The sequence below is a fragment of the Cetorhinus maximus genome, chromosome 26 (genome assembly GCF_964194155.1).
Source record: "Cetorhinus maximus chromosome 26, sCetMax3.hap1.1, whole genome shotgun sequence".
Taxonomy (NCBI): domain Eukaryota; kingdom Metazoa; phylum Chordata; class Chondrichthyes; order Lamniformes; family Cetorhinidae; genus Cetorhinus; species Cetorhinus maximus.
This window is the reverse complement of record NC_135904.1, coordinates 3,699,540-3,843,718: the sequence shown is the minus strand read 5'-3', so window position 1 is coordinate 3,843,718 and position 144,179 is coordinate 3,699,540. Positions and strand designations below refer to the sequence as shown.

At 40.7% G+C, this 144,179-nt stretch overlaps 1 long non-coding RNA gene across 1 annotated transcript; it reads right to left on the bottom strand.

The window, feature by feature from the left end:
• Positions 1 to 55,996: 55,996 nt before the first annotated feature.
• On the bottom strand, positions 55,997 to 141,509 carry LOC144668142 (uncharacterized). Its single transcript, XR_013573429.1, has 4 exons — positions 141,389 to 141,509; positions 117,350 to 117,456; positions 113,198 to 113,476; positions 55,997 to 58,895 (listed from the first exon to the last, which is right to left on the bottom strand). It is a non-coding gene; the product is annotated as an uncharacterized LOC144668142 (long non-coding RNA).
• Between the last annotated feature and the right edge of the window lie 2,670 nt (positions 141,510 to 144,179).

The window sequence follows — 144,179 nt, the reverse complement described above, 5'->3', positions numbered from 1 at the left end:
CATTGGTACCAGTGCCCTGATTAAATCCATACTGGGATGAATAATCCGAGTCAATCAATTGATTAAATCAAATGAACCTCAACCACATTTCCCCTTTTCACCTATAAATAAATTCATGCTGGTCCGGGATGATATTCACTCCTCCTACCCATTATTCTTTACCTCCCCTTCTCAGCTAACTAATCAAACCAAAATATATCTATGTAAAGGGAGGGCAAGAATCTCATTTTCTTTCTAAGTTGTTTTGTTATCTTACCCAATTTGGTTCCTTGTATGAGATTCCCTCTTCACCCAAAACAGTATGATGAGAAGAAGGTCACAGCTCCGAGCATGAACTATTTTCATTCTAGTGACACATTTTACTCAATGGCAGCACTTTCACCTCAGTAAGAAGATTGTGGATTCAAACCCTACTCCAGAGATGGGGACACTTCAGTGTGGTAGTTAGGAAGTGCTGCATAACTGGAGGAGTCATCTTTATACTGAGATTTTAAACCAGTTCCACTTCTGCTCTCTGGTGAATGAAAAAGATCATTAATGGCACGTCCAAAGAGAGCAGGAGCCTGCTATTGTGGCAATGTTTATCCCTTGATCAAAATGAGTAAAACAGATTATCTGTTCAGTTATGTCATTGAGGTTTGTGGAAGATTATGATAGGTTTAGATAAGGTAGACAAAGAAAAGCTGTTCCAATTAGTTGATTATACAAGGACTAGGGGACACAGATTTAAAGTTTTGGGAAAGAGATGCAGGAAGGTTGTGAGGAAGGACTTTTTTACGCAGAGTGGTATTGAGCTGGAACTCACTGCCTATGAGAATGGTGAAAATCAAGGCAATCATTGATTTCAAAAGGCAATTAAATGAGCATTTGAGGGAAATAAACTTGCAGGACTCTGAGGATAGAGGGGGGGAATGGGACTGACAGGTTTGCGCTACAGAGAGTTAGCATGGACTTGATGGGCCAAATGGTCTCCTTTTGTGCCGGAAATGACTCTATGACTCTTGGAATTCACGACTCTAATGATGGAACCTAGTTTTGTACAAATTGGCTGCTGCATTTGTCTATACTACAACAGTAACTAGACTTCAAAAGTGTTTTATTGGATGTGAATCATTTTGCACTGTTCTGAAATGGTGAAAGAATTTTCTTTCTTTATCACTGACTATTGCATACAACTTCCCACAGTAAATGCTTTATATTGCCATGGTGATGCATCACGTATGGAGAACTGAACTTATGGAAGTTTCCAAACATGACCCCTTGCCTCACATATCCTTAGCACTCTGAATCAGAATCCCAACACAGTTCTACCTATCTCTCCTTACAACTCTCTATGTATCATCTTTGTTGTCCGAGGGTTGTTAATCATGGTTCAAGCCCATGGTATCACTATGGGGCAAGGGAAAGAGACAGGCCTCATGAGCTGCTTTAACCAGTACACCAATTGAACCTGTGTTGTTGGCATAATTCTGCACCTCAATCTAGACATCTAACCAACTGAGCAAACTAACCCCCTTTCCTCAGAGGTGTTCTTCACATTTTCACCTCTTGTGGGTACATGGCAATTGGCTTTGATAAGGTTTCCTCTGCGCTGTCTACTGAACCACAACAGATCAGGTAAACGACAAAACAAAGTTCGCTCAAACAGTGCAAAATTTTCCATTATAATCTAAATAATTCAAAGATTGTCAATTTGTGTCAAATTATTGCAGTTCTGTTAAGTCTAGGGCTGATGAGCTCATTTCAGGTTTAGAAAATTAGCAGGAGCAGAGTTCAATGTTATACTGTCCTGTAAATACTATGACTAGTTAAGAGTTTATATTATCAGCTAGTGAGTGTTTATCAACGTTAGCTCTGTACATATTAGTTTACCTGAATGTGGCAACTGAGGTGTACACAAATCAAGAGAGCATTTCTAAGCTTCAAGCTTTCTACCAGACTTTACAGAAGCTGAGATTGGACTAGGGGTTGTTAAAAGTTTGTTATGACAGAGCTTTGCTACAATTAGGTCCAAATGTAGTGCAACTGCCTGAACAATACAATGTAGCTAAAGCGAGAAAAAACATTCTTTGACAGCCCATGCATTAAATCTTTGACTCCTAATTGTCCTTAGCTTGCAAAATATATCTACAATACTTTACATTGGTATCAAGTAATTTTCCACAACTTCCAGCACAATGCAAACCTGCAATTGTTTAGAACTGCAGCAAATAGTCACAAGGGATCATCTAGAGGATGTTTGACCTTATTGCCTTTGGTTAGGGAAGAAGGGGGTAAACCCAGGGTTCCCACTCCTGATTGCTTCACAGTCTAATCTAGTTCAGCCTGATCTAGTTCTAAAACCACACCCATACACTCAAAATTTCTCACAGGAGGCATCCAACAGTGATCCAATACATATAAATCCAGCATACGAGGGATAACTCTTTGGAACGAATACATGATTGAGGAATAAGAAAAGTGACGATCTATCTCTGTATTCACAGAGTAACACAGCAACAGCTCAGAAACTGGATCTGACCTAGCCTCCCCAAGATCCCAGCAGCACCATCTGCCTGATGCAACACTGCAAATATGCTGGGTATTTAAATTTGTGGTAACAGAAAGGTCATTAGACCCAACAAGCCTCATCCCATTTTCACAGAAAGAAAGAAAGTTGCCTTAGTCCCAGAGGACCATAGGCTGCTTTCTCATTGAAGAGAGACAACTGGTGGTGAGTTTAACCTGAGGGTCACCACACCTCAGGCAAGGGGCAAGGTTGAGAAGGCAGGGCCTTCATTCATGACCTCAGCTGGTATAGGGATTGAACCCATGCTGTTAGTGTCACTCTGCATCAATAAACCAGCCATCCAGCCAACTGAGCTAACCAACCCCCAATTTTCACAGAACAGCCACCTAGCCACCCTCATTTTCAACATATCATACCTTCCTTTCTCTCTCCAGCAATGTGCTTGACTCTCTTGAGCTCAGCAATACCATTAATGTCCTTCCTCATGCATCCGCCTCTTCCCTCCACAAGCTCCAGTCTGCTGTCAGCAGCTTCGCACTCTAGTCCCCAGGGCCTGATGTTTCCCTTCTGCCTCCAGGCCCTGTTATTTTTTATGGCATTCTTTGTTTTTTTTCCAAACTGCTCCAAATTATTTTTAATTTTTTTCTCGTCCCAGACTAGCCCCATTGCTTCCTTAATCCTTTCCCTGTAAGCTGCTCCCACTCCTGTGCTTAATTTTAAACCCACCTAAGCTTTTTGGGTTTTGTCCCCTCTGCTGTACGACAATAGACTGCCATTCTACTTGGTATTCATTCCCAATCTTGTTTCCCCTATCTCTCTTTCATTCCCAAGTCCTTGCTCTGCCGCTGTCTTCCACACATTTTCTACAGTGATTCAGAAAAAATGCATTGAAGGCAACACTTGCAAATAAACATCAAGACACCAAAGCAAATAAGTTCATCAACAGGATTGGCTTTCAAACTGAAAGAATGTTCAGTTAACATGACATTAATTATGTCTCCCAGATTCCCGAAGCAACTGTCCTACTTGGAATTTCGTTTTGGCAGAAGACTCCAAAGGGGACAGCAGAAAGGCTTTACGGGTGCCCTCAAAGCATCCCTGAAGAGATCAAACATCCCCACTGGCTCATGGAAGACCCTAGCTTGTGGCCAACTAAAATGGAGAAGGTTCATTTGGGAAGGCACCAAACACATCAAGAAACTTCATCGGAAGCACACTAGGTGAAGCTGAGACCTCAGGGAGAGTGCACAAACCTCCAAACAACTCATCTACCCAACCCTTCAAGCACCACCTGCCCCACATGTGGCAGAGTCAGCAGATTGTGCATTGGACTTGCCAGCTATTTCAGCATCCACTGAACTGGAGTGGAAGCAAGTCATGCACCTCGATCCTGACGGACTGCCCAGGAAGAAGACTTATGTCTCAATATGATGATTAATTTAGTTTTGTGTATGTGTGAAAGTGCATGGAAACTCCACTGAGTAATCCATTGCAAGCCAAATATTGTTTCGTTAGCCGTTACTTGATTTTGCTTAATAAAAAGCAATACATTCATTTGAAAATATGATCGATCCACCATGCGTTTTGGAGCAAGGTCATTAGAAGATGGTTAATGAGAAGATAATTGAAGTATACGGATGGGATGGGTGGGGTGGGTACTAGATCTGCCAGGTAGCGTTGAGTAAGGGGGATATAAAACATGGTGTGTGGCATGATGGCGTTACTCAAGAAAGTCAATGTAAATAATTCTCAACTGCATCCAATACTCTGAAATTCTAGTACTTGGCAACAATGTAACGTTATGCTAATTACATGGAAAGGTGGTTGTATTCCCTTCGGTGGTTAAATGTCCTTTATCTAAGTCAGTACTGTAGTAATAATTTTGACCTGAAGCTAGATCAAGGAAATTGCTGATCATGTCAATGACAAATAAAAATATCCATAACAGTTTGGGTTTTTAACTAGATTTCCCTATTTTAATCAAAGTTCTGTTCAACAATACAAGCTTAATTCAGCCAGCCAATAATTGTTCTGGTGACCACAGTGTATTTTAATTCTTACAAGAGTCTTGGGTGAACAAGACATTTTTTATGTTATTAATTCATGATGGTTGTGACTCAAATGAGTTTCCTGTTATCTGTTAGTGCTTCTAAGAGCTGAAGTGTCAGTTTATTGCCACACAGAGATGGAAAAAACAATGAGATACTAGATTCTACTCTGAGAATTAGGCTGCTCTGATGCGCTATCACACCATCAATGACTTTCAAGCAGAATCTGAATTGTTAACACCACTATTACATCAACTCTAATGTGGAGTGTTTAAGATTTGTCCAAATTTTGCAGGGCCATTTAGGCGTGTTTATCGTCAAAGTTGAGAGGTCACATGAGCAAATAGGTGCAAAAGAAAGCTCAATAACTATTTTGCTTCTGAGCCTCAGGATTTATTAGGAGTGCCCACCCATACCAGGGTCCTGCTCACTTTCTAGTGAATGCTGCTGGAAGGCACAAGTTGAACAGGGATAGGATCTGGATCAGCCATGATTCCCTGCATGATTTAATATACTGACAACACTTTCTAGGCTTTCAAGTGAAAAATGGCCTCGTTAGTGAGGTGGCTGACAGATGCCTGTGAAGTGTAAAACACCATGAGGAGGAGAGAAAATAGCTTTAAAAAAATAATAAACAGAATACATTCAAAAGGATATTACTGTATAGTATATTGGGATATCAGCTCACTGAAAGTTTCAGCATGTTGAACGTTTCAACACAAAGCCAAGGCTCCCTATGTACTGTGAAACTGCAGCGTTCATATCAAGTATATAGCTGACTTCCTAATGGTCTCAACAATTCACACTTAAGAGCACTATGCTGCATTACAGTAAGCCAACGAATTTGGAAAACTGTGCCTTATATTTGAAGTAAGAATGCAGTGGGTTATAAATGTTTCACGTACAACACATGGACATCCACAGAGAGGAACAATGAGCTCATCAACCATATTTTTCCAGAGAGAGGCCAAGTGGTATAAACCTCATCCTACACTCAAAGAAAATGACACCACGTTAATAGGACAGGCTGCCGTTGTAATCAATTGTCTTGAAAAAATTATAGATGCAAACAGGAGATGGCATTCAAGTATAGCAGGCCGGGTATGTACATGTTCCAGAGCTTGAGTACCAAATAAAATAAAATCATTCCACTCAACCCCATGCATACTTAATGCTTCACACACATTTGTTGTATATATATCAACGTGTTGCTGAAGAGCTTCACCAGGCAGGAGAGACGCCATTGCTCCCCTCCTGGGCAATACTTTACCCCTCTCATCACTATTTGCCATTTGATCATTATTCTCTGTTTTCTCTACCATTAAGCTCCTCACAAACAATCTTTGTCTCTATTCTATCAACGCTACTATGGTCACTGATCTCTGAAATGATCGCAAGGCTCATCCCATCATCTTCTAATTTCAATGAAGCTAATGTCTATTTGCGCCCAAATTTCCTATCAAATGCAAGATCTGAACTGGTACCTCTTTAAAGTATGAAAATAAATGTTTCAAGCCATCTACCTATCATTGATGGACATTAGGCACAGCATGTTTAAGAAACAGCAACTTTGGAAATTTTTAATTTGACTTATACTGATGATATAAAAATATCTTATTAAAAAATGCAATAAAACGCCCAAAAAAAATGTTTTGTTACCTGCTATGCCTCAATTTCTGAATTTAATTTTGCACCCACTTTGAACCAATGTACTTCAATTGAAAGTATTTTTGAATAGGGGTACAGATATTATAATGAGCCCAGATGTGCTTGTGTTCAAGGATCAATAGGGGGATGTAAAGGAGTGAGGAAAATAAGCCATAGATTAATTACTGGTGTAAGATGCATGTGCTTAAGTTTCCTTAATCTTTTATTCTGGGTATTGCACACAATTACACATGTGGGTGCCAGTATACAGGAAAGCCCAGTCCAATGTTACTAGTTTATGACAATCCGATTTGAAGAAAATCATTTGAATGCCTTGTCTTTTTTGAAGCATGCTGATGCTGCAAGTTAGACTGTCAAGTTCAATTTACACAACAAGCCTTGTTAGAAAGTATTGGGCCTCAGATGAAATTCCGTGACTTTTCCGTAAATTAAGTTTGAGTGCTGCAATATCATTTTACTGGTCCTTCTGTAAAAGTAATGATGCATTTTTGTAGTTCTGCTACTAAATGTAAAAGAGAAACCTTTAATATTGTTGTAAAATTATGAAATGAAAATGGAGGCAGCACATTACAATTGTAGAGAGTAAGATAATTTAGAAATAATTGTGACAAAGTAATAGTGAATTACATTAATAATTGGATTTTTATTATCAAGGAACCCAGGTGACGGGCCAAGGCCCACAGTGCAGGACTACACCAAGGTTGAACAAAATAAGAGAGAAAAAGAGCCAGATCGGGCAGCAGTGATCAGGTGACACCAAGCTTGGATTTTACAAAACCTGTATGAGGAAAGAAATACTGAGGAATTCCACAGTTTTGATGTCCTGGGGAGGAATTAATTCAAGGCCATAATTTCAGGTGCAACTTCTGGATTATGTTCTCGCAGGAAATTCTCGGCCTTTGTTCTCCTAAAAAATACTTTCACAGAAAAATTTGTGGTCTCGTCCAGTCAAGGAACATGACAAACAGCTTCAGTAGACTAGAGTCTAGTAAAACATCAGTTTTCAAGCAGCAAGTCCTCAAAGGAATATAAAGCAGAATTATAGAATTATTTCAAACATTAACATTTCTTTTATAATTATAAAGCAAGAAGCTTTAATGTTTTATCACTTGGAGGCACTAATTCATACAGCTCACTCATACCTCACAAAAGTAATGACTATTCATGGAGGAGTCTAGAATGTAAAATTATATTTAGTCAGGGGAACTATCATAGTACAGCCTGACATTTTGTTTCATTTTGCAAGCATTGAGAGCCAGTGTGAAACTCACTTCAAGAGTCAATAGGTTTGTTGGTGCAAGTCCTGCTTCAGGACTTGAGCTCAGAATCTAGCCTGATACAGTGCAGTACGAGGAAGTGTTACCTTGGTGGAACTAATGTCTGTTCATTCAGTGGGACATGAAATGTTCCATGACATACTTTGAAGGGAAGCAAGGGGTTATCCTGATGTCCTGATCAATATTCTTTCTTTCAACAAATGCCAATAAGAGTAGATTAACTGGCTAATCATTTAATTTTCTGCCTGTGGAATCTGACTGTGCACAAACTGGCTGCCACATTTGGCTACATTGTGGGGCCTACGCTACAAACATAACTGCTTTGTCTTGAGAAAGCTATACAGTGCTATATAAATAGTTTCTTCTTGGTGACCATGTAGCAGTATGTTGATAATATCTTGGGGAGATTTTTCCCTCCCTAACGAAAGGGCTCTGGAGGATAAATCTAGAACTCTTACTTCCACTCCCACTCAATTAAGTACATATCAGGATTGGAATTTGACATCCTAGGGCCTCTACCACTGAGTACCGCAAGTTCAGAAAACTTCTGCCTCCTACATTGATCTGCTGTCGACCAATAGCTTGATCAAACTTCTCATTCTTGTTTACAAATCCCTCCATGGATTTGCCCCTCCCTATCCCTGTAACCTCCTCTAGCCCTACCACCCTCTGAGAATTCAATGTTCCTCTAATTCTGGCCTCATGCGCATCCCAAACTTCCTTTGTCCCAACATTGGAAGCCATGTCTTCAGCTGTCTAGACCCTAAGTGCTAGAATTCTCTCCCTAAATCTCTCTACCTTTTCTTCTTTAAGACACTCTTTAATACCATTTGTTTTGATCAAGCTTTTGGTCAACTCTCCAAAGTCTCCTTCTTTGGCTCAATGGAAATTGTTTTTGTATGATTATGCACCTGTAAAGCACCTTGGGATATTCTACTATGTTAACAGCATTATGTATAAGTAGCCACTCCTCTCTAAGGTCTCTTTCAGTCTGTCAGGAAGAACTTTACCTGCTCTCACTACCTCCTCCAGATCTCACGGACAAATTCATGGGGATGGTGTCAAAATGACAAGTCACTACGTAACATAACAGCTATCAGATGTTCTATGACCGAGGCTCTATGTCTGTAGGAAAACACTCAGAGCTTTGGGATGAGCAATGACACAAGTCAGACCAGTTTTCCAACCAGGTGTCCTTGTTGGGATACAGGTAGACTGCCAGATATAATGGGATGAGTGATGCTCCAGCTGAAAGTTCAGACCTCTTCCACAAGCAGTCAACCTGCCACTGACCTGCTAATATTCCTGAGCACTTATTTGAATTAATCAGAGTACACCTTTTGCATCCTCCCAGGGTCAGTGAGATCTGTCGCCTTGAGCACATCATTGACATAAGCTCAAAGGATGGCATCCATACTTGGCTCACAAACAACCAATCCTGATGACTTCTTTTGCAGGAGATCAAAACAAGTTACGTGAAAGTAGCATATAACTGGAGCATCCCTAGCATAACCCTTTCTGAAAGTGAAAGAAAGTCATCAAAGAACTAATATTAATTAGGCACCTGGTCATAGCATTTGGAAGTTAGACCTTGGAAGCAAAATGCATCCCAAACCTGACAAGCAGAACGGTTCTGAACAAATATTCTTGATACATCCTGTTGAACACCATCTCCTCATCTGCTGATCTCCTGGGAAAGGATGACATTTGACAGGCCAGTTGTCCAGGAAAAGGTCTCGAGCAGGTTGGATGTTATTGTGGATTGAGCGACTTGGGACTGTGTAAGACGGGTCGGGTGGGGTGAGGGTGGAGGAATCACATGCGCCAGCATGGTGTTAAGGTGACCACCTTCTCCAGACAACCTGCTCGCATTTGGAAAATTCCCATCCAAGCAATCTTTATCTTATCACTCAAGTGCAAAATGCAAACGCACTACAGTATCAGACTGGCTACTTCTCTCACTCTCCGAATCATGAGACCCCACTCTCTTGACAAATCTACTTTGAGCTGACCAAACTCGGATACTGAATTTGTGCGAATTTGATGCCATGATACACAGTGAAATGCTCTTACATTAAGTAGTTTGGATGGGCACAAAAAAATACCATTTCCAATAAAACAATGAAGGAAAATAATTGAAACTTGGTAACAATGTGGAAATATCAGTATAACACCATAAGCTTTCCTAGTGGATTGTGAATTCAATCAGCCTATAATCTGTATTGCAGGAAACCCAAAAAACAATTATCTATGATAACTCTAACAGATCAATAGAGAATGGATACTGAAGATTGTACAGGAGCTTTTTTCATTTGGACAGCTGATTGGCATGGAGTCAAAACCTTAGATCATGACACCCTACTGCGCACCAGAACATGCAATTAGAGTGATGTGAAGAGGTTTTCTTGGCTGCTTTGCCATTTGGGGCACTGTACTCACTTGTTATAATTAGTGATTTCACTTCTGAACCTCTGGAGTTTCCTGGCGAGTTTCAGAAAAGACAGAATTTCAATTAGTAGAATAAAAAATAAGACTATCATTGGCTACCCAATAGTCTCCATCTGTCAAGACCTGTCTGACCTGAAAAATGTTCCCAATGGACAAGAATAAGAAGTTTACCCAAATCAGATGCTTAAGTGAATCATTGACCATTGTTGCATCACTTAATTATCTACTAATAGCTGTAGAGTTTTACAAAGTCCAGTAGAGAATGTTTTACTTGGTATTTGAGTATTACCTTGTGGTTTCAGTAATCCCATATTCCCCAATTCTAGCAAAAACATTTTAACCTATGCTGTAGAGGGAGCTTTTGAGATTCAGCCATTCATAACATGTTTGCCAGCAGTAGCGAGAGAGAGCACAACAATTCCCCTTAAAGAGAGCTAATATCTATCTCTTGCACAATAGCCTTACAGCCTCCAAGTGCTAAATTGGTGACAACGTGGAGCATTTTTGCAGGAGGAGTTGGTTTTCTTTTAGATCTGAGTTCAAGTTAATGGATAGTTGTACTGTGGTTACATTTGACCATGGCACCATAGTGAAGGATGTCATTCAAGTTGGGGGAGTAAAGAGGAATGTGGTAATATAGTCAGAGGGTTAGATTCTGTTTGCTGCAGCCACACCCGAGAGGTCTGAAGAGTTGTGTTGACTGTCTGGTGCCAGGGGTAAGGACATATCCTCATGACCGGAGAGGAACTTGGAGCTGGGGAGTTGTGGGGGGTGGTGGTGGTGGGGGAGGATCCAGTTGTCATGGTCCATGTGGGAACCAATGACACAGCTGGAACCAGGGATGTTGTTCTGTTAAGAGAATTCGAGGAGTTAGGGTCCAAATTAAAACACGGATCATTAAAGGTAATTGTTACCTGAGCCACAGGCCAATTGGCATTAGGTAAAACAGATTGGAGAATTAAATGCTTGGCTGAAAGAGTGGTGTGGGAAGAAGGGGTTTCAATTCATGGGGCGCTGTCATAAGTTCTCAGGGAACAGTGAGCTATTCTGTTGGAATAGGCTTCGCTTGAACTCGGCTGGGACCAGTGTCCTGGCCAATCATATAACTAAGGCAGCGGACAGGGCTTTAACCTAACAGAGGGTAGGAGGGAGGGTTCAGGTGAAGGAAGATTTAGAAATCCAAAGAGAAATGTCGAAGCACTGGATGAGTAAAGTGATGTGGGCAAAGACAAGCAGAGTGGAATGGAAAAGGACAGACAGTTGAACAAAAATTGTACATCAGTGAGCAATGTAATTGCAGGGAATAGAAGTAAAAAAATGAAATTAAAGGTTCTTTATCTAAATGCACAAAGCATCTACAATAAGATAGATGAACTAGTGGCACAACTAAAGGTAAATGATTCAAATCTAATTGCCATTACAGTGACATACGGTTACAAGGTGATCCTTTTTTTAATTCATTCAAGGGATGTGGGCTTCACTGGCCAGGCCAGCATTAATTGCCCATCCCTAGTTGCCCTTGAGAAGGTGGTGGTGAGCTGCCTTCTTGAACTGCTGCAGTCCATGTGGTATAGGTACAACTTCAGTGCTGTTAGGGAAGGAGTTCCAGGATTTTGACCCAGTGACAGTGAAGGAACGGCAATATATTTCCAAGTCCAAGATGGTGAGTGACTTGGAGGGGATCTTCATGGTGGTAGTGTTCCCATGTATCTGCTGCCCTTGTCCTTCTAGATGGCAGTGGCCATGGATTCGGAAGGTGCTGTCGAAGGAGCCTTGGTGAATTCCTGCAGTGCATCTTGTAGATTGTACACACTGCTGCTACCATATGTTGGTGGTGGAGAGAGTGAATGTTTGTGGATGTGGTGCCAATCAAGTGGGCTGCTTTGTCCTGGACGGTGTCAAGCTTCTTGAGTGTTGTGGGAGCTGCGCTCAACCAGGCAAGTGGGGAGTATTTCACCACACTCCTGACTTGTGCCTTGTAGATGGTGGACAGGCTTTGGGGAGTCAGGAGGTGAGTTACTTATTGCATGATTCCCAGCTTCCGACCTTCTCTTGTAGCCACAGTATTTATATGGCTAGTCCAGTTCAGTTTCTAGTCAATGGTAACCCCCAGGATGTTGATCCTGGATCCAGGTTGAGAAATAAATATTCCAGGGTAGACAATATTTCGGAAAGACAGGCAGAATGGCAAAGGAGGAGGAGTAGCCTGATAGTAAAGGATGACATAAAGACATTAGTGAGACCATGATGTAGAATCAGAATTGAAATGAGGAATAAGAAGTCATAAAACACTGGTGAAAATGGTTTATAGGGCCCCTAACAGTAGTTATACCTTTGGGCAGAGCATTAAACAAGAAATTACTGGGGTTTGTAACAAGGGAAATGTAATAATTTGGGGGGGCACTAATCTTCATGTAGGCTAGGACAATAAAATTGACAAGAATCGTCTAGAACGTGAGCTCGTAGAATGTTTTCATGACAGTTTCTTGGAGCAATACATTGTGGAACTAGCTAGTGATATAGCTACCTTGGACCTAGTATTGTGTAATGAAGCAGGGTTAATTAGTAATGTCATAGTAAAGGATCCGCTGGGAAATAGTGATCATAATACTATTTAATTCCATGTTAAGTTTGAAAGTGACATATTCCAATCAAGAATCTTAAAATTAAACAAAGCCAATTACATAGCTGTGAGGGGAGAACTGGTAAGGTTAATTGGGTAAATAGAATAAAATGTATGGAGGTAAATGAACAGTTGGAAATTTTAAAGAAACAATTCAAAATGTTCAACAAAAATACATTCTATTGAAGAACAAAATCTCAGCAAGAAAGCCCCATCTGTGGCTCGCTCAGGAATTTAAGGAAAGTATTAGATTAAAAGAAGAGGCTTGCAATGTTGCAAAGAAACAGTGGCAAGTCAGAGGATTGGGAGTGTTTTAGAAATCAGCAAAGGGCCACCAAAAAGTTGATAAGAAGGGGGAAAAATAGAATATGAGAGTGAACTAGCCATAAATATTAAAAACAGATTGTAAGAGCTTTCATCAATATATTAAAAGGAAGAGAGTAGCTAAGGTAAAGGTTGGTTCCTTGGAAGCAGAGACAGGAGAAATTATCATGGGGAATGAGGATATGGCAGATGCATTGAACACATATTTTGTGTCAGTCTTCAGAGTAGAAGACACAAGTTTCATACTAGAAATATACTGTAACCTAGGAGTGAAAAAGAGTGATGAATTTAAGGAAATTATATCAGCAGTGAAAAAATATTGGAAAAACTTAAGGGATTAAAATCCAACAAATCCCCAGGACCTGATGGCCTACAGCCTAGGGTTCTAAAAGAGATAATAGCAAAAATAGTGATGTGCTATGATTTTCTGAATTTCCTTAAATTCAGGATTGCTCCCATTAGATTGGAAGTTGGCAAATGTTACATTGCTTTTTAAGAAAGGAGGGAGAGAGAAAACAGTGAACTACAGGCCAGTTAGCCTAACATCAGTTTGTTGGAAAAATGCTGGAACCTATTATTAAGGAAGACTTAACAATGCACTTAGAAAAGCATAGTATGATTAGAACAAGTCAACATAGTTTTACTAAAGGGAAATCCTGTTTGACAAATTTATTAGAGCTTTTTGAGAAGGTAACTAGTTGGATAGATAAAGGAAAATCAATAGATGTAGAATACCTGGATTTCCAAAAGGCATTTGATAAGGTGCCTCGTAATAGGCAAGACAATGGCTCATGGAGTTGGGAATAATTTATTAGCATGGAGAGAGAATTGATTAACGGATAGAAAGCAGTGGGTAGGCATAAAAGGGGATTTTTCAAGTTGGCACTCAGTGAATAGTGGAGTGCCGCAAGGATCAGTGCTGGGGCCCCTGCTATTTACAATCTGTATTAATGACTTCGATGAAGAGACAGAGAGTAATGTATCTAGATTTGCTGATGTTACCAAGCTAGGTGGAAAGGTGAGCTGTGAGGAAGACACAGAGAGACTGCAAGAGGTATAGACAGGTTAAGTGAGTGGGCAAAAAGATGGCAGGTGGCATGTAACGTAGGGAAGTGTGAAGTTATCCACTTTGATCATAAGAATAGAAAAGCAGAATATGTTTTAAAAGGTGTGAAACTTGGCAAGTGTTAATGTTCAAAGAGAATTGAATGTGCTTATACAAGGAACACAGAAAGTTAGCATGCTGGCGCAGCAAGCAATTAGAAAGGCATATGGCATTTTGGCCTTTATTACAAGGGAATTGGAGTATAAGAATTTTTAAAAATCTTTCTGCAGTTGTATGGGGTTTTTGTGAGACCACATCTGGAATACTGAGTGCAGTTTTGGTCTCCACATTTAAGAATTATTTTTAAAAATTCATTCATGGGAATGTGAGCTTTGCTGGCTGGGCATTTATTGCCCATCCCTAGTTGCCCTTGAGAAGGTGACGGGCTGCCTTCTTGAACCGCTGCAGTCCATGTGGTGTATGTACACCCACAATGCTGTTAGGAAGGGAGTTCCAGGATTTTGACCCAGCGACAGTGAAGGAAGGGCGATATATTTCCAAGTCCAAATCCAAGATATAATTGCATTGGAGGCAGTACAGTGAGGGTTCACTAAATTTGTTCCTGGGTTGAGGGTGTGGTCTTATGATGAGTGGCTGAGTAAATTGGGCTTATATTCTCTGGAATTTAAAAGAATGAGAGGCAATCTCATTGAACCTACAAAGTTCTGAAGGGGCTTGTTAGGGTAGATGCTGAGATTGTTTCCACTGGTCAGGGAATCTAAAACACAGTGGTACAGTCCTAAGATAGGGGGCCGCTCATTTAGAATTGATATAAGGAGAAGGTACTTCATTCAAGGCATTGTGAATCTTTTGAATTCTCTACCCCAGAGGGTTGCAGTCCTTCCATCATTAAATACATTTAAGGCTGGGAAAGACAGATTTTTGGTCTCTCAGGGAATTAAGGGATATGAGGAGCAGGCGGGAAAATGGAGTTGAAGCCCAAGATCAACCATGATTGAATTGAATGGTGGAGAAGGCTCGATGGGCTGTGTGGTCTACTCCTGCTCCTATTTCTTATGTACTTGTGAGATTTGATCTTGTGCTGTCAGATCTAAGTTAACTCCAATGATTAAACTCAGCCAGAAATTTTGTATTCTATTCCCCATGCATCCAGAATGCTCTTCTCATTGTTGTTTAATTTACAAGTTCAGAGTGAGCTAACATTAAAAATATTGAGTAGGCCACCTTTCTACTTTGAAGCAAATTTTGGCTACACTTCAGCTAATGAGGATAATCATTGGCACTGTACAGATGCACTGTAGGTTAACTAGCCCCTTAGTTTGGACCTAGACCTAAATGAAGACAAATTAATTCCTCAAAACTTCTTCAAATCGTTCCCCAAAACTATTCCCAGTTATGCCAAAGCGATCACTAATTTGGTTTGTAATACTTCTCTGACTTTGTAATGATAAACTGGCAGCACAACTGACCCTGCTTAGATTGTATTGTACCCACAAACAGAAATAAAGAGGGAGTCAAGATAGAAGCCACCTTGTGAGATGCTGATGGCTCAACTGATCAGGATGTGAGTGAAACAGATTAGAGGAGAGCAAGTTTCAATTTTCAGTGTCTATTGAGTTAGCGGATTTCATCTATAGTAATGGTAGGGGTGCTACAATGGGGGACAGGAAAGGGAAGATACTACTCCTGCTACTGATTACAGCAGTATGAATGTTGGAAAAGGATAGGATCAGACTTGATTGTAATGTCCTTCACAGTCAAGCAGCTTGTCAACTTTCCCATCTCAGCACAAACATGTAGAATGAGCTTCCAAACAGGGCAGCAAAGGGCAGCTACTCAGGTAGATACCTCAGTAAGGAATAAAGATCTTAAGGAGATGAAAACATTGTAAGTGTAAAGGGAAGGGGAAGGAAGAATAAAGAGTGCGCATTTATATAGCACCATCCTGTTCACAAACTCAACATGTCCCAAAGTGCTTTAAAGCCAATTAAGTGCTTTTGAAGACCTGTCATTGTTGTAATGCTGAAAACCCAGCAGCCAATTTGTGCAGAGCAAGATCCCAAAAACAGCAATGCGATAATGACTAGATAATTTGTGTTAGTGATGTTGGTTAAGGAATAATTACTGACCAGGAAACGGGAAGAACTTCTTCAAAATAGTGCCGTGGGATCTTTTAAATCCACCTGAGAGGGCAGATGAGGCCTCAGTTTAACGTCTCAGCCAAAAGGCTGCACCTCCGACACTGCAGCAATCCTTCTGTTCTGCCAACTTGTGCCAGCTTAGATTTTATGTTTAAGCACTCTGAAATGGAACTTGAACCCACAACCTTTTTACTTAGAGCTGGAAGTGCTATTACTAAACTATGAATGACACCTGCTATGGCACAGCCAATGTAAATGCTGAGCCACTCAAATCCCAAAGGGAAACTTGAGACAACTGCCACACTGTTTTGCAATTTGAATAAATTTTGAGATGCAGGCCTTGAATTCAGTAGTAATAACACCACCGTCTTATAGGTTTCTTACAAAACTAAATTAAACTTTTATTAATAGAAGAAATTATTTTAAGCACACATATAGATCTACAAATTATGCCTATGATAATTTCTAAATCTCCTAGTTAATCTAACTCCCAGTTTATACTTTTGTTAAGGCAACAGTAAGACATGTAGATTTTAAAAGACCCAAGCAAAGAACACTGAACAATCCAATTCAAAGTGAGCTTTCTTAACTTCAGTCCTTTGGACAGAATCTTCTGGTCAGCGTGCAGAGGCGGGCCCCGCACGCTGACGCATAGAATGACACGTGGTGACATCGGGTGTGTGACCCGACATCACCGCGCATCATTCCGATCTTCAGTTCAGCAGGCATGCACCAGAGGTTGGTGGGCAGGCGAAGAGCCCAGGCGGCCTTCGCATTTTATATGGAACCACATCCACGGACAGAATGAGGTTTCATGAAGGGTTTATTAATTTAATAAAATGTTTCATGTAAATTCATAAACATGTCCCGGGGACAGAACTGAATAATTTTATATTTTTATTTTTCACATCTTTATGACTTTTCGTAATCGCCCTGAGGCAGCTCCATGCCTCAGGGAGATTTCTGCATTCTTTCTGCGCTCTCCCTCCTCCCCCCACTTGCACATGTAGTGCTGAGCTCTTCCAGGTGCGCGTCATGCTGAGCGGGCCTTAATTGGCCCACCCACGGAAAATGGCGGCGCGCAGCCGATCACGGGTGGCGATCAGCTGCACACCTGCCCGCACCCGCTCCCGCCCAGCCCACCCGACAGGGAGAAAATTCTCCCCTTTGTAGACAGCAGCTCGAGGCTTAGATGCTGGAGGCTTTTCACACTTGTTTTTGATCTTAGAATGCCTATGTTACACATAGTTTTCTCTCCTTTATACATATTTCCCCTTTGAATGCAAATTCCCATTGTTTCACTATGCATTTGGACTTTACCTCTCTAATAATAAAAATCTCTCATAGTACCAAATTTACCAGTAATCTTTGGGAAAAATAAACATACTGTTTCTTAACTTCTCCTGGCTAGGTGTAGTTCCCCTTACCTCTTAGATTCTAAAACTCCCCCCATGTTTACCTTCTTAACATTTCAAACCTAGTTTATCTTCTGATACATCAAAGCCTTCAGACCAGCTGCCTTTAATTCAATTAAGTCACACACAAAGAGACATGGACACAGACCCCACTATTACTCTACCTTGCAATAAATTCCAATAACATTATGAAAATTATTATATCTTCCTGACACACCAAAGAAAGGAAAGGAAAACAATTTTATTTTCTTTGAAAGTTTACAATGTGATGTGCACTCAGTTTGCCCTACACATTGCCCTATTTAGAGGTGAAAGTTGAGCATTTACAGAAGTGTCAGAATCACAGAATTATGATTGTTATACAGGAAGAATATTTGTTTTCATTCTATTGTAACTGAACATGATTGAGTAGACCATCATATACTAAATCACACCAATTCAAAATAGTCCTTCAAATGCTATAACTAATATTTTTCTCGTAGTCATTCTCTATTCTGTAAGAACTTACAAGATTACTTATGGATGTTCTAAATTGAAATGCTTAACCATTGTTGCTATCCATGAACAGCTTAATAAAAGTGTTAATATATCGTGTCAGGGCTACATTTAAAATCTTGAAAGGAACATGTTTTCGTGAAATATAGCATTATGACTATTTATTTGAAAAAAATCAGCTTATATTGTTGCCGTTGAAATATGGCATTTTACCATTTTGTTGTTGCTGTTATGATTCAGGACAAATGGTTCATGGCCAATGCATACCATCTCTGGAACAATAAGTCTAAAACAATATTCAGTAAAGATTTCAGCCATCTCAAAATTTATTCTCGCTGGAATGCTGTTAAAATGTAAGCTGTGTAACTGAATACACAATGGCTTTATGACAAATAAATGCATATGATATTCAAGGAATATGATTCACTTGTTTATTTTTGCCAATCATTGTTTAGACATTTTACATACAAGATAGGAAGAATTGGTACAGATACAGAAAAATCAAATGTATGAAATACAGCAGGCCTTGAATTGCTGAGACCATGGAAGTGTCATCCCAGGAAAGAGAAATAATTCAGATGGTACAGTGTAAGATGTTAGGTTACAATGAAATTGGCACATGGCTTTTGAGGCTTTTCTCTGGAGATAAAATGAATGGGAGTTGAATCCATGATTGGGCATATTGTACACGGTCTCTGGAAAGAGCAAATCAATGGCCTAATATTGTTCTATGCTATTTTATGTTGTTGATCATTAGGGAACTTAAGAGTTCAAGGCCAGCAAGATGGTAATGAAAACAATTTGTATTTATATAGCACCTTTAATGAAATAAAACATCCCAAGCTGCTTCACAGAACTGTTATAAAGCAAAATTTGACACTGAGCCACAATATGCCAGATGGTCTAAGGCTTGGTCAAAGAACAATTAAAATCGGGATGTTCAAGAGTCCAGAATTGGATGAGTGCAGATATCTTGGAGGGTTATGGGGCTGGAGGGGATTATAGAGATGGGGAGGGTTGAAGCCTTTAAGGAATACATTTGTCCTGATGTTAAATAACCAAACTGGCAAACTTGCCAGTGACCCAGGGGTATACTTAGTAGAACCATCATAAGATCTTCCCTTTCCTCTCTCAAAGGTGACTTTAACTTATCATAGTCAATCATTTTAGTTCCAGGTATGATTTGTATACATTGAAGCTATTGTTAACAGAGAATCCTCTGCTGCTCACACTTCCCAGCGCAGGGTACTTTTGGAGCTTTCAACTAGTGCCATTTTATTTAAAGCAGGATTTTGTACCACAAGAAATTACTACACAAAATTCACATGAAAGGCTATGAGTAATCAGAACAGTCCACCATGGACAGTATTCAGGTGATATCAAAAGATAGCCAATATGTAATCAGCCCTTAACCTGTAGCTGCAGCAAACAAAGGTGCAATAAGGCTGAGTGACATTAAGAGACTAATTTTAACATTATACACTTGATAGGTATAAATACACACACTAACAAGGACAGCACTAGCTGACCATACATTAAATGTTTACATTTATTATTAGCAGTTATTACAATATGGTGTTTGATTCTGACTGGCTCACATAACATTGTGCAACCATAAGGGTTGTTTGATGTTAAGCTTGAAGTTTAAAAACATCTAGGTTGCAGAAGGAAAGGGGGATTGAGGAAAATGATGAATTCCACAGTCATCAGATCCTAGGTAAGAATGAGTTAGAGTAGGAAGAATTGCATTGTGTTCTGATTTCATACAGTTGAACCCATATAATAAACATAAATGTCACTCCAGTTTAGGTTTATTACTGGAAATTCCTCATGAAGACCTTGATCTTCCATTGAAATAAGTTTTGAATCATACTGAAACACTGAGGAATCCCCAAGTGGTTGTTTCTATTTTCAAACTAAATGCAATGCTAACACAACAAAGATTCTAATGAATTTTAAAAAAGACAAAATGGTGGTATACATTTTCAAATAGCAAAAGTCTTCTGTACAAGCAAGATGCTACGTTAGCAGATATTGTTAGCAGTTAACTGGTTATTCCATTATTTCATTGGCTATTCCAATGTTTTCCTGATTGACGTCCCATTTTGCACTCTCCATAAACTTGAGCTCATCGAAATCTCTGCTGCCCGTATATTAACTTGTATCAAGCTGCCGTTGCCCATCATCCCTGTGCTCACTGACCTACATTGGCTCCTGGTCCAGCAATTCCTTGATTTTAATATTCTCGCCCTTATTTTCAAATCCCACCATGACTCACCCCTTCCCTATCTCTATAATCTCCTCCAGCCCTCTCTACAGTCCTCCAGTTCAGGCCTCTTGCACACACACAATTGTATTCACTCCACTGAGATAAAAACAAAAAACTACCGCGGATGCTGGAAATCCAAAGCAAAAACAGAATTACCTGGAAAAACTCAGCAGGTCTGGCAGCATCGGCGGAGAAGAAAAGAGTTGACGTTTCGAGTCCTCATGACCCTTCAACAGAACTGAGCAATATTAGGAGAAGGGTGAAATATAAGCTGGTTTAAGGTGGGGGGCGGGGGGAGAGAGAAGTTGAGGGTGGGGTGGTTGTAGGGACAAGCAAGCAGTGATAGGAGCAGATAATCAAAAGATGTCACAGACAAAGGAACAAAGAGGTGTTGAAGGTGGTGATATTATCTAAGAGAATGTGCTAATTAAGAATGGATGGCAGGACACTCAAGATACAGCTCTAGTGGGGGTGGGGTGGAAAGACTGACAGGGCATTACAGGTATAGATTTAAAAATAATGGAAATAGGTGGGAAAAGAAAAATCTATATAAATTATTGGAAAAAACAAAAGGGAGGGGGAAGAAACGGAAAGGGGGTGGGGATGGGAGAGGGAGTTCAAGATCTAAAGTTGTTGAATTCAATATTCAGTCTGGAAGGCTGTAAAGTGCCTAGTCGGAAGATGAGGTGCTGTTCCTCCAGTTTGCGTTGGGCTTCACTGGAACAATGCAGCAAGCCAAGGACAGACATATGGGCATGAGAGCAGGGTGGTGTGTTAAAATGGCAAGTGACAGGGAGGTTTGGGTCTTTCTTGCGGACAGACCGCAGGTGTTCTGCAAAGCGGTCGCCCAGTTTACGTTTGGTCTCTTCAATGTAGAGGAGACCGCATTGGGAGCAACGAATGCAGTAGACTAAGTTAGGGGAAATGCAAATGAAATGCTGCTTCACTTGAAAGGAGTGTTTGGGCCCTTGGACGGTGAGGAGAGAGTAAGTGAAGGGGCAGGTGTTGCATCTTCTGCGTGGGCATGGGGAGGTGCCATAGGTGAGGGTTGAGGAGTAGGGTCCACCATTGGTGACCCTGTCTTCAGTTGCATAGGTCTGGAGCTCTAGAATTCCCTTCTTAAATCTCTCCACCTTCTCCCTCTCTCTCCTTTAGATACTTCTGAAACCTACCTCACCTGTCTTAATATCTCATTGTGGCTTGGTGCCATTCTTGTGAACCACTTTGAGAGATTTTACTAAGTTAAAAGTGCTGTGTAATTGTAAGTTGTTCTTGTTATACAATACTGTTTCATAGTAATGCAAACTATGCAAAAGAATTGATCTGAAAGTATTGCATACTCAACTGTGTTAACTGGTTCAAGTGGTAGCACTCTTGCTTTTGAATCAGAACAGTGGGCGTCTAAGGACTTGGGGGTATAATCTAGACTGACACTTCAGTACTGTGCTGAGAAACTATTGGGCTATGGAAGTTATATTACACTGATGACCTGACTTCTTCAGGTAGACATTAGAGGATTCCACCGCGATGTGCCAGAGCAGCGGGGAATTCTTTTGGCCAATATCCCTCCCTCGATCGTCACCATTCAAAGCAGATTAACTGTGTGTTTATCTCATTGCTATTTCTGTAAAACTTGCTGCGCACAAGATGATTGCTGCACTTGCCCAGCAAACGACAGTGACGGCGCTTCAAAGTAATTCATATGAAGGCCGCAAGACGTTTGTGACGTGATAAAGCCCTGTATAATTGCAGCTCTGCCTTTCAATCCCTTTTTCTGACAAAGCCATATGATAATGTTAAGGAGCTGCACAGGATTTCGCTCGCTCCGCCCTGCCCTCTAATTTTTCGGGGGTCTATTTGTCAATTTCAGGTTACTTTCAGATTCTCAAGATCAATTTCAATCAGCCCAGTCATCACTCTGCATTGAGGCTGCTAACAGGCAACTGCAATCGAATGCAGGGGAGAGAGTGACAGAATAAAATAAGCTTATTCAGCATTTACTAATGACGGACAAACCAGCCAAAACACTTATCGGTGTATATTAAATAATTAGAAAAAAGCAGGATGTATGTTTCTGAGCTGATCAAGGGTCTGATAAGAAGGAATAGATTTAAATACAAACCAGTCACATCTGTTAGCGCCTCCTCGCCAACCACGTGAGGCATTTAAATTGTTTAAAGATATTTTTAATCGTTAAGATCAGAGGAACAAGACACATTTTGCTGAGGGAGAGAGATGTTACTTTTCAGCAACGATTTCCTTTGAAGTTTGATAAATGTATGTGTGTGGGAGTGGGCTTCCTGTACACAGAGGAGATAATGAGTTAAACGCTCTCCATTTGCCTGGTTGAGGTGCTTGCTCGACATAAATGCAGCTTCCAGACCCTTTTGTGCTACCTTTCAACAAGAGCATTTTGCCACAAGAGCTCTTAATAACAGGTCTGATAGGCAAGTGTAATTTGGCATATTTCGCCACTCTATTGGGAACATTCGGCTCAATAATGGTTTCAAACCTAAAGAGATGTTTAGTTACTTGTTTTAATGCACAGCAGTAATTTCCCTGTGATGGGCAATATCAAAAGGAAATATTTACAAAACAAAGGGACATCATCAATAATCCTCGTCTCCCTTCCATTCTACACAAATAAATGTTAAAAGGAACCTTTAAAAACACACATCAAATCAATCCATGGACTAAAGTCTGGCCTCAGCAGGGGAAAAGCGGTACATTGACAACCAGGACCGATGTAATATCCCGGGTCATATACAGTCACACCTGTAGATACCAGCACTATGTTGCGGAACTTGTGCTGTACACGCCATGGTTTCATATCGCATATATAAATGCAAATTTTTTTGCTGCTCTTTTTGTAACTGACTCCTCTGAAATTCCTAAAGTTTGTGCCCCTAAAAACGAACATTTGAAGTTCATCACTTGAACATCGAGTACTGCAAATTAATTCTCAACTCTTCCAGCTACACCCCTCCCCCCCCACCCCCCCAACCCCCCTTCCCAATGTAACCCTTTTAGATTCAACGTTCCCCATACATTCAGGCGGAGCTGTGATTTCTGCATGTGTGTGTCTGAGCTAATGTGTGTGTGTGTGAAGGAATGAGAGTTAATGTGTGTCGATGTGTGTGACGGGCTGAGAGTTTGTGTGTGTGTGTGTGTGTAAGGGAATGAGAGTTAATATGTCTCGGTGTGTGTAAGGGAATGAGAGTTAGTGTGTAAGGGAATGAGAGTCAATGTGTGCCAGTCTGTGTGAGGGAGTCAGTGCGTTTGTGTAAAGGAATGAGAGTTTATGTGTGTCAGTGTGTGTGACGGACTGAGAGTTAGCATGCGTGTGTAAGGGACTGAGAGTTAATATGTGCCAATGTGTGTAAGGGACTGAGAGTTAATGTGTGTCACTGTGTGTGAGGGGCTGAGTGTGTGTCACTGTGTGTGAGAGGCTGAGTGTGTGTCACTGTGTGTGAGGGGCTGAGTGTGTGTCACTGTGTGTGAGGGGCTGAGTGTATGTGTCAGTGAGCTTGTGTTGTTTGGGAGTTAACTGCCTGTGCTCAAGTGAAACATTTTACTGAATAATCTGGAATTATTTTCGCTGCATTTCTTTCTCACGAATCAAGCCTTGAATCAGTAGCAGGCTGTGGGAGCAGTTAATAATCAAATCCTTTGAAAATCTATCCTACAATATTGTGTTGAATATAGGAGAGGTGCCGTTCACATAGATTTAGTTCGCTGCGTTCGAACCCCCTTTCAATCCATTGTACTGTGTCATTAATCTAATTTGTTAAAATCACAGTGCCCCCGCTCTCCCGATGATTTCTCTGCTAATTTGCTCTATACAGCAACATTTTCTATTTATCAGTCACCAATCTTTTAACCTCAGCCCAAAGCAAAAAAAAACCTTTGATAGGTTCAAAGCGATGAGACTGAATTAAGCTGCACTGTTTTAATGAACGCAATTGAATGGGACTTTGAAAAGGCTGCAAATGGAGCTGGGTCTTACAGCCGTCTGATGAAGGGACTCGTGTATCTTTAATTCGTTGATATTTAGTTAGCCCTTTTTAGAAAGGTTCGCCAGTTTCTTCCCCTTATGAATGAAGGGTTTGTAATATTGATGTCTGTAGTAGTTACCAGGACAATGGCGCGTAAATCTGGAAAAGCTACCTAATTATTCTGTACCCCTGTGCATTATTATGCGGAGAACGCATTTAATAAGTGTTTTGTAAAATTCATAATTGTGACGAGTCAGTGTCTAATGCAGAAAGAAATCGTCTTTCTAAAAGTCCAAATCAGTCAGAATTGAGGTTTACAGAGAACATCCATAACTCAAAAACGGCGCACAGAAGGTAGAGCGGAGCCCCAGTCTGGCAGACATTACAAGAACCGAAAAGCAAGCGGCCAGCAATTAGCTACAGACCAGCATCCAGCATCCCCAACAGCCACCATCACCCCACCACCTCCCCCCACCCCCTTACAAACACCGGCGCGGATTATTGGAGGGTTTTAGGCAGAACCATTTATATTTCCAGGCCAGTAAGCATTAGTACATGTATTCGGCGTTAGCATAAGAAAAGAAGAGGCCCTGTGAACTCCATTCACCTCCTGACCCTCTCCCCAGTTCTGAACAGCAGTACTCTCAGACTCCCAGCCTCTCCGACAGCCTTTGACTAGACCCAGGATTCCTAATCAGGGTAATTTAATATAGCTTAAGCCTCTGTTCGCTTTATTTTAAGCCATTCTATGGTTTGTTTCATGGCATTCACTCCTCTCATCCATCATTAGAGATCCTTAGTTGTTGAATGTAAAGGCCTGATATGAGACTACAACTTCCTTTTCATGTACAGAGAGAAGGAGCGAGCTGGGGTTCTATATAATGATTAAAACATTCCCAAGGACTCAGTCACTCGTGATAAAATGCCCCAAGTACTAACAAGGCCAATGCAGACGTGAATTTAAACGGGAACCAGAACTCAGTTGATTTTATTCCGTGATTAGTAATCATGGCCATTGTGTAAATAATCCATACCCCTCATCTCATGTGGATTAAGTGCTAATAGATTTTGAACAGGGGGAACTGTCTATTGCTGAGGTATAGATACACGTCCAGTGCTACGCGTGGAGTCGTGGGACCATGCCCGAGCCTTAAACACAAAGACCCCTATTCATTGGCCGATGACAAGCGGAAAATCTTCATTGAATAAATGAATCAGAACTAATCAAATGAGATCACGTGGCCCAGCCTCTACTTTCACCTGCAAACAAGTCTTAACTGAACCGGTCTTAATAATAAACGTATGTCGGATAATATTCTCCCATGGCCAAGTCAGAACCGGGTCGCAAGTAGAAGATGTCTACACCCAAACAATCAGTCTTTGGCGCTGACACGAAAACGAAAATTGCTGGAAAAACTCAGCAGGTCTGACAGCATCTGTGGAGAGGAATACAGAGTTAACGTTTTGAGTCCGTATGACTCTTCTTCAGATACAGACATACGGACTCGAAACGTTAACTCTGTATTCCTCTCCACAGATGCTGTCAGACCTGCTGAGTTTTTCCAGCAATTTTTGTTTTTGTTTCAGATTTCCAGCATCCGCGTATTTTGCTTTTGTCTCAGTCATTGGCCGTATTGTTAGGGATGAATTTATTGAGCATCAGAAACTCATCCACCCCCAGCAGCCTCTCCTCCTCCAGCATCAACAAGATGCCATACCGAGCAAGATGGAAGGTTTATTCAGAATCTAATCAATAATTTACAAACGTGCCCATATCAGTTGTGCTGCTGAGTCGGGTGAGTTGCAAAGGGTACAATAAAAATAGTCTTCCTTCAGGTACCATGCTCCAAGCCGGCGTTGAGGACCATGGACTTCAAATGGATTGGATTATACTTTGCAAAGAGCCGCAGTGGTTTGCCTTTGCCATCTGTAACATGGCTAATCAGGAAATTCCCCAGTATGGCAGACCAGAAAACTCTTCCACTCTTAGGCCATTGGATTCACAGGTTGACAATCGACCTATTTGGCCTCGGTATGGATGCACTTTCCTTGGGCAACAAGTCCTGAAATGATCCTTAAACATGAAGCTTCTGGCCCAGCGGCAGAGACGCTGCCCACTGCGCCACAAGATTAGTCCAACATCCTGCGATTGTGTGAACTTTCCTGAATTTAATATCCCGCGGTAGGGAAAGTGGTCCTCAAACGCTTTAACCGCTGTCTGAATTTGTAGGTCTGAGAGGTGTGTTTGTGGGAGATGCAAAATCATCTAAAGTTCTCCACGCACAGCATTAAGATAGAAACAGATGGGGACAGCGAAACTATGGACTGTGTGTGTGTCCAGTGATTGATGACACTCTTAGATATTCACTTATTTATTTAAAAACACTGGTGTTATACAGACACTTGTAGGACATCGTTACCTCTTCAATCACCAGGCATGCAATGATATACCGCCGGTGCCCAGGGATCAATCAATGTTCCAGATACACCTCACGTCAATGCACTCGGGCAGACCAAGTAGTTCGTTACTGGGCTCAAGAGGTGGAGGTATTCCTGATAGGCTTAAATATTTCATTACACCCCTGGTGTAATGGTGTAAATAACGCAGTCAGGACTTGGTGCAAGTAGCTCAGTATGGTGCGGGGGATTAAACATAAATCCACACAAGATGGGTGTGAAGATTTAACTCCTCTGTGCTGTGATCTGACATAATTCCTGTTCAGTTAGAAAAACATAGGGAGACAAGCCTTATCACACTGCCATATCGATGGGATGTATTAGAAACAATTTGCATTCATATAGCGGCTTTCAAAAAGGGAAGTCCAAAAGCGTCTTACAGCCAATGAAGTAGGACGGAAGTGTAGTCACTGTTGTAATCCAGGGAAGGACACAGCTCATGGTGAATTTAGAAAAGAACAGTGACTGCGAGGAACTTTTAAAAATACTGTTAGCGACCAAAATGATAACTGAGTGCCTTATAATGTTTCAAATTTGCCGTTTGAAAGACAATGGGTCAGGGAATCAATAGAGAAAAATAACTTTGGCTAATTAATTTAAACTTTTAAATCAACCACGCCCGTTTTACGTGTTGGTGAAATGCTGATTAAATGGCGTTCCAATGTGGCAGGTATTTAGAGACTTTGTGCCCATTTATGTAAGACTGATACTGGCAAAGCCTTGCAAGTCGTCGCAGAGGCCACTTCTCTCGCCGAATGCTCCTGTAAGAAGCCCTTCGTCTCAGGGCGGTTTTAAGAAACTGAAGCTTAACTCGGTATTCCTTTGCCGTTGTGGTCCAGAGCACTTTGCATGCTTCTCAGTTACATGATCAGCCCACTGCACGTTGGCCAGAAGGCAGCGGTCACCTCATCCTGCTATGTTTGGATCAGTAACGTCAGTTTAGAGATTTGACAAAATATCAAAAGCAGCACAACAATGAACTGCACCCTAGATATTTCCGGACGATTGTAGATTTGAGGGACAGGGCACAACATCCATTATGGATATTTTAATATTGACATGTTGTAATTCATTCAAATGGATCATTGTGCACTTCGAATAAACTAGTTGGAGGGGAGGGTCCTTATTGCAAACCTTACGAATCAGCCAAATTTCCGCATAATTATTCAAAAAAATCTTAAATTCTATTCCTAAAGGGATAGTTTTATTTTCTACGTTCGGAGAAGTCTTAAGAATATATTAAAAAAAATAAAGTAGCAGGTTCTTTATCTTCTCTTAAAGGAAAGCTCAATTGGCCAGATGGCCTTTTGTTTCCCAGTTTACTTATTTCAATAGTTATTATACAATTAGTGTAGAACCGGAAACAAATGCCTGGTACTAAAATATTTCATCAGTTACTGAAAACTGAAGGGTCATATTTTTCCGTCATCTTTATTGTAATAAACGTACAATTTAAATTGTTACTTTGCTGGTGGGAGGGCACACTACTATCAGCGTTGTAGCCCTGCGAGTTTATACTGAGCTGTGTGTGAATCAATAGCATTTTAAAATAACTTTCACCGAAAGAGAAATATACCTCAGATTTTTTTCTACGTATCAATCTGCTTTAGATATTTTAACTAAATTATGATTGGTTAGTTTCTCGTCATGGAACGTGTTAATCTATATTTGAAGAACAATAACATGTTGGCCATGGGAGGTTATTGGAGAGTTTGATGGGTGTAATCGGTAATATAAGTCACAGTCGCGTACAGTCACGTACAAGGGTCATATCATGTTATATCGATTTATAACAAATGGATTTAATCCTATTAAACTAGCAGTTTTCACAGCAGATTAGCATTGTAGCACTTTCTCAGCACATCCTGTCACAACTCAATGGGTGAAATAGCCATTTAGCTTGTGCCAATTAATGTTAAAATACCATTGGTATTTATCCATACTGAAATGGAGTATCCAAGACATGAGATGTGCAGACGTACCCCTTAGATCCCCGTAAAACCCTGGTCAATGAAGGCCATTACCAACCTAATGCAGACTATTGCAATCATTCCATGCATTACAACCCGATACAGACCATGCATATACCAATTACATTCAATAAATTCGAAATACGGACTACAAACTCTTTTTCTTTGGTGTTCTGCTTTAATGAGTCTAGATGTTACTAATTGCACCAAAGTAAATGTGCCCATCCTGAATATTCAAGGGCTATAATTGTAAAATAAATCGCTTCCACCTTCACATATTTTAAAAGATTGTTAACCGCATTTCAGTGTGAATTCATGTTAACCGAGTAAATTTGTGATATTACACAATCTATTATTATATCTGCCTTTTCCAAACAATTTATGCGAATTCGTGCGTTCAATATTTTAATTACAACGCAAAAAATTGAATAACTAGTTTATATTTAATCGGTTTATAAGAATATTAACAATATGAGAGTTTCCCCCTAAAACATATAAAACCACCAACTGAAAATGGTCCTGGTGACTGCATATAATTTTGTGGCGAATGTCACCATGCAATGGTGGAATTGGTACTGGATTTGCAAGATTTAAACAATAGAAGCTATTTTGAAAGAATTTTAGGTTTGAAGTGAAATATTGAGAAGATGTTTTGAAATCCTAATGTGTAACTTTTTAGTTACTATGTTAAAGGAGATATATAGTTGCAAGTTGTTGCTGGCTTTGGTGCTGGGCTGATTCGAAAAGACAATTGTATAATTCTGTCTAAATGTCATATCTTAAGGAAAAATGAATTCAAGCTAGTTTAAAGAAAAGAGGAAACGGGCTCCCTAGGCCAACAGATCTCATATTCCACATGAATTAAAATATTGGTCAGTATTTCTGTATAATCAATTGAGGCTGATATCGATTAAGCTTCAAAGTAAATACTGTAAGCCGTCTCTTCACACCTGACTCTCGGCTCGTCGTTATATAGCTTCTGCTTTGGAGACAATATTTCATAGTTTAAAACTCGAAATGCTTTATATTCTACATTTGACCTGTGTTGATACTAACAGTAGATGCGGAAAAGTATTCAATTTTCAAGCTTTATTATTTCCATCCCACATCTGATGAGTTCAAGAAAGAGTCAGTTTGAATTATAATTTTGTGCAGTTTGATTTGTTAAACCCAATGCATTTTCAGTTATAGGCAGGTGCTCGTTTCTGACTTTTCCTGTCTCCCCCTGTGCAGATTTACTTACAGGAATAGAGAATAATCTAGTAAGGAAATAATAGAACCTGGGGGATTTCAAATCCACCCTTTCATTACACTGTGGTATGGAACTCGATATCCTGCATTACCAAAAAAACTTTGTTAAATATTTTCTGCTCAAATTTGATTTTTTTTTTAACCCAAAAGCAAAAAACAGCGGATTCTGCAAATCTGAAATAAAAGCGGCAAGGAACGCTGGAAATACTCAGCAGGTCAGGCAGCATCTGTGGAGAATTTCTCTCTCCACATATGTTGCCTGGTTCACTGATTTTTAGACCGAGAACTTGATGCATTTTACCTTTTGAAATGATGTCGTCACGAAGTTATTTATTGTATTCAAAATCACTAAAATACCTAAGCTACGGAACACTTCCCATGTAAAAATTGTGGATTCCGAAGTTCAATATTAATATGCAGACTAAAATATTTGATGTTTTGCTTTTTTGTTTACTCAGAAATCCCTTAGTGTACGTTTTCATATTTCTGTACATTCATAGCTTGTACACATTGGGTATCAATCACTTTAATCATCAATATGCCTATCCTACAGCTATACAGAACTATCCAACTCATTGGAATTTTATTTAAATTGGTTTTATAGTTAAATTTGTAGCCTTGATATGTAACTCTAACTTTGCATTCACATCGCTAACTTTATTCTTTGAGCCTATTGCATTTTAACCAATTATGAGGCAGGGATTTTGAATTTACTGCAGTATACTTGCGGCTTTCGGTTTATACAGTTGTGGAACTCGCTGCTGATTTTTAGGGGTGTACATGCAGAACCGGATCCATTAAAAAACTTCCACCCACCCCCCACCACCCCACCACCAGTGTTATTTAGCGAAATTGAAATGACCCTCAGCGTTATCCGACTCAAGATTTAAAAACGTACTCCCAGCTTCAACGTACACTTCAAGTAAAAATGCCAAATAAAATCAGAATTTATGGTATTTATAATATAATACTTGCACTATATTTATTGAGCACACTTTCATAACCTGTGTAATCCCAGTGTCCTCTATGTGTTATTTATTGGTGAAGAATACAAAGATAAATCAAGTAGGACATATGTCACAATATCTAGATCTTAGCAAATTATCCAAAGCCACAATCAGTAACATTGCAGGACAGACCAATGGACCGTCAGTATTAAAGGAAGATCCGTTCCATAATATTGAGAGTGTTAAAAAAAATATCTGCTATGTCCCAGAAAATCGTTCAATCTGGAACCTTTCCAAAAAGCTAATTTGCAGTCGGCGTTTGTATATTTTTTTTTAAAAAAAACTTCGTCCTTGATAATTTGTGAGTTCCTTTGTTATTGTGGGAAAATTATACGCTCAAAGAATGATCCCTTTTAACCATTCAGTCAAAACTCCATACACTGTTCAGGTATTAATATGCCATCTCTTGCTATGGGTGTCTGTAATTTACACTTAGTTTAAATGGGCGATATTACCCAAACATTGCGTGTATTATAATGAGTGTTACAGTTTAACACTAACAATGATATAAATTTTATTGTGACAGCACGCAGGGAATAATTACATGTCAAAGAGGTGACAGGTTACAGGGTGGTGAGGGCGGTGATGGCTGTGCTTTGAGAGGAAAGTGTGTCACAAACTGCAGTCACGTGGTAAACTACAAGCTACTCTTGTTACAGCCGTACTTAGCCAGTGGGTTATTCTCCAGAAGCAAGACCTTGAGAGTGGCCAAACCCTAATTTTTGCCCCAACTCCAGAATTAAATGGGTACAGCTCACAATCTGTAGACGTTCACTATCCGATGCGACTACAGCAATAGTTAACTGTAAAGTTTGGATGTAGGAGTTTTGAAGATCTACACAGTAAAGTCGAATTATGATTAGAAACTCATCCTTAGATTAACAAACACACGAGGAAGAATCTTCACAGGGGCGCCAAATGCGTTGTTTGTTATAAGTAGATACCATAGTTAAAAGCGCTACGTTAGACAAAATCATCCTGGTCTCAGCATAATTTAACTATTATGTCTAGGGCCATTATTTGTGAAGCTTTAATATTATTCTACCATTGATAATCTTTGACTTGAATATCGCTCTCTGGTTGTTCAAAAATATTCTTACATAAAGCTACAGGCCATTGGGAAAGTTGAGTTAATCACTCAAAACAGTTTATAATTGATTTATTTTTAAATTTGTTTTTAATTTTCCATTATCGAATGGCCATCCCCTCTTACTACTTCACTTTGTTCGTTTATGGAGCAGACATGTCTGCTGAAATCACTGCTTAGGTTTCATTTTCTGTTCTATCATTTGGGGATAAGTCAAAGTGTGACCCTGTCGGCCTTTCTTACAGTTCAATCATTCTCCGAGTTCCGGGATGGTGCATCGCACCAAACCACTGGCATCACCACTCGTTGTTATAAGATTGAACAGATTCTGATATTTTGGCATGTCGTTATTAAGTTTTTCCATGTTAACTGGTGGGTGTACGATTGATTGGACATTTCAGAAAATGGTCCAGTATTCACGGGACTATTCTCGTGATCTATCGACAATTCAGTATTAATATCATTCAGAACTGTTCAAAGGAGATGTTTAAAATCTATTTTCCGAGGAAGTTTGTAAACTCACTTTTACCTCCACCTGGCAGTTTGCCCTAGGGCAAGGGAATATTATCAATGCCTCTTCTTTTATTTCGGGACTATTTTAGTGACTAAAGGACCCACTTGCCAATTCCCCCAAGTGCACAATATAAAGATTTTAAAACATGACTCAGACTAACCAAGAAATTGTTTACCACTTTCAAACGACGGCAGGAGAAAGGGAAATTTAACAATAAATATCAAGTAAATACAGTACAATCAACTTAGACCAGTCACAATTGTAATTTAAATGTTATTTTTCGGGTTCTTTTGTTTTGGTTTTGCAGAATATATATCACTAGAACTTGGTACTCAAAAGTTACTCGTAGAAAAGTTTGCTTCCAAACTAGAGTCTCTGGAACTTGTAGAAACGTACCGCCTATCTGTAGAAGCAAAGGAGCTGACGCATCTCTTTATACATCGTGGTAATTGCTAATGTTGCTGACTTTGGTTACATAAATTTATGGGACAATTTTTGGCTCGAAGTTTAATTTGCGTTCCGATACAAAATCATTCCATTCCAAAAGAAACATTGGCACCTGTTCAATGAGGTGACTGCGCTTTTCACGCCCCATCATGAAGGTGCAACAGGGCGTCTGAAAATGGCATTCTATTGACCAGACTCACTGGTGATTTTTTTTTAAATAGGTTATTAGAAAATGAAGCCGTGTTATCGGTACATACTTTATCTGATTATAGGGTGTTCATTGTGCTGGAATGGTTACAGCTTAATTGCAGACAATGGGTGGAAAATGACACTAAACGGGGTTGTCTTTTGGTTAGTAAACGAGAGATTAATGGCTTCGGTCCTTCTTTCTGGTATCAGTAACGTGGTGCTTGTTATCTCCATTAGATAATATCTCCCAAAGTGATTAATTAAATTTAATGCATGCTATTATTTACAGGTAACTAACTGCACGATCTGGGCCCATGGCTGTCTTCTGATTCACAACACTGAATGGGAACTATACCGGGGCTTTATTGTAAATATGGCTCAGGCTTAATCATATTGAGCGATACACTAATATATTAAAGGGTATAGAGACAGAGCAAAGGGAATGGGATAAGATTGAGCAGGTCCAATGTGGAAGGAGAACCACAGCAAGCAACATTTTCAGAACAGCTGTCTTCTGCATTGAAACAAAAGATTGTGCATTTACAACAGGTATTTCAACGTCATAGAGAGGGAGTCACCTTCGAGATGGGACCTTATAATTGAATGGATTTAAGATGAAAGATCTACATCTCTGACGTTAATCTCTCAGATGCTCATCGACCTGTTGTTCATTTTTATATCAGTCTGGGATTCATTATGAAACCAATGTAAGGACTGTTTTTTTTCTATAAAGGCTCTATTCAGAATATTGTGTTGCATTTTTTATGCATAAAATATGCATTTAAAAAATCATTCATCTTTAGATTGAGTCTGAAGTTACTGTGCAAGTTTATAAGTGCTAAACACACGGAAGTCCATCTGGCCTGCGTTTACACTCTAGTTCCCAACCTAGGATAAAGAGCTGCAGGTTCATGAAGTTTCAGCCAGGCAGCACCTTCTTCATCACCCGACAAGCAGACGAGAACTCTCCTTTTGCACGCTTACATTTGGAAAATAATCCCTGATCCGGCCATTATTTTTAAAGGTTTCTAAGAAAACTACTTCCTATCAATTGGAGAGGCAAGGAAAGTCTTTTTTTATTTTCTAGGGTGTTTCAAGAAAGGTGGCAAGATAATAAAAATCCTAGCAGGGTAATATAGAGACATTTGCCAGGGAGACCTTCATTGACCTGAACAATTGTCTACATCGCCCCTACACAGGGTTCCATTTTGCTTGCGAATGTTATTGGATGTTATATCCAGGATAGCTGATTGAATTGATCAAATGTTGAGCAAATATTATGGTCTGTGCTACTGGAGCAAGGATGGAAACAAATATTGCTCTGTAGAGAGCAGGGAACCAAGGATTAATAGTGAATGGGAATATTTAGGAGTTTGTTTGGATGATCTTGGGAATCATTGAGCATTCGTGCTGAATTTTCCATCAGGGAAGTAGATTCAATGATACATGGAGTATGCAGTTAATGCCCTTTTGTTAGGAACATAAGAACATAGGAGCACAAGTAGGCCATTCGGCCCCCGAACCTGCTCCACCATTTAACTAGATCATGGCTAACTTACCTCAACGCCTCCTTCCTGCACTATCCCCATGCGCCTTGATGTCATTGGTATCTAGAAATCTACCATTGAACATACTCAATGGCTGAGCCTCCACAGTCCTCTTCAGGAGAGAATTCCAAAGATTCTCCACCCTCTGAGTGAAGAAATTCCTCATCTCAGTCCTAAGTGGTCTACTTCTTACTCTGAGGCTGTGTTCTCTGTTCTAGACCGTCCCCCCTCACCCCCACCAAAACTAGGGGAAACATCCTTCCTGTATCTACCCTGTAAGAACTTTGTACACTTCAATGAGATTGCATCTCATTCTTCTAAACTCTAGAGAATACAGACCCACTCTCCTCAATCTTTCCTCATAGGACAATCCTGCCATTCCAGGTATTAGTTTGGTGAAACTTTATTGCACTCCCTCTATGGCCAGTATATGCATCAAGTGTATGTTCTCCCACATTTCTTAGTTTCTTGGTATTGTTTCTATTCTACAGAAAGATGTTAAACTTGAACTTTAAATAACATTAATAGTAGAGACTACCATGCGCAGTTCACCCTTCACACTTCTTAGTGTTTTTTGTGCACATCAAGTCAGAAAACAACACCTTGTGTTTATAAGGAACTTTTCACCTAGAAGAATGTCTTAAGGCATTTCACAGTGATGCAATCAGACAAGAATAAACATCCACCCAAAGGTTATTTTAAGATAAACTATCAAAAGCTTGGTGAAAGAGGTTGGTTTTAAGGAAAGTCTTAAAGGAGAGTAGGTAGGTAGAGAGTCAAAGGGATTCAGGGAGGAAATTCAGAGCATGGACCCTAGGCAGCTGAAGGCTGAAGGGTGAAGAGTAGGAAGGATGCACAAGAGGCTAGATGAAAGAAATTTTAAAGAAAGATTTCTGATGGGTTTATAGGGCTGAAGGAAGTTACAAAGATAGGGAAGCATGAGATCATGAATTGTATTTAGAAAACTGAATAAGAATTCTACTTTCTAAGGAATGGAGGACTGGAAGCCAATGTAGATCAGCAAAGAATGACACTAATTGGGACTTGGTGTGGGATAAGATATGTGCAGCAAATTTTTGGACCAGTTGAAATTTATTGAGAATAGAGGATGGGAGGCCAGCCTTGAAAACATTTGAATAGCTGAGTCTGGAAGTGAAAAATGACTGGATGAGAATTTCAGGAGCAGGTAGGCTGAGGCAGGTGTAGAGGCAAACAATGCTGTGGCAGAGAAAGTCTTTATGATGGAAAGATTATGAGATCGGAAGATCAAATTGGAGTCAAATAGAATGCACACAATCTGCTTTAACCTGAGACAGTGGCCAAGCAGGGGAATAGAATCAATGATAAAGGCGCAGAGTATGTTCTGGGACCCAAAGACAATGAAACACTGAACACTGAAGGAAAGTGCATCTGGCTTATCGCTGGATGTTGGAGAAGCAGTCTGGCAGCATAGAGGCAATGGAGGCATTGAGAGAGATCAGCTGTCAGCATTTACATTGCTAAGATTTGGTATAGCACTAGTACCAAGCATCATTCAGTATCAAGCCCCTTCAGCTCTTCTCCAATGTGTTATCTGGAAGTCCAGCATCAGAAGAGGATGTGAATCAATGTTTCCTGCATCGGTTTTTTTTATGTCTCATTGGATTAAAATGGCCATGTTATGGGCATTTTTGTAGTTAGACTGTGCCAAAGCCACCCTTTGTGATCATCAGAAAGAGAAGACTTTCATCCCATCATTCAGGTACAGAATCAAACCCAGTGAAATGAAAGGATAAAGTGCAATTGAAGAGAAGGAGCTGAGAAATAAGCTTTGATATAAAAGCTACTTAAGTTTTACTTCTACACTTATAAAAATCATCTGAACCCTAAATTACATTCCAGTATGTGACTTGCTCCAAGATGTTAATTATTCTGTGTGAACCATTCAAAACACTAAATTAAGTTATTCCCAACCTTCCTTTTATTCCAACCCTTATCTTATTCAAAGCACAAAACTCTCCAACTTTTATTTTCATTGTATTGATATTGAGGTTATTACAATATTTCCTACTCAAACTTACTCTTTCTCTGGATCTTAAAACCTCTTGCCTCCTTCAGTTTTCCTAAATTCTTAGAAACTTTAAGCCCCTGTCTTTTTGTTATTCAGTCAGTGCTCTCAATTTAGAAGATTGGAGTTTAAATGTCCCCAGGACCAAAGCACCTATTATTTGCCAATCCTCTGGCACAGTACTGAGGAGGATTCCATTATCAGAGATGGAGTTCTTCAGATGCATTGTTAAGCCAAGACCCCATCTATCTGTTCTGTTGAATTTCAAAGATCCTGTGGAACTAGTTGAAGAGCAGAGTGCACTTTGGGTGTCCTGCTCAATTCTTACCTCAACCAACATCAGTAAAATGTTAATTGGTAATTCATCCAGCTGCTGTGTGTATGTGATTACTTGCTGTGCATAACATTGACTGTTTATTTGCCTATGTAAGAGTAACTGCACTTCAATACAATTCAAGAGCTTTGAGATATAAGAGCATTATATAAATAGAAGTATTTACCTCACCTTCTCTTCCACATTTACACTCTTCAGCCTGAACTATGAATTTTCATCTCAGTTTCTTATTAAAAAGAAAGATACAGCCGGTCTTCACTATGCTCATTCAATCACTTCTGATACAGTTTCATGAGTTTTCCTACTGTACATGGGCAGGTGAGCAATTCTGTGAAATATATGATGCTTGTAGCTATGAGAATACCGCTTATTAGAGGGCAGACATCAATTCTTCTGATGGTTTAGTAGATTAAGGAAGCACATAGTGTAATATTGAATTATACAGGCCACGGGTACAAGATTTGACTCCCACTTTGTTCTGCATCAGTTGCTGTTTACCTGAGCAGCGTTTTGGGTGCAATTGATCTCATATCTGGGCTAATATGGAAACTACTTCTGTGGAGGGACTTCAGCTGAGGGCCAGATTGGCTGTTCTGACCCCCAACAGAAAACTTACTACCAGCACTCTCTTGCTTGGCTCAAATGATGAATGGGCTCTCTGGTGAGATATCAGAGGTCTGCCAGTATCCATGCCATTACACTCCACAATTTAGCATTTTGACATTTTGAGGAGGAAGCACAAGAAATATATTCCATGAAATGCTTCTTTGCATGAATAAAGCACCAATGAGCACTTTCTAGTCGGATATTACATGCCTGATCAGGCATTCAATGCCAAACACTGTGAACAGTTCCATGCAGATTAGGTGCTTTGATGAATATTGATTCACAAAGTCAATTGCTACATGTAAGATTACATTGAATGGTGTGCAATCTGCAGTATATTGATTCTCCTGTGAATTATATGATGAAATGTAATTCATAATACAACCTGGGAGCTATTTGTAGACCACATCTGCTTCACGTAGGATAATAGGCATATTTAATGCAACATGTATTTCTGGGCCAAGATTCATAGCCAACATGCAACCATGATCACAGTCACAGAGGATATTATCTGATGCATTGATAAGAGCCATTTTAGTGTTGTGGCAGGGGCAGAAACCTGATTATGGAAATAGAAGAAAGAATGGAGAAAGTACAAACTTGATTTCTGATCTTTTATGAATTAGTTGATGTCATGAATCCCTAGGAAGAGGAATGGAAGAGGATAGGAAGAGGAAAAGCAATCTGGTCATAATCGCTGGACAATGACCAATAGTAACAACTTGTACCTTTAACAAAATAAAACATCCCAAATTGCTTCACATGGGCATTATGAGACAAAATTTGATATTACACCATATAAAAAAATAGGCAGAAGCTTGATCAAAGAGGTAGGCTTAAGGAGCATCTTAAACTAAATGAGAGAAATTGAGATGTGGAGATGATTAGGGAGGGAATTCCAGACTTTGGGTTTAAACAACTGAAGGCATGTCTGCTTCTGGAAGGGTGGAAGAAATCAGGGATGCACATGAAGCCAAAATTTGAGTTCTCTGATGATTGCACAGCTAGAGGAAATTCAAGATATGGGAGGGATGAGTCCACAGAGGGATTGGAAAATAAGGGTATTAATTTTAAATTATAGGCATTGCTGGACCAGAAGCCAAAACTTGGTCTGTGAGTGCTGTGGGGAACAGAACTTAGTGCAAGTTAGGATACAAGCTGCCAAATTTTGGGTGAGCACAGGTTTCTAGACCATGGACAATAGGAGGTCAGTTAGGAAAGCATTAGAGTAAGCGAGACTGGATGGAACAAAAGCATGGACCAGTAAGTGTAAATGAAGGTGCTAATGTCAGGATTAGGCTGGCTGATCAATGTTTCAACTGCCTGCTTGGGACAATATTGACAATTTTGATTTGTAAAAATATAGTCAAAGTTAGCAATTACATTTCTACTCAAATTTTGTATTCTACCCAAATTTTGCATTAGTTGATAAATATCTTTGGTCATGGGAAAAATGGAGAATCATTTGCATTTGTGGCTAATAATTAGACCCAAATTAAAAACACTATTCAGGAAAAAAATAACTGTTCCTTTTCATTAAAATGGAGACTTCTGATAATTATCTGTTAGATAACTTAATATTGTAGGTCAATTACAATATACTGTCTGTATTATATGAAGTCAAAATTTCAGCTTTGCATTGATGCACACTGTACAGACATTAAATTATCCAAATAGAATTCTGGTAAGACTATCTCACGGAGGCAGTTCCTTTGGTTCAACCTCACCCCAATTGCAGCCCATCTGCAGTGTAATTTTATATAAGGTTCTCAGGCAATTCAGTAAATTTAAATATTATAAAACATAAATTCCAGGGTAAGGAAAGGTAATTTGGCCTATCAGTCTAACTTACTATAGATTTCCCTTTCCCTCTGTCATGAAAAGAACAATCGTGCAGCAGTGACAATGTTCTTAAACCCTCAATCTCCCTTATCAACACATATTGATCCAATTCATTTCAGAATCAGTCAATTGACCCCAAAATGAAGTGCATGTTCCAAATTTTTTTAGTAATGTCTAACATTGCTCAAAGCTTATGGATTTTGTATGTGTGGTCTCTCCAGAGCTCATTGCCCATATGAAATTGTTTGTTACTTCAAACTTCTGTGTAAGGTTCAACTATTAGTAAGAATTGACAATCATGTCAACTGTTCAATTAAAATAAAACGAGTTTTAAATGTTTGTGTTTGCTGGTGATAAATCTTATCAGATCTCCTAAGATAGTCATCCTGCCACCTCGCCAAGACACGACTGAATCTCAGAAACATCCCAATTCCTGAACGTGGTTGACAAACCATTTGTGCCTTTCTGACTCCAACATCCCTTTGTTGCTTTCTTAATCACTTTTATAAACTTTATATCCTCTTTTCAATCTGCTCACATTTGTGGCTCTGCTGCCAATTTTCCTCTTTATCATACAGTGCTTTTAATTATTTCCAATGACTTCAAACTGTGGAACTCATTGCGTCCCTCAATCCATTGACTTTGATAACTCATGCTTGGGTCAGCTGACCGCCATCGCATTTATTCATCTAATTATAGTTTTATAGTATCTACAATTAGTCCAATAGGCGGTGTTAATGCTCCAAGCGAGCCTCCGCTCACTTTACTTCATCTCACCTTGTCAACATATCAAACATATTTGATCACCTTTTGTACACTTATTGGTGTTAAGTTCTGTTCTGTTCTATGTGTCGTGGTCCGGTGCCTAGGAGGGAAAAAGGAAAGGGTATCATGTTCTTCAACTGCAAAGGATTCCAACTGATAAACAAACTTGATTGCGGAAACTCAATTACATTGGAACCCAGATGCCATTTAAGTTGGATACATAGTCGCTCGGCTGTTGTGCAAGTGGGATATCCTCACTCCCATAGTATTGCGAGCTTTGGGAAGGTTATTACTCTCAAGATTAATTCTCCGGTTTGTACGCCGTTATACAATCTCACTTTCTTCCTCCAATATTTATGCAAATTCGTATGATGCATATTCCAAGCCTACGTTTTTCCAGTTAGGCCACAATCAGTTATTTCGTTAATGTGCCGTCTATTGAAATTTGGAACGCCTGAACTCCAATATGAATTTGGTATTAATTCGCCTGTTTGCAGTGGCATCGTTTTACAGAAGACCCAGCCTCTTCCAAAAGGGAACAGTTCATTTGAAGAAATGGAGTTCTATGATAATTGAAGCTAATTATATTAAGAAAATGCACCCATTATTATCATTTCCAATATACAATCTGCATTTATCAAAATAAATTAAGTCAGTTCAAACAACTCACCACAGTTAATGGGATAATTTGGTCGTTTGTTTATTGTTAAAGGCAAAAAAATCAAGCTATAAATTGGTAAGTACTCAAACTGATGCACACATCTCTGAAAGTGGGATTGTAATATGATAATCTGAATGCCTCGGTACTTTAGTTATCCTAATACATCTTTTAGTAGCACGCTGGGTCTAATCTTCTATTTTACTAGTCTAAGCATAGGTTTATGTGTTTGAGTCATCCATTTGGATGTAAAAACTGTCCAAATGCAGTTTATTTTAATCGCACATTGTCAATTCGGTCTGTCATTTTCTCGCATCATTCCTTGAATAACTTTGTGTGGGATCAGATTGCAGATGGTGGAAATCTGTCAACGCCGGGAGCAAAGGCCTAGATATTACAGGATTCGGATCCGGATTTAGAGAGCAAAAAATAGAAATTAAAACTGAAAAGGCAGTGATTCTGGAACATTTTGATGTATGGCGGTCGTGATAATCCATCTCTTCACCAAATTATGAATCTGGAATATTGCATTCACACAACACAAACATTGGAAAGCCCCCGTACTAATAATCTTTTAGGATATATCCAAGAGGAGAAATGCAGACGACAAGAGAAGTGCTAACAATGAATTGTTCTGTCACAGACTGAGGCAAGATGTTAATCTGGGCCCTACACGAGGAGACTATGGACTGAAAACGCATTAGGAGTTTTCAAAACAACTGCTCCACATTTGGTGCAACCTTAGAGGATGTGAATGAGACACTAACCGTATTAATCTTAGAGGAGAAATTAAAGTGGTAATCCCACCAATAATGTGGAAAATTAATACAAACTCTTTCATGTGTGTTTAAATATAACCTTGATATTGACGTTTTGATATTTTGTTTACAGACACCAATGAATCGTTACGTTGTTGACATCACAGTAATAACCAACACCCTTATAAATACATGGACACTGAAAATCAATAACTTTCTTTTGTGAAACGTTCTAATATCCGTTTATTGTCAATTGGACAACGAGTTAAATGAAAGGGAAGGTGCTAGGTTTACAGATCGGGCTTCATAAAGAAATTTTTTCAAGGGGGAAAAACAGATGTGTGTACAATTGGTTGTAAATGGGCTATAGAAAGGGCAATTTGCTTTGAAGAACATGGGTCTAAGTGCCTAGAAAAAGGAGAATTGTGCTGATCTAAAGACAGCATTGTGGGGAACGCTATTGAGTTACTGTACACAGTGCTCAAATGTAATCAGACTAGCAGGTGCATTAGCTCAGGCACAATGACTGCAGCCGAACACGCAGCACTGGCTGTTAATGGAGCGCCCATATTTAGCACGCACGTACACCGCGCCTTTCCGAACCTCCACCAAAGCACATAAACAAGGGAGAAATCCCCTCCCCAACAATCTCGTTTCTTATGAGGTAAACTTGCAGTGATAGGGTAAGGATTCAATCAAATTACCGATATAACAAATAGGTATTGAAATGGTCATTTTAAAAAAAGGTTTGGAACATGAAGTGATTTTATTCGATTTTGCACAGCATGTTGTCGTGCTGTGTCGTGCGTTTAAGCAGCAGGGGAAAAAAATCCACGTTATAGATTAAGGGTTAAAGCGGCACTGTCCTTTCCTGTAGCTCAGGTCATACACTATCGAAACTATTTCTTAAAGTGTTTTCACCATATTGTATACTGACATTGTTTCTAGCATTGGGAAGAAAAAAAAAATGCTCAGTCAGGACTTGCAGTGAAACAGAACAAAATAAAAATAACTAACTGCTGGATTAGCCAATTGGTCTGTTCAACGTCTGAAAGAGAAAAGGCAGCGCAATTCTTCAAAACCAACCTTCAACACAGCTCGCCTGAAACCTTACAGACTTCAGAAGTTAATTTACCCGCTGCCTATTTCAGGAGTTCTCTGTTTTTTTTAAATTCAGATTTTCATCATTTCTGTACACCTCAACTAATCGGTATTTTTGTTTCGCTCCAATGTTATAATAACCACTTACCCGTCATGATCGTGTGAGGTGAAAAACACAGATTCCTACAAATCATCAGGAAAATCGACTGTGTGAAATGTGCGTCCTTTGCACTTTCACACTATTCTTTGCATTTAGACAAAAATTTTGTAGATCTTAGGCCAGATTTATTGAACAAGAGAGTTTAGACATAGAAAGTAACAACGCTTTCGAATTTTTTTGAACATATGGTATAGTCCTAAATAAATTCGGTACTACCAAGAAAATTAGTTCATTATGTACTAGGCCTTTCAATGTTGGATCATTTGGTTTTCTTATTGAGAATTCCAGGTGAGATAGCAGGATCAGGATAGCAAGTCTGTAAAGAATAAGTAAACCTATTGATGGTTTAAGTGAGGCCAGAGTTGTTAGACCTGAGGAGGGAGGAACCCAATGTCTAATGTGGGATCATTTAAAACATTTCATTTTCACCTCTCCACTTATTTCTCCATCACCGAAAGATTTACTGTGGCGATGTTGCTGAGAACATTGGGAACGATTAAAACGTCGTTGGTGCTTTTTCAGAATGGGACAGAAATGTGGGCATGGGATCAAATCTCATTTCCCTCCGTTGTTTATTGAGTTCATTCGTTCTGGAATGCTATAGTTTTACGAGCAGAATATTTCATCTGGGGGTCACACTAGACTCGTATGCCCCATTTTAGTGTCGATAATTTGGAGACTGTTGAACAGATTTGAAGTGACGTGACTGCATGGCACGTTCTAAACTTCGTAAACATTGAATGGACTTTAGGATCAAACTAAGACTAAATAACTGTGAATAAGGGGTCACGCCTTTGCCCAAGCAAGTTATGGATTTAACATGTCGGAACTGGGCAGATATTCCGCCCTTTTTTTAAAATCTTTTTTTTTTACCATGAATGTCAGTTCCATTGGATTCGGGTTGATGGGATTTGTATTGCAAGTTCTTATTATTGCATATAAATTGATGTTGGTTGGGTTCTTTAGTCCTGTCACAATGATCTGTACCGAAAGACATTAAATATTCTAACTATTCCAGTTGGGATCACATGATCCTCTTTCTACTTTCTCCTGGGCGCCACCCAGTCCTGGTCTACGGTATTCTCATTTTGACAGTAAAATAATCTTTTTTTTTTAAAAAACACAGTCCAAATTTTAAAGTGAAGACGCAATATTCAAACTTGGAAAAAAAAAATCTTTAAGCTTAAATCCGAATTGTTAGCTTCTTGATATTGACAGATTTGCAAGCCATTCTTTTTTTTAAATGTAGTATCCTTTTTTAATGATCACATGCCGGATCGTGGCAAAGCAGCTAAGAGCGAGGAAAATCGGAAATAACACGCGGTACAAATGTTATCTAACCCTGCCATAAAGACTAGGGCTCGTTGGCAATTACTTCCCACATTATTGTTTGGAACCCCGCCTTTTTCCACACACAAAAAAAAATCAAAAATCCATCAAGTGGCCAAATTGCTTCAACATTCAGAACACCTTTATCTGGTATTCCGTTTTCTCCCAAGCCGGGTTACACAAACACACTGGAACTTATTAAAGATGACGGAAAGCTCAGTGCGTGGCTTCTACCAGTTTTATAAATATCTTGCTTCTTAATTTACTTAAGTTATGGGAAATTTGGAGGCAAACTGAATGTCTAGTTTGCCTTGATGGAGTGAATTCTCTTACTTTCCTCCAATATGAAACTCATCATGAACCTGACGTTCTAAAGGATATCATCTATACAGGACATCAGCTCTGTTAATAAATAGTCCGCAATAACCGGATCGCCCGGATGCAGGGGTTCAGGAGCAATGGGGGCAGTTTGAGATCAATTCCGATTTACTGAATAATTTTACGCAAAGGGCAGAAAGGGCTTATTCCCTTTGTTCCCTCGATATCTCGGTTTATTTACTGTGTTGGAAATGGTGTGCTTACGCTAGATCTCAGTCCCTGGCAGCTCCGATACCGCAACGCCATGTTTCGGAGGTGGGCTGTTAATATTCTAATCACGTAAATATTACAATAAAGGTGACTCTCCAAGAATTTGATCCAAAGGGTGTAAATAATAAGCAAAAAAAAGGAAATTGACCTAGGTGTCAGTTACAATTGAATTTCCAAATAGTTGGTCAGATTTGGAAATTGGACGATGCTTTAGTGCTCCAGTCCAGCTGAGAAATACAGGAACGGTGATTTATTTAATTACATTATTTGATATGTAGACAAAAAGTCTTCTAGCCATGAGATGGCTGGTGCCGAAACCGCGTGTACAAGCAACACATTAATTCATTCATACATTCATTGATTGCATTGCGCAAGCGATTGTGCGTCTATTTCAGTTCGGTACATTCACAACTTTAAAGCTGCGTTTAAGAATCTTCTTCGGGTGAATTGGGAGCTTGAGACTGAAAACTGCACCGTAATACAAAATGGCTGGCTGTGAAATAACCAACCCCCTTCCGTCTGCCCTTAGGGAGGGAGGGCGGTGGTGTTGTGGGCTGTGGCGACGACATCCCAATTGCAACTCCGCGTCGCATTTCTCCTGCCTGACATCCAGCAAACAAGCCAGGCGCCGTATTCAGAAACTTGTGGTTCAGGCTCGACTCAACCAATCCGGTAGATTCACTGCCCAGTCAATGGTGGAAAGGTATCTCACAGGAAACACCGTCATTCGCCGAGCTACTCGTAAAAGTATATGGGTTTCACAAGCCATTTTTTTGGAACCTATCCCTCAGTTATAACGGTGGTGGCGGGGATTCACCACAAGTTCATGATCCGAGAAGCTAGGATTTTGTCTATTCCCTCCTTCCAATCCATCCCATTCATTCACAACATTCCCTATTCCCGACGCAGCTAACCAGGTTGCAGCATCCCTCTAAGCTGTTTATGGAAATAAACGACACCTAAACAATGCAAAAATTACAACATCGGCATCGATGCCTTGTATTAATGTTTTAACATTCACAGCTTAGGTCAAAAATTTAAGTAATTTTGCCTGTAGTCATTTAGCGATTCATTTCAGACGTTAGTGTTACGAAGAAGCTGAACTCTTTCATTTGTAATTACCTGGATCCTGCACAAAATAAATCTACATAAAGTCCTCCTGCCTAAACTGTGCGCTTTTCTTCCAGGGACCCACAAAGTGTCAAAGGTGGAATTGGCCTGTGAGCCACTTAATGGTCAGAGTGTGGCACGGGCTGACCTCTCTGTGGTTTGCTTACTCCAGGGTACACCACTAAATGAACACAAAATAAACCCAAGGCTTTCAATCCATTTCCGATACAACTAAGCTATCTAACATCCCTGACATGTAAAGCTGTGGGCAGGATAACTCCATTCAGTACCCGTGACCTTTTAAAAAAAAACACGGGCTGTCCTGGGCCCCTAGTCGGTGTTTAATCTCTGCCCAGATGATTCCAATGCCATATAACTAATTGATCTGTTGACCGAGTCAAAGCCTAAATTATATGGTGGATCTGCTCCAGGAATTTATTATGAAATACCACTTTATCAATACATATGCTGTGTAAAATCACCTTATGTGCAAATATAAGAGTATAATTTTGACACCATGGCAGTTGGAGATAATGACATATTTTGTGCAGCAGAAAATGATCTCAGTGTAATTTAACCTATTGTAGAATATATAGGCACAATTAGTGCATGTCCCACCAAACTGACCGTGACTTGCATCCTCCAGGTTACTTATAATATATTTTCTATTTAACAGAGATTTATTTAACAGAAAGTGTAAGATTTGTCTGGCTCAGTTTGAGTTTTCAATTGAAGATAAAGGACTATTAATCTGCAAAATAAATAGCGAAATGGTAACTTTAAAAAAATTGTATTTCTAAATGGCGGGTCAAGGAAATACATTAATGCTGCTGTAAAAACGTTTAAATGTCACCTCCTCCCGGCACTGCCCATTGTGATTTATGTATGAACTCGTCTGGCGAACTTTGCCTTCGGTCCATTTAAAAAAACACCCTGTAGGGTTAATAATAATCGATTAAACGGATTATCATTCGATTCAGCAATGACACTGCTTAACAAGTCCGTCTTCGAAGTGAGGGGACGGCTGGCTGAGGTGACATTGCTCCGGAAGGTTAGCAATTCAGCTCAGGCATTGTGTCAGAGGCAACCTCATTGTGGGACCAGTTAATAGTCCTAGCTTTAGAGGTTTGTCTCGGGTCAAACGGTGTCACTACCCAGATAGCAACCGCCAATGACCTCTGATTTATTCAAAAATTGGACATGCCTTTCCCTCCCTCTCAAATGCCAGCAAGCACCAACATTCCACAACATAGCCATTTAGAGCTCGACTTCTCAATGTCCACACCAGCAGCAACGTGTCTGACCCCAACACCCCATCCCAAAAGCCAGTGACCTTAACAAATACATAGACAGACATTCCTTACCTTGTCTTCAGGGTCAAAATGCAGCTCCCTCTAAGATTCGCTTTGTTCCGACTGCCAACAAGCCTAAGTTGTTGAAGTTTACAGATCTTTCGTCTCCTCTGATTCTGAAAAGTTACCAAACTCAGCCCCCCACCCCCCCCCCTTCTTTTTTTAAACGCATCCCGGCACCGTATTGCTACCATGTGTTGAGTCTTTTACTCATGAATCGATGCCAATCAGGCTGAAATGGGTGTACATATATGATTATGGCAGAAATTTCGACTAGAGAATAATTTGAGTCCCAAAACCACAACAGTGCGCTTTAAGTTTGATGCACAGGCGCCCAGGCAGTGCCAAGTACAGGGTAGGAATAAAGAGCAATTGTTGGGGCGGACAAAAGGCCCGAGACGGGAACGAGCAGAGCTCTCAATAAAGCCCACGAACTTGCACTTGAACTTGGCTATCCATTCTGTTTCAAACTCGCCACAATTCCAACTAAAGCATGCATTAATATAATAGCCAAATATTACTGATGACACATGCACATGGATCTTCTTTTCTCCATAGTTTGCAAATTTGAGCCAATGGCCTGTGTGTAAAGAGCAAATGGCAACTGGGGAAAGTTTCAATTTGCTTTCTAATTCTCAGACACCTTGTTAAGACAGCAGACTTGCTGCAACAAGGTACCTGCTGTTCAGAAGCGTGTTCAGGTTGAAATATTAGTGCATGTAATCATATTTCTTTCCATCTAGGATTAATTGCAAAGAAAACGTGGCTGTATTAACTATTGTAGGCTGCTAATTTAATTTGTGGTTAGGTAACTAGGTCGCAAGCACTGCCTGGAAAACGCAAATTGGATGCAATTGTGATAATTTCGGAATAATTTGGTTGAAGCTGAAAAAAGGGGAACCAGTATTGAAACTTGCAGCTATAATCGTATGAACAACATATTGAGATTTAACATTACCGAGCAGAACAGTGAGAAGCAAATAAGCCCTTTTTAAAAAGCCGACACAGGCGCGTTAGGCCGAATGGCTTCCTTTTGTGTTGTAAGATTCTAAGCTTGTTAGAACGCCCTTTTAAGATCTTCCGATCTCTCCTGATAATATTACATTTGTTATATTTAAAATGGTCAAGCTAGACAGCCGCCTAGGTCCAGCCCTAGCAAACACAGTTTTTTTTTAAAAAAGTACTGAAAGTAGACCACAGTCTTAACCTCGCTAGTTGACCCCAAATCACCTCTATTCAAATAGTTGCCTCCCCCAAGACTTAATAGGAGTGGCAGACACACAAGTGGCAATGATTACGGTCGAGCGGGGACACTTTTATTCTCCAGTGGTGGTGTAAAGTTATTTTTTTAAATGAGTATTTTGTTCAGGGATGATCAAAGATTGTGAGGAGGGGTTTGGTTACAAATAGAGATTTTAGGATCTTTGGTGAACTTTTCTGCAAAGCAAAAGTCTTTAAATTGTTTCGTAGTTTCATTTAAGAGTGGCCAACTTCAAGAGAAAAGACCGGATATTTGCAAAGTGTGTGAATCTCAGCCTTAGAAGAGGGAGTGAAATTTCTTTGAGTCAGTAGGTAGATTGAGGGTTTCCAGTCTCTCTCTCTCTCTCTCTGGCCTGTGTGTGTAAACTGGTTGGTGCTGCCTGTCTCACTCGCTCGCACACTCTGTTTCTGTACATGTGTGTGAGTCTGTGTCTGTGAGTGTGTGAAAGAAGCGCTAATAGGATTCCAAGCACGTCCTCCGTCTCCTCCTGTCATTCGCGAGTTAATTAAACAGCTAATAGCAGCTGCCGATGAGGTCATTTCATGCAGTTTTCATGCAAATCCGCTAAATTCAAAACAAATTTAAATAAAAAGGTCTTTGTAGTCTGCTTTTCTTCATGTTGTTTCTCAAAAGCCCCGTGCGTTAGTTAGAGAAAAAACTTTCCAGTCTTCACGTCCTCACCAGTTCAAACTGGATTCAAAGAAAACTCAGGCGGAAAAGAACCCATTTCCATTTTTTTCCCACAATAAGTGTGTGTCTGACGGATATTTAAATTCGACGGTTCTGAAATACATTCAAAATCAATCAATGTGGTCGGAGTGAGTTAGGTGAATAAATAAACTGGTTACAGTTAATCTCAAGTTAATTATTCACTTCGGACCCGGTTAAACCAACAAACTGGGGAGTGGGGGGAGGGGGGGAGTGGGTGGGGTGGCGTGGAACCAGGGTTTAAATGTAGGCGGCCCTTCAGCCCATTTGCTGCTGTTGTTCCTGAATGAGCCAGCCCTACCAGCTTGCCATCATTGTACCCAGTTTGCTAAATGGGTCCAGTGTCCTGCCTTTAGCCACCCTTCCTGACAACCGCTTCGAGCTGTTGATCATCCTCTGGAAGTGAAGACTTCCTGGTTTCTGTCCTAAACGTTCCCATCCCAACCATGGCCCGTGCATCTCCTGCTCTGCCCTATCTGAAAGAACCATGCTGGTTTTATCTTCCCTATGTCATTGAGTGTCAAGTAACAACAGCAACAACAACTTTCCAAGTCAGTTGAAACGAGTTAAGACACAGGTCAGCCATGGTCTCATTGAATGAAGCAACAAGTTCGATGGGCTGAATGGTCTCCTCCTATTCCAACGTTTCTATTTCTATAGAGCCGTTGGCCCAATGCGTTTCACAGGAGTGTTATCAGACACAATTTGACATAGGAACATATAAGGAGATATTAGGATAGATGACCAAAATCTTGGCCAGGGTAGGATTGAAGGAGAGTCTTAAAGGAGGAGAGGGGAGGCAGGGAAGCAGGGGAAGTTGAAGGAAGGAATTCCTGAGTTTAGAACCTAGGCAGCTGAAACACTGCCGTCAACGATGCAGCCATGAAAATCGGGGAAGCTGTTGTTGTACAATGGAGTTGGTCCAATGCTCTGTTTCCTCTTATATTTATCTGCTTTGATATGTTCATCCTCAATGTTTAAGGACGTGACACAAAGTTCCTACAAAACTTACAGTGCTTCTCGTGTTTAAACAGCTGGCTGCACGTGCCACCCTCCCTCAGACCTTCAAACGCATCTCACTATTTTATAAAGACGATCTTTTTCGCACGTGCCATTTCTGCGTTCATCTGATTGGCATATCAACGAAATATTGCATCTGGACGCATCTCATATGCATATGCTAATCTTTGTGATCCATTTTCCTTTTCGCTCCTCCCATCCCTCATCGCCGTTTAAATCGACCACATCTCTGCCCTTTTAACTATAGAAGGGGACTTTGTTAACTCGACCACGAATCAAATGAGGGGTTAGGGACAGGACATTCCAGAAAACCTCGGACCACAGTGAACCTTCTGCCTGGGTTGTTCTTCGATCCTGGGTGCTGGTGTTAATTCTATCTGAACCCAGGGAGTAGGCTGTGATTTATGACTATCTACCCATGTATTTATAATATTTGCTGAGAAGCCAAGAATATGCTATATTCTTTACACCCTATTAAAACATAGTGACCTGTAAAAAAAACTTTTATGTAAATTAAGATCATATTTGACAATTATATGGAATCATGGTTTATTTCTGTATAATTATCCATACGTGGGCATTTATATGATAATTATGTACAAATATTCGTATATGGTCAAAAAGACTACATATAGTCCTATAAGGCAAGTAAGTATAGTTATATGTGGTTTGTATGCAATCATGCGGTTATTTTTATGCAATTATTGGTGGCTCAAAGAACGACCAAGATAAGTTAAAAGTTAAACACGAAATATTCTCATTTAATTTGTGTTCAGAAAGGGTGTAGGAGTGGTAATAAAGGAATAAAGTGAAAGTAAATGACCAGTATCACTGTAAATTGCATCAACTGATTAGAGTTCTTATTTATAAAATGAAATCTTGCTCTGACTCAGACGTTTAGATGGAACTATTTGCAACGTTTCTTGTTGATACGAATCGAACAATAATAGAAAAGGAACAGGAGATGGTCACCAAGGTCTCAGTAAGGCGGGCGTAACATTCAGGTCAAAAAATAACTTCTGTTTGAGGGTGGAGTGGGGAACCAACGCCTCCACAGAACCGCTCTAATTCCAGAAATATTTTAGTCAATTCGCAAATCATTTAGTTCTAAAGCTGGATTCTCGTATGAGGTCATATACAATACAATTGTATTGCAAATTAATATTTTCTTCATATTTGTCCTTTCCTGGTTCGTGAGCTGCTTCCCTTGAAGACCTTGGGTTGTCATCAGGAAAGTTTAATTTTTATGGCCAAAAGTGCGCAATGTTCACACGCTTGCGCTGCCCAGGATATTTAGTTTGAGGAAGTTACCCCGAAGTTATCCCAAACCCGACCCAGTAATAAATTGTGGATGTTAACTTAAATTAAAATTTGCTGTAAAATATTGTTAGATTGGAGTTCCCTGCCCTGGATCTTGTTATGGCGAACTTTTCACCCCAATCATTTTAGAATTTGATGCAGGTGAGAGACCAGGGTTCACACCAGGTGATGCAAATCACTGCTAAGAACAACCAGAGGTGACTAAGTTAACCCTTTATCGGGCAGAACAATTAAGGAAGCTGTAGAATTTATGGCAGCATACACGCAACTATCACTATAAAAAGTTTCATATTGGCAACTATTTGATTAAACAATGGATATCACACTAAGAATTTCGGTTCCAAGAAGTTTACGTCACTTTTAAATGGGAATTGGAAAAAAAGAGAGACTCGAGTTTCGGATCCGTTATCAATCAAATGCCTTGAGCTTCATAAATATATTTATTGTAACGACTCCTTCAGTTTCACCTTCCCTTCTTTGTATTTTCTTCATTGTCCTACTGCTTTCTTTTGCTCTATTTGCTTGAGGAAAAAAATACCATCGTCCAAAGTTACGCGTGTTCAAGTGTTGTGTTCAGACTCGGGGCTGTAGGGTATTGGAACCCTCCGGAGCTGGCTGAACATGAGATATGAAAGTATTGGGGAACTTAAAGTGTCAATCCAATTATCATCGAAATAAACAATACAAAATCGATGTTTGAAGTTACACGTGTGAATGCAATAGTATCAGACTATTTAATAATAAAAACCATAGATGAAAGTAATCTGAATCAGACAATAATGTTCATTGTCCATTAACGCTTAAAGGTAGCGAGTGTTTGTAGCCTTTGCAATAAACTCAGCTACATAAACGTCTACTGAGCTTTATGGGCAAATGGATCTATTAAGAACCATAATAAGCTATTCTGTTATAATTTTAAAAAAAGGCAAAATACTGCGGGTGCTGGAAATCTGAAATTAAAACGGAAAATGCTAGAAAAACTCAGCAGGTCTGGCAGCATCTGTGGAGAGGGAAACAGAGTTAATTTTTCAAGTCCGTATGACTCTTCTTCAGAGCTATTCTGTGTTGTACAGAGTGGGCTAGGTGTCCAAGGGCAGTTCTATTTTGTAGAGTGGACTAGGTGTCCAAGGACAGTTCTATGTTGTAGACTGGGATAGATGTCCAAGGGTAGTTCTATGTTGTAGAGTGGACTAGGTGTCCAAGGACAGTTCTATGTTGTAGACTGGGATAGATGTCCAAGGGTAGTTCTATATTGTAGAGTGGACTAGATGTCCAAGGACAGTTCTATATTGTAGAGTGGACTAGGTGTCCAAGGGCAGTTCTATGTTGTAGAGTGGGCTAGGTGTCCAAGGGCAGTTCTATATTGTAGAGTGGACTAGATGTCCAAGGGCAGTTCTATGTTGTAGAGTGGGCTAGGTGTCCAAGGGCAGTTCTATGTTGTAGAGTGGGCTAGGTGTCCAAGGGCAGTTCTATGTTGTAGAGTGGACTAGATGTCCAAGGGCAGTTCTATGTTGTAGAGTGGGCTAGGTGTCCAAGGGCAGTTCTATATTGTAGAGTGGGCTAGGTGTCCAAGGACAGTTCTATGTTGTAGAGTGGGCTAGGTGTCCAAGGGCAGTTCTATGTTGTAGACTGGGATAGATGTCTAAGGACAGTTCTATGTTGTACAGGGTGGGCTGGTCTCTTTGTCCATGAGTTGTTCTGTGTTGGTCACGTGGGTTAGCCTTGGTGTCCCTGAGCTATTTGTTGTTATGTAGTGTGCTCTGGGTGTACATGGGCTGCTGTGTGTTGTACAGGGTGAGCTAGGCTGGGCACGATGTCCTTGGACTGTTCAACGTTGGACAGGGTGGGAGGGTGATCTTCGTGTTTGGGGAAATCATTAAAGCAAAATAAAACGAATTTAAAATTAAAACACCTTGCTCAGTGTCCCACTAAAGGAAGTGAAACTTCCCCCAGACCCCACCCACACCACCACCCCCCTCCCGCCCCCAAAGCTGGTCACTTTGGTCAGAATCTAATCGACCAGCAGCGACCCTAATCCGAAATGGCTGACTGAGCTTCTCTCATAAGGAGGCGCTATTCTGCCTTCGAGAAGCATATGTGTTGCAGCCGCAACCTATTAGTCTACAGTATAAAGTACCAAATCCCAACATTGGTCATCTAGCTCTAACATGAACGAAGATATCTTCGCTAACGAAACAGAATAACTCAATTCTCTTGATTATCCTTTCAATATCTCTATGTACTTGGGAAATTAAATAAATGTACTGATCTACTGGTAAAAGTTTAAATGCTAGACACCCTACTTGAACTTTATGTTCCATGAACATTTGTTTGGGTACCTGCCTATAAGGTGCAATCATCACGCATATTCTAGCTATATTCTATAAATGGTTGTAACTGGGGCATTGTCAAATGGATCCCCGCACAGGGGGGATTGCAGTGGCCAATTTAACCAAAGAGCCCTCACCCTGTACCCTGCCCTTGATGTTCGGAGGATTATAGGTGTTCAGGTTCTCCCCGAGCGTCAAAGGCAAAATACCGCGGATGCTGGAAATCTGAAATTAAAACAGAAAATACTGGAAAAACTCAGCAGGTCTGGCAGCATATGTGGAGAGAGAAACAGAGTTAACGTTTCGAGTCTGTATGACCTTTGTCCTCCGATGTTACCAGTTATGTTCATGCCTGTACTTTTTTCACCTGTTTACTCTGATCACTGTCAGAACGTGACACTTGGCTTAGAATCAACTTGCAACATTAGTATGCCGACTTGATGATGTAGAGTCTTAGAATGAAAATTAAATTCATAGTTAAACATAATCATTTTGACAAAACAATTTGTGATACATTTTAGCTTCTGTTTCACTGATGTTCAGTGATTGAAAATTTGTTTCAGTTAGAAAATAGAAAAGAAAGCTGTGCTCTAATATGAGACGCGTGTTGTACTCACTTGTTAAAATTCCTTCATGGGATGGTCTAGGCCAATATTTATTGGCCCATCCGCATTTTTAAGAGTCAACCACATTACTGTGGGTCTGGACTCACATGTCCTTCTCTAAAGGGGATCAGTGAACCAGATGAGTTTTCATAACGATGGCTTCATGGTCATCATCAGAATTTTTTTTTTTAAATGTTGAGTTCAAGTTGGTGGGATTGGAACCCGGGTGCCCGGGGCATTACCTTGGATCTTTGACTACCAATGCAGTAGACAATACTACTATGCCACCACCTCCCCTCACTGCAGGATTGAGCTTCCAATATACAGGAAAGGAGAGAAATTGAAAGGTTCGCGTATCGTTTAATTTCACAAGTAACACGTCTAATTATCTAATTATGTTTAAACAAAAGTAGCTCGAGTCATAAACTCTTGGCCCGAGGAACAGCGATGCTCGAGCAATCCAGAATTAGTTGAGATTCTATATCCGGTTCAAATACTGGGAGGCCCATTCTGGAGGTAAATATTGCTGCGGACACAGCGACACTACAAACAAGTTGTGGTCGAAACCTTAAGACAGGAAAATGAACTAAGCTGAAAAATATTTTAGCAAATTTCTTCCCAAATTGTGTAACACGTTTCAGTTCTGTGAGAACAATGTAACCGATATAATTGGTATGCACTATTAGTCCTGTTTTATGCCGAATAACTAATGGCATAAAAATGTGTCCATGTCATGCATGTGATCTGTACATGTAAACAGCTATCTTTCCCCCAATGAAACAACTATAATTGACGAATTGACCATTGCTATTACAGTATGTTAATAAAATAATTATAGGAGTGGGCGGTGACTCGCTTTGATGTTCAATCAGTCTACTGCAAAGCTTCGAATAGCCAGGGGGTATGTGCTGGGGGCAATTGTGTGCAATAGCATGAATTATTTATTTATAACTGCAATATTATTTTTAACATTGAAAGAAAACAAATTGAGCAAAACCATGGAAAACTAAAAGATCGTTGGAAAAATTAAGGTAGTTGAAGCCCTTTGCTCAACAGAATATTGAACATTCTTATTTTCGGTTCTATTTTCTACATGATTGTGAAAGAAACGAATTTCCCAATGAGACACTGCGCCCTTTCACTGACCGAGACTGACAATTCAATTAACCATTCGACACTAATTGCAAGCAGTTTTCTTTATAGCCAGTGGGGCTGATGGAAGGTCAAGCCCACATGTTTGCAAGTTCCTCTGTCCTCTGCAAGCCGATATCTGACAAGAGTATTTATTTTTGCAATAAACATACATGAAATAGTGTCCAAAAATAACAGCGAGAACAAACCAAGAAGTTAATCAGAAATGAGAATTTATTGGAGAATTATTGTAGAAAAGCTCAACAGGCATTACATTTTTAATCAGAAAGCTCCTCTATATAACCGGTGGAGAAATTTGTGTAAACAGTGTACGATACTCTTTGAAAACCTTGGATAGATCGTCCATAGATCGGTGCATCCACCTGGACTCGGATTTACTCCCAGTGAACAGTTTAATCTAAACAATTGGGTTTAACAGCATCAGACTACAGTAATTCGTCGGCACAGATCTCCGGCCGCTGATTTGGCTTGAAACTGTTCCCAACCAAAGCACCAAATATTTACTTCCATAGGCAACCCCGCTTTCTTCTACTGTGCATGATGTACCTCTGGTAGAAAGCAACCACAAAAGATACCCATAGTATAATGACATGCGGCGCTGGAGCACCTTCAAGGTATTCCAACATAGTGTTTTCCAGATATTGGTTCATACACTGTATTGTTAATTACGCCATTGAAGGGGTAGGTTTGACCCACTGCAAACATATAAGGAATAAACATTCCCTTACGATGAGTGAGAAGGTGTAACATGGAAACGTAAGCGGAGGAGCAATTAATCTATTTCCGGATAAAAATAGATAATCTATTGGTGTACATTACGAACACACTTTTCAATATTCACCTAAGTGGCTTTTGGTCATTTATTTATATTCTATTTAAAAGATAATTTCCAAAGCACAGAATGATGCTCTCTTCTGTGTCTTCATTGTTTCAGTTGATGATTTATAATAGGCACCAAATTTAACTAGGAATTTTTTGTAGAAGAATGGGACTGGAAATATTTCAATTTAAAAACTCTTCCGTTGGAAACCTCTTAATATTTAGTTCTTGCTCCATGTCTATTAGCCATACAGATGCAGGGTGATCCCAGGTTTAATTCATTCCTTCACAGCGTTGAGTGAGCTAAATTCAGTCAGGACAACACTAGCGGCGCTGAACAAGTTGCATTTCATACCCGGTGGAGATATTGGTTCAACAAGTGTACAGAGAAAAGCGCTTTGGACGTCCGCTGCTCCTGAAAAGCTCTATGTAAATGCAAGTCTTTTCTTTTTTTTTCTTTTAAATACACGTGCTCACACTGAAATTCTTGGAAGCCATGGCCACTGCACTCCAAGATTGGGGGCGGGCTGAAGAGGAAACCACCTGAGTTCCTCCTCCTGATTCCTGCTCATTGACCCCCCAACGAGCAAGTGCATTTTGCCCACACTGTGATGCCCTTCACAACCTGTTCACACTTGGGTTTGGAGTTTGCATTCGATTATCAGCGTAATATCAGTGTAATTGGCGCAAAAAGACTGTGGAATTTTAAGCGCAAATTAGGTTCAGCACAATTTGAGTTTCTGCTAATCTTTTGTGCTAGCTTTAAAAATGTCGTGCTTGATCTGGCCGCACCCATAAGACCCAAAAATCCAACCACGCCCCCAGCATAATTTAATCACTATTGTGTTTCTGCTCAATGCAGGCCTTCAACGAGGCTCCAAAGTTGATTTTTCTTTCGGTGTAAGAATATTAATAGGTATGTTTTGAAAAACTTTTATTTCTTTTTAAGTTTACTACTGAATTTACTGATTACTGTGCACCAATATAACTAGAAAATGGTACTGTATGTTTCTTTCAAAACTCATGTTCAGTCATTTGAAATTGGGTTACTCGCAAGTGTTGGGTTGACACTGATTTAACGTGCTTGTTTTTTGTGATACACATTTTCGTTTGTTTTAATCAAGCTTTTTGATCAAGCTCTTAAAGGTATCAAGGGCTGTTTTCAAAGTAAATATTTTCTAAAGGACAACATTTTAAAAAGCTGCCATATTGCGCTGGTTCATGTCAGAATTTTCAGTCAGCAAATTGCACATGAGTTTGAGCGGAATCGGGGATGGGGGAGGGGGTACAGTTGGGAGGAGGAATAAAGGCTTTCTTTCTCAATTACGATGCAACGCCAGAGGCACTTTGCACTGGAATAGCCAATTGTTCCCAACACGGAACCTTTACACATGAAGGTAGAGCCATTGGACAAGCTATCAGCAGGTAAACAGTGGAACCCTCCCCCAGCAAGAGGCAACACTGCAGAGCATAGAACGTGTACAGAAAAATATGTAAACTGGGAGCCTGCAATATGCAATTTCTATTATGTCCACATATAGATTTACAGCAGGGTAAAGATTAATTTTCTTCTCTATCAAATAAATTACAAAATGTTTACAAACTTTTTGCTAAAACTGATATATATTCAAATTCATATACGAATTTTAGCAACGGCTGCTGTGAAATATTCCCACCATACAAGCATACATGGGTTCGAAAACAAACCAAGACCGCCTCCTCCATTTAGAGCAACTTGACCTCAATGAGCTCATTAGGAATATTTGCTTCTTACTTTCAGTTTTTGTCGTGATGACGCCTCCTTTCCCATGCGTGCTATTAAGCTGTGATGTACTTATTGACCGAACCGCTTCTACCGCAGCCCTATCACAAACACAGATCTTTGATTGTGAGTCTATGAAATTGACCTTAATGGACCTGATGCTGATTGGGGAAAGGAATAGCATAGATCTAAGGAGCTAAGGAAAAACAGCTTGTTGATATCATTTACAATAAAATGCACAGGGCTGAAAGACAAGGCCCTTCCCCAACAGGAAGTGTTTGTTTCAGTGGTCAAATTATGAATAAATATCAGTGCTGAGTCTGCAAGGAACGTCCTCGCCTATGAAGTAGTCCAAAATACAAAGGCCAGTAGTACATCCCATCTTTCTCCAAGGCTTCAGGTCTTCAGCCTTTTTGCAGTGTGCATGTTGTAATCTTTACGTGTTCCTCCTCATTCTGTTTCCCCTGTGGTCTGGCGTCCTGGGGCAATTCACCTTTGGTAACGGCAGCTCTTCTGGAAACCTGTAAAATAAAACACAATAGCCTATGAAGAAATGCCAAGACAGCACTGAATTTGGGCTGTTTGGTTTCTCTGTAAACGTGCCCAAGAGAAATGTGGGTTAACGTCGCTGGCACAACAGCTCATGCTTAGAATCTATAGATAAAGGTTTAGGACAACCTCACGACAATATTATAGTTTAATGGATCATTTTTATGGCATTTTGCAGAACAGAAACAGGTTATTGTGTCCGGCCTGTTTTTGTAGCAGCCTTACTGGTCATTCTTGTGTCATAGATAGGGGTGTAATATATAGGAATACAACCTATCCATTTTTTGTACTTGTTTTCATTGCATCGAGTACCTGGTGCCAAATACGGAAATAACAATAACAAATAGTAAACTTACAGCATAGATTCATCAGGATGATGCCAGGGATGGGAAACTGTAGGTGTGAGGAGAGACTTTAGACACTGGAACGAGGATTGATTTCACTGGGCAAGACAAGAGACAACTGAGTGTTTTTTTTTATTCTGAAGAGGTTTGAGAGGGCGAAGAGGGAAAAGGCTGTGTCTTTTCACTGGATTGTCATTAATAAATTGAGGAGAGAGGTTAAGGGACGTTTCTTTAGGGAGAGAGTTGATGGAATTTATAATTCTTTGCCATAGTTGAGATGGAAACCATTGCATCTTGAGAGAAAAAAAATGGATAAATACACGAAACCAAAGAAAAGATGGGGACACGGTGAGAAATCAGGGCTGTGAAGATGTTTTTTTCTTATTATTATAGCAAAGAACCGGTACAGATACAATGGGCCGAATGGCATCTTTTTGTTTGTTGTTTTTAATTCTACAATTCTATGGGACTTTCATTTGGAGATCCAAGAAGGGAAAGAAAACGTTAATTTTGTTGTTCGTCTGCATTTCATGTCCATACTATTCCAACTTTAAACAATTTAATTTGGCATCAAGTATCGTGACTGTAAATCTCTATATCCGCCTCCTCACACTCACACTCTCTCTCTCTCTCTCTCTCACACACACACACACACACACACACATAAAGAGCCCAGTTTTCCGGTATTTCATGAATCGGACTCCATTTTTGCCAGCTCTTTCAATTGACGTAAGTTTATTCATTTCGATAATGTGCCACAGATTTCACACAAAATAAGACATAGATTGTAAATCCTGCACTTTTCATAAATAATGCTATCAAGCCAGCCTTCAAAAACACAACTTTGGAACATAAAGTGCATGCCATAGTATAGGTTAAACGGATTCAGCTGCTCTACAGAAAAGAACAGAATTAGCAAACAAAGCAACCCCAGCATCAATACTACAAATGAACTATTTTAATGGGATGTGACAGACACACATCCCACAGGAGATGCTCAAATTCCAAACGATCGCTCACTCTTGCTGATTCTCTGCCTCTTCGAAATTGTACACTGGAGTCTTTCCCAGCCAAAATCACACAAACATGACACTTTGAACTGTGACAATTAGAGCAAAGGTATTCCGAAGGAACAGCGTTTCATTGGATTTCAATGCAAGTTTCAGCATTCAATGTAGCAAAATGGTTACTTTAGGTGCTGGGCAAAGTGATTTGGTTCACTTTCCCACATGTGAGTTTCTCTTTCACTTTCTTAAAATCTCACTTTAGGCTAAGACAATCAATCTGCTGGTTATCAGATTTGTGCCTGTTTTCACGGTTGGATTTTATAGAGGATCTCCCCAGGAAATTAAATGATCTCCACTGTGTTTCAAACGGTAGGATTAAACGCAGTGAACACCAAGTGAGCAGCCCAGAGATCAGTGCTTGGCTTTAACTTGTGCAACATATTCATATAAGGGGCTATAACAATTTACTTTAAAGTGTTTTACTTTGAGAGTGGAAACAACTGAAAGAATTGAGCTTGAAAGACGTACTGGTAATCTATTGTAATTTATGTCTTTAAACTTTGCTCTAGTTCTGGTTAACTTCAGATCGGTTTCATCAATAGAGAAAAAGAAGTTGTGGATCTGCGTTAACCGGATACTTGCTGAGTGCTAAACCATCATCTTTCCAATACCACCACTTCACATGGGCCGCCCTTAAAACGATATAAAAATGCTTGTCAGTTGAATGCTCCTGCGTTGAATGTGTTTGGGGGCGGAGAAACAGAAATTCGTAGATTTGTATCAATCCTCTACATGAGTTGGCTTGCACATTTACACAGGGCACTGCCTTCGTATTTTTTTAATTTACAGTGAATGAGGGCTACAGTCGGTAGGAAAGTGAGTTCTCAGTTGATGCAAATGGAGTTTGATTTTCATTGAACAGATTGACTGACCACAACCAATAAATGGTAACTGTCCACTAGGATTTATGCTTGCATAGGGAGTTGTGAGCTAATTAAAGATCTCGCCTTGTGCTTTAATTAGGTCTTTATCCCCTAGTCCAGCATGCAACCTGCTGCATCATTCAACGCAATCTTATCAATGAACCTTTTCATTGTGTGAATACTTTGCAACAATGCACACAGAGGACACACACTGAAGGACACTCAGATTTCAAGTGGGGCGATACGTGTTATTGTGGTTTAATTTTGCAAATGAGCGCATTTGAGGCTAATAACACACATCCTCCCGTTTCCGGTACAAGTTTAAATTTCCCATCCAAGACCCTGGACACATTGCGGCTATGGAGCTCATTCCGCTCTCCAGAATTTTCCTCTTAAACTCCATCCTTTTGCTATATTTCTCAAAACTCAACTGTTTGACCCCTACTTCAGTCACCTCCCCTAACCTTCCTACAATTTCTGCTTGGTGTCTGTTTCCCCCGCCCCTCCCTGGAAAGCTACAATAAAGACAATGTAAAACATGATTTCTCTTCATGTTTGCTGTTGTTGAGGACGGGCGTCAGGACCTGTTCTGAAGCGGAAGATTTCACAACCTCTCATGTTAAGGTTTTTAACTACAATAGATTCACTTTTCCTAAATATACCAATCCCAATATGACTAACCTGCCTCGTCACACGTACAATGTCCACACTTGTGTTTAACAACGAATGTGATACTCCTCGCTCATTCACTGCCGTATTGGTACAATGCACAGCCTACCCAGGAACTGACGTCCTGTGATTGGCTTTTCATCCAGTGAATAATATGACATTTGGGCTGTTTTTCAGTGGCGGTCCTGTTTATTTTTCAGAGCCATACATCTATCCCGATATTCTAGTTAGAAACGCAATATTTGGCTTTGAGGACAGATCTTTGAATTGCATACCCTATCTTAATGTAAAGGATTGTTCCATATTTAGCAAGGCAGCACCATAGCAGCCTCCCTGTTTTTCTTTCAGAATAAGGGCTAGTTCATATGATGCAATTGAGCAGCATTGAAGCTCTCCCCGTATAATTGTTATTGAAACTCCGTTAGACAAAGAAAATATAAAATATTTGGTGAATCGCACTTTGTATAGTGAAGCAATGGCTCCTCGTTTTCGACATAAACAGAATAGCCCACTATTGCTCTGTCATTTCCCCATTTGCCATTATTTTCTATTACATATTCTGACTCCATGCTCAAATGTATTTGTAAATTACCTTTACATTAATTAGTGTTAGTTTTAATTATATAGAAATACATTGAAGAAGATGATGCATCTTTGTAATGTCATAATGATCCTGTTATCACATTAGTAATAGTATTGTGGCATCACCAAGAAGCTGTTGCAAAACTGTAGAGAAATAATCATATGTTAATATCAGAGTTAACTTCTCATTTTTATTCACAGCCACTGATCCTGGTCGGCTACCTATACTGCAGCTCTGTACTGATAAAAGATCGTTTAGATAGCACCTCCCAAACATGCAACCTCCACCATCTGAAGGACAACGGTAGCAGGTGCATGGGAACACCATCTCCTCCAACTTCCCCCCCAAGTCACAAACCGCCTGTCTATCACGGTTTTTAAAAATTCATTCATGGGATGTGGATGTCGGTGGCTGGGCCAGCATTTATTGCCCATCCCTAATTGCCCTTGAGTAGATTGTGGTGAGCTGCCTTCTTGAACCGCTGCAGTCCATGTGTTGTAGGAACACCCACAGTGCTGTTAGGAAGGGAGTTTCAGGATTTTGACCCAGCAACAATGAAGGGACAGCGATATATTTCCAAGTCAGGATGTTTGGAAGGGAGCTTGCTGGGTGGTGTTCCCATTCATCTGCTTGTCCTAGGCGGCAGAGGTCGCAAGGTTGAAAGTGCTATCAAAGGTGAGTTGCTGCAGCGTATCTTGTGGATGGTACACACTGCTGCCACTGTGCATCAGTGATGGAGGGAGCTAATGTTGAAGGTGCTGGATGGAGTGCCAATCAAGTTGCTGCTTTTGTCCTGGATGGTGTCGAGCTTCTTGAGTGTTGTAGGAGCTGCACTCATCCAGGCAAGTGGACTTGTCACAGTGTCACTGGATCAAAATCTTGGAAGGCTCCCACCAAACAGCACTGTGGGAACATCTTCATCACACAGGCTGCTGCAGTTCAGAAAGAAGGTTCGACACCACCTTCTCAAAGACATCCAGGGATGGGCAGCACCACCCACCTGTCCAGAATGGGAAATTGAAAAAAAGATGTGTTATTCTTCTCAATGCACACAATTCGAGCTCGGTTTGTAAATTGGTAAGTGACATGACACCACCTGAAGCGGCCTCAAGAGCTTGGAATCATATTGGGCTCGAAACGTTAACTCTGTTTCTCTCTCCACAGATGCTGCCAGACCTGCTGTGTTTTTCCAGTACTTTCTGGTTTTATTTCAGATCTCCAGCGTCCACTGTATTTTGCTTTTATGTCAATAGCTTGGTGCTTCACCTCCATTGTGACTCATGCAAACTTGAATCTGTATGTATTTAAATAATAGGCCGGGCAGGGCAGCCAGCTCTATGGTAATACTTTAAATAACACTAAAAAAAAAATCGCCAGCGGTCTCAGTAAGCGGAATTCTGTTTATGTGTTTAAATGGGGTTGTGGAGTGCACTGCCAGCTGGCAGTATAGATCAGTGCTGCTAATTCGATACAATCTAAAGGGAATAGTTATTAAAGTGTACTTTAGCTGGAATGTCCAAGCATTTTGTGCATCATAGAGTTGCATACTATGGATCGGGGTGGGGAAGGGGCAGGTCACGCAAATTTAACACCGTCTCACATTAATTTACTCAAAGCTCAAGTTGCTGGTACCAACAGACCTAGGTTTGCTGATGTAGGACGTGTCCACCAACGCTGCAACAGTATTAAGATGGCCATTTCCAACACTCTCTATGCACACAATTTCAACCACCCCAAACAAGGACCAGGTGAAAAAAAAATAGGAGCAGATAGGATTCTGCTGCCTGGCCCGATTATAGAAACATCTCAAAGCGGTTCCACTGTGCATTAACTTCTGGGGCAATCATTGTTCTGAAGGCAAAAGTCGCAACCATTCTCGTAGAGAATTTGCACTTTCAGGTTCAGTGCAAGACACAGTTGAAATATTACTCTTTTTCTCAAAAGATATACCCGCTGAAATCACATATCGAAAGTCTGATTTGTTCATGATTTTTTATGAGGGAAATGCTAGTCTAACAATCTCACAGCAATGGAGATGGTTCTCCCACAAAGAGAAATTTAAAGACAAATTCTAATGGACCGCACGAACAGCAGCCAACAGCCACTATTTATAACCTGGTTTAATTGAAAGCTCAAACTCTATCAAACGCTCTTCAATCTTCCCCATTTTGCTCCTATAAAATCAATAACAAGCAGAAGTAAGATTTAAAAGAGGAAATTCCAGTCTCAGACTGTCCTTTCCTTTTGAAATGCAAAGTTTGCAGAGAAGGATTTGAATCATCAATGTCTAAACAGCGTTCAAGGCCCGTCCATCAGGTACAGAAAGACATTTGTTCCCCAGCCTATTACCGTCGATCGCATTGAACTAAATTGAGGGAAACTTCACTGCGGAACAAAGGCGTCCAACTCCTGTGAGAAACACCCTCCTAATCTGCAAAACACCTCACGCCGCCCTGAACATTGCAAATCCCCCCACCATCTGCTCAAACAGGAACAAATCAGCTCCCCAGACACTGCTAACTCTTGCAGGAGCAAAACCAGGATATCTGCAAGGATGGCCAGGACAAATTGCTGAGTTGGATCCGATTCTGTACTCTCTTCACTAATTCAATCTTGCTCCATTTAATCCGGCCGCGGCCCTACATTTTGTACTTCGTTACAAAATAAAAATTATTTTTGCATTAATATTGAGTTTGAATCCATACGGAGGTGGGCGGAGTCTTCCCTCCAAAATCTCGAGCGGAACCATTTGATGCTTTTTTAGCCAACGAAAGTTTATAGGTCGAAAACTTGGATTTAATCCAAACATGTTTGACACGTCTGTGCGCAGAACTCCATTTTCAGAACAGAAACAAGCGGATATCCGTTGATCTATGAAAATCTGGAGCTACTGTGGAAGTTTAAGGAGGCCACAGCGCAAAGATTATCAAATCCCAACCACAGATTGTGCGCCAAAGTCTGCATCCTAAAATGTGGCGTCATCCAACAAAATCCCTGTTCCACCCCCAGCTCTGAAGTCCAGCCTCCCAATATTGCCGCATCCAGGCCGAGTTTAGCCCATTCCGAAGCAAAACTTCGATTTGCAGAGAACGACTACAGTGCTTCCAGCCCCTCGGAATGCTGCTGATTCTATCACAGAGTCAAGAATTTGATTAAATCACTGTGCCTAGGAATTCTGCATCCTGCCTGTCTCTGTTTCCATCTCCTACCAGGGGTGCGGAAGGGGAAAGAAATGAGTAGTACAATAGAAATGGCAAAAAAGATTAGAGAGAAAACATGAGGGAGTTGGAAGTGCCCGGATCACTTTTGCAAAATTCTGCACCATTGTATCCATCATTTCCTTCTTATTTCATTTGCATTCTGCAGCTTCTCATCGATTTTTGTGGACTAAATATCACTTCTCCCAAACTTCAATTAAACACTTGAAGCGCCCCCCGCCGCCCGAACCCCTCCCCGCCAGTCATACATTTTCTTCCCTGCACTCAATGTTGAAATCACAGTTCAATGCACAACCTCCTACTGTAACTCAATCTTTCTCACCCCTGGACTAGTAATCCCCAGACCTAGAGTAAGTGACATGAGTTTAAATCACACCAGGGCAATCTGGGTAACTTAAATTCAACTAATTAATATATCTCAAATAAAAAGTTAGTCTCAGTAACGATGATTATGAAACTATCAGATTGTCATAAAAACCCAACAGATTCACTCTTGTCCTTCAGGGAAGGAAATCTGCCATCCTTACCTAGTCTGGACTACATGTAAGTCCAGACCCACAGCGATGGGTCACGGGTTGGCTCTTCATTGCTACAGAAAAGTTGAGGCCAAATCTCCTTTGACAGTATCATCCAAACCTGTGACCTCTACCACCTAGAAAGACAACAGCAGCAGACCACACTCTGCACTCCACCCACCACCCCCACTCCTACCCCCCCACCCACCCCCACTCCTACAAGTTCCCCTCCAAGTCACACGCCATCCTTCACAGTCACTGGGTCAAAATCCTGGAACTCTCTCCCTAACAACATTCTGACTGTACTAAACAACATGGACTATAATGGTTCAAGAACGCTGCTCACTATCAACTTCTCAAGGGAAATATATGCTGGCCTTGCCAGTGACACTCACATCCCATGAATGAATAAAAAATAAACCTCCTCTTCTTCCATTTCATATATGAACTATAAGCATTGGGATCCAAATTTGGCTTCATCTGGTCACTACATTTCTTTTCTCTTCAATATAGATCTTAACCCTTCACTTTTGTTTATCAATTTAAGTAAAAGCTGAGGGAAACTCATAAAGCAGTGCATAAAACACCAAAGTCAAAAAATTCCAATGCACTGTTTTAATTTACATCACAACTGCAGGAAAAGTAACAGGGGAACAAATTGGAAAAGATATAAATTAAGGGATCATATCAAGAAACATTTCTCCTTACAAAGTGATCATTACATGAATGATCTCCAAGTAGGATAATGGAACAGAACATCTGGATGCTGTGATGAAAGATTATAGATTTCTATGGAAGGATGAGCTAGATAGGACAAATGGCCTCTCATCTAAACTTATCTTTGTGTTATCAACCAAAGTGATGGCTAGGTCACTGAATAGGAATCAAATTCAGATGTGCCCAAATTCTGAATAAGTTCATTGAAAGAATTGTTTCCTAAAATGGTGCTTAGTCATTTATGCATGCTCACTAGCCTTTCTACTTCTGTTCATTTTCATCCCTGTAAGTTGCACTCACCTTTACTCCATAGAGCAGTAAAAACATTGGAAAACGTGTGAGAAGGTGCCATTGTGTCCATCAATCCTATTCCTTCACTGAACCATGTATAGTGCACCTGACTCTGGACCCTACTCACATATTTAATTTCCTTCCATAGCTCATCGCAATCTGTCCCATCATGGATGATGGTCTCCACCCAAGCACCCCCAACTCCCCTCCCCCAATACTTAACACTCCCTGCACAAGATCCAGAATATTTGTCCATTGAACTTTCCTCAGCCCCCACAGATGATAATCTCAACACAGGAGCACATGGACCATAGATTTGAGATTTTCTTTCCAGCTTTGTTCTTTGAGATTTTCTTTCCAGCTTTGTTCACAAGTCAACAAAACTGTTGTCTTCAATGGGGAGCAGGGAGGCAAAGGGGGGAAAGAGAAGAAAGATAGCAAACAAGAGGTAGAAGAAATGAGACACGAGACAGACAGTGAAAAGACAATAACTTTCTTTCATGTGGCATCTTTCATATCCTCAAAATATCTCAACCTGCATTCCAACCAAAGTACTTCTGAAGCAGAATCACTGTTGTTATGCAGCCACATGCAGCGAGCAACCAGTCCATAATATGGGCCCACAAGCAGAGGAGGACAAAAATGACCAGTTAATCTGTTTAGAGATGTGGGTTGAGTGGAAGTATTTTATCCTGGATACTAGAACTGGTTGTTCTTATTCAAATAATGCCATGTGATCTCCAGATGCCATTAGAAATTCACTATCAGCAGGTTCTGTTCTGTAGGTATTGTATAACTCAGAAGTGAACTAGAAATTCTGTTTAGTGTACAAGGAAAATCAAGCCATTTGCTCTGCATTGACAATATGCAGACAGACCTAGATCCAGAATGTCAATGTATAGATGAATCTAGATCCATTTTTTCATACTCTTGTTAATTGTGGTGTTGTTCTGCACTATCAGTCCATGCCCTTTATCTAGATTTCTCATTACTTTTTGCCAATCATACGCTGTGTTGCATTTGATGCCTGTACTCCCATTTGACCATACTGGCCCATCCAGTGTTGCGCGGAACAGTACAATACTCTGAGCGCCATGAAGTTGCAAGTCAATTGTGATTCTGAATCAAACGATGTTGGCTGTAAACCAAATGCCAGAACATTAATGAAAAGTCAGCTCCCTTGGAGTTACAAAGCTGAGTGCATGGGTTTGAACTCAAGAGCAGTTCACGGACTGAGACTCACCTCACTTCAGGAAACTGAAACCCTGCATATTTGCTTATTAAATAGAGCAAATACAGATCCCTGTGTATCTGTCCTTGATTATTATATGTGTTCACCATTGTCTAAGTTAGCTCTGGAGATTGAGTTGTTCAATAGCCCAAATAAACACTATAATCCATTGATCAGTATTGGCATTCCCTGTTGTGAACTGTAATGCTGAGTGACAAATTAAATAGCTGCTCAGTCTTCCCTAACCACTACATTGCTTAGAAAGCTAGTATTTGTACTGTCTGTGCTTTGTTTTATTCCATTCACTTTCAGCTAAAAACCAGCATTTTAAAGAGCTGAAGAGCAAATCGAGGAGGAGATGCTGAATGACTAACTAATCAGTTTTAAGAGTTGAATAACTGTTCTGAAATACTACTCACCAATATTATGAAACATTAGAAGGTAGCAATGGGGTGGAAAGGGGGAATCCAGCACAACCTTGATCAATATAATTGTTAGAAAGTCCAACAAATTAATATAAATAAATGGGGTTTGGCTAATCCAATTTGAGCATCATGTTTGCATAATTACTACAACAGATTCAACTTTATAAATATGTTTGCCTTCATCAATTCATCATACTTTTTCTCTGACACAGTGCCTTCATTTTTTCCTTACCTTTCTCAACTTTAATTGTTCCTTTCAATATCCTTATTCCCAGCTTGTTTTTACATACTTAATAAATTGATGCTTTAAAGCTGCCCTGATACTCAAACAGGTAAAATGTTAGAGGGCAAGTGTTAGAGGTGAGGAAGCTAGAATTACTAACAAAAGTCATTTGGTACTTTTTTTTACTCAACAGTAATACAGTTGGAGAATAGATTACCAAAGTAGGAGATTTCAGCAGACAGAATAACTAGAGTCTAGGGACAATTAGATATCTTTGGAGACAGAATGGATTTGAGGCATGTTGCTGAGTGTCATACATTATGTCAGTGACTATATTTTAAAATTATTTCATTAGCTGTAAAGCACTTTGGGACATCATGAGGGTGTGAAAGTTTCTGTATAATCTTTCTTTCTTTCTCAGTGAATAGGTGGAGTTGAGATCTATAAAAAAGAGAGACATGTTGGTCTTTATGGCCTTTCACTGTGCCAAAAGTTCTTATATTTCAAAGACGCTCAGGGTTGTGAATTAGCCTCTGTAAATTCCATTCTAGTAAGAATCAGGGCAGTAGGGTGTTACAAGGCATAAATTAAGTTGATTACATCTGGTATATGGTTTAACAGGTTTATAATTGATTCATTTTTCATTTTCTCACATTACCTACAGGACTCCTTGATGATTCTATCCAAGGCATTAGAGGTAGCATTGCATGGTCGGAGGTGCAGCATCACTTTTCAGAAGCAAGACTTATACTGCTGCGTTGTTTTGGGATTGAACAAATGAAATGACTAAATCCTGAAATTAATTAAACATTGCAGTAGATTCAATAATGGATCATTGCAGTCCCAACCAGAAACATAAAAAGTTCTACGTTTTTTTGCAGTCCCAAATAGAGGCATAAAAAGTTCTAAATTTTAGCCTGAATTGGCAGTCAAACATGTTTGGCTTAAGTCCGCTTTTGTAGTTTGAAGTAAATTTGGCAATAAAGTAATCATGGTAGGCAAAGAGAAACAGTCAAAGATGAAACACCAATAGTAGTAACCACTCAGCAAAGAGCAGTATGCATCCCACAACAACTCTTAGAGAAGGAATAGTAGGTGGAAGTGTGTTATCAAGTTCCCTTCTATTTTCCAGCTTCCCAAATGGAAAACAAAAGGTCACCACTGTCGTAGCCACTTTTTATTATTTCAACTCAAGTAGCCACTTGTGACTTATATTGGTCCTGAATTGCAGGAAAGACTGAAGGCTAGGGAGTGCTAAAAGTAATATTGACTGTAAATTCTGACCAGATGTGCAATAAAAATGAGACTTTAAAAAGGCTACAACATGCTAAAATGTGCATAGGATGTTGTGCTTATTATGGACAAGCAAGGCATGTTTGCAATAGTAAAATTTTGCCAACCACAACAGTTCCAAGTGCTGTAGATGACACTGATTAATTCAGGAAATGGCCAAAAATATACTGGGGAAGATACTGTTGTCAAGTGATGCAGGTTGTTCCCCATTGCCAACTGGAAAAGTTACAAGACAATTAGAAGCATTAACAGAGCATCTAAAAGTTGGGGTTGGGAAAATTCAACATTCTGAATCCATTTTCAAGTTAAAAAAGGATTGGATTCTGAGTCTGTGGGAAGGTATGTTTAAAATGTCACCATGAGGGGCCAGAAACTAAAGTTGGACTTAGTACAATGAAGCTAGTACTGCTGGCAAGAAAGTACAGTTTTGATCAGGATAATCCTGGTGATCCACATTGAATGTGCTTTCACAGCACTTTCACCAGCCTCAGTCCTGAATCGGGTCAAGCACACAGTAGGCAGTGTTGGGTTATCAGCCGCATTCATTCCTTTTATAGCTAAGAATGACAGATTTAGAATAATCTATTCACACCAGCCTGGTACAAATCCTCAGATTGACAGCCAACTTTAAACCCAGAATCCAGTGAGCAGCAATTCACAAGCTGCAAGCAACTATCAGTGTAAATAATGGTATGCTGTTTAGAGCCATCCTTCCCTCTGAACCTTCACAGAATTCAAACAAATTGATGTTACTGCTTGCGTGTAAATGGGCACTTTGCTTCATTTTATATTCCACAGAACATTTCCAGATATATAGATCATCACCTTGTTCAGTTACAAATGTTAAGGCAAATATATAGAGTTTTGGAATGCCAACAAGCAGTATCATGCAGTGAATGGGTGTATTTTTGGTTTGCGCATGAGGTGCTGAGTGGTGGCCAGGTCCTAGGGTGAAAATGGCATGGTTTGTCCCTGAAGTGGCCGTGAGAAAAGACTCCTGTCAGCTACCCAAAGCATGGAGTTATGACAATCCAGGTAAAAGTGCCTACTCCTCCACTCAAACAGACAACATGAAAGAACATGGAAGAGAAGCAAAATTGGGGTAAGAGATGATGGCTCTTGTACTGAATAGTATTTGTTCGCTTCAACCTGGGTGGCAGTACGAGTGCCATAACTGATCTCTGTGCCACTGTAGTAGGACAAGATCCACTCCTGATTGCTACAACCATAGTCTTGCTCTTTGTGGATGTCAAATAAATTACTGGATGGGGCTTAGCTGTAATGTCTGAATCATGGAATCGTCTTCAAATACTCACAAAGAGGTGTGGAAGACAGCTTGTGCCTATGAAACTGTATCTGAGCATGATCAGTACCTAGAAAAGTGAAGAGAACTGTAGAGAAATTAAGGGGATGTTTAAAAATTGAATGAAATGCATCTCAGGTGTGCGCTATTTATTGGAGAGTAAATCCCTTACTAAAAATCCATTGTCAAATGTAAATGAGCCCTCAATGGAGATGAAAAGTCTATCTCATTCAAACAGCAATAACAACACATCACAATCCTTTGTGATATTGTTTGCTTCTGTTCTTTATGTCCCTTTTATAAAACCTTGCATCCTTTATGCTTTTATCAACATTATCAGTATCATTAATACCAACACACATTCACTGAGTTTTATTTTTCCTTGTTGCAAGTAATCCCTGTTGGCTATCTGAGAAAATATAACAGTAAAATTATACCTCCATGCACTGCAGTTTGCTCTGTCACTGCATGGTGCGCAGTTGGAATCCATCAACAACTGAATTTCTTTTCATGTGTTTGAAATGTCTGGGGTGTGTTTCAATACCTCTGCACAGTGAATGGCCAGGAGTGTGTTTCAAGGCTGGAACATGCTTGAACTATTTCAACACGATAAACTATCAGAGAGGAGTACAAGCAGTTTGAACAATTGTTTCCAGTCCAGGCAGTATGTCGCAGTGTTAAATGTATTTTCAAACTTCTGTGTGTTAGTATAAATGTTTTTAAACATGTTGGTATCCTCTCCACCATCCCCCAAGTGACCATTACAATCTTAGAATTTGCAATACAAGGGGAGGGCCATTCAGCCTATCTTGCCAGCACCAGCTCTCCAGAAGAGCTCTCTACTTACTTAATGTTTCCCATGGCTTTTAGTAATTATATTTTTTAAATATTTATCCACCTCCTTTTGAAAGCTATTATAGATCCTGTTCCATCATTATTTCTGTTAGGACATTCTATGTCCTAACAATTCTGTAAAAAAGAGAAATAACTTCTAGCCCTTTATAAAGTCCATGAAGGACTGATATTTATATTTCTCATTACCAGCTCATTGACCAATGGGAATAGTTTTCCCCAATATTAAACACAGTTTTAAACATCTTTCTTGGACCTTCTCTAACACTTTTTATTGTACTGAAAAATCTCCAGGTTCTCTGATTTCTTCTCATAACTACAGTCTCTCATGCCTGATATGATTTTTGTGAGTCTCTCCTGCATGCTTGCTGTTACCTTACCCATGGTAAGGTGTCCAGAATATTCAAATTATGATGTAACCATTAATTTGTATAAGTTTAACATGACCTCTCTGTTTCTGTACTCTATGACAGCATTTGACAAGGTGCCACATCAAATGTTAGTGCAGAAAGTAGGAGCTCATGATGCAGGGGGTAACATATTAGCATATATAGAGGATTGGTTAGCTAACACGAAACAGAGAGTAGGCATAAATGGGTCATTTTCAGGTTGGTAGGATGTGACGAGGGGAATGCCACAGGGATCAGTGCTGGGGCCTCAACTATTTACAATTCATATCAATGACTTGGATGACGGGACCGCATGTATGGTTGCTAAATTTGCTGATGTCTCAAAGATAGGTAAGATGGTAAGCTGTATATAGGACATAAGGAGTCTGCAAAAGGATATAGATGGGTTAAGTGAGTGGGCAAAAAAAGTTGACAGATGGAGTATAATGTGGGAAACTGAACTTGTCCATTTTGGCAGGACGAATAGAAAAGCAGCATCTTATTTAAATGGAGAGAGATTGCAGAACTCTGAGGTACAGATGGATCTGGATGTCCTGGTACATAAATCAGGAAAAGTTGGTATGCAGGTACAACAAGTGATTAGGAAGGCAAATGGAATATTGTTGATTATTGCTAGGTAAATGGAATATAAAAATAGGGATGTTTTGCTACAGTTGTACAGGGTGTTGATGAGACCACATCTGGAGTACTGTGTACAGTTTTTGTCTCCTTAGCAGTTTGAAGAAAATTCACTCGACTGATACCTGGGATGGCAGGGGTGGGAGGGGGTTATCTTATGTGGAGAGTTTGGGTAGGCAGGGCCTGTATCCACTGGAGTTTAGAAAATGAGCGGTGATCTTATTGAAACATAAAAGACCATGAGGGGACTTGACAGGGTTGATGGGTTGATGCTGAAAGGATGTTTCCCCTTGTGGGAGAAACTAGAACTAGGGGACAGAGTTTAAAAACAAGGGGTCTCCCGCTTAGATGGAGATGAGAAGAATTTTTTCTCAGAGGGTCATGAGTCTTTGGAACTCTCTTCCCCAGAGATTGATGAAGGCAGTGTCATTGAATATTTTTAAGGCAGAGGTAGATAAATCTTGACTAACAAGGGAGTCAAAGGCTATTGGAGATAGATGGAATGCAGAGTTGAGACCACAGTCAGATCAGCCATGATCTTATTGAATGGCAGAGGAGACTCGAAGGGCCAAATGGCCTACTCCTGCTCTTAAAACTTACATTTAAAAGACCATTTCATAAAATATCAGACCCCAAAAGCTTTTATCAACTTGCACCCCACCCCCAACTTATAAAGTGTAGTGTTCCTTTCTGGTTCTTTTAAATTTTTACCATTTAGTGTAAATGTTTTCTAATTTTTCCTCCAAAACTGTATAATTTCGTATTTATATCCATTAAATTTCATATAATATATATTTTCCAAATCTACTAGCCTGTTAAAATCTCCCCAAAATTGCCTAGAGTTCTATTTATAGTATTGCATTCCTTATTTTTGTGTCATGGGCAAATTTTAATATTGTACCCAAGCCCGGATCATTTATATATAGAGAACAAGTTCTACATTCCACAATGGTCAACCCTTTCTCCCAATTCAATTTAAAGGCCAGAACTATTTCACCTGAACACAAGTATTTAAATAACAGCCAGAGATCAAAGACCAGGAGTGCTCCTCTTGAATCCACAAGAATAAGGTGGGCCACTGCTGCCCCACCCATTTTTCCTCCTGCCCCCCCCCTGCCACCTGCACATTTGCACTCCACTAGACCTAACTTTCTGCTACCTCATATTGTGCTGGCCTAGAGCTGATGAGCTGCAGTGGTGCACCCAGTAATAAGGCCCAGCCCTCAATTTGGACCTGACTTCATGCCTGCATTCCTACTGCACCCATCTATTCCATGTATTTCTTTAAAATCTACCCCAATGTGTCATAAATTCAGATGTCTATTTCAAAAAGTTTTTTAAAAAATTTAAGGAAACCTTTGCCAATAAAAGCAGGAAATAGCCCCAAGGAAGCTGACAGATCAGGGCTGTGGTCTGCATGAATTGTTCATCAAAAATACCACATGCAGACAGCAAAGGTTCATGAAGCTCACCCACAATTAATGTAATCTATGAAAGATAATGTGATAGATTCTAATCCACACACTAACTAACCCTGTAGGTCATAAAGCCTAAATCAACTAAAAGGATACCAATATCCTTGTTTCAAGACTCTTAATGGCCTCATCTCTCCCTCTTTCTATAATCTCCTCCAGTTCTACAACCCTCCATCTATTCTGACTTCTTGCACATCCCCGATTTTAATCACTCCACTATGCACAGCGGTACCTTCCACTGCCTGGCTCTTAAGCTCTGGCATTCTCGACCTGTGCATGTCTTCCTCTTCTCTATGTTCCTTAAAACTCACTCTTTGAGCAAGCTTTTGATCTACTGTCAAAATATCTCTTTTGTGGTTCGGTGTTTGATGGAATTCCTACGAAACACCTTCACTACGTTAAACGTGTTATACAAATGCAAGTTGTTATTAAGAACCATAGAACAGTACAGCACAAAAGGAGGCCATTTAGCCCATCAGATTTGTGCTGGCTCTTCCAAAGAACAATCCAGTCAGTCCCAGTTGCCCTGCTTTTTCACTAAAGCCCTGCAATTCTTTCTCCTTCAAATATTTATTCAATTCCCTTTCAAAGGCCATTATTGAATCTACCACCCTATCAGGCAGTGCATTCTAACTTATATAGGTTTAGCACTCTTGCATTAAAAAACTTCTTCCTCTTGTTGCCTCTGGTTCTTTTGCCAATCACCTTTAAATTTGTGCCCTCTGGTGACTCTTCAGCCATTGGTAACAATTTCTCTTTATGTACTCAATCTAATTTCTTCACGATACTAAATACCTTGATCAAGCCTCCTATTATCTTTTTCTGCTGTTAGGAGAGAAACACCAGCTTTACAGTCTTTACACGCAACTGTAAATCTGTCATTCCCGGAACCATTCTAGTGAATCACTTCTTAACCTCCTCTAAGTTTCACATCCTTCCTGAATTGTGGCAGAATGGCTCACCATCCTCCAGCTGGGGCTGAACTAGTGCCTTATGTAGGTTTAGCATAGCTTCCTGGGTTTTGAACTCTATGCCTCTATTTATAAAGTCCAGGTCCCATATGCTTAAATAGCTGGTTGTTAACCTACCCTGCCAACTTCAAAGATTTGTTTACAATCATCCAAACTCTCCAGCTTCTTACAGCCCCTTTAAAATCGTACCACAAGTCACATGGTCCTACACCCAAGGGACTGTAAACATCACAGAGGGATGTGCATAAATTTGCCAATAACCAACAAAGCTATTATAACAGGGAGAAAGAGGAAGGAACAAAAAAACACCCATGAGCTTCAATGAATGGACTGCACTCAAAATATTAACCCATTTTTGCCCTCTCAGAATTTTTCTGCATATTTCCACCAATTTGTTTTGTTACCGAGCTGCTGCAATTAGACATCACATCCAAATCATGGGACAAAAATTCACATGCAGGGAAGGGGTCCCCACAATTAAAGGTATCACATCGATAGAAGTAGAGAACTCTCTATGATGGCATGTGGGGAGAAGATTGATTGATTAAAGACTGCAGGACAGAGTTAACTCGATCCCTGAATTCAGCTGCATGTAGACCACTGACTCCCCTTTTAGATATCATTTTAAGAAACCCCTCTCTTGGTGTCAGCTGAGAAGCATCAGCTACCAATTCCTTCATAACAGAAGGATTCTAATTGTGTGATTGAAGGCCAGAAAAATATCAGTACAGGCTGAAAGTATCGGTATATCAAGAATACCTTTATAAAATAAATCTACATGTCAATAGTCATTATTTTTCAATAATGTAGGCCTCCAGCTCTGCCTTCCTACACCCTTGCTACAAGAAAAGAAAATATCGCATGAGGAAAAAAACTATTTGTTAAGTCGGCTAATTAAAGGCACTCACACTATTAGCCGCAAGCAACTTCCAAGTCCTTGTAATTGATAAATATGGGATACTGAACAGCAATCCCCCTCCCTGAGGTGTCCAATCTCCCCTCCTACTGTTTACCAGGTTAGAAAATATATGGAACTATTACATCAAACACTAATGATCTGAGCAGTGATTCTTTTCAGTACTGTTTAGAGGTTTGTCTTTGGAGCGAATGGGAGCTCCTGAACTTACATCCTCCACCCAAGCCCCAGTGTTCTCCCTATCTTTCCTGAAGATATTAATTATCAATGGTGCACAGGGAGCACAGCTACCAGCATTATTTTGTTACCTTCCCTAAGTGGCCATTCATTCTGTGTGAACCCAAACTGCAGATGACTTAACTGATGGGGAGTTGCACCAAAAGCTCCAGTCCTGTCCTGCCCTCACTTGATACCCCAAAACATGCTTTTCTGAGCACAATGCTAACCACTTTCCTGGGAAGAGTGGAGGGAACTTTTCTCTGCTCTGCCCAAGGGCTGCATTTGGTTACTGTGTAGACACTGGATGTCTGAATTGGAAGAAAATACTTAATTTCCCAGCATTGACATCCCTTCACCCCAATGAGAACAAAAAAAAAATCACCAAAAAAGAAAAAAATCTTGATATTAAAGAAGCAAGGTTCTTGTTTCAACAGATATTAGCCCAATGATTACTTACTTCACGGATGGCCGAGCTTTTTGTCTTTGTGGGTCATATATGTCACATGGGGCCTTGGGAGCCTTGTATACAATTTAAATCCATGTTCCTATTAATTTTGCATATCTGTCAGCTTGTTGATACTAAGAGATCTTGGAGTCTGATTTAGGATTCATCCACCAATGAGGTAACAGTCCAAAGAGCAGCCCGTTCCAAACCTCCAGCCCCACAATATTCAAGCAGAAGGAACCAGGGAATCAGAGAGTTGAACGCACATAGAATTGAATTACCTGGATTTTGAAGGTTGGATTGTCAGGGCTTACAAGCACCATTTGGCCACTGGGCCACAGTTTGGACATGTCAAAATATCCAACCCTCATTACCTGAACAACTTGGCCAATGTTGAGTTGTGAAATTCTCTCCTATTTTTATTGTTTTTTTTATTATTGTTCTCTTCACAGGATGCGGGTGTCACTGGCTAGGCCAGCAATTTTATTGTCCATCCCTAATTGCCCTTGAGAAGGTGGTGGTGGTGAGTTGCCTTCTTGAACCACTGCAGTGTTGTAGAAACATCCACAGTGCTGTTACAGAGGGAGTTCCAGGATTTTGGCCCAGCTACAGTGAAGAAACAGCAATATAGTTCCAAGTCAGGATGGTGTGTGATTAGAGGGGAACTTGCAGGTGGTGGTGTTCCCATGCAACTGCTTCCCTTGTCCTTCTAGGTGGCAGAGGCCATGGGTTTGGAAGGTGCTGTTGAAAGAATCTTGGTGAGTTGTTGCAGTGCATCTTGTAGATGGTACACACTGCTGCATCAATGGTGGAGGGAGTGGAGTGAATGTTTAAAGCGGTTGATGGGGTGCCAATCAAGTGGGCTGCTTTGTCCTGGATGTTGTCGAACTTCTTGAGTGTTGTTGGAGCTGCACACATCCAGGTAAGTGGAGAATACTCCATCGCACCCCTATCTTATGCCTCGTAGATGGTGGACAAGCTTTGGGAAGTCAAGAAGTGAGTTACCCTCCATAGAATTCCCAGCATCTGACATGCTCATGTAGCCACAGTATTTATATGGCTGTTCCAGTTCAATTTCTGGTTAATGGTAACCATCAGGATGTTGATAGTGGGCGATTCAATGATGGTAATGTCATTGAATGACAAGGGGAGATGGTTGGATTCTTTCTTGTTGGAGATGGTCATTACCTGGCAGTTGTGTGGCATGAATGTCACTTGCGACTTGTCAGCCCAAGCCTGAATATTGTCCAGATCTTGCTGCATGTGGCAAGGACTGCTTCAGTATTTGAGGAGTTGTGAATGGTGCTGAACATTGTGCAATCATCAGTGAACATCCCCACTTCTGACCTTATGATGGAAGGAAGGTCATTGATGAAGCAACTGAAGAAGATTGGGCCGAGGACACTACCCTGAGGAACTCCTGCAGTGATGTCCTGGAGCTGAGATGACTGACTTCCAACAATCACAACCATCTTCCTTTGTGCTTGGTATAATTCCAACCAATGGAGAGTTTACCCCCAAATCTCATTGACTCCAGTTTTGCTAGGGCTCCTTGATGCCACATTAGGTCAAATGCTGCCTTGATATCGAGGACAGTCACTCTCACCTCACCTCTTGAGTTCAGCTCTTTTGTCCATGTTTGGACTAACTGTAGTAAGGTCAGGATTGTTTTAAGTGTACACATGAGCTAACTATGTAAAGGGCTGTGGGTAAAAGCATCTTCATGTTCAAAAGGAAGAGCTGAGCTGTGTCGATGGGAAAGGAAATGGCCATAATCCACACATGCCAATTTCCTTGGGACGATAGCATGTACAGGCCAAAGAGCGGCATTTTAGAGATGCATTTTTCATAGTGAACAGCATCATGCACTGCAATAAGAACTTTACCAAGTGCTTTCCTGTAAAGTCAGTGCCCGTTTGGGACATGGGGACGGGAGGAATCATTATTATCAATGTAATATACAAAAGCTATCCAAAATTAAAAGCTTGGAAACAGTTAATTAAGTCCACCCTAATGATATGTTTTTGTAAATTTACAGGCCCCCTCTGTCCTCTCAGATAATTCAGGAAGTTTCTTTTACTTTCCATTCATCTGCTTCAGCCCTTATTCTCATCAAACCATCAACCAAAAAATTGAGGCAGAGATGGAAGAAGGGGCAAATATCAAATGGAGTGAGTTTCTGGACAATTTCCTCTCCCCAGGGTACAAGGAAACCTTTGACTGTCAACTCTATTTGCTTCTGGTCCCTCTCTGCAACATTGCATTGAATTTTTCAGTTGCTAATATTGTTTCCTCCTCAACCCATGTTGTTTATGCAAATGTGCGTCTTTTATTCTAGCCTCGATTTCCAGGAGAGGGACTTGAATGAAAAATAATGGCCCTCTCCCCATCACCACCCACCCCCACCACCTCCCCATCCCCTATAAACCATTAGCATAAATGCATCTACTTCATTTACTGAGCTTTAGTCTGCACAATAACTGTGGAATAACCCAGGATAAAAGCATTGTCCCATATTGAGAGACTGGAACTTTGCATTTTTACAAAGGCATTGAATATATAATATTCTTGGTTGGGTGTGGGTAGGTAAATTACTGGAAAGGTATTTGTAACCATTATTTAACCCTTATAACCTAGCACCACCAACACACTTGAGATCTATTAGACAGGTATTTAATTTTGCACAGTAAAAATTCTCTGCAATTTGAACAAGAAGTAGCCACAGCAACAGAGTGCAAGTTTTTTTTATGAGGGAAAGTTTTTTTGCAATGAAAATTAATGAATGATGAGTATGAATTGGGAGTACCACAGAGGTTTTGCTCCAGACTCTTTCTCCCCTTCATTGAACAATTGTTTTGGAATAATCTGGTTGCCTTTCAAACACAACCTAATTTAGGAAGATTTCCCCTCTTGCATCTCTTTTTCCAATGAGCTGCTCATCAATTTCAGGTCAATTTCATGCATTCAAATACCAAGGTCAGCCTCAGTTGGGGTTCGGACTACTTGGAGGCACTGTCTTCATGAAACACTTTTTGATGAACCTTTCTCACTTGTTTGCAAATCCACCACATGACAACATAAATCATGTCAAAACATGTCAGGATTGAAGGTTAAACATTTTTAGTTTGCTTCCCTCCATGATTGGTGTATTCACTGCAGCCAACTTTGTCCAGAGCGGCTGCAATCACTTAATTTACCAGAAATGGTTCTGGGGCTTGGAGGATTAAATGGTGAGGACATGATACGTAAACATCCATCGAGTTATTACGAGTGTACAACACAGAAACAGGCCCAACTGGTTTATGCTCTACATAAGCCTCCTCCCATCCTCCTTCATCTAACTCTATAAGTATTTCCTTGTATTCCTTTCTCTCTCTCAAGTTAAGATAGCTTCCCATTAATGCATCTATGCTATTTATTTCAACTGCTCCTCGTGGTTGTACATTCCACATTCTTACCACTTCTTGGGTAAAAAGTTTCTCCTTAAGTATCCAATGGACTTATCAGTGACCACCTGATATTTATGACCACAAATTTTAGACTTCCCTCAAGTGGAACCATTTACCTTGTGTCTACCCTATCAAATGTTTTCTTTATCTTAAAAAACTCTAACAAGTCACCACTCAGCCTTTCTTTTTATACAGAAAAAAGTCCCATCTTTCCTAATAAATATATCCTCACAGTCCTGGTATCAGCCTTGTGATCTTTCTTGCACCTTCTTCATTGTCCAGGTTTTCACTAAAATGGAGAGCCTCTCCATTGTGGGGAAAGTGGTGGATAGGCCCAGAAATTCTAAGTCCCGCCTAAGTCCAACTCCTAAACATGGCACTTCCTATTTTCATGGGGGTGGGACTGAGGCCGGGCCAGGGTTTGCACTTGCATAGTTTACGGCAGCAGTTAGCCAGCTGCCTCCACTGAAATGGGATTTTGGTAGCCAGGCCTGTGAAACCCAGGGTTTGAAGATCAGGCCAGGTAAGAGGTGGTCTGAACTTAGTGGATTCATTTGGATAGCTGAGGTACCCTTTGGAGAGGTAAGATGCCCCTTTGAATATGGTCCCCGGACACATCTGGGAGAGGCAAGGCACCCTTTACGAGATGTAAGGCACCCCTTGGGATTGTTAAAAATAAACATGATTATACGTAAAAAGTGCACAAACTCATTGGGACTGTCAAAGCTGTCAAAAAACTGTAAAAGCTGTTAAAGAACTGTTAAAGGATACTAGGTGATTTGGCATGGAGGGGTAAGACCATGTGGTGGGTGGGGGCATGGTTGGCATGAGTTGCCACTTTGTTGGCATTGGGTCTGTATAGGGCAATGGGGATCGGGGGCATAAGGAGTATGGGGGCCATGAAGGGGTGGGTAGAGGGGAATGGGTTGGCATGGGGATATGATGGGCCATGGAGGTTTGGTAGAGGGGCATGGGTTGGCATAGGTTGGCATGGATGGGGCATAGGGAGTGTTTGGGGGGGTGAGAGGGGGTGAAGGCTGGAGGGATGTTTTTTGGTTTAATTTTTTAACATTTCATTCAACAAAGTGCCAGAGCACAGAGGTAGGTCTTCTGCCCATCCCTCCTTCACACCCAGAAGCCTCCACACATGTTCTGGGGGTGGTGGGCCCAACTTCTAATCCAGCCGGCCCCGAAACAAATATCAGAACTGGGGGCTCCCATTTTTAAAGGTCAGGTTCACAAAGCTGGGAATTCTCCCATCTGTGCATCTGTGTGAACATGACCCAAGAGCAAAATTCTGGGCCTGTGCCTCTATATCCTTTTTTATAATATGGAGACCTGAACTATGCACAGTACTCCAAACATACTCTAATTAACTTTGATTTAAGTTTAACATAACTTATCTACTTTTCAGTCTTATCCATCTACAAATGAATCCCAGTTTTTGGTTTACCTTTTTCCTGGCCTTATTAATTTGCGTTGGTATGTGTACCCTTTGCTTCTCTATCTCATTCTGACTCTTATTACCAACCAGTACTTGGCCTCCTTACTCTTTCTAATAAAATGCACCACTTCATATTTATCTATGTTGAAATTAATTTGCCAACTGCATGCCTATTCTACAAGCTTATTAATGTCTTCCTATATGTTATCACATTCTTCCTTGTATTAACTACACTTCCAAATTTGGTGTTTTCCACAAATTTTGATATTGTAGCTCCAATTCCCAAGTCCAAGTCATTAATGTAAATTGTGAACAGCAGTGGACCCAGCATCAATCCTTGTGGAACACCACTTCTCACATTTTCCCAATCCACCCTTAACCCCTATTCTCTACTTCCTAATTTGGCTTGTATTCCCTTGAGTATAGCAGATTGAGGGGTGATATGATCCAGGTGTTTAACACATTTAAAATATTTCACAGAACACACAAAAATGATGGAGAAGAAAAGACCAGTTGGTCTGTCAAGCCTTCCTCAAAAATTAGGGCACATATGAAGAAACAGTTTCCTGTGATGGGGGAGGAGAGGGGGAATTCCAGAACAAAGGATAACATCAGAGCTAAGTTAATCAGGAGTGAAGTCAGGAAATATTTTTTCACACAGAGGTGACTAGAAATTTGACACTTTCCCCACTGAAAGGATGTTGAGTTCATTAGATTTTTGTTAAGGAAAGATATTAAGGCATATGGAACAAATGAAGTTGAGGTGCAGATCAACCATGATCTAATTGAGTAGTGAAGGAGGCCCAAGAGGTCTACTCTAGCTCCAAATGGTCCAACGTTCCCAATTTATTTTATCTATTTATTTTCTTTCTCCTTAATTTTTCTTCTTCCTCACCTATAAGGAGTTACTTTTGCTGAGGGCTTAGGTTCCATAGCGATGGTAATCCTCTGGTACCTCACCAAAATAACACAGGAGTTCTATTGCTAACCGATGTAACTTTGGTGAAAGAGTTGCATAAATCCTGCAAAACAGCATACTGAAATTTCAGATTTGCTGCTAATTATTTGGCTGCATTTTCACAGCTTTATTGCTGAAATTATGGTGGAGGATCAGGTGAATCCCCGTAGAAATTCAACTTCAAACGTTTTATACTAAAAATTTTGCCAATTATCATATATGTCTGTGTGTGTCTTTAAGAAAAATATTAATGAATATTTTTCTTATTCTATTAATCATCACCATTTACAAGTAGTATGAACATATGAGCAATGGCAGGTCTTTGGTCCAACCAGTCTGTCTCACACAACAGGGACATCTTGTGTGTCACAATGTTTACACTCTCCGCCCCATCCAAAATCTTGTGAAGCAAATAAAATGCGGGCCAATTTGGTGAAATTTGACCTGAAACATTAACTCAGTTTCTCTCCACAGATGCTGCCAGACGTACTGAGTATTTCCAGCATTTTCAGTTTTTATATCTGGAAAATTCCTTTTCCACCTCCCCCCTCTAGGTGATTGAAACTATTTCTAGAGGTCACGCTGGCTTTGATAATTCTATGCAGTACCTACCTTTAGTTCAAGGTAATCTCTGCTCCAGCCAGAAACTGGTCCAGCTCTTGCTTGGAGGAGTGAAGTAATGGCTTTAAATCTTTTAATCTCCATAAATTCTATCGTTCGAATCATATAAACAATGTGTAATATTCTGTCTATACATTACTGGTCATCTCTTTTTGGAGTTTCTCTCTTGTTTTTCAAAATTTCTAAAACGCAGTCATAAAGTGCTAGCTCTGGAAAGGGAGGTTTTATGCTTGCCTGGAGGGCCTGTTCTGTCTTCAGATCAGCTGCAAGTCTACTTTTACCTATTGAGAAAGGCACTCAAACCCCACTTAAAACTACACCAGGGTTTTATTGGAATAATGAGACCTACATTTGCATATGAGGCTACTGCTGCCTGCTTTAGGTGACTGCCTCATCCAACCTGCAAAATGTGAAGGCTAATTTTGGAAATGGTCAGGATCTAAGCGGGTAGGTAACTTGCTTGTTTTTAACTGCTCAGGTAGTGTTAAAACCGGCCCTACTGCATCAAAGTCAAAAGTCATCAAAGAGTGTCCTACTCTAATTCTTTCCCAAAACCTCAAAACTGTTGAACTCCTCACTTCTGTAGTCTTCCTTTCCTCCTACAACCTATAGGTTTTTAAAGCCCAAGCATTGTGTGGCCTAACACTTGTTCCTGATTTCCCCCTTCTCGCCCACCTCTTTTCACCTGAATGCTATCCTACACTGTAAACCTCGGCTTCTCACCTGAAGCTCCCAATTATAAAAAGCAGAGGAAATCTATTGTAGCATATGCCTCAAAAACTCATGACAACTGGTCTGAGCAATCATGTTGTATGAAAAACACTGACATTTGAAACCAATGGTCAACGGAGGATGAGATTGAGAAATTTAACAAACACCTCAAAATAAAACTGATTACCAGTAATATACATCATTAAAAAGATTAGGAAACCACAACAAGAGCTCAAATTTAAACTTGGGGCTCAGAATACCATTAAATCATTGTTCTGCATTCAGAGATTTAGGGGTATTATCTGAAGCCCAGAAACAGATTACTAGCTGATGATTTTCCCCAGGTATCTATACTGACTGCACAAACCTTTCCACAGATAAACAGCAATGTCACCCCTGTTTTTTAGACTGCTGTAATTATGAAACAGGCAATTTTGGTATCTTATCAATAACATATTGATAGATATTTTACTACTTTATAGGAACTAATCTTTGACATTAAGATCTTCACTAGTTTTTCCTACTCATTTTTTCATTTTAATACTGCCCTTTGCAAGATATTTTGGCCTTTCACTTTAAACTTCTCAATAAAAACTACCATAAAAAAACATTAATGATCAGGGACTGTTGTAAAAAATTACATAGACATCTATATTCCACTTTTCCAGTTAGCACAGGTGCACCAACAACTCGAAAACCCAATATGGTTTCAGACATGACTGTAACTCATGGCTTCAACTGTCCATTGCGTGCTGTAATTTTTATAAATTACTTTATTTCCCTTTTCTTTCCACAGTGAGTCTTGGAGCTGTGGAAAACATCTCCTTTATAATGCATTTCTCATTTCTGAATAAGAAAGATAGGGCCTTCATTAAAAATGTCCCTGAAACATTAACCTATCTTTTCTTTTCAACAAACCAGCTGCGCATTTCTGACATTTTCTGATTTTATTTCAAATTTCCAGCATTTAGAGTTGTTTATATTTTGCCTTTTGATGTTGGGTTTATGCTTTAGAAATATCCGGGCTGTCATGTTTTAACACAATGGCAGTGACCTTATTGCTACCTGAGATGTCACTTGGCATCAGCTCCTATCCACTCCTTACTTAATGTAATAACCTAATTGATGCAATTAAATAATCCACATTTGATTAATAAAAATTAATGACTATTGATCCATTTAAGGGTCTTGTTCACATCAATACTATCTGTAAAAATGGCAAAAGGGACAAGGGGAACATGCTGTATTGTGTTAATATGACTGGAAGTATCACTGCACTATCCCCCTCATACCCAGTCACACAGAGTGAGTGAGAAGTTTCTGAAGTGACCAGAGGGGACACTCAGAGCAGAACAGGGCCTCTCCACTGAATAGGCCACAGGGAGACATTGTTCAGTGTATTCTGTTGTCTCACCGTGCTTATGCATGCGTGCATGAGGTGTGATGAGGTATCAATTCAGAGGGATCAGTGTGGGCTGCTCTGAAGACATCCATGAATGTGTCAATAGAGAAAAGGGAGAGAGAGTGGGAACGGCGGGGCCCCCTCTCACTAATGATTGTCAAGCCTGCCCTTGAACCTCACCAGGCTTCACCATTCCCAGGCTCTGAACAAGGGCTGAGGCATGCGTGAGCCCAGCTGTGGGGGACGCAGCTATGGCTGAAGTCAGACAGTTTGACAGGCCCTGCCTTTTCACAGCATAGCACAGGCCCAGGCATATTGCTCCTGGCAACAGCACAGTGCAGTGTCTCTGAGCCAGGCCCTGTCTGAGGCACAGAAAGCCTCTGCAGAAGGGGTGTAGCCTAACTCTGGCCTCTAATTACACACAAACTTTGCTGGTTATTATATGAAGCCAGACAGTGCTCACACACTCTGCATATATAATCAAGGATCATTCAAATGAGGGCCAAGGCTGGCATAGGCAACACTCTCGCAGTCACAACAGGCAAACATTTCTTCTCACAGTAAGCCCATTGTTTCTTCAACTAAAATATCCATGTTTTCTGAAATAAAGCTGTGAATATTTTACTCTCAACGTTTTTAAATTATTTTACCCATGTATTTCTAAAAATAATTATTTACTCCTTTTTATACTTCATGTAAGCAACTGCATTACTTAAATGGGTTTGGTTTTCATGCAAAAGACATTTGAAATTTTGGGGTAAATTTTACATTCTAGCTTTGGGCAACAGGAATAAGAACAAGGATTTCAGGTGTTGGTTAATGAACGGAGAGAGACACAAGCCATTGACCCCAACAGCTGAATTCCGGATCTGTTCTTCCTCTTTAGAATCATGGAATGTTTACTGTACAGAAGGGGGCCCTTCGGCCCATCATGTCTTTGGCAGCTCCCTGCAAGCACAATTCACCCAGTCCTCCACTTCCTCCCCATAGCCCTGCATTTTTTTCTCTTCAGATAATTGTCCAATTTCCTTTTGAAAGCTATGATTGAATCTGCCTCCACCACAGTACATTCTAGATCCTAACCACTCACTGCATTAAAAGATTTTTCCTCATATTATTGTTGCTTCTCTTGCCAATCTCCTTAATTCGCTGCCCCCTGGTTCTCCATCCTTCCGCCAATGAATGTTCCTTGAATGATGAAGCAGGCCCGAGGGGCTGAATGGCCTAGCCCTGTTCCTAAAGCTCCTAATTAACATGTTTGCTCGAATCTTATTCTTCAGCCCCGAAGTAAGTAAGGCCCACGCGGGAATCACTGACTGTTTCCTCCACAAATGCTAAAAGACAGATTAGCATTTTAGGGTAGAGACCCACCAAGGGCAGCTAGTCCCACCTGAGATGTTATGCTGCCTTGCTCTGTCTCTGACCTGCTGTGTATTTACAGCATTCTTTGCTTTTATCCTACAAATAAGTCCACTTTGTAAAGCCGTGCTTCGCTGTGAAGTGGCGTCTGCGAATCTACGCTCGCTTCAAACTTAATGGATGCATATTTTAAAGTGTTAGGCCCTGATGTTACCCTGTGGGATACGAGCATGTTCCTCTGAAGTTCTTTTCTCCACTGTTTTAATGCAGCCCTTAGCCCATTTGCAGCTAATGTTTAGCGGAGAGAGAGAGAGCCCTCGGATGAATGCATTAAGCGTCCGCAAGCTTGCATCCCGCGGCGTCATCTCAGGGCCTGTGATTACCCCACCTCCCCGGTGAATCGGTGCCAAGAGCACTTTCTGACAGGTCACAGTGGCCGTGCCACGTCCGCTTGTGCAGCACCGTCCCAGGGATTTTTGTGGTGTTCCCCGGGACGCGCTGTTTTATATAATTGTGGTGGCTGACGACTTCAAAACCGATTGAGGCAGCGACCAAACCGCTGGGGGTGTTACACTGGGAAAAAAAAAACCCACACACGCTTGAAACCTCCTCTGATCTGCACGTCGTGCCCTTGAGTTTGAAAAGGGGTCTATTCTGGAGCAACATCAATTTTAAGCCAGTCTCTTTTAGTGGGGGATGATCTGCTGACCTTCTGAACACGTTTGTCCCATGCTCTAATTTATACTCCATGTCCAGAACACTATGCTACACAGGCTTCTCTAACCTACAGTCCTTAATCTGTGCCTGGCCCCAGTGCTCTCTGATTTAATCATCATCAAATCCCTTTGTTTATTGTACTTCCACAGCAATTACTGAGATCCATTCTTTCTCCGCAGCCCTGTGCACTTGAGATTTTTCCAGCATTACATCTTTGGAGAAAATGATTTTTATTTAACGGAATTTCACATCTTACAGTCCCTCCGGACTGTACAAAGGAGATGCTTCATTCTTCTGAAAAATCAAAATGGATCAGATCAATTGAAAGAATCCTTCCCCTACACCGAAACACATCCTTGTTACAGGAAGGTTTTTATTTTTTCCCCTCTCTTGTGCAGAATGAGAACACAAACCATCACACAGACAAAAAAAAAATCCAAGATAAAAGCAAGATTCTTGCCGGAGGGGGGAGAAAGAATGGCAGCAACGAGCCCAGAAACTCATTCAGACATTGAAAAAAAAAATCAGCACCACACCATCACAAAGTACAGCATCAAAGGTTCCTTGTAACCATTGCAAAGCCTCTACAACAGCCATTCCTGGGATAATCATGCTTATCTGAAGATTAGGAGTTAGATATGCAGCTGAGGAGAGTCACATGAGTGAGCCCAAGGAAATCTACTTTAAACAATCCCCTTCACAGGCTTGACCTCTCACTTTGCTGGGCCCAAGTTCAGTATGATAGCCCCATTTGAATTTCCGCTTCTCCACTATGACACTGCACCAGGCCAAGGCCACACAGTCAGAATATCCTCCAGGATTCTTGAAAAAAAATCTCCTTCCCCATTTCTGGATCTAACCTTCTGTTTTATTCTAAAAATAAATCTCTACATTTTTGTAGACCTTTACTATACAGTGACTGGTTCCCTTGCCTGTCTGGTTACTTCCACGACTTTTCTCATAGACATGGCCTTACCAAACAAGTTTTTCAGCACGATCTTATGCTGGAAACTGTGTAGAACCCCTTGGGTTGTATGCTTGACATGGAATGTATATAGTAAATATGTGTATTTCAATTGTATTGATGCACCTCAGAATGCAACATGCTGGATGAAGAAAAGTTTAATTTCATTGTACTTTCTTGTAATGTCCAATTTCAAACATTTTGGAATGTACTTGCATAAATGTTATGAATAAAGTGTCTTTTTGGGACAAAAATCTTATCCCGTCCCAACCTTTCTGGCCACAAAATGGCAATACTAATCATAGGCCAGTGGCCCTATAGAAAGCTATTCAACAAATTATTTTGGATCTTGGAAATCAAGTTTTTAAATGACATTACTTTCTCTTTGAAAGAGACCTCTGCGTTATAGCAGGTGAACCTATTAAACTGCCAGCCAAAAGTTTGGATGTAGTAAGAAAGCAAATAAGGTACCAAGTTGCAGTAGCTTTGTATTATTATACAAGAGATCGGGCAGACCCGATGTGCAGTACTGAGTTTTGGTCTGGTTACAGGATTCTTGGGAGCCATTTATTGCCCTTGCAATAAGACAGGGGACATTGATGACAACAGATTTTACCATCAAAGCAGCAAACAATGGCTGTCAAAGTGGAAGCTTCCTGCAACATTTAAAATAAGATTCTTGTGGCTACTTTGAAAGGCATAATCCGCAAAGGAAGCCTAGATTGCTTACTTTAAATTGCAATGCCCAGATGAAGAAATAAGGCCCAGGAAGGCAATAAGATTGCAAAGGGTGGGAGAGAAGAACAGATAAACCAGAAAGTGATGGTTATATATTTCTAAGCTCAAGGTTTTAAAGTCTGTAGATTGTGGAAGGGAGTGGAGAACAAGGGAGGGGAGAAATTCCCCAATTTGGAGGTCCAAAAATAGAATGAGCATTCAAACCAACCAAGACTATCTTATTGTAAATGATAGGCTTACCTGAGCACCCACCACCTTCAATCTTTGGAATCACCCATTTAGACTAAAGGGTTGTCTTATTTTGGTAAAGAATAAATTCCTGTTGAGGAATAAATTCCTGTTAAAGAATAACTTTAAATCATTAAAAGAGTTTGTTCAATTTCGTCCGACCCACCTCTTGCCCGAATGACACCATGGCTATAAATAAATGATAGGCTAACACTGTGAATACAGTAGAATATTCGGTATTTGTGCTCCAATTGTTCACCTTCCAAATATTCACCAAGACTTTGCTCGTTGTTGAAGATTTTCACCAGGCAAACTATTAACGAATGCCAAATCTCTCCTATTAACACAAATCAACCCCACAGCCCAAGAAAGACTGAAGTCAATTTATGTTACTTACTTTTTACAAATCTTCAATCCCTTGAGGAAACTACTGTACCATATGTGTACATCCAACATTTGGGCCCTACATTATAGTCATTGAGGAAAGGGCCCTTTCCAGCCACTATTAAAGCAAGCAATCCCTATGCAAAGCCTAAGTGTCTATCCAAGACACATCAAAATCGGTCATGATTTTGAATTAAAATCACCACTGAAGCTGTATTGTCAGGACCTGTCATGTCTATTCAACAGTTGGCCAGCTTCCTGCAACCAGTTCAATTTAATCCAAAGGGGATAGTTAGATCAACTTTAATTGGATATTTTTTAGTTTCACTTTTATGCTTCACATATTTGGGGGTCATTAATAACTTACACATTGTTAATCTTAGATAAAATGTAAGCATTTGAGCTGTCCATAAGTTGAAATTTGATTTTGTTTTTGGCCAGTGTGAACCTGAACAGAACTATTTAAAAGATGCTCACCAGTTGGTTTGAATTCCTTTGCACATCGTATTGTTCAAAATTAAAATGGTCTGCAGGGAGAAGCTAGAGGAACATGAGAGTGACCCCTGTCAGAATAAGGACAATGACCCATGAACCTGGGCATGCTCACTCAGAGAGAGGAGCTATCCCAGAGAGTGGAGTGAACCCAGAGAGACATGGGTGTTCATGCGCCCAGTCAGAAAACAGAGAATTATCAAAGGAGGAAAGGTGCCTAATGAGAGAAGCATGCCTAGAGAGATAGAATAGAGTAGAGAAACAGTAGAAAAAAAGGAAGAATAAAGACAGAAAGAGAGGGAAAGAGGGAACAAAGAGAAATATACCCTGCAGGTCATTAGTTTTGAGGCATCACCAGCATGCTGTCCAGACTGAGGAGCACAATTCAAAGCAACATCATCATTATTAAATTAAATTAAATGCTGGAAGGGCAGCAATTGAGTCCTTACAAATTACTTCAGTAACCTGGGCTTTTGAGCGAGAGGAAATAAAACATTCTGGCTTTTCGCTCCTGATCATTACACAGTAATTCTTGCTGTAAAGTGACCATTTAAAGGCTCAGGTGTTCGACTGCTCATTTCTAGAGTGGCTGCTCTGAGAATAAATGTGATGACTGAAGGAGATGGCTTTAACAGTGAGAACTCCATTGTCCACACTTTAATTATCCATTTGTTGAGTACAGAGTGCTATAAAGGAATGTACATGAATACAAAAGGCTCTAAGATTCTATTGGGCCGCTTTCAAACTCCAGAAAATGACTAACACCACTCTATTCCTCACACTCTCAACATCTTTTATTAGCAAGTATCCATTCAGCTCTCCCTTGAATTTACCAAGAATATCTACCACCAAGATCTTCCTGTTCAGCTCACTTTGTTCATTCACAGCATGAAATTTGAGCTGTCTATTCACCTTACCTGTCAAGAGCTAGGATATGTGCTCCCTTGTTTGAGTGTTTATCATTATGTTAAATATAGATACCAGGGTTCAGTTTGTCTATACTTCTCTGGATCTTGGTTACTCCAACAAGATCTCCCCGAATCTTTGTTTCAAATCTAAACATTCCTACTTTCCACAGCCTTCGTCATAGCTCACTCACTAGAATTTTCACAGAACAAAGCTTCAAATGAGACGTTAGTTCAGTTATCAATGCCAGCATCAAGCACTGTCAGTTCAGAGACAGTGTGGGTTAGATTCAGGTAAAGCTCCCTCTACATTGTCCCATCATGGTCAACCTTGTTTGGTACAACATGGGTTAGGTGCAGGAGAAACCTCCCCCTACACTGTCCCAATTATGTGCCTGAACCTCAACATCAAAAGAACTATGGGCTGGATTTTACTGGGCAGCAAACTGCTTTCCACGACCCCCTCCCCCACCTCCCCACTCCGGGAAGGAAAGTCAATCAGCAGCCAACAACCTTGGAAGGAATAAAAACAGAAAATGCTGGAAAAACTCAGCAGGTCTGGCTGTGGAGACAAAGAAAGTTAATGTTTCAAGTCCAATATGACTCAGTAGTGGGCGCTGCAGGGACTGCAAGGAGGAGCAGGAAGAAAGGGGGGTGCTTGCCAGAGACAGATAAGTCCCAGGCTTTTAGGGAAGGGAGGAATCCAACAGCCCAGGAGTAGGGAGAGAGGGTGTAGGGGAGCAGGGATTGGAGGACAGGCACTGAGGAATGCAGGAGGGGGGGTTGACATCTTGGGGTGGTGCCCCCGATATGCACAGGGCACCCTCTGATGATGTGCCCCCCACTTCCTTTCTGCCTTTTTCAACTTGACCTCAAAAAACAGACTGCCCACTCCTGCTCACCTGCCCACGTCAACCGCTTTATGGTGTAGACAGTGTAATATCCTGGTCAATTGGCTTGGTAACATGTTCAATTGACCTTTAATTATTTATTTAAATATGGAGGGCGGGTTGCTGATTTTTACGCCTTCCCACTACCATATTGTAGGGGACAGCTCGGGGGTGGGCAGGAAGATGGTGGACTTGTCAACCCTCGTATTTTACATGACGCCCCCCACCCCTCCAAAGACATGCCTGGCAGGGACCATAAAATCCAGCCCTGTGTTCTGATAAAAGGCTAACATTAACTGTTTCTTTCGCCACCATTGATTCCTGACATGCTGTATATTGCCAGCATTTCCTGATTATATATCAAAAGAACACATTTTGTTGCAACAATATGACAATCTTTCCATTTTTAATACCAACTATCCTTTTGTCTCTGAGGGAGAATGCCAACCTATTTCTGCAGGGCAGGGGGTTGTACGTGAGGTGGGGAGGGGGATGCGACAATATGGCCCTCCTAGTGTAATGTGCTCTTCCCCAACTCCTTGGATTGCTCCTGATTCCTTTCCCTCCGACTCTTTATATGCAGTGGAGCTTTTTAGTGTGGGCCCATGTTTACTAGAAACCAGAGTGAAATTTGCTCATGTTCATCGTACATTGGCCTTTAGCAGGTGGAAGGGAGGCAGGCCTTCTTTCACCCTCAGTCTGGATCGAAACCCAGGTCCCAGGGGTGAAAAGTTAGTGTACAACGCACAGATTTTATAACATAAGCCAGTGTTGAGATGATTAACTGGACATTGAACATGCCGTTTACCTCTCCCAATCATGGATCATTGGATAACATTTATTGAATCTGATACCTGACAGAGCTACTTCTAGCAAATCAAAAAGTCACATGGGCAATACAAGTCTCAAAGCAGCACAGATCACATCACAAGAAACTATTACATACACTTAGTTCCCTTACTACCTCTGTGTGAGGGCATGGGGGCAAAGACCAAAAGCAACCATATAGGGAAAAATTAAAATAAAACTTTTAATATGAAAGAAATTCCTGTCTTTCCCAGTACCAAGGGTTAGGAAACAGCAGCAACAAAACTGTTCCCCTTAGCCAGTCTACTTAACCCTCTTGTAACTCACTAGTGCAGTAAGATATGATTTCCATATCTCATTAATTATCCATTACCTGCTGTTTATTCATGGGAATGGTACATTTAAGGGAATGATGCATTCAGGTGGAAAAAAGCATTTGACAAGTTTTATTTCCATTTTGTTTACAAACATACATAATGGCAAAAGAAAATCTGAACTGAAACACAAGGGAGGGAGTTCTTTTTTATATTCATTCATAGGATTTAGGTGTCACTGGCTAGGTCTGCATTTATTGCCCATCCCTGATTGCACTTGAGAAGGTGGTGGTGAGCTGCCTTCTTGAACCACTGCAGCCCATGAGGTGTACGTACACCCATAGTAAGAAGCTGAATAAGAAGAGGAATCAGAGCATTCCAAAAGAGTTAGTGAGAACGATGAATAAAACCTCTACCTACCAATAATGCAAATAATATCCTAAAACTTCATCCAGGCCTTCTTTCTCTACAAGCAACCTCCGCTATTCCCATTCACCTCCTCACTCCCTATATGATTTAACATTCCTCATTTTCAAGTAGCTGTCTAATTCTAAAAGGGTTTATTGGATTCGCTTCAGCAACAGCTTGAGGTTGAGAATTCCATGTACAAACAGCCCTCCATGAAAAGAAGCTCTTTCTAACTTTTCCTTTAATTCTATTTTTTGTGATTGTCTTAAATTTGTTCCCTCTTCTCACAGTTTCACTGACCAGCAGAAACAACTGTTTACCTTACTATTAAATTCTATTACTTGACCCCTTATCTTTCTCCGCTCCAAAGAAATAAATCATCTTTCTAAACTTTCCCTTCACAACTTAAAATTATGAAGGGGTTCAATAGGGTACACATGGAGAAGATGCTTCCACTTGTGGGAAGCCCAAAATAGGGGCCACAAATATAAAAATGCTACTAAAAAATCCAAAAAGGAAGTTAGGAGAAACTTCTTTATTCAGAGAGTAGTGGAAATGTGGAATTTGCTACCATGTAGAGTGATTGAGGTGAGTACACAAATGCATTTAGGGGGAAGCTAGATACATGAGAGAAAAGGAATAGTAGGTTATACTGGTAGAGTGAAACAAAGTAAATTGTGAGGAAGGAGGCTTGTGCAGTGCATGAACAGCAGCATGGGCTAGTTGGGCTGAGTGACCTATTTCTGTGCTGTAAATTCCATGTAATAACTTGTAGCTCATCATCTCCAGTAATATAGGATCATAGAATTGAAGATGAATTTAAAGAACTCTATATAGCCATAGACAAGGCTATTGCTTGGCTCTGTGACTATTCACACACTAAATGAATAAAAATATAGAATCATAGAATGACACAAGACAAAAGGAGGCCATTCAACCCATTGTGCCTGTGCAGTTCTTTTAAAGATTTGTCTAATTAGTCCCATTCCCCTGCTCTTTCTCCATAGCTTTGAAAATATCTTCCCTTCAAATATTTTTGTCCAATTCCCTTTTGAAAATAATTACTGAATCTGCTTCCACTACCCTTTCAGGTGGCGCATTCCGGATCGTAACAACTCACTGCTTAAACATTTTTTTCCTCATTTCTCCTCTAGTTCTTTTGCCAATTACCTTGATTATATATCCTATGGTTATTGACCCTTCTGCCAGGGGAAATTTGTCTGTATTTACTTGATCAAAACACTTCATGATTTTGAACTCTATTAAATCTCCACTTAACCTTCTCTGCCCTAAGCAGAACATAAAAGTGATTCTATGGTGGACCTTTTCCATTTCATTTATTTAGCACCTTTAACATTGTAAAACATGCAGAGGCACATCACAGAGGGTGATTGGGACCAATCCAAAGAGGGAGATATTAAAATAGGTCACTATTAAGCTTGGTCAAATAGTTAGGTTTTAAGGAGCATCTTAAAGCCTAACATGCTGAAAACCATATCGACATTCCACTGCAGTTAAGGCATCGTACTTGTTTAAACTACCTTCTCACCTCTAGATATAAAACCAAGGATCTTTTTACCTTTATATGGCATTATTTACTTGCTCTGTTATCTTTAATGAGGACAGAAGGAGGAGGTGAAAGACAGAAGGGTTGCACAGTAGACTAGTTTTAGACCTGACACAAATATATTTAGTGAATCTGAAAGCAAAATACTGCAGAAGAGTCACACGGACTCGACACATTAACTCTGTTTCTCTCTCTACAGATGCTGCCAGAGCTGCTGAGTTTTAACATCATTTTATGTTTTTATTTCATGAATGTGGTTGGTTCAATGTATGTAATGTTTAAATGGCATATGTTAAAAACTCAATGATAATAAAACTTAAATCATTAAATTAAAAGTGAAAACAGAAAATCCATGTGTCTCAGTAATAGGGTCGACTGCCCGTCTGTGCAGACTGGCTCCTAGTTTATCATGTCTCCCTCTGTTTGACATATGCCCTGTCAGTCTGATGCCAGCACTGTCTGTCTGACGGAGAAAGGCCCTGCACTTGATTTTTCCCTGTAGCCGGCACAGCTCCTGCTGTAGGAAGCTCAAGTTCAGTCTCCATCACGTTGGAAATGAAGATTCGACGATGGGAGCCCTGTGGAATTCATCCCATCACATCACTGGGCTGTGGCAGCAAGAACAAATCAAGCTGGTCCTATTACTTGTACAACCTTTTGATAATCACAGCCTGACTGTTTAAATATGGCGACAGCCTCTGCTGCACTGATGTCAATCATATCTCACTTATTCTCTTGCTCATTTCCCTTTCAGCTCATTCCCTGCATATCCTACATGGTGATCCTCTCATTTATGCTTTGTTTGAAAAGATCCTTGTTTTCATCCTTTCTCTACCTCACTCTGACTCTCGCTTTCTGACTCTGTAGCTCTTAATGGTCTTAGCCCTCTACCTGCCTATCTGATCACTGGCTCAACAGTCTCTTTCTGTTATCCTCATTTTTATCTGCCTCTACACCTTCCTTAGTGCCTGTACCTTTCTGTCCTATACTCTGTTTCTCAGTAGTCTTTCCAGCCATGATATTTCTTTCTCTCCTGAATATGCAGCTTATCCCATCCCCTTTATAGAGGGCACTCCATGAAGCGGATCTACTTAGTGTTCCTGAATGCCTGAAATAAAAACAAAAAATGCTAGAAAAACTCAGCAGGTCTGGCAGCATCTGTGGAGAGAGAAACAGAGTTAACGTTTCGAGTCCGTATAATTCTGAAGAAGTCACACGGACTCAAAACGTTAAGTCTGTTTCTCTCTCCACAGATGCCGCTAGGCCTGCTGAGTTTTTCCAGCATTTTCTCTCTTTATTTTAGATTTCCAGCATCCACAGAATTTGCTTTCATACCTGAATGCCTGTTTGGGATGTCATGAACAGCACAGGTGCTTTTCTTTCCTCCCTAGCCCAGTGATGTGGAGGTTCAGTGTAGCAATCCTACTGCTGTCCTGACAGATCAGCTAACACAATACAGGATCAAGGGCAACTTGGGATCTTACTAATTTGTATAGCTCAGTACCATAATGGACAGTTCATTTACTCATGTAGCTGTTGAGAAAACTGTCTCTAATTTAAAGATGCTTATAAAAAATTGCTGATAAATTGAAATGAACAGAAACAATGAAATTGCCCCTTTAGGAGGGCAAGTAAAATCTCACCATTCTGCCAATCTCAGACCAGCGACGTGAGTTTCCTTTTTGCCAGTTGTATCATACCCATCTGAATCCCATTTCAGGTACAGAAGGGCAGCAGATTAGTGCACATTCAAGGTTATGAGGCCTGACTGGAATACATTTGCTGTAGAATTGGTTTTAAACTGACATATGGGACGTGGGAGAGTTTTTTTTAAACTCTGAGCTGTCGTTGCAATAAATTAATTTGCTTTGTTCCCTGGGTGCATTTGGAATCAAACGAGCCATAAATTCAGAAAGGACTTTAAATTTATTACTGGGGGAATAAATGGGGACTCTATCCCTCTTTCTCGCACACTCTCTCTTTCTACATCCATCTTATTTGCTTATAGACCTGTTTTCTGTGACTATTTTATAAATGGTACTCCTACATTTCACAAAGAACTTTTATAGAATTCTCATTTTTACCATTTCAAAGAGGTGTAGAAAGAAGCAGCCACTAGTTCTTTTGTTAATGATGTTTTTATATTTAAATATCAACACAAATCATGAAATGATAAAAACACAATACCATGGGACACCCTGTGTTGGAAGTTCAATAAAAAAAAACCTGTTAAAATTCCACAAAGTTCTATGATACCTGGAGCTGGAGTGATTAACACTCAAGAACATTGTTATATATATTTGCTTGAGACAGGGAGGGAGTGGAGAGACAGAGAGAGGAACAGACACATAGTGAGAGGACACACACACACGCACAAACACACAAAAAGATAGAAAGAGAGACACTTACACAGAGGAGAGAGACAGAGAGAGACACACACACAGATAGCAACACACACACACACACACACACACACACACACACTTGCATTGCAGAAGTAATTAGCACAGGCGCATGCACACAGACAGACCCCAAGATAGCTTCACCAAGGAACAAGGAAGCCCTTGTCTGTGCCAACACTCAGTGCCTTTGTCACTGATGGGCATCTGTTTGTATTCGACCTCTGCCGTGGCCACAGCCGTTTCCCAGCTCCTCTTGACAATGCCAAAGCTGCCTCTCCAGACTACGAATGAGGGTCCCAGCACAATGCAGCCATTGTCAGATCGAGAGGAAGGGAAGGGGTGGGATAATGATCTGGGCACAATAAACTGTTTACTAACACAATTGCTACAGCTGCATGGTCTCCCTCTTGAAATGTTGTTTGTGTTTTTTTGTTCCTATTCTGTTTATTGCCTGGGGAAAGATCAACATTTATTCAAGCTGGCTTTAGAGACTGGAGAGCCACTGTCTATTAAAAGGTGTTGTGCTGTTTTACTGTCCAGTTACATCTGAAAGCCAAATGGTCAAAAAGAGATAGTCGTGGGGCTTTTCTTTCTTTAACAAGCATTGAATTCAGCTCATTCTAGCTACACAGCAACCTCCACACAGCTAACAGTTCACAGGGAGGAGGAACAAGAAGATATCTTTGTAAACAGGATTTGTAATTTAACTGTCCAGCACTGGTTAACTAGTGAATGACTGACTCCTTGTAGCTGAATAGCTGCAGTCTGATCCTTTACCTGTTCTACTCCTCTGTCTAGCGCCATCCTATAAAAGGGTCATCTCATTTTCCTTGGTCTTCTTTACCTTCAAACATTAACCTGCCTTTTCTCCTTCCATATGCTTGTGCAACTGATGTGCTTCTGGCAGAATTTTTCTGTTTATTTCAGAGTCACAGTAATTGTGGCCCTTCTCTTTAGTTTAATATTTCCCTCCCCTCACACGACAAGCACTTCCTTCACACATTCAAATGTAAGTTTGAAAGGGTAATCTTCAGGAGAATTCTGTTTTCAAAGAATTTTTTAAAAATGTTTTAAACATGCATATTTGAGGGTGTATACAGACCCAAGAATGGACATTTAGCCTGTGCGTCCAGGTGACAGATCATATCAAATTTATGGGACACAATTGGTTAAATGGGCAATTCCCTTAGATTTCAAACCTGGCTCTCATTACACCTGCTTTGTGTAAAATTGGAAAGAGAACAGTTTGGTTTTATTATAGAAAGGATATATTGGATTGTTGGATGCCTCAGCTGTGAGTTTCTCACTTTTTGAAAGAAAACCATGAAAAGAAGGTTCTGACAAACCATTATGGCAAAAAGTGCTCAGAAATGCATCAATTTGTGCTGACCACATCCTGATAAGTACAACATCCAGCTCTCAGCTCGCCAAGAGGCCAAGCTTTGAGACTCACCGATTGCTCGACAATTTTATCCATTGGGTGATTACCCAAAACAGAGCGGAGAGTCGAGGTTATAAATCTGGCATATGTTGAGTTAACTAGCCCCACTTAGGGCATTGTTAAGGATAGTAAAATTGTCCTCCCCTGGACTTTGGGAGCAGGGTAAGGCTAGGAATAATAAAATCAGCCAGCAACCCTGCTCCTGGTTGCTAATCAGGGGCCTACTGGAAAGTACACATATGCAGAAACTGAGCAAACTTCAATTGTGATGCTAGCCACAGTCAAATAGTCTTGCACACATGAATAATGTGTATTTGAGATAGTGAAGGGTGATCAATGTTACTGGAACCATAGTCCACCAGGGTGAGGGACACACAAGGAATAAATGGCTGCCATATACTTTTTATTAATTACTTATGTTGTCCCTTCACCTTACTTCTTGATCAATACAGACTGGGTGTTGCACATTCATGCTTGCCTTTTGTAACATTGGATAGATTTTGATACTGTGTGATACTGTAAAATGAGTGTTAGCAAATCAACAGCCCATTTTATATCTCTCCCAATTTTTACTTCTTTACAATTGAAATAAAGTTCATGAGAGATGTAAATGGTCTGCCAATCCACTATCTTCCATTTTACATTGTTGCATAAAGTCAATGGGTGAAATTTTCCATTCTGGAGACGAAGTCTGTTGGTGGGCGGGAAAATTGGCGCGATTCCCACTGGGCGACGGGCAGGTGAACACGCAAAATCTTCGGCTTTTCAGCTCATCAATTATGCATCTGCGAAGACCTCAGTGAATCTCGTGGCGGGGCAGACAGGAAGTCACCCGCCCTGCCATTACCTGACCCTGGTGCCATATTTAAAGGGCATCCAGACAGACATTTACTCATTGCAGGCCAGGAGCTTCACACTACTCCTCCAGAGTCTTTGCAGCTGCAGCTTACACTGGAGAAGCTGGTAGGTGTGAGCAACAACACCCTGGGACAAATGAGGGCCCCCACGGCATTGACTTTCACGCATCTCTAGACAAGAACACCATCGGCGTTACACCCATGGTTGGGTCAATGCTTGCTGTTGCAGTGGTGCATGTTCGCCAGCATCTTGACCTTATGGAGGCCCCACTGCCTCCTGTTGCTCAGGCCCTTGCTCCTCATGGCCCTGTGTCAACCAGTGATGGGCCCTCCTTCTCCTCATCTGCATGAGAGCTATTACCAAAGTAGGGTTGCCTACAGCCTGTATCATTGACACATCAATGGATGTGTGAATGAATTGAAGTGATACATTAATGGAGCATGTCCTTTACAGGTTTCCTCCATCTTAAAGCCAGCAGGCAAGTGCCAAGCCCTTCAACTGGCCTCTGTTTCGATATGTAGGCATCCCCATCCCACCCCTTCCAGGTAAAGGACATCCTGAAAGACCAGAGATGAGTGTTCCTCCTGTTCATACATGAATGCATATGGAGACACTGCTCTCTGACCAGGGTGAAGAGAATCATCTGCAAGAAGCCTCACATGCACAATTTTCCACTTGTCTCCACCACCCTCGAAAATCTGTAGAGAGACCATTGCCTTGGCAGCACGGAAAGACTAACCACATGATCCCTTCTCAGGCATGATCATTCACCCGGGAGGATGGAGGTTTGGAGTCATGAGTTGGCTGCCCTCCACTAGCCATGTCCCTTGGAGGCATCCACCTCCCTCACTCCCCTCATTCCTGCCTCTGACTGCAGCCAATGGCAAATGGCAGCTCCACACCTTACTGGGATCTCAATGTTATGAGACCCATGAGTCGGGAACAAACCTGCTGCAATGCAGGCTTCACCCAGAGAGGAGAACACAAGTGAGCATCTTTGACATCCAGTTACCTCATAATTATTAGGGTGTCCCTTTAGTCGGCCACTTGTGCTGACCTTGAACTCCACCCACCCAAAAAGACCCTCCTCCCACCTCGAGGGATCTCACTGACTTACTAACTGTGTGATCAAGGTCAGATTGGAAAAATGGTGACACTTTTCAGACTCGCTCCACCACCTTCTACCCTCGAACATTCGCCCACCAACTTGCTCCCACCACCCTTGACCCACCCAATATCATCATTCCTCTTCCCTCTGTCACCCTTGAACCTCCCCTCATTACCTTGGACCCTATCACAATCCAACTCCACATGCCTTTCCTCCTCTCAGAGCTGACACCCATTACCATCCCTATACCACCCTGACCCTGCGCCCTCCCTTGATCCGAGCCACCTGTCTTGTCCCCCTCCATAACTCACCTGATCAGACCTAAATCTACCAGTCTCTCACTCTGGGCCTGCTGGCCTACCGCATCCTACTCCCACCTCTGACTCTGTCTGTACCCTCCTATCACCAGTCCCCTGAGTTCTCCCCCCAGGACTCCACTGTCGACACCATGGGCCCCACCCTCTAATACATTCTCCACCCCACCTCATTTCCCAGGCACTCTCTCCTCCCCTTCCACAGACACTTTCACCCCCCTTTCCCTGGACATTCTTCCCCCCCCACCCCCTCTTCCTTTGACTTTGCCCCCCCCCCCTTTTACTGGGCACTCTAACCACCCTTCTCCCATAAGCTTGCCTCCCCTGTCCAGCCTTCACTCCACCCTTTCACACTACCAACCCCCCCCAACCCAGCCTTTACCTGCCTCCCTTGTCCAGCATTTGCTAACGGCGTTCAGCATGAGTGAAGTTACGCAAGATCCCCAAGAAGGAGAAAGCAACATCTATGGACCTCAAACATGTGGAAGTGGTGAATCTTGCCAGGAACTCGCCACTTTTATACAATCATAAAACTGAACATTCTAAATCCTCACTGGTTGGGAATTTAATTTGGAGAGGGAGCTTAATTCCACCAAGGTGGCCTTTTAATGAACACGCATGGGATGCTAATGCATGCAAATTGGGCTCCCAACATTGTTTGTTGGGAAGCTTGACCCACCTTTAACCCGCCTTGAAAGTCGGGAGAACAAAATTCCAACACTTTAGCCCGCTGTCGGGAAACGGATTTTTTGCCTCCTGCCAAATTAAATGCCCCCATATGCCACGATTCCTGGAAAATTCTGCCCAATATCTGCCCCATTGTCCACTGGAGCACCAGCATACTCACTCTCTTATAGAACAAACATATAACTGACCCACCAGCCTCTGTAACACTATAACTATCACCTTCCTCTTAGAGTGGCATGTCCTAAATGAAGTATTGGACTCAAATCTGAATTATCAATCACCATCTCATTCAGAATCAGATATCAATTTCACACGCACACATTTTCTGTAAACTTTGATTATTTTTATTTTGGCAAATAGATTTTCAAAGTCTGCCTCTGTCTCAATTACTTCATTTCTGCTGTGTACCTGAGCTCAGATTTGCTTACTTTCACTTCAATTTTCCTACCTGAGTTTTCTCTCATCCTCCCTAAAGTTGCTCTCTCACTGGGAGATGATTCCACAGGCAACTGTTGCAGAAGTTTCATGTGTGAATCTTGGCACCCTAGTCAGCCCTGAGCTGAATTTCCAACTGCATACTCTCTCCATTAAAAAGACCCCCCACATCCAACGTCATTATATCATCCACCTCAGTTCCTACCTTAGCCCATTCACAACTAAAACTGTCACCTCCAGACTACACCATTCCAATGCTGTCCTGACCAACCTGTGATCCTATATGATCTATAAACTTCAGTTCATCCAAAAGGTTGGTGTCCATATGCCATCCTGCTCCACCAATCACGACTGTCCTTCCTGAACTGCATTGGCTCCTGGTACCTAACACTGACTATTCAAAATTCTCATTCTTGTGTTTAAATTCCATCAAGACCTTGCCTCTCTAATCCTAGTACCCCATCCTCAGCACCTCAACGCCCATAAGCTCTCCCAGGCTATGGTCCCTTATGCAACCTCCACCTCCTCCTGACCTACGCCAACAATGTTGGCCATGCCTTCAGCCATCTAGGTCTCATGGTGTCAAATTCCCCCTCTAACTTATTCACCTCTTCACCTTCCTCTTCTCCTTGAAGCCCCTCCTTGAAACCTTTTGTGCTACCCATCCTGATATTTCCTCTCCTGGTTCTGCACCCTTGGACCACCGCCAACCCCTCTGCCCTACCCCCAACCACCCCATGGCTCAGTGAGTAAATGGACAGCCTAGTATATTACTGAGGCATAATGACAAGAAGGGTCTTGGGTCCCACCCACAGCAGTTTTTCTACTTCTGATTGCCATTCAATAATTCCTCCAGGAAAATGTCCATAAATGTTTCGGCTGACCTTCTGTGGCTAAACGTCCTCACAGTACTAACTGTCTAGACCCACACATAATAGATGGTCATTGGGTGCAGGAGGACGCTATCTGACACCTGTGGGATCCAAGTCCCAGCACTCTCAGGAAAGAGACAGGGGAGTGGGGGGAAAGCTTGCCCATCATCTCAAAACAGTGACTGTAAAAATACTATGCAGCAAATCTATCCAATAAACTAAGTTTTGTACTGCAACCCAGTTCAGATGGCCTCCTCAAGGGTGTGAAACAATTATTGGAAAACCAGTTCCACCTCCAGGGGAGAACATTATGTAAAGTTATGGATAATTCAGTTTTTTTTACTTTGCAAATATTCTGCGAGGTTTCCTTTTTAAAGTAATGACTGTTTTATGAAAGCCTTGTTTTATCTTGCGAGTATCAATGCTTTGACCAAAGTGTTAAAGAGCAGAATCCAGAATCCAGAACCTTAGAGCCTCTAGGCTGAGAGAGAGGATTTCTGCTTCTGAAACACAGCCCATAGCTGTGCTTCCAAGCTCCTGGTAGAAAGTAGATATTTGCATTCTCAGGGGAGAACAAAATTAGACAGTGCTGTGATGCCCTCCATAACAGGATAACCTGTTGACACTGACTGCCTAGGAAGAGAGGAGGATACAAAAGGGTAGCTGCCATCTGTGAATCTGGCAAGAGTCAGCACCTTCAAGAGAGGAGGTGGAAAATTGGAGGTGTGCAAACAATAGATACCACACAGAAAAAAACCTTAGCAATGTAAAAAGGCCAGAAAACACTCACACTCCAAGGGGAAAATCTAAAGCACCACAATCTTGGCACATTATTAATCCAAGTGCATAAATGCAGCTGCAGTCCCGACTGGGTGAGCATTAATCTGTTGCTATGCAACCAGCTGTAAAAGAAATCCAGTCCAGCAGTGAAGGAGTTAACTATGCAGATCAGCGCTCAGTGACGGCCTTGTTAGCCATCTTGATTTTTGCTAAATGACTCCTGCAGGGTTGCAAACAGTAAGCCTTGGCACAGCACTATATTCAGGACCAGGTGCCCAACTGAGACTCACTCCTGTCTTACCCTGTGTAAAAATGCACGGTGCTGTAAATCATTTAGCAAGAGATAAATAGAAATCATGAATATTTCAGGATATTTAAATAATAAAGTGATTAAGCGACTGTAATATTCCATCCCCCATTTCTGATTCTCCCCAGCACCCCCACCCCACCCACTTCACTGCAAATGGATCAGTTTAATTTAAAACAAAATGGTCAATCGAATAAAATAAGATTTTGAACAGATTTTTACGAGCTATCTCAAAACTGGGCTCCAATATAGAATAGAAAACATACACAGAAGAGGATTTACATTATCCTGGCTGAAATTTAATCATTCTGAAAAAATTATGCCTATTGGACCATGATTTTTTTTTTTGTGTTGCAAACAAAGCACAGATATTTGAAAGTAATAATAATGGGGCAGTAGCTAACATTGTTCACATTCAATAAATGATGTGAATAAAATATGGGCGATATTTACCGCAGAAATATTCTCGATGTCAAATCATTGACGCTGTGAATTAGTTACTATGGAGTGATTATTCAAATCAGTGACTGTGAATTAATTACCATGGGGGAGATTATTCTGTATTTGCAGGTGAGCAAGGCTGTTCATTTTTTTTTAAAATTGCTTTTTCTTTGGATTCTCCCTTAGTTTTGATTCTTCTGTTGAAGGTGGGTTCTTTTTTTGTGAATCTAGTTTCCAGGGTAAAAATGACTGAGTTACCTCAGGGCATCAGTCATTTAATTGTGGTTTGAACAGGGCTAAATGCAGGCCCAACCCACACGGAATTCAAATCCATGCATAGAATTCCAAATTACCACATGGCATCCCATTTGTTCTCTGTAATATAATACTCCTGATGTTAGTGCAAGACTTAAGTGAGGGATTCTCAGCCGGGCATAATATCCTTCATAAATTTCAAAATAGTTAAAAGCTTCCTCGATCCCAACTATCGACTAGCCCATCCTGTAATTGCATATAAAGCCAGCAACATGTGATTGGCACTCTTTTTTTATTGTACCTATTGTAAAATTATTATTTTTCTCTGCATTATTTTGGAATGCAAATACATATTGTCTAGGTTTCCTTTTGAATGAAAGCTGCAGTTATAATTTTGTGGAAAGCCCAGTCTGCAATGAAATTTGAATAAAGGATTCATGTCTCCTGATTGTGCATTTTGATTGCAGTTTAATCCCAGTTTTACATCCTACAGAGGTGCCCAGAACACTGTGTAGCGAAAACAGCTTCAATCAAGATAAATCCAAGCTCACAGCAGCACAGAAAAATACGGTCTCAACCCTGGCACTCCCTCTTTGGAAAGAATCTTTAAGATGGCAGTAACATGTCCAAAATATTATACAATATAAACAAATAGATGCCACAAAACTGGATTAGATCACTACACACTCCTACCAGCCCCCCCTCTCCTCCTGACACACATTATTTCTGTAATCACAGGTACAACCATTACCTCATTAACCTATTTTTAAAAAAGCATAAGCCAATGACATTGTTTTGAAAATTTGGCTCAAAAATTTCCACAGCAGATGTTTTAAAAATAAATCGGAAGACGTGTTTTGATTACATCTTCAGAATCCTCCATTTCCTTTGCCATATTCACGTGTCCTCATCATTCTGTCACACAGCAAGCAAAGCCAGGCATGTCACAAAGGAAAGAGATGAACTGGGGACAATAACTTGCCATAGTCTCAAAGTTAGCTAGCCATCTGAAATGTTTTTGTTTTGTCATGCAAATTTAAACTGAAGTGCTTAAAGGAGGTGCACCTTAATGAACTGTTAAGTGCAGAGTCCACAACCGAGGCCACTTAATGAAAGATGAGGATAAGCGATAAGGCTTCATCAACGATGCCTTCATTGGTTATCATATTTTATTTCAGCTTTGACATCTTGAGAAAGTACTTTTTATTAATTCAAGGGATGTGGGAGTCGCTGGCTAGGCCAGCATTTATTGCCCACCCCTAAATGCCCTTGAGAAAGTGGTGGTGAGCTACCATCTTGAACCGCTGCAGTCCCAGTGGTGTAGGTACACCCACAGTGCTGTTAGGGAGGGAGTTCCAGGATTTTGACCTAGCAACAGTGAAGGAACGGTGATATATTTCCAAGTCAGGATGATGAGTGTCTTGAAGGGGAACTTCCAGGTGGTGGTGTTCCCATGTATCTGCTGCCCTTGTCCTTCTAGGTGGTAGTGGCCATGGGTTTGTAAGATGCTTTATAAGATGCCTTGATGAGTTTCTACAGTGCATCTCGTAGATGGTACAGCCTGCTGCTACTGTGCATCAGTGGTGGAGGGAGTAAATGTTTGTGGATGGGGTGCCAATCAAGCAGGCTGCTTTGTCCTGGATGGTGTCAAGCTTCTTGAGTGTTGTTGGATCTGCACTCATCCAGGCGAGTGGAGAGTATTCCATCACACTCCTGATTTGTGCCTTGTAGATTGTGGACAAGCTTTGGGGAGTCAGGAATTGAATTACTCACCATAAGATTCCTAGCCTCTGACCTGCTCTTGTAGCCACAGTATTTATATGGCTAGTCCAATTCAGTTTCTGGTCAATGGTAACCCCCAGGATGTTGATAGTGCAATGGCCAAGCATTTTCTCGTTGTGATGGAATGGGTGGAGAATCATGAGGGTCGAAACTGCACCTCACTCTCACACAACATCCAAGCTGCAAAAACAACATTAACAGAGGCCTTGGAGGAACTTATCCATCCACCTGCCTGTTTGGATGTGAATACCATGTGCACAGAATAACCATACCCCAGAGAGAGAGAGAGAGAGACAGACACACATAAACACTCAGAGAATCATTTAACTATAAGTAAAATCTTAAAAGTAAAGGTCCTATAGATTTTGGTGGAGTTAAATAACTCCATTCCAGCCCTCACTGTCTTGATGAGGCATCTGTAAATGCAGAAACTGGGGGCCAGGAAACTAATTTTTGCAATGAAATAACTTCCATTTTTTTTCATGTGAGGAGGAGAAAAATAATGAAGGAGTTTCAGTAAATAACACAATTTTTACTCTAACAGTCAAAAAAAAATCAAATGTTGGTGGGGAAAAAACCTTGTAGCATTTGCATAATCATTATAACAGACAATGAAAGCACAGAGTCAGCAGGAGCATCAGCTGCTGTAAAAACTAACACTAAGAGCGTGCAATTAAGAATAATTATTCTTAATGATTACAGAGAACCAAGTGGGAAGGTGTGCATTTACTGCAGGTCTCACTGCCCTTGCATTCAGACCAACAGGATGCAAAGCTCAATGCCGAAACAGAAAATGTTTCATGTGAAAAAAAAAGCAACAAAAATGCACACCTTTATTTCCTGGATTCAAGACCCCTCACTTAGCAGCTGCACGCCAGGGATACAGAGCTCTATGGATTTATGCTGACAGGAAGGGTTTTTTAAAAAAAGCAAAATGTTTTTTCCCGAAAGATACTTGAATTTAGCTAAAATATCTACTTTAGTGCTAAGAAAGTTACATTTGCTTCCTTTTGTGAATATTCTGCTGATTTTCAATCCAGTGCGGAACATCCATTAGAGAATATTTTAAAATATTTCTTTTGATGCCAAGCAGTTTTCCTTAAAACAATTTTTTTAAGCCACAATGTTTTTTTAACACTTCTGTTTGTACCTTACCAACGCCATTGTTGAACTGACTGCCAATGTCTGAAAAACATAGGGAAATTTAGCTTTTCTTCTGTTTTTAAAAAAACTTACATTATTTTTAAATTTCAATTTTAAAATATACATGACAAAGTTCAGAATGGCATAACGTTAAAAAAATATGTTTGGCAAGTACAGATGATGTGGGTGACAAAGGGGCTACTGTTGTTTTAATTGTTTGTTCACAATCTGCTCACTAGCGGCTGTAAGCTCTCACTCCATGTAATTATGTTAATGTACGGCAGCTTGTCAGGATTTTGTTCATTAGAGGCAGTTGTTTCACTGCTTATATTTCTCCCTCTCTCTCTCTCTGATAATCTCCGTGTGATCGGGGCCGATGTTTACAATCTTGAAACACGGATCATCGCCACGCCATCCCAGTTTGCGCTGGGAACCCTCACAGTCCAGGTTGCCAGTCATGAGTATTTATTCTCTTTGTTTAATTTAGCTGTCGCAGCTTAAATTAATTCTCCCCCCGCGCCCCCATTCCCTCACCCCATTCCTCTGGCAAAAATAAATGACTAAAATATCTGAATATATCCCATTTCTACAAATTTACAAAATAATTAATTCTCATTTATTTACAGAAATTCTATTCATCCTCAAAATGAGGTTTTTAAGTTTTGTCTATTGATTGAGAAGCAGGGAGGGACTTAAGGATCCTTCAGAGGGAAGGCAGCTCAATAAATCTGTCCAATTCACCTATCAAATGGGATAAGACTTAGTTCAAGTCAGAATAGTAAAAATTTCACAAATATGAATTTTGAAAACATCTTATTTACATGTCCTTTGTGACAGATCTACATACCTGCTCTGGGCAAACAGTTTACATTTTAAACTTAAAGACAAGGTGACTACTGTTCAATGAATAACAAGGTAGGGTTTTTAAATATATAACTATAATAGAGCTTGAAGTTTTGTTCATATGCTGGGGCTATTTTAACATGCAAGACACTGAACAGCACCAAAACAGCTCTTCGTTTACGAAGTTGGCAGATTGATGATACTTAACTTTTGCAGAACCACACAGCTAAGGGTCTGGTCAAATATCAACTCTATCACATTTGACAGTAACTAACAAAAGCAAAATTCAGATAACTGGCATATAGCCTCAACCTCCCCCTAACTTTCTTTTGGTGACAAACAACTGTAGTTACAAAAAGTATATCGTTAACACTTCAAAACTAATTAGCCAGAACAATAGATGATGTATTAGAAAATAACTCTTCCAAATGTTTAATATTTAGACGATATTTAAACCCCTACTTTTAGAATAGCTGATATGAAGATTAGTGTTAGTAGTTTCTAGGGTTTATGAAGTAGACTTTTGCTACTGGGAACCAGATTCCATCAGTTCAATATCTGAATTGTACAACTTAGTTCATAATAGTTATGTAAAGGAAATAACAGGTTAGTGCAAAAATCAATATTCAATCTTCATAAAAGATGTTGGAAAAACCTAAGGAGCCACATGGATTTAATATCAGGGCATCAAACTATGATACTGATTCCCCTCTATGATAGGTACAGTATCTGCAGCAATCTGTGCTCATTCATCCCTTGAGTATTTCTCCAACCTTCAGTCGAAAGAAAGTGGTTACTAGTGTAAAATATTTTTACAATAAATCAAAAGGTACACAAGAAAGACTTGGGCCTCAGAAGTTTAAAATTGTGGATGGTGGGTATTTAAGGTAAAAGTAGGATTGTTGTATCCATCTACACAGTGAATGATATTTAAAAGGAAAATTTTTATGCTGAAGAGATGCACAAAAAGATGCACAAAAAATGATTTGAAACAGGCAAGTGTTATTTTGTGGGCATATAAAATTCTAGAGAAGCCAGGCTGTTCATGCATGGTAGGCCCCAGACCTGCACAAACAACAGCTTTAAGCAGGATGCTTTACATTATTGCTGTATTGTATAGCAACACGTGAATGGCCTTTCCCTATTCAGAACATTCTTTCTGCTCCTGTAGATCAACCACAAAGGGATGGCTCTTCTGGGGCAAAATGATCTTTTTTCTGCTCAGTAAACATTACAAAAACCATCCACAACATATGCATAACAAAATCAGCACCCTATTCTTTATAAACAAATGCTTAAATCTTCTCAGGTGATTCCTACACCATATTCAATAAACGTGTTCCTTCAAAAATAGTTTTACAAGATATATTTTATTCTCTTAATAACACCAAAACCCTGTTTCATTTTTTAAAAATTCTAAGACCTTGTCCTCTTAATTTTAATTTTAATATGATATATCTGATTCTATTTTTCAAAGTTCTAATAATAACATTTTATATGAAATCAGAAAAGGACAATAAAATCAAAGTATTAATTTGTGTTATGTTAAAGGTCTTTTTTCATTACTCCTTCAGCACCATAGCCCTCTGTGCAGACAACAAAGCTTGCTAGGCTCACGTAGGCTGTACATCATGATTTCTTCACAAATAGGATGTTTGCTCCTTATATCCAACATTTGGGCTTAACCCAGGCAAACAGTCTGATTTTTATTTCCAACTCTCAGCCACCAAAGAGAAATTTTGCTTTCCTCAAATTTCAGGCACTCCCTCCTTGAAAGCGGTGGTACATTCTGGATATAGTTGCATGCTTTCCAAGAAAACTCCAGGACATCCTCAAAGTGGTCATTCTTCAGGGACAGCATAGCGTTAACAGGCTATTTCACTGCTGCATCACTATTGAGCCCAATCCCCTCCCCATGCGCCCAACACCCACAACATGTAAAGCCCACATCCAGAGGCATAATCAAAATAAAAGGCAGTCTGCATGGCCTTGTGCCTTTGATTGTAATTCAGTGCCTCTTGTATGCAAAGTAAATATATGGGGCATTGGATGAGGATAGGAATAGGTCCAGCTGTGATGTTCCTGTGGTGGAGTAGCCTGCTGATGCTCAGACGTGAAGAATGGACACTTGAGTGGTTCTAGAGGCTGGATGATGGGTGTGGGCCTACCTGTGTTCCCTGCGACAGTCAATAGTCAGAAGAGGAAGGGAAGGAAAAGTGCAGGGAGAAAAGGTAGATGGGACAGAGGGCAGTAAAAGGCTGGTACAGTTTTATGCACAAAGACTAATAGGGAGCCACCGATTGCGAAAGTATGTAGCACGCCTGGACAGATTCTCCTTCATGTTTCAACCATTAAGAAAGTGATGGAGAAACCTCAGGATATTAAATGCAGTATATTTTTAAAATATTTTAAGCATGCATACTCTGGAGACGGGCTCCCCAAGAGACAAAGTGCCATGACGCAAACAGCACATGCTGTTGCTATGACAGGTTGCTAGGAATCTTGTGGCCCTTTAAGGCATCGGTCACAGCAGTCATGGGTTCACTTCCCTATATAATATGCTACTCCCTGTACCAAAGATTCAGTATTCAAAGGGTTAACATTGACCAGCAAACCATTTATTTAATTCTGGTTAAATGCATCAGGTGGAATAATCGTTCAATAGAAGCACTAAACACCAGCAATGTTAGAAAGGAAATATTTTCAAAGGAGGAACGCCATGCATTTAATAGGTGCTGTGTGAGGGGATGGGGAACTAAAGTCAGCCAGCATTCCCAATCCTGAACTCTTTCCCATGGCTCCATGCTGAAAATCATGCAAGGACACGATCATGATCCAATGTGATGACTCACATGGCTGATTGCCCTGCTAACACTCACTTGTTGGGCTCACACACGAAGAAGTGCCACTTGAGCTAGGCCACAGCAAGTGGCTGAAGTCCAGAGAACAACAAAAGGTCAGCACTCAGTGGATGAAGGGAAAGAATCAGCATAAAAATAAGCACAACATATTGTGAAAATATCTAGGTACAGAAAGAGTCAAGAAAAACAGTGAAATTGTTACTGTGCATATTCCTATAAACCCAGTCACTGTAGTTTAATTTTCTTCTGCATTCCTAGTTAATCTTTGATTTTATTCAAAGGTCCACTTAATAAAATTCTGCTTTACCTTAAAACAGCATTGAGTGTGTCATTTTATATGATGCTGTTTTCATAAATCACCTTATTGTATCAATCTAAGCCGGAGGTGAACGAAAATCAGAACTGTCTTTTGAAATACTATTTATATAGTGGCAATTATTTGGGAAAATCCCCAAACAAGTTTATTCACTGCAACTGCTGAGAAGATACAGGGCACGTTACTCACACCCGTCTATAAAAAGGATGGAAGGAATGATCAAAGAAGTCAGAAATAATATTAATTCAATTAAAATTGAGGGCAGATTTTCTGCTTGAAAGAATACGAGAGACAGGATTGGGTCACCCGAGCTTCATTTATCGCTGCTTGCTTAGGTAATTAGTGTAATGAGGAAGTCGGGGGGTGGAGGGGGGAGGTGTTAGTGGAGTGCGTGAACGTGGATTTGACAATTGTATTGCCTACCTTATGCCCACACTGAGTGGCGTTACGTCCATTTTAGAAGCTGCAGGATTCCCCCCCTCAAGATGGCTGCAGAGCAAAGAGCTCTCTCTACACAAAATGGCACCTGGCTGACCACTCAGGCTGGCATTCCTTTGCCTTCTGGCACGATGCTGTGCGTGACCCACAGCGGCAGCTTCACGTTTTCAGAAATTCACAGTCTCACCGGGGGGAAAAACAGATCGCAGTCTTCAGGGAGGATTTCAAGGCTGATTTGTTTTTTTTTTCATATCGAAGGATGTGCTGGAAAATAAGAGCAATGATTCTGTTATTCTCTCAAGCATTCATGTCTTGCCCTAGCTCTGCTGAACTGCTGTTCTGTGTCTCATTGATACACGGCCTCACTGGGAGGTGAGATTCTCAGGAACAGGGAGAGAAGGAGAGCTAGAAAGAAATTGGGGTCAGATTCTCCTCATCATTCTGAAATCATTTCACATCCTGTTCGCAAAGACCCCGTGATAAATTTGTTTCCTAATTAATAACAATGCCTGGTTGGAAAATTCTAGAATCAGGACCAGAAAATCTAGCTCGCAGAAGAAAAAAAATCTTTTGGCTAAAAGAATTACAAACAGGTTTCAAAATTGAGCCCCTGGACATGATGCAGATTTATTTGTCACTCACTGCGATACCCCAATACCCAGTAATATGATAATTCATTGCTTTCAAATGTGAGGTGCCTGGAATAATCACATCCTGCTTCAAAATGTGTTTTTATTTGTTCCCTCCAATTACCTCCTCTCCTCAGCTCATTGGGCTGGATTTTTATGTTACTGTTTCACTGTTGCCAGGAGCGTGATGGAATTCTCTCCACTTGCCTGGATGAGTTCAACTCCAACAAAACTCAAGAAGCTTGACACCATCCAGGACAACAGCCCGCTTGGTTAGTATCCCATCCACCACCTTCAACATTCACTCCCTCCACCAACGGTGGAGTGGCAGCAGTGTGTACCATCTACAAGATGCACAGTGGCAACTCACCAAGGCTCCTTCGACAGAACCTTCCAAATGCGCGACCTCTACTGCTTAGAATGACAGGGGCAGTTGACAAATGGGTGCACCTGCAAGTTCCCATCCAAGCCACACACCATCCTGACTTGGAACCAAATCACCATTCCTTCACTGTCACTCACTAAAAATCCTGGAACTCCCTCCCTAATAGCACTGTGGGTGTACAGGGGTTCAAGAAGGCAGCTCACCAACACCTTCTCAAGGAAAATTAGGGATGGGCAATAAATGCTGGCCTAGCCAGTGATGCCTACCTCCCGTGAATAAATAAATAAGGAGCCCTGAGGTACATCGCTCAAGTGATCATTCTGGTCAGTTGATGCTGGCAGGATCTTCAATCATGGAGGTGGGAATAGGGGGAAGGACATCACAGTTAAGCTCTACACCCCAGGTTGCACTCCAATATTCCAGTATTGCCCTATGGACATCTTCCCCCTGCTACCCACCAATCCCATCCTCCCATGATGGCAGAGCCTTCAGTCATCTTAGCCCTACATTGAACCCTCTGGTTAAAACTTTCCATGTCATTGCTTCTCTCAGCATCTTCAAAAACTTCCAGAAGACCTACTACTTTGACCTCACTTCACCTTTGGTTTCTTCCCTGAACTCCTCTTCTACTGCAACTTGTCCGTCCTCACCAACCCTGACCCACTCCACTTGCAACTCCCCCCAAACTTTTCCTACTGGGAAACACCTTGGGATGTTTACTATACTAAAGTACAAGTTGTTGTTGATCCAAATCTTGTCTTTGCATGCTGAATGTGGGTTTCCTGGTAGGAATCACAGGAACAGGATTCCCTGGATGATTTTTCTCCTCCCTAACCCAGTGGTCTTATTCAAGTTAACAAACTGTTTACCTAAAAAGGGTGTCTCCCTTACAGAAACAACAGACAGCAAAATCTGCTGCTTGTAAAAGCATCCATTGCCAGTAACTCCGATATTGACTCAGCTACAACCAGCCAAATCAGGGGTTAACATGGAAGTTTCCGAGTTGATTTGGCTCATATCAGACAATTTAATTACCAACCGGGCCATAATAAATGTGGGGGAGTGGGGTGTTTGCGGTGGCGGGGTGGGGAGGGTGTGGAGCGTGACAGGAATTGAAATAATGGGCTAGATTGTAGTAAAAATAATTCTGATGAAAGGTCACATACCTGAAATGTTAACTTGGTTTTTCTGTGCAGAGATGTTGCCTGACTTAAGTATTTCCAGTGTGTTCTGCTTTTATTTCAGATTTCCAACACCTATAGTATTTTGCTTTTGTTTAAAACTTAGTACTTGGTGCAGAGCCATTTTCGCACCTTCCGCCTACCAGCGTTCTTTATTTTATTCATGCCAAAAGCTACCTTCAGTCGTGCTACTTATGAATTGAGAGAGGAGGGTACAAGCTGACCCCTAACATAGAATACCACAGGGATATTCTCCGTGATACTTAAACTTGAAATTCATGTCTACAAAACTTGTGCAGAGAGGTTTAACCCAGTTGTACAACACCCTTCTGTCTACTTGGTTAATAGAGACATAAGACCATCTTGAACAGGTTAATGCTGCATTAGAACAACAGACAGAAGAATATCACACAGACATGTTAAGCTTTGAACGTTAATATTACAAATATGAATTCCTGGCTGTTAACTCATACTACAACAAGGTGATGGAACATTTTAATTATGATATGCAGTGAAAGAAACATCTTAATTGTCATGGGCTCCAATAATTTACCTTACAATATATATACACATATTTCAGGGGAACAGATTGAGATGACTTTCTATTTTCCTGCCCTCTGCACATCCTTTGGCACTCTCCAACTGCAGCCAAGACCATTTGCCAGGGCCCTATCAATACTGTTGTGACCTGTCAGTACGTATGCTTGAGAGAATGGGCTTGTGATAAGCTCAGAATCAGGAATGGGGATATGTGAAAGAATGGTCAAGGGATAAGCATGTAATCAGGAGTGAAGAGATGTGAGATGCTGGGGCTGGGGAGAATTAGGGAGTTGCCAATGAAATGGTGTCAGAAAATTGCTCAATATGAACTAGAAGCCTGTGGTTAGGAAGAGTGAGAGAGGGTCAGGCACAAGGATTACTCACACTTCTGATTTCTCTCTTTCACCACAGAGAGACTTAAGCTTATGCTTACTATCCCAAAGCAATACAGCCAAAGCCAGTAATGCAGCTAATCAAACCTGCTGCTACTGTTTATTAAACACTTATTTCATATTTCTTTGTAATTGTATAGATAAAATCAGAAAAATAATTAAAAGTTAAAGTACACTCTGTTGACTCAACGGGTGTATGCACCAATTGGTTCTAAGCCATCCAGACCAAGATGATTTATTGCCTGTCAGTGCTGAGTTAAAAGCACAGAAAATGCTGGAAAAACTCAACAGATCTGACAGCATCTGTGGAGAGGGAAACAGAGTTTACATTTCGAGTCCGTAAGACCCTTCTTCAAAGCTAAAGAGAAGTAGAATGTGATGAAATTTATACTGTTTAAGTGTGGTGGAGCAGATGAAGCTGGATAGAAGGCCAGCGATAGGTGGGGGCAAAGGAGAGGTTGACAAAGATATCATGAACAAAGGAGTTAACAAAGGATAAGTGCTGAGTTAGCTGATTGAGGGAAGAGCAGGGATGCTACAATTAGCCTCAGGTCTTGTGGGTTGGAGAAGTTTCATGTTCTTGATCACTGTGTACCAGGTGAGGACAAGGTCGAATTTAGCTGTAATGCCTCCATTTTTGAATAGCTACTGAACATGGGCACACTGAGTGAGGTATCAGAGGGTGGCTGGTTCCCATGGAAGTTATTCCCCAGCACAAGTCGGAAGAGGAAGGGAGAAAATTGGCGTGGGTGAAAATTAACTAAGTATCTTCTAATCCTTTTTAAAAAATAATTGACTCGTGTATTTCAGAGCCGTGTCACTAATTTTACTCAATATAGAAAAACTCAAACTTGAGCTCAGATACTAGTCTAGACAACAGCTGCACAATGTATTGAAACTTGGTTCACAGTGGTGGAGGGGGAGGGGGTGCTAATGAATAGGTCTAGAGATTTGTTGAGCCTCTATGGCACTGTTAGCCATTTATTAAAGACAGCATTTGAGTTTCTTACCCAATGTAATGACGAGCGATGTCCTTCATTTTAATGGTTGAGGGACACCTTTGCCACTCCATCCAGTCCTTGCAAGTGTTCTTCAGAAAGGCTGAAGAAGCCTAAATCTGAGAAATGCAAAAAAAGCAAAATGCCAAAATGCTTTAGTGACTGGAAGCCAGTGTCCAGTGGCATACCACAGGGATCTGTGCTGGGTCCCCTATTATTCATCATTTATATAAACGACATAGATGACTATGTGGGGGGTAGGATTAGTAAGTTTGCAGATGACACAAAGATTGGCCGGGTGGTTAACAGTGAGGTTGAGTGTCTTGGGCTACAGGAAGATATAGACGGGATGGTCCAATGGGCAAATAAGTGGCAGATGGAATTTAACCCTGAAAAGTGTGAGGTGATACACTTTGGAAGGAGTAATTTAACAAGGGAAGTATTCAATGAATGGCATGGCACTAGGAAGTTCTGAGGAACAAAGGGACCTTGGAATGTGTGTCCATAGATCTCTGAAGGCAGAGGGGCATGTTAGTGGGGTGGTGAAAAAGTCATATGGGACACTTGCCTTTATCAATCGAGGCATAGATTACAAAAGTAGTGAGGTCATGTTGGAGTTGTATAGAACCTTGGTGAGGCCACAGCTGGAGTACTGTGTGCAGTTCTGGTCCCACATTATAGGAAGGGTGTGATTGCACTGGAGGGGGTGCAGAGGAGATTCACCAGGATGTTGCCTGGGATGAAACATTTAAGTTATGAAGAGAGGTTGGATAGACTTGGGTTGTTTTCGTTGGAGCAGAGAAGACTGAGGGGTGAACTGATCAAGGTGTACAAGATTATGAAGGGCATGGACAGGGTGGCCAGGGAGTAGTTGTTCCCCTTAGTTGAAGGGTCAGTCACAAGGGGACATAAGTTCAAGGTGAGGGGCAGGAAGTTTAGGGGGGATGTGAGGAAAAACTTTTTTACCCAGAGGATGGTGACAATCTGGAATGCGCTGCCTGGGAGGGTGGTGGAGGCGGGTTGCCTCACATTCTTTAAAAAGTACCTGGATGAGCACTTGGCACGTCACAACATTCAAGGCTATGAGCCAATTGCTGGTAAATGGGATTAGGTAGGTAGGTCAGGTGTTTCTCACGTGTCGGTGCTGACTCGATGGGCTGAAGGGCCTCTTCTGCACTGTGTGATTCTGTGATTCTGTGAACTGGTGAGCTTCACATTTGTGATACAAAATTAGATGCGGGGGGGGGTGGGCGTGGGGGGTGGGGGCGGTGGGCGGAAATTCTAACAGTAACAGTGACACAACGTGCAAACTCAAATGCCCTGTGCTCTAACTACCCAACTTCAAGGGCATTGCAGTGGGGAGGTACTGGATAGAGGTCAGTTGTTTGCATGTCCTGTTGTCTTCCAATAACGATTACAAGGAGGAGTGAAATGGAGAGGAAAAAACCGGAGGAAACAGGAGTGGAGGTGCCTGTGGGCACAGTGAGTTGCTTTTAAGTGAGTTTCTTTTAAGCTTTGCTTCTATGCTCAATCAACGCCAGATATCCAATACCATTGGACAATTCAGGAGTTGGGAAAGAGACATGGGTCTGCCTCCACACTATGGTTCCTTATATTTTAAGCTCTGAAGGTTTTAGCAGAGTTTGAGATATAGACCTTTCATGTTGTTGGAACCTTTTCATTTTCACATAGTGGGTCACATTACAGTATAATACAAGACCTGACGTCATGCTTGTACTGGGTTCATTTGGAGGCCTCAATGACACATGGACTATTGCCAACACATTACAAGATAAATTATAGTATAAACAGGACAATGCAGCTATTTTCTTTTTGTACAAAATTATTCAGCATTTTCATTACCTCCTCTCTACAAATGGTGGGATTTGAATTCATGCCCTAGAGCATTAGCCTGGGTCTCTGGATTACCACTTCACTGTCTCCCCACCTGCAAACGATGTACAGGGATTGGAATCATTCCCATTAGTAGCATTACTCAGGTAGGAGCAGGACTGAGGAGAGAAGGTCGTAGGGAAAATGAAGTGGAAAGGGATAATAATGGAGAGAAGAGAGAAAGTGGGAAATGAAAGATGGTGAGGAGTGTGCAGGCATGAACTGGGGACAGGTAAATGAGTGGCAATGGGAAGAGTAGAAATGCCCAGTGGAGCAGAGGAAGGGAGAGAAGAGTAGCAGGTTCAATTAACAGAGGAAATGGAGAAGAACGCCATTATGAATTAGGAACATAGGAGCAGGAGTAGGCCATTCAGTCTTTCAGACCTGCTCCTTCATTCAGTAAGACCATGGCTGATCTGGTTGTGGTCTCAATTCCACTTTCCTGTTTGCCCTGTCTAGGGAGGGTTGGAGAAGAGACAGTAGCTTGAAATTTATTCTGCTGCTTTTATTGGGCAGGATAACTGTACAAAGCATGGAAAAGTTGGATGAGTCTTGATTACCCTCCCCCACCAGGAAGACTGCTCACAGCCCCTTCCCCTCTCCAGTTAATTTTCATTTTACTGGCTATTATTTCCACCACCTCGGGGACAGCTAGATGTAGGAAAGTGATGTTGATGCAATTTTTGGAGAAGCATTATCTACGCTTATTATTTTTGTAAAATATTAATTAATTTCTCCTTCTTTGGCTAGCTGTTCATTGTCTGACAATGCTTCTGCTAAGCACATGGGATGTTTTCTCTATGCTTAAGTTGCTATATAAATACAAGTTATTGTTGTTATTAGGTTACAGCATTCATGATAACACTTGTTACTCACATCACAAATTCATAACCTGGACCATTCTACAGGGGTCAGTCCTTGAAGCTGATGGTTAGCTTTGCTAATCTTTTAGTCTGACACTCATGAGCAAGTATTGGCAGACTATTGGAATATGGGGGAGTGATGATGCTGATAGAGCTAAACTCGATGCTGTCCTCGGCATCATTCAAGAACAATGACAATTTCTACATATACGCTGATGACACCCAGCTTTACTCAACCACTACCTCCCTTGATATCTCCACTACCTCTTTAAATGTCAGACTGTTTCTCTGGATAAGCAGAAATTTGTTGAAATCATATACTGGATAGACCAAAGCCATGGTCTTTGATCCCCGCTACAAACCTTAAACTCAAGCTACTGACTCCCTCCACCTCGTTGGCAAATGCCTGAGGCTGAACCAGACTGTTCACAACCTTGGTTTCATATTTGACTGAGATGAGCTCCTGACGCCATCGCTAAGGCTACATATTTCCATCTCCGTAATGTTGCCTGCCTCAGCTCATCTACTGATCGAAACCCTCATCCATGCCTTTGTTACCTCTAAATTTGATTAGCCGAACACACTCCAGGCTGGCCTCCCACGTTCCACCCTCTGTAAACTTGACGTCATCCAAACCTCTGCTGCCCCTCTCCTAACTTCTGCCAAGTCTCGTTTGCCCATCACCCCTGTGCTCACTGACCTATACTGGCTCCCAGTCAAGCATTGCTTCTATTTTAAAATTCTCATCTTTGTTTTCAAATCCCTCCATGACCGCACCCTTCCTTATGGCTTTCCAGCCCCACAACCCTCCAACTTATCTGCACTCATCTAATTCTGGCCTCTTGAACATCCCCATATTTAATTGTTTCACCATTGGTGGCCATGCTTCTAGCTTTCAAGGCCCTAACATTTGGAATTCGCTCCATAAACTTCTCCAATTCTCCACCACGTTTTTTCTCTTTTAAGATGCTCATTGAATCCTAGCTCTCTTTCACCAAGCATTTGGTCATCTGCCCCAATATCTCCTTATATGGATCAATGTCAAATTGTGTTTATAACACTCCTGTGAAGTGCCTTGTGATGTTTTTTTTAAAATCAAAAGTGCTTTATATTTACAAGTGCTGTTGTCCTCATTAACTACAAAAAAACGCAAACACTTTTCATCAGGGATCACTCCATAGCAATTAAGAGTTGGAACCCCGGCTAATTTTTCCTTCCCTAACCAAAGCTAATTGTAGTGCGCCATTTAAATTCACCAACTGAAATCAGTTAACTCATGACAAAATTGGGGTTGAACCTGAGACCTTCTGAATTGCGCTGGTAGCTGAATAATTTCTTCAAAACCAACCTGTTTAGCCTCATGCAGGCTAACAGTTTTCATTGCACAATCCCACACAGTTAACATGGAATCTGTTCCTGCTGCAGAACATCCTATAATGCTGAAAATTCTACAGCTGATAAGAATATGGAGCCTGAGCGATTTGGTTTAAACAAAATCGAATGGCAATTTTTCTTAAGTTATTAATTTTAATACTTTACTAACAGAATTCCCATGCTGCTGCTCACAAGTCAGATCATGAGCTGCCTTGTTAAGACAGGAATTCTCTAGCATGTAACACAAAATGGTCAGAAATTTCCTCAAAGCTGCTTCCACTGCATTGCTGTAATATCAAAAGAGCTGCAATGCAAAATCCTGTTTACGTGCAGGAACAGAGTGACCATTGTACTTCTGGTCAAGTTGCAGCAGCGGAGGAGGAGCTGCCCTGAGGAAATTCACCTCCAATGTATTACTCTGCTTGTAAGATGCAGCTGTGACCCTTTTAAGATCTAATCGTTGTTAAGTAAACACAGCCTAGACTCAGAGTTTACAGTTTACTGTGAGGGGACTTTGCTGATTGGAAAGTGCTTTTGACTTTCAAGCTACAGATAAGTAGCACCCAGCATTAAGAGACTGGCTTTCTCTTTCTTTTAAGACAGTCTCAGCTGCAAAATAAAGTGTGACATCAATTGCTAAATATACATTTATTTATATATAAATAGCAGATTGCCAAGGCATTGCTCAGTGAGTCAGATTGTACACTGTTAAAAAGGGACAGAATGACTAGGGTGTGAAGCGCCAGAGGAGTTCAGCTCACCCATGAAAGGATCTTTGTAAGAAAATTTTAAGAGGGCCCCAAGAGAACAAAGATGTAGATGGATAAATATATGAATATTATAAAAATTTTAATAGGTCTTAAAAAGAATTTGCAGCACAAAAACAGACCATTCAGCCCAACAGATCCACGGCCTGAAGTTTTAGCTCGGTGGGCGGGTGCAATCGGCAGGCTCAGATTGGCTGGGAAACGGACCGCCGGCCGTGATTGACCCCTGACCGTGGTTTTACACTAGCTAGCCAATTAACGGCCAGCCAGCGTGAAACGCAGGCTGAAAAGCTCAGTGCTGCCAGGGTGGGGGCGGGCGACGACGTCAACGCGGGCGTGGGCCAGCGCTGACAGAAATCTCCCTGAAGGCAGAGAGCTGCCTCAGGGAGCTGAAGAACTGAAAAAGCAAAAATAAAGGTTTCAAAAGCTGAAAAAAGCTGTCCGTGCATCATAATCAATCACCTGAAAATTTAGCTAATGAAAATGTTGTCCACAGGAATTTATTTATATTTTATTTCATCACGAGAATCTCATTCCGCCCCGTGGATGAGGTTGGATGAAAAATGCAAAGGCTGCTTGGCCGTTTCGCCCACCCGCCAAGCGTAAGGTTGGATAGGCAACAGAAAATCGGAGTCAATTGCGCCATTAATGGGCTTAATTGCCCTCTTAATTGTCGGCAGGCGTGCTTCTGACTTTTGCGTGCGCCCGCTGACCGAAATATCGCGCAAGCGCGGAATGACATCAGGACGCTTGCCCGACGTCATCTCATGCTATTTTATGCTCAATCGGGTCAGGCATGCCCCATGTGGGTGTTTATGCTCCACCCGAGCCTCCTCCCACCTTTTATCTAATCCCACTAACAAATTGTCTCCTTCATGCCAAAATAGTAAACAATTGCATGCAAAATAAGGGTAGCAGCCCCTGATTCTCAATGTTTAGAGTCTTATCATAACAAAAGTTTAAAAATGTATAAAACTTCATCTGTTCTTATATGCAGTTTTCCTTCTTTATCAAGCATCTACACAACAGTAACTTGCATATTTAAGTAGAATCTTTACCTTATCTTTTAAAGGCTTGTACTTAGTTGTCTGAAACTCATGGTGCAGTTTTGGGTTCCTCACAGAGGAAGAATATGTTAGCCCAAGTGAAAGTGCAACATAATCTTGCATGATAATATCAAAGATGAAGCATCTAAGTTACAAGGAAAGGTTACAGCATCTAGGGCTATATTCTCTTGAACTGAGAAGACTGAAAGGAAAATTGACAGGTGTTCAAAATGATAATGGGAATAGACCAGGTAAACATTAATAGTTTCCATTGATCGGTAAATTGAAGACTAGAGTGCATGGTCTAAAGATAAGCACATGCAACAAAAGGAAGAGGTTGGAAGACTTTTTTTATTCAAAGAGTTACTGGAAGGTTCTATGCTTTGCCACAGTAATGACTGATGCTAAAATGTTTCACAATTATGCTCCCATTTCTTCCATTACTCTTTGTTCAACCCCCACCAATCAGATTCCACCTTGTCCATAGAACCAGCAGCAAACTTGCCAAAGTCATCAACAACATCCTGTATGATCGTGACCAGAGCTCATTGTCCCTCTTCATTCCCCATGATCTCTCTGCTGGTTTTAACACAATGAACCATTCCATCCTCCTCTGTACCCCTCCTCATTCCTGCTTCCATTGCTACATGTCACAACCTGGGATATTATATCACCTATGACTTCTCTTTCAATGCTTATAAGAGCCACCTCTGATGTACTTCAGGGTCAGAAGGAGCCTCTTCTCGCCAAGGCAGACACAGATGACAAAGTTCGTCATCCAGTGTGCCAGCTCAGCCTTCAGCCAACTGAGGAAAAGAATATTTGAGGATCAGGGGCTCATATCTGAGACTAAGATGATGGTTTATCAGGTAGCAGTGATCCACGTGCTCCTATATGTTTCAGAGCAGGCAACTCAAAGTACTGGAAAGTACCACCAGTGGTACCCTTCGCAAGATCCTCCAAATCTGGTGCAAGAAATGCGATCCAACAGCAGATTCCTCTCCCAAGCCAACATGCCCAACATCGAGATGCTAATCACTCAAAACCAGGTCTGCTGGGTGGGAAAAGTCATTGATATGCCTGACACCAGACTCCCGAAGCAACTATACTTGGAACTCAGTCATGACAGGCGACGCCTAGGAGGAGAGGACAAACGCATTACGGATGTCCTCAAACCATCCCTGAAGAGGTCAAGCATCCCTGCTGACTCTTGGTAGACCCTGGCTTGTGACCAACCAAAATGGAGAAGGGTCTTTCGAGAAAGCACAGAGCACATCAAGACACTTCATCGGGAATGTGCAGAGGCGAAGTCAAGGCATGGGAGGGAGTACACAAACCTCTAAACAACCCACCTACATAATCCTGCCCCGCATGTGGCAGAGTCTGCAGATCACACATTGGACTTATTAACCATCTCACAACCCATTGAATTGGAGTAGAAGCAAGTCATCTTCGATCGTGAGGGGCTGCCTAAGCAGAAGACAACTTCAGGGTTCCACACTTAACAATATACATGTTACTCATTGGTGATATCAACAGGAAGCATAAAGTCAGCTTTCACATATCTATTGATGACACTTAGCTCTATCTCTCCACCTCCTCCTTTGACTCTTGGGAAGTTTCCACAGTCTCCAACTGCCTAATTGACCATTTGTGTTAACTTGGCTCAGTTGATATCACTCTCACCTCTGAGTCAGGAAGTCGTGGGTTCAAGCTCTGCTTCAGGACTCAAAAACATTATCTAGTTTGATCCTCCAGGGCAATGTTCACTATATGCTGCATTTTCTGAGATGTTAAACTGAAGTCGCATCTGCATGTTTGGGTGGATTATCCCACAGCACTAATTAAAGGAAGAGCACAGAGTTTTCCCAATGTCTTGGTTAATATTCCCTCCTTACCCAAAACCAGCAAAAACAGATTAACAATTCAATTATCTCATTTGTTGTCTGTGTGCAAAATGGTTACAACATATGCCTCCATAACAATAGCAAGTACATTTCAAATATAATTTATTGGCTTTGAAGTGCATTAGGACACAAAGTATTAGTTACAAATAGGACTTATTACTTTTAAGACCTTGATGAGCCAAAATATCCTTTGTCCAAATGTCAGCAAAACTCAAACAATTATCTTGCACCTTCCACAAACAGCTAAGTACATCCTAGCTCAACTCCATTTATCTTCCTGGCTGTTAATTCTGGCTGAGCCCAGAGGTGTGGAACCTTGGTGCCCTAGTGAAGGCCAGGCATAACTCCCTCCCCAAATCCATGATTTATCAAGAGTCCTTTCTCTCATGTCTGAATGTAGTACATTCCAGCTCTACCTTTCAATTTTGCCAATGTAATCATGCACCTTTACCTCTATTATCTCAAGCCTGCACTTCTTAATATTCTCCTTACAAGGTACCTCTCTTCTGCCCTCCACAAACTTAAAATAATTCAAAATACTGGGCTTACTTCCTCAGTCAGTTGTTGCCAAGTTTCAATGGCTCACTGTGCCCCAGAAATACTCATCCTCATTCTTAAAACCATCTGTGGCCTTGCCACTCCCTACCACTGCAGTACATTACTGTTGCATGTCCCTGAGCCCATCCTCCCCTTCCTTGATGCCAGCCCACTTCTCGTTCCCAGCTATTTCCGCTCAATCCTCAGCTGTTGTTCAGCCAATGTGCTTTTCCTCACTGGAATTTCCTTCTCTCAGCATATTCATCATGTCATGTCCCTCTCTGTCTTCAAAGACCTTCCAAAGACCCTTCTGTTTGGTAATGTTTTCATCCTTCTGAGCCCCTCTCCTCCCTTTTGCCCTCCTCCTTCAGGTCCACTGCCTTGTATAAAATGCTCCAAGACTTTTGCCATGAGGAATGCCACAGAACGGTAGATTTCTGCAGTTTATCTGACCTGGGAGTTCTTGGTACAAAATCTAGAAGGATCTTTATTCTGTATCGAACCCATGCTCTGTCTGATCAAGGAGTACAGAAAAAACTTTAGTCTTGAATTAATCCATGCTATCCTTGAGGTTAACCATAGGAGAGTATTCAATTTCCTATACCTAACATCGCTTTCCTTGAGAAGGACAAACATTTCCCCATCAAAAAAAGATCCATGCACAAATACAGAAACACCTTAGTGAATCAACATGCTAAACACACCCAGTCAGCAGAAGAACGCAAATTAAAGAATTATTGGACTTTTGCAAGAATCGTATTGAAAGGTAGTTGACACACTTTCATTATTTGTTTGGTAAATAATAATACACGTAACACCTCCAGAACATTCCAATACTGGGCAAGATGTGGTTGTGGTAAGGGAAACTGGTAGCTGTTCACCCTTCCCATGATTAAGACTGTGGCTTTAATTTTGGCTGGTATCCATTTCAGTGACATGTACATGTGCTACACCCAACAACTTCATCTGTATTTAACCAAAATTGGGGATATTCTAGTAGGAAAGTGAAGTGTGAAGCAAGGGAAGGAGTTAGTAAAACTACAAAGGCAAAAATTTAAATGAATAAAATAAAAAAATGAGAATCTCAAATCCAGCTCTGCATAAACTATAAATGCAGGAAAAGCTTTTTAGCTGGGAAATATGGACAGAGTGATTAAGCCCACAATTTGTTAAATAAACATCAATTCTAATGCTTTTCAGATTTGATTTTTTTTTAAAAATTTGATTTAAATACAAGACTTCCAACTAGAGTGTGCACCCATTGATTCAGCTGAGGTATTTGAAACATGTATTATTTGCATTGACACATAAACATGCTTCTTAGTCAAGATCCAACTACACAGCGCAAGCCTGTCTGGTGGGAAAATATAATTAACGCAAAATTCAGTTACATACTTAATAAATGGATGGAGGCTCTTGAGTTTTAAGCAGTACTTGTCAGTCAGAGCTGGGAGAAGTGGACACAATACCACTATTCAGTGCAGAGGCCTAGAGATTTCAATTGAATTAAACCAGCACAAAGAAGCCAGATTTTCACAGCCTCCCCCCTTATTGATTATTAAAATCTCCTCACAGTATAGCATAGTGGAGAAAGAAACTGGTTATTGTGAAGGTAGCAGGTTGAAGTGTTAAGGAATGTGGGGAAAAAAACATTCTAATATTGCACTCTGGGCCTGATAGGGATTACAGGCCAGCTTTGAGGGAAAAGGAAAATGAGAATCCATAATGTTTACATAGTGGGATCACTCAATTTCAAGCCACTTTCTGATTCACAGAAAAACCAACATTGAAATTTTCTCCCAAGAAAATCCCTTTTTTTCCTTCAAGGCTTCTCCCCTCCTGTCCTGAAGGCACCAACTCATGCCAGAGCACAGTTCCATGGCTGTTCAATAGTAAGTAGCCAGTTTTGAACTGTGAACATAGTGCTTATCAGTGGGGTATACAACTGCGTGGGGTGCTGGGGGGGGTGCTGGGGGGGGTGCTGGGGGTGGTGCTGGGGGGGGGGTGGGGGGGGTGGGGGGGGTGGTACAGGAAATGAAAGGGTGAGAAAAGAACTGGATTTGGCAAATGTTCGCACCCATGTACGCTTTCCAGCAGAAGTAATTGAATACATATCACTGTCCCTGAAGAAAACTGTGATGTTTAATTTTATGCTTTGTAGTGGAAGGTGGCTCAATGATAAGTGCTACTATTTGTTTAAGTGCTTACTCACACTGCTGGCCTCTGCTGCTTTTGCAGGGTTCCTGCCTCTCAGCACCTGCAGGCTTGAGCTTGGGCAGGAAGAACATGGAACAACGGGAACAGTGCAAGGCTCTTTGTGACTGATCTCAATCACCACCAAGCCTATAATGAAATTTTTTCACTGCAGATAGTTCCCGCCATTATGTTTTGCCATAGGCTGGTTTCTTCATCAACCCTTTCCTTTTGGGAGTAACAGGATAATGAGGTGGCTGTGGGGAACCAATCTCTGATGTTGCTGCATTTGTACCTAACCTTTAGTGATAACGTGGCACAAGCTTCTTAAAGGGCCACCATCCTCGGGAAAGAAAGTGTCTTTGGCTAACTTTTCTTCACACAGGACATAAATAGAATCTAAAAGCATTGCCTAATTATTTATGGGTGTTGCTATTGTGAAGAAAGTAACACAGAACTTCTCCAATTCCAAGACAATAAATAAAATGTTGTCAAATGTATTCACAATGTAGATTGTATCCCATTAGCATTTGATCTGCAATGGCGATGTAGAGTGCTCGTGTCCCTCCCATCTTAAGTTTTTTTAAATCAAATATCAAGTGGGACTATAAGTCATAGCAACTTCTTTTTTTTTACCTCCTTCTATTCCTCTGAACTTTACCCTCTTTATCCTCCCAACTTCCAAGTACTGTACACCATCCTTACATTCCCAATGTGCTGTAATTAACATCTGAAAGTACAGGACTGGAAAAGACTATGCAGTTCATCTGTTAAATCCCAAATTCTAACACCATTCAAACACCCACTGCTCCAATATCTAACCTTGGTCATTCACATGACTTCCCCAGTTTAAAAAAAAATATGTTCATCATAGGATTCAGTGACCGTCTCACTCATATACTGAAGAGCAGAGGAATATTGAGAACCAGAGTGCACCACATCAGAACCAGTGATATTTCACTGCATTAACAAATAAACTTCAAATCACTAAAACCCATTTAAAATTATCTTTATTTTTAAAATTATAAATACTTCAAATAAAAGATGATTTACCATGGCTTGCAATATGTAGACAGAGGATCTGCATACATACTAATCAAATAACTCAGACTGAAATGGACTACTGTACATCTCATAACCACCCTGATTTATCACGTCACCTGCTCCAGTGAATTATCCCATTTATGCCACTTGCAGCATCATTTTGTATGAAAGTAACTCACTTTATCCCACCTTATGGTTTAATCAGTAAATACGCAAACATCATATACAAAGAAGGTTCCAATTTTATCCCTGGTCTTTGTCACATAGGTGATTTTAGATAGAACAGTGCTTAGTTGCTAAAATTGAACTCAATGTCCCTGGGCTAGAGATGTATATATTAAAAAATAATCAACCAGGATCCTGTTCTAATATTCAGTGACTCCCAATATTATTCAACAGTCAGCTTGGTTCACTCGGCATCACATGAATCTTTTTGTCAGGAGGATATGGGTTAAGCCACACTCTAAGACCTGAGCACATAACCTACACTGATACCAAAGTGTTCTATTAAGGGAACACTGCATATTCCTTCAGATAAGATGTTAAACTGAGGCCCTGCCTGCTTGCCCCAGTGGTTCAAGGAGCTGCAAGAGATCTCATACTACAACTTGAAGAAGAGTAATGAATTCTCCTGAAGTCTTGGTCAACATTCCTACCTCAAACACAGCCACCAAAAAGTAAAAAACCATAATAACTGGTAATTGATCTTATTTGCTTCTTATGTGATTTTGGTATGTACAAGTTGACTGCTACACTTAGCCACATAAACTAGAAGTAGTTGCTGCACTTCAATGTAATTGACTGCACATAAAGTGCTTGAGGAAGTCCTGAGAGATTGATAAAGCAATACATAAATGGAAGTCTGTCTTTCTGTGCATATATGCTTGTGCATGTGTACACAAAGATGTGCATGTGGATGAAAGGTGAGCACAGGAATGGACTATTAGAACTTGGTTCTATTAGGGGTATTACCCCTTCAATCAAAATAGTCTGCCAACACTTGCTATGCGGGTCCACAGATGAAGAATATCCATTTACATTATTCTGGAACTCCCTTCCTAACAGAACTATGTGTGGTACCTATACCACATGGACTGCAACGGCTCAAGAAGGCAGCTCACCACCACCTTCTCAAGGGCAACAAGGGATGGGCAATAAATGCTGGCCTTGCCAGTGAAGCCCACATCCCGTGAATGAATAAAAAGAAAACAAATATGGTGCTGGAGAGCTGCTGAGATTTGTGCAGCAAAACCCAATGAAAATCAGCAGCTTCAGAAGAGGAAGGTGAAATATTAGAAGGAAAAGAACATCATTGTTTTTATGACCTTCAGCCAGTTCCCAACATGGGGTTAAAAAAAGACAATTTTTAAAATATAAATTTTCCCTCCTTTTACTTTTTAAAATTTGCACCTATTAAAGATTGTTAGCCAACATTATGGGATGATGTTGATTCACAGAAACAATTATCAGTTACTGCAGATAGAAATACCCAGACTCTTGTATAAGATGTGTCAGAGACATCGAGGGAAGAGAAACCCAAAACTAGATTCCACTATTCTCAAGAGTTATCCTGTTAAATTTAAGGCAATACTGTCATATATATAAAGTGGCTAATAAAGCATACGGTATCCTAGGCTTTATGAATAGGGGCATAGAGTATAAGAGCATGAAGGTTATGTTGATCTTGTATAAGTCACTAGTTTAGCCTCAGCTGGAGTATTGTGTCCAGTTCCGTGTGCCTCACTTTAGGAAGGATTTGAAGGCATTAGAGACAGTGCAGAAAAGAATCATGAGAATGGTTCCAGGGATGAGGAACTTCAGTTATGAAGATAGATTGGAGATGTTGGGACTGTTTTCCTTGGAGAAAAGAAGGCTGAGAGGAAATTTGATAGAGGTATTCAAAATCAATAGGGGTCTGGACAGAGTAGATAGCGAGAAACTACTATTCCCACTCCTGAAAGATTCAGGAACGAGAGGGCACAGATTTAAAGTAATTGGCAAAAGAAGCAAAAGCAATATGAGAAAAAGCTTTTTCTCGCAGTGAGTGGTTAAGGTTTGGAAGGCACTGCCTGAGAGTGTGGTGGAGGAGGTTCAGTCGAAGCATTCAAGAGGGAATTAGACTATTATCTGTAAAGGAAGAATGTGCAGGGTTACGGGGTGAAGGCAGGAGACTGCACCAAGGGAATTGCTCATTTGGAGAGCTGGTGCAGACACAATGGGCTGAGTAGCCTCCTTCTGTGCTGTAGCAATCCTGTGGTTCTGTGTGATTCATGCTCCTCCCATCCCAAAAATAGAAAGAAACTGCAGGAAAAAAATCCAGTCTGTTATTATACTTTAAGCTCGCACAGATCTGTGGCGAGGCTACACTTGGAATGCTGTGTCAATTTTCATGCATCTGGCCTTCAAAGGATATTGATGTTTTGGAGAGGGCTGTGAAAAGAGACACAAGGATGATTCCAGGATTCAGGGCTCTGACTTATGAGGAATGACTCACAGAACAAAATGTGTTTTTTTCCATTGCAGAAAGAAAGCCTGGGCTAGAGAGAGGTGAAGATGTGATCCACTTTGCCAAAGTTTATCAAGAGCTCTGAGCAAATGATGGAAAAAGCTCAGCTAGAATTCCCACTAGTGATCACCATCCTTTGATTTCTGTTGGGTAATGAACATAAGTGACAAGCGGGAGAGCACACATTAAGGCTCAGTTGCAATGCCCTCCAAGTTGCACAGTCTTCAGACACTAACCATTTATGGTCAGACATGCAGAATGGCCATTTGGCTGAGGTATCAATAAAGGCTGGCAGCTTCAGTTAAAAGAAGAAACAATTTTGTACTGCATCTTGAGTAATTTTTTCTTCTATATAAAATAAAAGATACAATTCTAAACGGGGTGCAGGAACAGAAGAACCTGGGGTATATGTGTATAAATCATTGAAGGTGGCAGGACAGGTTGAGGAAGCAGTCAATAAAGCATATGGGATCCTGAGTTTTACAAATAGGAGCATATTTTAACTGCATATAGCTTGAAATGACAATAAGTACCAAACTTGTAAAATCCTAGTAAAATCCCAGAGAACCCTCAAATGCTCAGAAACCCTCCTCTTGTGAGATCTCATAACTTTCTGAATCCCTTGAATGTGGGTTCTGGGAATTCCTCCAGGCAATTTCATGGATTTTATGAGGTAGCTTAGGATCTGCAGACGTGAAGCAGCTTGATACTAATATTATTTTCAAATTGTAAACAAGTATTACATTTTCAAGTACTGCCATTCCTCACTTTAATGAATGCAACCAATTTTTGTGCATTGGTTGAAAACAATGTGAAAACAATAAGTTTCATGAAGCAAATGAGTTTGTATGTGTAGAGTTGGGAACAAATGTCCTAGATGACAAGGAAGGAAGTTATGGTGAACCTTTGTGAGGCAATAGTTCAGCCTCAACTGGCATACTGTGTACAATTCTGGGCCCTGCACTTCAGAAAGGACGTCAGGACATTAGCGAGGGTGCAGAAAAGATTTACAAGAATGATTCCAGGGATGAGGGACTTCAGTCACGTGGATAGATTGCAGAAGCTGGAGCTGTTTTCATTAGAAAAGAAAAGGTTTCAAAGAGATTTATACATAATAGAGAGAAACTGTTCCCATTGGCAGAAGGGGCAAAAACCAGAGGACATTGATTTAAGGTGAATGGCAAAAGAACCAAAGACGACAAGAGGAAAAACTTTACGCAGCGGGTGGTTAGGATCTGGAATGCACTGCCTGGGAGTGTGGTGGAGGCAGACTCAATTGTGGCTTTCAAAAGAAAATTGGATACTTATCTGAAGAGAAAAGATTTGCAGGACTGCAAGAGAGTGGGATTAACTGAGGTATTCTTACAGAGAATAGGCATGAACATGAAGGGCCAAATGGCCTCCTTCTGAGCTGTAACCATTCTGTGATATATGTGAGCAGTTAGCAAAAGAAATTAGATGCGTCTTCAACAAGATTCTTTAAAAAATTGAGTTAGCAGCAGAGACAAAAGCTGAAGATGGAAGCATTTTAAAACTAATTTGATTGTTTTGCCTCCATGAAAGAAAAAATACTTAAAGAATGCTCATGTTGAAAAATGCTTTCCAGATTGTAAATAGGCTGCCAGGAAACAATACAGCCACTTTCAAAAGAATCTTCTGTTTGTTTAAGATCTCTCCCACTTCCCTTCAGTTACCACTACATTTCCTTCGCTTTCAAGCCACTCACCAGCACGTCTCCCTATCCAACAAACTGACTTTGACCTTGCTCCAACTTCCAGTTGGTATTGATTGGAAATAGTACAACAGGCCAACCAATTTGAACAAGTTCCAGTTGGAATATAGAGGGCAATTGCAACCCTTAATCGGCTTGGTTGAATCACAGCATCTATGAGGCAAGGAATGGCAATGTATTTTCCACTACATTTCTCACTTCACCCTCCCTTAACTGCCCAAACATGTAATCATAAGATACAGCATCTCAATGTCATGTGACATTCCCTGCAGCAGTCTGATGGGAAACTGGGAAATCTATTTTAGATTTCAAAATCCACGTGAAGGACCAAGCCGGCAGCTTCAAGATAAAAGACACTAGGGGTAAATATGAGGCCAATCAAAAAAACATTTTTCCTCAAGTTTTAAAAGCCTCCAGATTGCAGCAGGAAGGGAAGAGTGAAGGAGATAAGGTTCTAAGGTTCCAGGAAAGAGTGAATTTGAGCAGGAGAGAGATGGTGCTGTAAGTCTTTATTTCAGTGCAGAGAGGAGATAGAGCATGTAAAGTGTGTTATTCTGACTGTAAAAGGAACTCAAGAGAAAACATCAGAGTAGCAATGATCATTGTGATAAAATGTGTAAGAGAGAAATAAGAGAAAGAGAAACAGGCAGTGGCTACAGATGCAAAGAAAGAGAGAGAGAGTGAAAGACAGAGAAAACCAGAGACAGTGAGACAGAGGGGGTAATTTTAATCCAACCCATTTAGCCAGAAACTGACGCGATTGGATTGGCTTTTGCGTCCTGCCTGATTTTATTCGCCGCTGAAGTTAATCTGATCCCATCGGCTTCCCAACAAATGGGTTAGGTTAAAATTATCCCCAGAGAAAGAGAGAAAGAGATTCGAGGTGAATGGGATCTTAAAATGAAAAAGAGAAATAATTTGCAACGGCACTTTTTATATCTGAACATCCCAAAGCACTTAACTAGTATATTACATTTGAGGTGCAGTTACTGCAGCTATGTCAATAAGTTCTGCAGCCAAATTGTGCTTAACAAGGTCTCACAAACAGCAACGAGTTAAAGGACCAAGTAATTCAATTTTACTGGTGTTGGCTAAGGGACAACTGTTGGACCAGGACACTACAAGAACTCACTGATATTCTTTAAATAGTGAACTTGGATCTTTTACATCTCGTTGAGCACGTATGTTTGGACTTAGTTTAACAAGTCAAAGAACAGAATTGCCAACAAACATCGTATTCTCAGTATTGCACTTGAGTATCATCTTAGATTGTGTGTTCAAATCCTGGTGTAGAACTTGAACCTACAATCTTCTAACTCAGAAACAAGAGTGCTGGCACAATTCAACCAAGCTGGCAATTAACATGTTGAAACCCAACTCACCTCAGGCAACCTAAAACACAACCCATCCAAAGGGATGAATCGTTAAACATGCTAGTTGAAAATAACTGAGCACCATATAAGTTTGAGGACACCTTTTAGGACTGTTTCTCATTCAGAAGCATCCCGAAACTGCTGATGGCATCAAGGACTAGAACTGGCCCTTCCCAACACTTCCAATTCAATTCTCAACCTGGGATCGCAAACATTTCTGTCATTTCCAATAAGAGTTGCCAGCTATTTTGGGGAAAAATTAATGTATTTAAGCTGATCTTTTGGTTCTGGTATTGTCACAGGTGGTCTCACACTGGGAAAGGAAGACATTAACTGCTGAATTGAAAATCTACCAAACTTGCTGTACATTTAAATGTCAGTCCAGTCTTTCCAAAAGTTAAAAAATATATCAGTCAATCAAAGGTTGTTTAACATCGTTTTGTTAGGAAGGCAGTCATTGAAATCCACCTTGCTTAATTTCACACAACGCAATGGATACAGATTTCCACACTCATTGTTGGTTGGGGGGGGGGATTTAATCTGATTTTCCAGGTGGGAAACCCAAGGGATCAACTGGAACAATTATTTTGCACCCTGTCCAGTATGGCCTAATTTAACCTCTCCCACTTGCCCTAAATCTGATAGGATTTGGGCAAAGTTGGTTTTATATCTCACCCTCCACCCTGACTTTACTCTCCATTGAAGCCAACAATATTATTTGGCAGGGCGTACAACTAACATTCCACCTGATCACTTGGGTCTCCCACCTGGGAAGTTAGGTTAACATTGCCTCCATGGTATCTGGTGTTTATGGCTCTCATTTCTAATGGACTACCTCTCTAACCCATGGCTCTTATGTGAAAAAAGATTACTATTTATATGATACGTTACCACCTCTGTTAGAAATATCGCAAAGCAATTCAGATATAATAAGTTATTTGTCGGAGAGCAATTATTATTTAGATGAACTCAGCAGCCATTTTGAAAAGTTTTTTCATGATTTAGATTGAGAGATGAATGTTGGTCATAACACTTAGAAATTCCCCACTCTTATTTCAAGATTGCATAGAATCATTAATCGCTGGAATAGTCAAACAGAGTATTTGATTGAGTTATAGCCCAAGGAAAAGCATCTTTCTGTGCAGGATGAGTGTATCAGCCTAGATTATGTGCTCACACCCTAGAGTGGGGTTTGAACACACAAACATCTGATTCAAAGTTCTTTAGGGAAGGAAATCTTCCACCCTTCCTGGTCTGGCCTACATGTGACTCCAGACCCACAGTAATGTGGTTGACTTTTAACTGCCCTCTAAAACGGCCTAGCAAATGACCTAGCAAGCTGCTTAGTTCCAGGGCAATTAGAGATGGGGAACAAATGCTGGCTTTGCCAACAACGCCCACATCCCATGAAAGATTTGAAAAAATTGGAGCTCCAGACATCTCCACAGCTACCCTGTCTCTCCTCCTCATATACATTATCCAATTATATATCAGATGGAATATTAATCTAACCGCACTTTGCCAAGTAAATCAGGGACCTGTAAAGGGCGGATATTTCACTTCTTTGCTCTTTTTCACTGACATTCAGTGAAAAGTTTGCTCCTCCCCCTACATTTCTGATCAAGCTTTAAATCTGAGCTGAGATTAAGGCTATTTATTTTATTATTGTTCCACATTTTAAAACTTTTTTTAATGCAATGAATTCATCTTCAACATGAGATTTATGCTATCCTAAAGGCTGTGGTGAAATAATTAATTCAGCTCACCTGAACCTCAATGAGGAACAATATTTTTTGAGGAAGTGAGCAAAATGCCCTTAGGGGTGAAGATGACACATTAATATAATAATGTTATTCCCCTACGGACGGGGCAGGAGAGGGGTGAAATATTTCAAAACACAGAATTGTATTTTGAAAATCCATTCACAGCTACTCAAAGTTAAGAACTGGTAAAAATTTGGTTAAAAAGGTTGGCAGTTTAATAGGTAGAAGTGTCCTTGTAGTTGTTACTGAGTCACACAGAACAAAAGTGCCAGATTACAACCCGGTTTGTGCTGAAGTAGCTGATCTCAGCTGGGAAGAAACTAGGGCATTATAATTAGTTTCAGTCCCTGTGCGGAGAAGTCAAAAAGATAAAGAAAAATCAGGTAGGATTCCTGTACTTAACAGCTCTTGACACCTCTCCCCTTCTGAAAGTACATGTGTGTGGGCACTGTAGTGGGCAGGAGCAAGTTTGGCCATGTTGCTCCACTCAATGCTTGCCTACATGCACTAGGCACCCAAAAAATGCCAGTTGGCTAAGGCACCACTGGGCAACATACACTCATGGAATTATAACGCAGCAAGTGACAACAGTAACAAAAGAGGACAGAAATAAAAAATCTGACTATTAAGAGAAAAGGATTTGAGGATTCAAGGAAAAAATAGGTTTTAAAATACATTTTATAATAATTTTAATTTAAATTCCTGCTGTAAAACCTCACCATCTTCAACAGTGGCCATTGCAGCCAAGACAAAAAGAGCACTGCATTCTGATGGAATGCATCTGGAATATTAGCTGTTTCTCTCACCACAGATGCTACCTGTCCTGTTGAGGCTTTTCCAGCATTTTCTGTTTTTATTACAAAAAGGACACTGTGGTTGCACATCACATATGTTTTAACCTGAACTAGTTGTAGCGCATTCTGTCCAAAACCATTTCAGGATTAGCCAGCTGAACCTTTGAATGGATTCTTGGTAAACAAAACAAATTCTATTATGAAAACTGAAATAAGGTTGGAATTAAGAAGGATAGAAAATATAAACAAATCAAAGTATACACTAAATATGATAAAACAAAATTAAAAAGTAAAACCCTTCATGCAGTGAAAAGGGGAGTATACTCATTGAGAACAGGCCTACTGGAACACATACTCAGGTCAACATTTATTTTAATTGAATTAAATAAATATATTTTCTTCCAGCTCCCCTTTAGAGGCACCATACTCAAGTTCAAGACTCTTTGTCCTCATGAAAATACAACCACAACTGGTCATCAAATCCACTTTTGGTCAAATAGTTATTTTAAAAGATATAGGTCACATTTAAACAGAAAATACACTATTCACTATGAAAAAAGTCTTTCTAGGATTTTAAAAACTTTATTATTATAGAGAAATCACAAATATGCCTTTAAAAACGTTTACAAGCCCAAAAATTGTCAAAAAAAACATTCAAGTAAAAAGAAAACTGCAATTACTGGAAATACACAGCTGGTCTGTCAGCATCTGAAAGAGAAAGAAGGATTACCATTTGGGTGGGACTCCTCATCATAGCTTCATCTTGACATCGATGTTGTTTTTCTCTTTCAGAAGCTAATTAATCTGCTGTGTACATCATATTTTTAAAAGCTAGTTAGACCCAGCTGTAAGCTTACATAAGAAATAAGTGCAGTAGTAGGCCATTCAGCTCTTCAAGCCAGCTCCAGCATTCAATATGATCATGCCTGATCATCTACCTCCTTTCCACCTCCCGCACCATCCCCATATCCCTTAATATCCAAAAATCTATTAATCTCTGTCTTGAATATACTCAGTGAATGAGCATCCACAAACCCTTCAGGGTAAAGAATTCTAAAGATCTTCAACCCACTGAGTGAAGAAATGCATCCCCAAGTGACTGACCCCTTATTCTGAGACTGTGGTCCCTTTAAGGTTTTCTGAAAGCTAATTATCCTCCTCCTTTCTTTAAGGTGATGAGTTTTGATGGATAATATTCCTATCCTCACCCCAATTTAGCTTTTTGCAACCAAGATTAGAGGCTTGTGATCAGAAATGAGGAATTTTCCTTGTAAAACTAACTGAAGTTAATTAGTTCAGTGAAGACTTTCCTAGTCTGAATGTTTCAATGCCACACAGTTACTACAAGTCAGATTATTTTCCTAAATTAAATCTAAATGTTAATCATTGAGTAAACTCTGCCCCAAATCTAAAGGCACTGAAGAAATTCTGCCAATTGATCAAGAGTTTAATGAAACAGTTTTCTCAATATTTGGCACATCCAACGCCCAATTTTCATAGACCCAAATGTTTTCTTTCAAAGTGTCATCTAACTATCCCATCATTGTGAAATGGTGGGGGGTGGGGGGAGTTATTATAAGACAACAGTAGCTGATAATAAATTTACAATAAAAGTAAACAACATTAAGAACCTGCAGCTCAACACAAAACCATGCTGTGCTAAGTCACATATATCTCGTGAAACCTCACGTTTACCACCCCCCCCCCCCCCAATTTAAATGGAGACCCCGTTCAGGCCAGACCAGAATTAGCCTTAGTTAATAACCACTCTCAGCATTTTCATTCACCCCTGCCCTAATCCAATTCATCGGGCAGCTGATACTTTTCAACTTAGCATCCAGCTCCATTTCTACACTCAATTTCTACTCAGGTTCAAAAGTAATCAGAGAGGGAGAGCAATTGGCACCAGTCACATTATCTAAGCTTACACACCAACCCAAATCCACCACTGGATTTTGAACAATGTGTGCTCTGGAAGGCATTTCTACTCCAGATTTACTACCAGTGTAAATTACAAGTTACAATTACAACAGTTGGCTAGCAGGGAGCAAGGGTCAAACCTTATTCCTCTGTGGATCAGTAACACACAAGGTTATCAAACAGGGCCATCAGGGCAAAACCATGTTGTGGCTATTTTAATATCAATGTATAACCTATCCAAATAAACAAAGTGAAAATAACAGCAACAAATTTTAATTTAAAACATATTTCAGGGTAAAAAAAAATCCCTGGCTAGAAATGAAAGGTTTCTCTTTCAACAGCAGTTTATAAAAGCACATCTGCCAAAGCCACATGAGTCGAAAATGAATGATCAAATTCAGTGTGAAACAATGGGTAGTGAACTTTAGGGAAGTGTTTCAGGCTAGTGCTTATGGGTATGTGTGAGGCAAGACTACCTACATAACTAACTTACTTGACTCACAAGATAGCAATTTCTGTCTTTTATTGATCATCAACTCACTTCTATGCCACTTTTACAGCATTGGGATCAGGTGGGAGGATCAATAGATTTTAGTTTCCAATAGTTTACAACTGTCTTTCTGGTAGACTAATTGAAAGGTATGGTGGAGTGCTGGTTGGGATACAATTCTACTCGAACATGTTTTACGGTTCCCTGTCCCTTCCCATAGAGGGTCTTAAACAGGCCCCCTGACCGCACAGTGGGAAAGACCTCCTTGGGTTACTCACAGGTCTTCAATGTAAATGGGACCACTTAGCAGCGCCAGCTTTTGCTATTGAGAGCACATATTGGTCTGTTTATTCCAGTGTCAGTTGGCCTGGAAATTGAAAATATTCCAAGGTCTCTCTTAAGTGGACCCCTCGTAATCAGCCAGTACTCTCCGGTGAAGGAAGAAAATGTGGGCAATAGAAAAAGACTGAAGTGATGGGTGAGCAGAAAGAGAGGCACTTGAACTCTGATCAAAATTCAAAATCAGATTTTGGGTCAAGCTGAGTGGGGTGATTCAAAGTGTGACGGACTGGCCGGATCAGTGGGAGAAATACTAGCCTCTCGGCAGAATGAAAACAGATTAACCCCGACTCTTGTGCAATCTGATGATTTGCCGGGTTCAGCTCCGGAGCAAACGGCCCTGTAGAAGGGTTTTACCCAACGCCCTGTCACCCTGGGAATAACTAGCCGAAATTTCACAAAAAGTCTCTGGAAGATGTAAAACCGATGGCATGTGTGTGTGTATATATTATATATATAAATATATACACACACAAATACTGTGAATGATATTATACAATGTATACTTCCATTACACATAAAAAACCACATTCAAAAGTGTTTTTTTTTACTGGCTTGCTTATGATAATGTTTTTATTTTAATCATTTTTTAATTAAAACACATTTCAGAAGACTATCTTATACTCTAAGAACGAGGCTTCGTATTCTATTTCAATGGTAAATAATAGCAAAATTCGAAAGAGCATTCGCTATAGCCATACAGAGTGAGTCTCTCGGAAGTGCTGAATTCCGACGTTGAATATGACGGAGCGGGGTGATTATAGTCCTCACAGGATTAGCTCAGACATTAGGTGGCACTTTTGGGGCTGGAAAAAAAAGAGCGAAAGTGAGACAGACAGAGCCAGGAGTGCTCGTCGCAAAGTGGACATCTCATTAGAATTCAGCACCATGTCACTGGCGGATTTGAATGGACAGCTCCCAATGTGGTCTGTCTGTGATGGAGATGGGACTGAGGGTCCCTGACAGCCCCCCGCCTCCTTCCAAGTGAAAATAAAGAAAAGTTGGCGTTATTTCTGCTTCACTTCACTGTTCCTGGATACCCAGAGGCCAGCAACAAACAGCTGTCACCGTGGCCTGAAAAGTGACCAAATTATCGAGAACTTGACCTCTTAACGGGGCCAAACTTAAACCCAATCAAAAAGTCTGGAATGCTAATCTGGCTGCACATTCCGCGACGGTTGGGTTTTTGAGTGTAATCTAATCAAGGAATGTTTAATCTATTTAACCCAAAAGGCTGTCTATCGTGTGACCCTCGCATTAAACAATTACTGTGAACCCTGAGATCTACACAACGCATTTTTAAGAACCTGCTCCCTTGATGTGATAAATCGTAAGGGGAAAAAACAATTTAACATTTCACTGCTGTTTAAAGTCGGCTGTCGGCACAAAATGTGCTCGGTTTCAAATAGCATCACAATGAAGGGTTACCAAACCAGCAATGGGTCTCTGCAATCGAGACTTCTAAAAAATCCAGGGTTGCTCATTTAGTGCAAAGGGAAATGATACTCACGTTGCTTCGCGGCCCTTGCTCCTCTCTTGGTATTGTCTCGGGTCGGTCTGACACAGTAACTGTGTCTACGAGTTTTCTTCTCTGACTCTTTGCATTTTCGGCATTGCTCTCTCCTCGAAGCTGTGGAAGTGGTTTCTACTTTCGGTTATCTAGCTTTATGATGGATCAGCAATACTCATACAGCTAGATAACCAAAGACAGCAGCCAACTTCCGCTCCACATCTCAGGCAGTGGAAGAGAGGTCAAGAAGATTTTCTATCTGTCATCAAAGAAGGAAGAGAGAATATCAGCAACAAGCATCTGGCGGCTCCTCGCACCTCTCCCCTTGCAAGCTCGAGTCTCCCTAGGCTTTGTACTTGGGCGGGTTCAGCGGGGGGAGACGCTGAGCACGAACGGAGCTGAGCGTGTTTGCATTCAACTCATGATCTAATCTGAGTCTCCCACAGCCTGAGAGCGCGCTCTCCCTCTCTCTCTCTCTCTCAGTCACACACAAGATCCACTGCTATTCACATGCTAATTGGGTCCTTCAGTGGTGACGGAACTACAACGCAAACCAATCCCAGTCTACCGCCAGCCTTATTCAAATCACAATGATTTCCCGCCTTTTTTGGTTTCAGGAACTGCGACCAATTCAAATTGCATCTGCCACCATCGAGCAACCGAACTGTATCAGATTAAAATGATCCTCTATAAACCAGAGCGCAGGAAGTGTGGTTGCCGTAGGAAATTCCACAATTCAAATATTAGGAATGAATATTTTAACCAATCAAGAGGCAAGGATAAGTGGTGGGAGCTTTCAAATTAAATTCAGACCTCTTCACTTTAAGCATTAAATGATTACCCGTGTATCAATAGGTAGAGATTTAAAAAAAATAAGTAACCACACAGATAACCAAAATCAGTATTTACTGGCTAATTTGTCATAAATTAGCACGAATCTCACTCCTGATTACAGTTCCTTGCCATTATGGAAAGCAAAATTGATAGATTATTTCGTGTTTAAGATTGCACGCGACTAGTCCGATATCGGGCTACAGCGAAATAGAACACCGCACAATACATGTCATTTTAAAATATACATTTTTTTTTATTTTGTTACTGCGATTACAAATTGGTCGCCTAATCCGTAACGTATAAAATAAACGTCCCTCACGAATCTTGCCTTTTCATTTAATTCATTTTCGCCACTTGGCAGTGAATGGTTCCTGAATGGGATTTGCAAATGGACCTTTACTGGCAAATGAACAGACTCATTATACATGGCCCGCAATTAGAGTCCTAGGTTCGGATTCCAAGAATCCCTAGAGTTTGGCTACAAAAGAGGTTACTCAAAAATACAAATCGCGAAACTACTGTATGAGCCACGAACCGTGTAACCGGTATTCATTCCCATCCTGATTAATGGACGTATATTTCTTTCACAAAATAAGCCAGGTCTAGTCGTTAACCAAGAAAAATAATCGACTACAATGTCAGTGGAAGCAGAAAAGTATACGGACACAGAAAACTTGAACACCTGCTATATGCATATTTCTGGACTGCATCTTCTAAACAACAGTGTTCCACATCTCTGTGGTTAAACACATTCTGGTTCTGATTTATCTTCTGTAGTTTGCTGTGTTTGCAAATGCTATCTCCAGTTTCCATTAAAAAAAAAGTAAAACTAAAACAGACACATGATAGGAATATTAAATGCACCTATAAATCTTTGTGATTCTTTAGCAAAGAAAGCCTGTGTGATCGTAAGAATGTGGAATTACTGTTACAAAATAAACTCATGTTGGATTTCAATAATTCTGTACTACAAATAGCCATGAACTGTTCTTGAACTTGATATGACGTTTAAAGAGAGAAGCGGGAATGTGTGGCTGTTTAAATAATGATAAATTCACAGAATAATGTAACAAACGTACTTCATTGGATTTACAGAGAATTCATTCACCGGTTCATTAATAATCGGTTTCAGGGTATCTGATAGCTGGGGTTAACCCGGGATTGGTGATTAGGTCATAGGAGAACACAAGATTGTTTTACTTGAAGTCCTGGCGACTGTGCAACGTCAAATCTTCTAAATATAAGTGGGAGATGTTTAAAAAAGAACCTGCCTACCTGCGTCATAACCTTTATATAGCTACATTTGACCGCAAGAGTACATCTAAACAGTTTAGGATCTGAATCAAACGCAACATTTGTAAAGTGAATGGGGATTCTGACATTCGTTTAGCGTTTATGCAGAATTCTGATATGTAGAGAGGTATGTTTGAACCAACTAGACCTCTGGATGTTAGCTTTTGAGGTACATGTACAGAGAGAGACAGAGGGGTATAGATTGTGCCCCTTCAATGTGTGTGTGCGTGCTTTCAAATGGCGTTTTCACGAGAAGTATATAGAAACATTATATTTATATAAAATCAGGTAATTAAAAAGCTAATAAGTTATTTATCTTTTAACGCAGAAATCATCTGTTCTCTTTGCCAGCATTGTTCCTCACCCGCTTTATAACTCACTTGAGTGTCTGGCTTAATCTCAAACAACGCCTCAGTTTGGTATGCCGGTTGGGAATGTGGATGGGGTTTTACTCCTTAATTAGTACCAAAACAGAAGGATACTCACAGTAATTATTATAAAACTATTGCTAGAGAAGGTTGTGCAGTAGCTCCATCACACCACCCATACTCGAGTTCTTGTTGCAACTCTTCATTTTAAACGTATGTCTTGGGAATGTGGCATTTTGTATATTCCTATCGTTTAACAACAGATTTCTCTCCCAGCCCCTTTCTGTTTTTGAAAA